Source organism: Diadema antillarum, unplaced genomic scaffold (assembly GCF_040938485.1).
Source record: "Diadema antillarum isolate AM-2024a unplaced genomic scaffold, OU_Dant_1.0 seq00001865_RagTag, whole genome shotgun sequence".
Classification (NCBI taxonomy): Eukaryota; Metazoa; Echinodermata; class Echinoidea; order Diadematoida; family Diadematidae; genus Diadema; species Diadema antillarum.
In genome coordinates this window covers 8,403-146,603 of record NW_027272535.1, presented here as the reverse complement: position 1 = coordinate 146,603, position 138,201 = coordinate 8,403, and the positions used below count along the sequence as shown (strand labels likewise).

At 39.0% G+C, this 138,201-nt stretch overlaps 4 protein-coding genes across 4 annotated transcripts in view; 3 read left to right on the top strand and 1 right to left on the bottom strand.

Moving 5' to 3' along the window:
• Positions 1-4,763: 4,763 nt before the first annotated feature.
• Positions 4,764-26,954, bottom strand: LOC139712845 (monocarboxylate transporter 12-like). The gene is made up of 4 exons (XM_071624634.1): positions 26,189-26,954; positions 8,451-8,594; positions 5,472-6,536; positions 4,764-4,921 (listed from the first exon to the last, which is right to left on the bottom strand). Exons 1-4 carry the CDS (start codon positions 26,952-26,954, stop codon positions 4,764-4,766), a joined length of 2,133 nt encoding a protein of 710 aa, XP_071480735.1.
• A 22,271-nt stretch (positions 26,955-49,225) lies between these two features.
• LOC139712844 (probable G-protein coupled receptor CG31760) lies at positions 49,226-93,497 on the top strand. The gene is made up of 13 exons (XM_071624633.1): positions 49,226-49,243; positions 50,141-50,179; positions 54,425-55,221; positions 66,463-66,607; positions 72,765-72,961; positions 75,962-76,133; positions 76,552-76,620; positions 77,354-77,466; positions 79,056-79,270; positions 81,170-81,314; positions 90,019-90,121; positions 91,333-91,470; positions 92,787-93,497. Exons 1-13 carry the CDS (start codon positions 49,226-49,228, stop codon positions 93,495-93,497), a joined length of 2,862 nt encoding a protein of 953 aa, XP_071480734.1.
• Positions 93,498-107,242: 13,745 nt separating this feature from the next.
• Positions 107,243-127,585, top strand: LOC139712843 (methyltransferase-like protein 27). Its single transcript, XM_071624632.1, has 5 exons — positions 107,243-107,359; positions 122,727-122,852; positions 123,716-123,851; positions 126,275-126,367; positions 127,401-127,585. The coding sequence occupies exons 1-5, from the start codon at positions 107,243-107,245 to the stop codon at positions 127,583-127,585; spliced, it is 657 nt and encodes a 218-aa protein (XP_071480733.1).
• Positions 127,586-132,482: 4,897 nt separating this feature from the next.
• The window catches only part of LOC139712840 (probable G-protein coupled receptor CG31760), a gene marked incomplete at its 3' end in the record, with an annotated part of 13,453 nt that continues 7,734 nt past the window's right edge, over positions 132,483-138,201 (top strand). The window contains exons 1-4 of the mRNA XM_071624629.1: positions 132,483-132,531; positions 133,118-133,333; positions 136,540-136,553; positions 137,071-137,267. Of these exons, the coding sequence (XP_071480730.1) occupies positions 132,483-132,531; positions 133,118-133,333; positions 136,540-136,553; positions 137,071-137,267 (476 nt within the window). The remainder of the gene's footprint in view (positions 132,532-133,117; positions 133,334-136,539; positions 136,554-137,070; positions 137,268-138,201) is intronic.

Here is a 138,201-nt window from a genome sequence, read left to right as displayed (position 1 = left end):
TGGTAAAAATGTGCCGAAGACTTCAAAGATTATTATTTCCACTTAACACAACCGTATACGTGCTTATACAGAGAAGTTCCCTCCCTCTCCATCTCCCTCCTATATCTCTTCTTTATCTGTTCCCCTTTACCTTTACTATTACTCTGTGTGGCAAATTCAGTTGAAGAGTCATATCGCCAAACGAGCTAATTCCATTCTTGGAAAGTTCAGATATTCGGGGGTACAGCTGCTGAAAATAGAACATAGGAAAATACAAGATATTTTTAATCATAACTTCAAGAATATTCCTTGTTATGTAACAAGTGAGGTATCAATGGATAGGTTTTATTTCGCTCTACCTGATGGTTTATGGATATATACTGTAAAATGCTTTAGAATGGTGCTTTTGCGATGAAACTCTTTAAACATATCCCGTCTTAACTTTAGTCCATCACCAAGATAGTGTAAGGCTCCATAGCTTGTTTGGTTTTTTAGAGCATTTTTTAACTAGCCCGTATGGGTCAGGGAAAGTCCAAATGTAATTTCAAGTTTATGTAATATATGAACACAAATAACACTTTAATATATTATTCTACTTTGCTTGATACTCAGAATATCTCCTGGACAATAGACATGTACCAGACCGCCACACTTTTCACTTTACTAATACCGGCAGCAAAAGCCTAAAATCAAACATCTAATAACAAAAATAAAACTAGAAATGTCGCTTTGGCGACTGGTATGCCTCCGCCATAATGCATGATTTTCCCAATAGGTCTAGATAGTACATGTGGACACTGTGTGATTACATTTTCACAAAATTGGCAAAATATTTGAATGACAAGTTCATCACAAATGTGTTGAATGTTCACCTTCCTTGACGTAGGTTTAATTGGATGAATAGGAGAGCATGTATCTAGGGATTTAAGGACTTTAACTTGACTTTGACCCATTCATACATTTAGGCATTGAGTAATTTTCAAGGTACAGGTGTGGAGAAAAAGTGCAATTTCTGAATTGAATAGTAAATTGTTACCATTTTCATCTGGCCTTGACCCTAAAATTCATAAGATAATTACTTTCAGGTAGAACATGCATAATATGTACTAAGTTTCAAGGTAACTTGAGCCACTTCCGAGATATGGAGGAAAAAGTTAGTTCAGCACTTTCACTTGATCTTTGACCTTTTGACCTTTGAGGCAAAAAGAGAAAAAAAAAAACTTTCCAGAGAATTTCTATTACATGTAGGTTACACACGCATACACCAAGTGTAAAAAAACAACCCTGCTGGCATTGCATAAATATGAGGGTAATAGTAAAATTCTGAAGTCTTGCACTTGACCTTTGACCCCTGACCTTTGACCCCATGAACCCTACATTCTCTAGATAATCACTTCCAGTCAGTACGTGTATACTTGTATACTATGTTCCATGAATATACCTTGAACAATTTTCCAAGGTACGGAGAAAAAAAAGAAGTTTTGATATTTTTACTTGACCTTTTGACCTTTGGCCTTTGACCTCATGACCCAAACTTTCACCAGAGAATCTTAATTGGGTAATACATGTATACACTAAGTTTCAAGAAAATCTCTTCAGGCATTCAATAGATATGGTGGAAATAGTGAAATTTTATGTATTTGACCCTGACCTTTTGACCTTTGACCTTTGACCTCATAACCCAAACTTTCACCAGAGAATCTTAATTGGGTAAAACATGTATACACTAAGTTTCAAGAAAATATCTTCAGGCATTCAATAGATATGGTGGAAATAGTGAAATTTTATGTATTTGACCTTGACCTTTTGACCTTTGACCTTGAGCATGTGCACCCAAAAGTTGATAGGCACAACTTCACCCCCTAATACACATACATGCCAAGTTTCATTAGGATACCTCAACAGGTTTCGATAGTTACCTTGTCCACAAAATTCATTACGGACGGACGGAAGGACGGACGGACGGACGGACGGACGGACGGACAACCCGAAAACATAATGCCTCCGGCACCACTTCGTGGCGGAGGCATAACAAACCATATGCATAGGGCGCCCTTCTTCTCACCAGAAAAATGTGCAAACAAAACAAAATAGGAGCTACTGTGGATCATTGGATGGACCTCACACTACCAATCACGAGGTTGCTGGTTCGAGTCCCCTATATACTGTAGCTGCAGTAGCTGTGCCCCTATAGGCAAGGCTCTTTACCCTCACTACCTAGTTTTTCGGAGGGGCCGTCAGTTGCGTATTTTTTTTTTCATATTAGGCATTCATTACCTTCTTAGCAGTCACATAAATCAGTCTAAAATCAATGCAAGCACGATCAAAAACTAAATCAAACCAAAATTGGGCATGCACCTTCGACTACAACGGATGAACGGAATCGCGGCTGCCGCGAAACAAACAGACTATGCAAAAAGCACACCGGCACTACTTAACTTCGCGATATCTTCATTCACATTCTAACATAATTTGACACAAACTTTGATGCACTGCGATGTCATCACAAACACACTAGGTTGTGAGTGCGTAACGGTCGCTGTAATAACGTGTTTTTCTTTGCTTCTCATTTTTTATTGACCGGGGTGATTTCATTAGGGTGCCATTCATGGTGGTAATACAACGATATTGAACTCCTAAAATGTCTCCTTGCCGGTAGGTATATAATGGCAGGCACACTGTGGTTGCAAGCACTGGTGGCGATGCTCAGTACGTATCAGTGAAAATACATCGATAAGATGTTATATTCAATCATTTAATGCCATTACTGAGATATCGGATTTCAATTGCCTGTTTTTCGGCATCTGATTTCTTTCACAAAAACAAAGCAATGACCCAGAGTTAGTTGTAATCATACGGTAATCCCTGCAAATGCACACATTGATCACTGTTAGTATGCATACAAAAAGTGAAAGTAGCTTTGTAATCATAATGTACACACACGGATTATGAAATGGCCATTATCTGAGCATAATCATAAGAACCCTAAGATTTGAAATTGACATAGTCCATCAATTCTTAAATTCAATATATCAATATCTAATTCAATTCTAAACCCAAGATTATCATTTCATGTACAATATATAAACTGTTCACATTATGTCCTAGCACCATTCAAACATTGCATTTATTCACAACCATAGAAGTTCATACAATGTATCAGCTTTCGGGAGCAAAGCACATCATTGCACTGGAAGTATTTCCATGTAAAGATGACCCGTTATACGATGACCCAAAGACACGCACTGAGAGCGATGTTATCCAGGCTGACATCTCCATCTCAACCTGTAAAACGTTTCCCCACATACCGGAAGGTATTGCTACTATTTTATTTTGAAAGGCATTTATCGCAGTAGCTAGGCACTTGAGTCGGTCGTCAGCCTGTAGCTGCGCGAAAAAAAAAAAAAAAATCTATTCTTTCTTTTGATTTCAACCATTATTCCCTGAAGATATATCCCCGAAACTCCTCTGCCGGTTCCTTCACGACCCTGCTTCATACAGCGCTTAACAAAAGTATTGCAGGTTGAAGTGATATCAGAATGAAAATGTCATGGATTGCAATACATGTATCAAGAGTTTTTATATGCCATATTCGTATGCAAGTACTGAGATATTAAGACAACCGATTCCTCTGTCGCATCTCTGCGGTCTAGTATGTTCCTGATCCCTACGGATAATAATAAGTATGTAATATAGACTAAAGCTCTGTTTTTGTTTGTTTGTTTGTTTGTTTGTGTGTTTTTTTGGTCCTCGGGGCTCTACATAGCTGTTATCTTTTTTTAATTAAATCCTCTTTAAGCAAGTCTACGTGACATTTTCTTTTCTGATACAAAAGAAATCCATACTACACATAAAACTACCAACTACTGCACTAAGAATCTACGTTCGCATCACATGACAACTACTCGGTAAGTAAGATTTTGAAAGCTGCATTCTGTGTGTACCAATATACAGGTTCTCTATTATTCCACAAGTTATGTGCTTTTATTTGATTTGGATATTACTGAAGAAAGCTCCGAAAATAGCACAAATTATTCCGTAAGTAATAACTTGTGATGTGCATGATAAGCAGTACTTGTATGCATGCATAAATATGGATGAAGTTCAAGATGAAAATGCAGCAATAAAGGCACAACCAAAATGTACACATGTATGGAATTCCACTTTCTTGTGCAACATTTTCCAGCACACCTTGTCTCATTTTGAGCGTATTGTCTTCAGCATACGTTCAGATGACATCAATCTTTTATGACTCAACCCGTTTTAGTGCAATTCGATCTTCGATACTTGTTACAAGAAATGTGTCAAAAGCATAACACGCTATCTCGGGAGTGTCCACTACAGCCGTTTACTCTACAGGACGCCCTCAACGTCTGTTCTCTGGTTTCAGCTGAACGACGTGCGCGGTGCTGGGCTGATATATTTTTTTTTATTAATCTTTTATACATTCCACCCTAATGATTTTGTCATAAAGATGCACTTTATGTCCGTTACTCTTGTCATGCTGGATTCTGATTTCTTTTTCAGAGGCTTTTTTTTGTGGACAGAATAACGTCAAACGTTATGTGAAATACATTTTGTAGTAACAAATCCAGCTTTATAGGAAAGCTGCGAAAATCATTATAAAGAAAACGCATGCCTCCTTATGCGAACCTCTGGGTGAATTCAGCTTAATTAAGGTAGTAGCCTGCCGCGTTTACTGGATACAAAGGGTTTTAAGAACTACTTCCGGAGATCTACTTCGTTCATTCCTTGCGTGTGTTTGCCTGACTGTCTTGGTCCCGTCAAATGCTTGCAGATTGACAGGGAGTCCTCCTCTGACGGACGCCAATCACTCGCCGGATGACGGCAATCAGGATGACCACGCAAGCTGCTGCTGACGTCAGGACCCCACAGGCCGTGAAAGACATCTTGTAACTTCCGGAGACGTCACGTATAGCCCCTGAAGACAATATAACGAGGGTCGACAAATTCATAATTATACACAAATCATGCACGGGACGGGACTAGTTTGAAACATAATTTACACTCAACCCAACCCCATCCCTAAGCTTCTTCTTCGAAAGTGACAAGGAAAATTAACGATTTGTATTTCTTTTGCGAGTCTTTTGCAAACATAATCAAATTCTGACAATTTTTCATCCGCTTTACTTAAATTGACACAGCAATTGCATTAGAAATGTCAAAAGAGGAATTAGATATCGACATTAGGGCGAATTGTCTGAAGATAGCCTGTCATATATGGGCATTCTTGTCCAAGCAAAGAACTCATAAACGTCAAAAGGAATAGATGAATAAGTGAAATAAGCAAAGATCGATTATCATGTCTTTTCTGAAATTTTAGCATTACGTGCACGTGAGACAACTGTATTTGCAAAATAAGTAAATTAACCTATGATTTGTATGATCAATGGCGTTGCTCTCTCTCTCTCAATATACCCGATTACTATGAGTTATTAAGTATGTTAGAGGTGTCTGACGGAGATGCCTACCCATGCAGTAACCCCCAAGAGCACCAGCCACGCCCTCGACGAAGATAAGCCAGCCAGTCGCCTGGACACCGGCACGCCCATCTAGAGAGCGCTGCACCACCAAGTTGAGGGATGTGATTGCACCCGTGCCCAACCCGAAGACAGCCGCCGACACGATGCCCGTGATGTAGCGTTGGAAGAGCGCCAGACTGAACTCGGCAACGGCCATGACGACGAACATGACCAGGTAGAGCGTCAGCGGCGTCATCCAGCCCCGCGAGATGAATATGCCGTGGCCGAAGAGCGTGGCGCAGGAAGCGACGCCCGTTGACGACAGCAGCACCGCCCCCTGGATGGACGACATACCCCGCTCGACGCCGGCGGCGACCAGATATTTCATCACCGCGGTGTTGGAGGCAGACCATAACATCACGACCACGCAGAGAAGACCGTGGGTGACGTTCTCGGTCAGGTGCATGGCATACTTTTCCCTGATGCTCAGCCGACGCGGCATCCCACCACTAACAACGAGCGTACTCTGAAGGGGTTTGACAACGATCGTGCCGTTGGTGTATACGCTTTGAAGCGGCATTTTGCCGCCGTGTCGAGAATCGTGAGGAAAGGCATACTCTTTGGTGCACTTACAGTCGTTGCTGCTCAGATCTCTCTTGGAAGATGAACACTCGGATTTTGTAGACAAACAATGCTCTTTGCACGGATGCCAATCACTTTTTGCTTTCTCGTCTGGACATGGATTCCACTGGGGAGACGACATACGGGAGGAAAAACTCGCGGGAAGTTGCGGCTTTGCATCTTCGAGATTCGCCGGCTTCGTCGTGTTTCGCGGCTTGCTCCCTCCTTTCATGAGAGCCCCCGTCACGACGGCGTTGAGCGAGATTGCTGATATAATGAACAGGGCTCCCCGCCATCCAAAGTGATTTATAAGGACGCGTATGATTGGTGGAAAGATGAATACGGCCACAGACACTCCAGATAGCGTTATCCCATTGGCTAGCGCGTAGTGCGTGGAGAAATGACGTCGAACGGTGACGAGCGCCGCCACGTATATGAGGGAAGATCCTATACCTGGAACCAAGAATTAGCGACAATAATTATAATTAGCGGATCAGTTGCGATGGTCATAGGAGTCAGTTCTGTACTGCTTCTCACAAAATAAACACATTTCGCCATTTCGAACACAAGAACTCTCTCTCTCTATGTTTGTTTGATAGTTTGTTTGATAGATACTTTATTTTCTGCAAATCAATATACATAAGTTACATAATCATGAAAATGCAGGAAATATACAAAGTAAATTAAACGCAAAGTCGTTTGACTTGCATAAACCAAGATACATACTAAGTACATAATCATGAACACGTAGGACATATGTAAAGTAAATTTAACACAGTCTTTTGACTTGCATAAACAACGATATGAAAGAAATTTACTATACAGTATGCATGTCTATGCAGCAGTGATAAGAATAACATTTATAGTTAAGAAACGATTATGCAGAGGGCCGCCATTATAAGCATTGCTTGAAAAGATGGCCGGCCCGAGGAAAAGATAAGGACGTACTAAATTCGTAACAATATAAATTCTGCTGCGAAGGTAGCAGGGGAAAATAAACTCTGGTGTGCGATGGTGGTGGTGGTGAATGTGTGTGCAGGTGCTTGAGGGTGCACAATAGCAGATAGGCTGGAATTTAGAATAGTGAAATTGGTTTACTGAAAGAGGGGACGATATGCGCTGTTGCTATCAGGAGACCAACATTAGTTACAGGTTTATATAATTTATTTGTTTTTAGTTCATATTTGAAATATACTGTAATAAAATGTACTTCTTTAAGTTTGCTTTAAATGAAAACAAGGAGGCACACTGTTTCAACTCCTCAGGAAGAGTGTTCCATGTATCCGGACGGGACAGTGACAAAAAATAATGGTAGGAGAGGGAATAAATTGAGTGTATCCAGGTGGCGTAGAAGTGGCTATTGGGCAGAGCCATTATCTATCTCATTGATATGCAGAATCTACCACGAGAACGCTGGTTGATCAAATCAAAATTAATGATTTAACAATTTCTCTGCATTGTGTGCTCACTATTAAAATCTCTTGCAGACTAGCTGGACGCGTTGTGTGTGTGTGTATGTGTGTGTTTGTTTGTTTGTTTTTGTTCATTCGTTTTATACATGTATTATGATTAGTGGACCACGTGTCCTCCCCTCTTCAAAAGGAGAAAGGTAATGCATAATTGTCACGAAGTGGCAGATACCACGAGAGGTGATAATCATTTACGATCGTCTTATCTCGCCTACTTTTATTTCTATTCAAACGCCAAAGCAAGGAATACTCGGCAACTTTTTGACGGATGGTTTTCATGCCATTGATTTATGCATTAGAATGCATTTGATCCCAGCTTATTGTTTATCTCAGCACATTATGCGTAATTTCATATCCACCTCATCACACACTGCACAGAAACAGGCTATATATAGCAATAAGTGTGTTCACATGGGCTTGTCAGTTAATATCAAGTCACGATTTAATTTCCAATATCATATACATCATTTCAGGTACCATAATGACAGAAAGTCAATAATTATACTATAAACTAAGACCCTTATCATCGAAATATGCGCGTTATACCCTGAAGATAGGTAACTAGACTCACTATGGATAAAATTCACTGAGTCACTTTTATATAGTTATGATTCCAGTAATTATTACGGTCTGGTATATACTCCACATTTCTTCATTTGAAAATGGTGACATTTCATTCAGCTCATTGCAGAAAAAAAAATATGGAACACATAACGATGTATCACATTCGTGTTCTAGTCAACAGTAATTGCCCCTATATATCCTACAAACAAACACGTTATTTGCATTGACATGTACAGTTTGAGAAAATAAGGCAAATTAAAGCATGGGTATTGAATTCTCTAATTGACAGGAAATACATTACAGATTGAATAGAGAAGACGGTTATTCGTTGTACCTGCTATAACGGAAATGCCGGCCCCAACCATGACGACGTTGGTTGCTAGGAACGCTACCATTATCCCCACGGAGTTAATGATCCCCCCAGCCATCATCACACAGCGGGGTCCCAGCTTCTTCGTGGCCAGGGATGCAAATGGACCTGCGGGTTAAGCATGGAAATTAACTATCAATGAGTCAGTAATTCATGCGATCCGCTTTTCAAATACCTCTCCCGTTTATTTCTCTCATTCATTCCTCTCATTCATTCGTTCATTCATTCATTCATTCATTCATTCATTCATTCATTCATTCATTCATTCATTCATTCATCCATTCATTCAATCAATCATTCATTCATTCATTCATTCATTCATTCATTCATTCATTCATTTAGTACCAAGTGTCTGGTTGACACCGTCCTGTTTGTTAGTTGTTTGTTCGTTTGTTTTTGTTATCGTTTTCTCTTTTTATTTGGGGGCGCGTGTAGGGAGGGGGTATTGCTCATGTTGGTTCGGTGAAGGGTTAATTCTCTCCCCCCCCCCCCACCCCCAACACTCCAACAGGTCTGAGCCCTAAAAAAATAGTTGATCTTTTCCTCTTTTTTTTTCTAATTTGTGTAGCCCACGGTGCGGGGCAGGGCTGCAGCCTACAATGAAACTCACTCTCCATCCCTGTTACGTGGCTTCATACCATTTACCAAGGAGCTTCAATGAAGCTCCTTGCATTTACTGACACCTGCTGGGCAAACAACAAAGAGTAGGTATACAGGTGGGGCGCACGTTTTCAGGTGCGTGTGTGAGACGTTCCATCCAGGGCTCGCACTCTGACTGTACCGGGCCAGTGCACTGGGAATGTTTGAATCATGGAGTTACTTAAGTGCAAAGTGGTTGATAACGTGTCTGTGCTCTTGTTAGCACAGAAAACATTCGTTTTACTTCCTATCCCGACAGGTTATACGTAGCTCGAGGACGGGACACTAATCAGTACTCGTTACCTGTCTAATGGGACAGCATGGTAGTACACGTGACAGTCTCGTTAGGTTGGGTGAACCCGAGCCTCTTTTTATCAATGTTTATCGGAAGTCTGAGACCAAGGACACCTCCTTGCTGAGACGATAATGACTGCAACACAACTCCCATCAAATCAAGTACAGTAGGGCCTCGATTATTCGGATTCTCTGTTATCCGGACGTCGACTGGCTGACATTATTTTAATGTTTTCATGTATTTTCAGTGCCAAGTCTTTCTATAAACAAACGCACGTTCAACCATTAACGTGCGATTACAGGACGGGGCATAGTCCAATCAGCGCAGCTCACTGTAAAGTCAGTTCGTGAGACGATGTCAGTGACTGGGTGCCAAGCTTGTCACTGGCACTGAGTGCATGACAGTGATTACCTTACAATGCAGTATTCGACGAGTCGCAATATCGATCTCATACAATGTCGGTCAATATGAATCAAACGAACAATACATGAAGGGATATTTTACTTATATTTCACTTAATTTCCATATCACCTATGACGTATGAAATATGACAACGCCATGCAGATAATCATAATATTACTGATTTGGTGATGAAATGTATACCCCTAGCATGATATGCTATAAAGTGCTGCATTTGAGCATACAGTACCTCTCTTAACCGACCAAATCGATTATCCGGACGTCCGCCGGTCCGACGTGGCCGGGCAATTCGAGGTCCAACTGTAGTTGACTTTTTGTGTAATACGATAAAGGAAGGTGAGCCTTTCTTCGAGCCTCGAGGATTTTGGTATAGGGGTCATTTGAGGGGCAGCCAATAGTTCAAGGCGATGTTATCAGACCGTCTCAGGTTCAGACAACTGAAAAAAAAGTCTTTATCTGGTCTCGTCATCAAAAGTTTTGGTGCAAATTGCACATGCAGTTCTGATGGACAGTGGAGAAGTCACGGCAAATGTCTTTCTTCTATCTTTTTTTATTATTTTCCCCTTTTCTTCGTCTCCTTCCGATTCTATTCTTACGTCAAATCTTGAATTTTTTTTCCTTTCTCGTCGATCTCCCTTCATTGTTGAATATGTTCAGTTTGACAGCGGCGCATTGACGTATACTGGTAGTTTGGGCAGTGTCGGGATTCCACAGTGCTCTATGAAAGCAACATCGACGGGGACGACGACGACGACGACGACAATAGCAGCAACACCAACAATAGCAATAATGATAATAATGATGATGATGATAATAACAATAACAATAATGATAAGGATAATAATAATAATAATAATAATAATACTAATAATAATAATAATAATAGCAATAATAATAATAATAATTATAATAATCATAATGATAATAATAATATTTGTAATAATGACAGTCCTTCTTTTCCGTTCTTACGAAGAGGGTCGAGAGCGGCTGCCAGTCTTTCTATCATTTTTGTATTTTCCGTTCAAACAAGGACCAGGCAATCATCAGAATCAGAGAAAAAGAAAAAGAAAACTAAACAAAACAGACCAAATCAGAGACGAAGCGATTGCATACAATCGGCCGCGGGGAAAAGCATTTTACTCCAGCCTATTCGCGCAGGCTGGCAACAACAGCTGACAGTACACGTGACCGCGGTAACGACTAGTCTTCTTTCACAGACCCTCGCAGGAGAGAACTTGTAGCTGCGAGGACTAGCAGAAAATCTACACGCAAGAAGAACACATGGTTTCCCTGCGACAGGAGCACACACAATATTCAAATACGAGACGGTGTGCATCGGCGCCTTTGAAGGAGAATAAATCAAAATACTTATGCGGGTTTAGTTGATGCAGAAAATAATATTACAAGTAATGGAAGTTTGTTGAAAATAAGACAGTCCGTTTAAAAGTTATTACAAACTTCGGTCAATTCCGTGTGTTGCCATCATCAGTGGATAACAAGACTACAATTTGTTATGTCACAGTAGGGCAAAGAAGTAAAGAAAAAAAGCGAAGTCAACAAATTTGCATTTTTTTTTAGCATTATGGAAGAGCGCTTGACTACAAACTCTGTCAGTCAGATGGCTGTGGGAAGTACAACATTTGTAATGTTACCATCAATACATGTCAGTCCAAGTATCGAGTCCAAGTAATGAGTATTTTTCTATCAAAATACGAAATTTATGAGGAACTCCCCACTTTCAAAATGACTTGAAGAGTAACGATATTATTGGAGAACGTGCCCTTGAAATGGGACAATGCTAATAAGGATTCGGGAAGAATTAGTTTTACATGATTCCACAATGTAGTGATTTCGGACACACTGACTGTAGGCCTATTCAAAGTTCAAGCGGGCTTGATATCTCATGCAGACACGAGATTCATAGTAAAGTTCCATACCTTAAAATATTCTTTTCCAGTCAGGACGAATTATCGCTTTTCCATTGTTGTCCAATAGTGAGCCATTCACTGAAGCCAGTTCAAAATGTATATCACCATCAGGTTCTCTCTCAGTCATGTTTTCTTTTTCGTTTTGCATTGTTTTTTTTTTTCTACTAGCGCATCTTTAGGTAAGCGGGATTAAATAAATAAATATATACAGCATATCGACAAAGGGGAACGGGATAACGAAATTATGTCCTCTGGCGTGTTTCTCATATAAACATCTTTCTTTGTCCATAAGTCATCATGGAGCCCCGTATGAAACTAATTTCAAGGGCAAACACGGAATATCTATTAACACCACAATAGGTATCGCACTGACCAAAACTGGAAAAACAAACACAAAGACAAATCTAAAACTAAAAGCTCTGAACAATGGATAGGTCCTTGCGATTTTCATCCAGTATTATGTACACGTAAGGACATTTTGCTACGAGACAAGCATAATTGTATTCATTTTTGTTTTATACCATTGTTCGTGCTGTCGTAGTTGGTGCTGTTATTGGCAGATTCTTCAAGACTGATAATGAGATTGATAATGAGGGCGAGGTTTTTGTGGGAAGAGAGCGGCTGGCAGCGTAATTGAGGTCATTGTAGTCAACTGTAGGAGTCAGCAGTGAGCTGGAGAGCTCGTTCTTTGTACAGTGATGTCATGGATGTGTGTGAAGTTCAGGAAACACTCTTTGAACAGCTGCGCTTGCTGCGCATAGCAAAACCATGCTTTAGTACCTGTACTGGAAATAGGAGAGATGAAGGTGACTATGTTGTGTTCAAATGCTGGCATCCATGGACTCTCTGTTGCACAGGAAAGAAGTCAGACTTATTCAGTTACAACAATTCACGCGTGTATGCAACCGACTTGCATATCACTACAGCTGAATGCGACAAAACAAAGTGCGTCGCATGATCGCACTATGATAGGTCGAAGGATCTGGGCCCCATTTCATAAAAAGGTGATATGATAGCAACTCTTGCTGGAATGGCAATTGTCATATAGTAACGACAAGAATCCAGCTTCCTGATTGGCTGTTGCCATTGGAAGTTGCCATTCCAGCAAGAAATGCCATCCTAACATCTTTTATGAAATGGGGCCCTGTTCTCCACAAAGCATTCTGAGTTGTGTTCTTCCCACCACCCCCAACACACCAAAGCAATACAGATCACAGCGCTATCAAAAGTCAGCAAAGAGCACTTTAGAGAATCTTTCCCTGTTTTCAGTTTTGTTTGTATTGTGTATAAATATGAGAACTGAGAAATCAACGATCGCAATCATTCTGTCGAAATTGATTCTTATCTTGCGCCGCGTCAATCGCCAAACCATGACTAAAGTATTCGGTTTTATTCATTCGTGGAAATCAATGACCTTTGACCTGTAAGACTAGTTTGGCTTCATATCAACTTGAACGAAGAGCGAGTGTCCCTCTCGAAAACGAAACGGCTTCCGTTAATCACGTCACTTGATTCTTTAATCCCCGTGACCTAATTCATTGGTTTACGTAATTTATTACACAAGACTGATAAGTGTGCGCTACTATTGATTAAAGGGGAAGGAATCTAAAACCAAGAACAATGCATCTATCAAACGGCTTCCTCACAAATCAAGGCTTAGTGGACTCTACCTACACACAGTACGTTTTGACAGTTCTTTTCCTTGCTTCATTTACTTGGTTTATGTTTGTCTTTCACAGAGAACGGACCGTAGGACTTTAAAGAGATTGTACAGTTATGGTTGAGACCTAATTTCAAGTTTCTAACATTTTTTGGTGAGATAATCAGAAACCTCTTATAAAATGTGAAAGAGCATGTAATTCTATGAGGAATTCAACGTTTATTTGATGAAAATTGGTTTTGAAATGGCTGAGATATCAAAAAGAGCGATTTTAATAAAGTGTGGGACCCACACTTTATTACAATCGCTTTGTTTTACTTTGTTTTTTGATGTTTCAGTCATTCCAAACCCGATCTTCGTCAAATAAACTTTGAATTCCTCTTAAAATGGTTTGTTCTGTACTATATTATAAGTGTTTTCTTGTTATCTCGCAAAAAGTTAAAAACCAAATTCTCATCTCCACCAAAACTGTACTATCCCTTTAACCCTCTATACCTGCCACATTAAATGCCTGTCTATCGGTATGTGTGTGAAATTTGTTCACACGTGACTCATTGATACAGAAAGGGGTTTAGTTATATTGAAGCGTAAATTGAAGCGTAAATTCCACATACAAGCTCTGCTTCTTAGTGGGACCCTCCACTTCCATCCTTATCCTATAGTTGACTTGTATTATACGCTTTATGTATATATTAACAAAGATGTAATCGCATCTACTTCTCATTTTCATGTGTACCTTGTCAAATTATGTTCTGTAAGTATTACAATTATCATGTACATATGGAATGTATATAATTTCTTTGTTTATTTGATGGAAGTGGAAATAAAGTTGAATCTAAACATTATAATGACTGTCATGAATGCGCGAGCTCAGCATACACACAGAATTCGAGGATTGCCGTCTAGGCGGTGAGTTGGCTCAGTCGGTAGGGCGTCTGCCTCACGATCCTAAGGACCCGGGTTCGAACCCGAGTCTGGACTGAGCAATATTGTGTGTAATCATACCGTCCCCTAACAAGAGGCAAAACACTCTGTCCCTCTGACAGAACATAAAATGGAGGTCCCGTGTATGAGAGAGTCACAACTCATGCACGTAACAGATCCCGCTTCGTTCGTTCATCGCAAAGAGCAACCCGGTGAAGTGGTCCCGCCTCACATCCAGCTGGACCCCATGGAAGACCAGCTTAGTGTAACTGAATATGGGATATCCAGCCATCTTCTCAGATGGAAGTAAACAAACAAAACAAACAAAACAAGGCCTATACATCTGATATGAAATCGGGAGGTTTAGGGGCTCCAATATCAGTTCCACACGCCACAGAATGCACGCCTTCTGGAAGATCCCATGTTTTGTAATGATGATGTCATCGTCTCGCAACATCCTTCCCGAAATTATTAACCCTCTGTGTATCAGGTTTATTTCCTGTCCATAGGTTTGTGTGTGACAATATCTATGCACATTTGACTCACTGACTCAGAAAGGGTTAAAAACCGCTCTCCCCTGCAATGCAAGTCCTCAGCATAGTCCTCTCCTGGGTTGACTGGGTTAATTAGCACACATTGTTAATAGTGCACAATTAGCTACAGTTGTATATACTGTACAACAGCCACATATAACTGATGTGCAGAGGGATGGGAATGGATGATGCTATAGATATGGAATAGCTAAAAAAAACACGAATTTGAACTAATTACATTCGAAAGGGAACAATGCTGTTGTAAGGGAATACTAGCATATCATAAAACAAGGGTACCATTGTATCATGTATGAAGACACAATCCACATGTATTAAGAATGCCTGTTTGTGAGTAGGAGAGAGTGTGTGTTAAACAGTGCGAAAAACAACAAAAGATCGCGAAAATTAGACCAGTAGAACACAAAGGCTGACCCCAGATATTTCTCTACCAGAACAAACACAAACGCAATCACGGATGATTTGCCGCGAGGACATGGAAAAATAATCCGCTTTTAGACCGTTTTAAAACAAGTCCATTCTTCTCCTGACGGATTACGGGGTTGACGGAAATTTGGGTTAAGACAAATCCCTGTCAGCAAAACATTCGAGAGTGTGTGAAAACAAAGATGGAAATAGATCTAGTTTAGAACTGAAATCATTGAAATGAACATACAGACGAGATTTCGCTAGAAGTGCACACACATCAGGTGCAACTGCAAACATTTAAAAGTTTCTATATTTTGCTCTCTTTTTTTTTCTCGAAACAACACCTCATTAGCATTCATAATCTCATCCATGGAGAACTCAACTTATAGACCATGCATGGAGCTAGCAGATCCATGTCTCCAATAAAGTAACTATAGACAACGACATACGTTCCCATGAGCGATCCACTTCCGACAAGCTTTGCTTTTTAGTGGATCACTATTTTCCATAATCGAATTTATTTTCCGCTCGCCCACGAAGTATTTATAGTGTTTTTCCTAAATATTGTACATGTTATATGCTGTTCTATAATTTGTCTCGTATATATATATATTACATGAACCTTTTGCAAACGTTTGAGCAATATCATTTCATCACATGTATACTTTGTACTATGTTTTTTTTTTTTTTTATTTTCGATGATTGGAAATAAACTATGATTGAATTGAATTGATTGAATTGAATGATGAACAGTGTCATCATGAAGTGTCTGATACATACACCTCCCACACTGCTCCACGGTATGACGCTGTATTAAATATCCACAAGCCAGCTAGCAAACTCATTCTTCCCAAACGCAATCTCCTACTGAAGTAACCTCCCAGAAGAAACTTTACCTTCTCAAGCTTATATACAACAACAGAACCTGATTTGAACTAAATACATTCGAAGGGGAACAATGCTGTTGCTGCTGAATTATACTGGCATAATTAAAGGATATATGACGTTTCACATGCAAACCAATTATGACAGTTTTAGAGTGGTGACGTCATCAACCTGTTTGTAATTTGCATTTGACTGTCATCAGTATCTCTGTTTAAAAAACAAAAACAAAACAAAACAAAACAAAGCTTAAAACTTCCAAATATTTGTAGCCTCCCCCTTGTGGGTACACTTCTTGCGAAACATCATCTGAATATTCATTTCAATGCTTTCATCTATAATCTTTTTTTACTTTCGAATGTTAGCGTTGAAGGGAATTGCACTCAACCCAATTTCTTCGACCCCTTAATTCATCATGAGAAAAGTAAACCGTGTTTATAAAACGATCTAAAAAAAAACCCGACTATTTTTCCTCAGTTGAGTTATACTGACATAAAAATGAATGAACTTTTAGATGCAAACCATTACAATAGTTGTGAAAACATTTTAATGGGAGATGATAGTAATAGAATTTGGGTCACTGGCTCTTCTCTTTTTCCAAAATAAGACTTGACCTCGCTGCTCACACCGCGAATCAAATATAAAAGCAAATAAACCAATAACAGGCAGACAAACATTACGTAATGGAGGGGGTGCACCATAACACCACAAAAGACAGACAGACAGACAGACGCAAAATGTTTAGCCCAAACTCAGCAAACTGATAGGCCTACACAAAGGCTTAGGGAATAGACCTATACCAGAGTAGTATATCATAATAAGGGCACTCGATTATACACCATGCATGAAGACACAGTGTTTAATCCTCAGGTATTAAAAACAGGTGTTTGTGAGTGGGAGAGAGGGAGGGAGGGAAAACACAACAAAGGATCGCATAAATTAGACCAACAGAACACAAAGGACGGCCCCGGATATCTCTCTCCCAGAACAGACACAAATGTAATCGCACATGGTTGGCCATGAAGACATTTTTTGAGGGAAATAATCTGCTATTGGACCGTTATAAAACCAGTTCATTCTTCTTCTGACGGATTACGGGGTTGACGGAAATTTGGGTTAGGAGCAATCCCTGTAAACAAAACATTCGAGGCTGAAAATATAGATGGAAATACAGAGTTAGTTTGTAAAAAGAAAGCATTGAAATGAACATACAGAAGAGATTTCTGTTTCAGCTTTTAAACGCTCATCCACGAAATATGTCTCCAGAAAAGTGACTACGACGTTCCAGTGACGAACAGGATATAGCGTCGATATATGATATCAAACAAACTTTACCTCGAAGTCTATAAGCACGCTGCCAAACTCAATCTTCAGGCACAATATCCCACTGGAACGACCCCCAGAAGAAACTGTAACTTCTAACAGTTTAGAAGTATTTGAAACAAAATTAAAAGTGCAAAAATTTACCCTCAAAAAGAGCAAAATCAACTAGCATCCCGCTCTAGTAAGCCATGAAAAATTGGCTTAAAAACCATAGCCTAAATGAGGATATCTCTGGAAACATTCTTTTTTCTGACACTAGAGGTCCTAACAAACAAAATGGTACCCATGGCGGAGGGTCGGGGGGGGGGGGGGTGCACGGTGGCCCCCTTTGGACCACGGACTATTCCTAGGCTTTCGGGAGAATCAACTATACAATAGGAGCTCGAGCTCCATGCTACGTGGAACAAGGTCCAAGCATGAAGCTACGAATAGCAGCTCCATGGTACAAGGTAGTGATATCGCTGACTGTCAAAGAATGCAAATTATTGACAGGGTGATAATGTCACTCACGATCTCACAACTGTCATATCGCTTTTCATAAAAGCATCATCATTCCTTAGTATAATTCAGCAGTACTAACGCTGTTACCGGTTGCAGTGTCATGAGAATTAATTATCTGTGCAAGTTAATATAAATGCGAGGAAATACGTCGTCCTTCTGTAAAGAACAACGGATTTCAAAGACAATATTGGTGAGTCAAGCTATTGGGAGGCACGTTAAAGGGTGTGCGCCATTAGCATCTCAGGTATTGTGCAAAAATTTGAATCTAATAACTTTCTTCAATTTCTGGTAATGAAACGCTCACCGATTGGTGCATTTGATTTTACTTGCCATTCATGGAAGTATACTCTCGGACGCGGTATGGATTTTCAATCCAAATTTAATTTGAAATAGTTTATGAGGGGGAATGGGACATTGTAGCACAGAAAAAGGGTCATGGTCATACTTACTAGGTCATTCTGTCTGAAACCTAACTTAGAAATAAATCTGTAATTTAATGAAACTGATTTATGCTTTCATTTCTAAATCACCTCCAACAAAATTGTACACTATTCAGCTATTGCTCATGTCAATGACAGTGTTATCTGATGTAATATTTTTTTTTTTGAACCATTAAGGATCGAAAGTGGGAAATGTTTTTGTAACACCTAGTACCTCTTAATGCAAAACTCACATGTGGCATACCCAATACTAGTTATGTTCAGACGGCAGGCCCTAACCTCGAGGTTAGGAAACCTCGAGGTTTAGCTCTTGCCCCCTAACTACGACGTGTGTCCACACGACGAATCTTAACCTCGAGGTTACGAAACCTCGAGGTTAAGCTTCTGCCCCCCGTAACTACGAGTGGGTCTCACTCGATGTTAAAACCACAAAACCGGAAGTTTCAGCCCACACTGCCAACAAGCAAGGCGTCTATTTATTCTTTAGTCCAACCCTGTCGGACTCGCTTACAAGGGTACTCTTTTTCTCTGTCATGGTATGCAGAGATAGCACTGCACTGATGACTTTATGCCTTTATGAAGATATTCGTCGAAAACATTTTTTTTTTTTTTTTTTTTTTTTTTTTTAGCGTCGGAGAAGAATATAGAATACAGTAGCGAGTTCGACGTGTTCAGTTTCAGAGATCATGCGCATGGGAAGAAAAGATGATGTTGTTGTGTCGTGCGTCATATATAGGTTTTTCACGTGTAGTGTATTTGTGGTGTACGTTTGGGAGGTTGACCCGGAAGCAGAGGGAAATTGTGGGGGCTAGGGTGTACGGCGAGGTCACTCTTAACTTCGAGTTCGTTGTTTTTTGTGTCCACACGGTGCTTAACTACGAGTGGGGACCCCCCGCGGCTCGTGGTTAGAGCGCTAACCATAAGATTTCTCGTGGCTCGAAACATCGAGCAAACCTCGAGGTTTGCTAACTACGAGTGCGTCTTCACGGTCCCTAACTACAAGCTCCAACCTCGAAGTTTCCTAACTTCGAAGTTAAGGGCTCCCGTCTGAACGTAACTACTGATTCTAAATAGGAACGTTTGGTAGCAATGGGAAAGACAGGAGAGATCGGAAACAATGGGATCGACAGGAGGGATCGGAAGGCCGTTCTTCCCTTCCTGGAGGACGGTATATATATATATATACACGGCATAAGTAGGTTGGTCCTGTCCGTTTATGATGGACCCGTCTGAAGCATGGCAACCATCAACAAGTTCGTGCACCTCACACCCCTGACGTAACAATGCTTGTGTAAAGTAACATTTCCATTTTATTTTTTTTCTTTGAACTGATATATATACATGCATATAAAAACAACTAGATTTGGTGTGAGTTCAGCTATAACCAGAGCGTAACAGATAAGGTTCTCTATAACTGTTGAATAAGCCCCATTGTAACAATTAATCCTTCACGCACCAAGATCTCCACAATGAAAAAAACAAATGAGAGAAACATATGAACAAATAAATAGATACAGAAATATAAAGAAAGAAAGAAAGAAAGAAAGAAAGAAAGAAAGAAAGAAAGAAGCGAATAACAAATAGATATATGAAGAGAATTGAATGCAAAAAAAAAAAGGATTACGCCATTTTTAAAGTAAGGTCTTCATCGAATCGAGAAAAATAAAATCTTCAAATGATACTGCAATCATTACATTTAGTTAAATAACTAAAATATTTTTGAAGATATAATTTAATCTATCACATAGGTTTTAAGTATAATCCCCCTGTTTTTCAGCAGATTATATCTAGAATATCTTAAATTGATAGAAATGGATACAATTATCTGTTTTTGCATTTGGACTTTTTAAATAGATCGAGAGAGAGACAGAGCAAAAGGACTCATGTAATATCAGACTAGATCAGATTTTCTAGAAAATTATTAACAAAACGAAAATCACATTTCCACACTGGAGTATATACTGCTAAGAAATATCAATCCCTTCAACAAGAAACTATGCTGAACAAAGCAACTATATCTAACATTTTTGACTGCTGTCATTTTTACCATTGGTATTTTTCAACGAACTTGCCAAATGAGTATTATTTTATTGGAAGATAAAAGGAGAAAGAAGACCAGCAAAAAAACGACACGACGACAATGAGATATATTTCCCAATGATGCATTCCTCCTTCCTGTTCTTTTCTTTCTTTTCTTTTTTTTTTTTTTGTTCAGTCACCTCTCGTTTTAGTAGGCCTATTCAGGTTAAGCAGGATATGATTTTTGATGCCAGTATACAAAAAACAAACCAACAACTGTGTTTGTTCATTCGAAGCAAACTAATATTGACCTACCCCCTCAATATTCATTATCAGTACCTAATCTTTGAATGCTCTGATAGCCGAGCTGATGCCACGTTTGCGATGGTCTACTTCCATCGATAATGTATGTCACATCTTGATCTACTCAATGACATCGCGGTTCACAATGTACTTTTCCTTCTTTATCAGTGGCAAGAGAAAAAAAAAAACAGAAGAAAAACCCCGACAATGATCGACTGTTCGTTGCTCCTGAACTTTGTGCTTTGCATTTAAGTCCTCAAATATACAGATAGCGAGGTATGTTTGACTTCTGTCGAACGATAGATGTGACATTCAAGGGGGCGAAATAAAGATGATTGTCAATTCTCATCACCTTATAGAAACGTGATTCTCGCGTGATTCTAACGTCAAGGAACAAGTGCAATTCATTTTAAAAATTAAGTTAACCCTTTATGTGCCACATTCATATTTTCTTTTCCGTCCCAGGTATGTGTGTGTGACGTTTGTGCACATTTGACTTACACACACATAACTCACAATAAAAATCACGGGAGCAGTGTTATCAAGAAGAATGGTGTAAGTTTCTTCATCATCTATGAATTTGACATGAATGAAAATGATATGGGAATATATACGCTTAATCTACCTTGGCCAATGTCCCATAATCTTAAAAATATCACTTTATTATATTCAGCATCAAAATTATTGAATGCATTACCTACAGAAAGTAGATGAATAACTTAAGTTAGTGCATTCTCAAGAGCTATGTCGAAAAATCATTTGGAAATGTAATAGTTACATTGTACTTAATTTGTTTACATGAAATTGTCATATTATATGTTTTGGCCGGACATGAAATAAAAATGAAATGAAAAGAAATGAAATCTCTTTATGAATCATTCGAACCGATCGTATCATTTTTTTTTTTTTGTTTAACAGTGTAAATCATTACCGTCCCTCACTGTCTTTTCATAAAATAATGCTTGCCATTTTTAATCTATATGTACTAATACTTAGTAAGGTTTTTTTTTTTTCCACTGGGTTTCTGACTTCATTTATATTGATTATATATTTTTGAATGTATTCTCTTCATTATGTGATTTTTGTTGTATATGTTTTCATTTAAAAACCTTTTCAAAAACAGTTCAACTCAAAATAATCTCGACATAAAGCAAAACTTTAACAGAATTTCATATAATTTCAAGAGGCAGTGACATCAGCCGCATCCAATGGATCTACTTCATTGATTTGAAATGGATGATATCGTTTTAATTGATATTCGGGATTAAGATTTTAACTTTTTTTGCGAGATGATTAGAAACCATTTATAAGATATAAAAGTGCATACAGTATTTGATATGAATTCAAACTTAATTTTTATAAAAATCGGTTTTGAAGTGCCTGAGATATTCTATAAAAAAAAAGTAAAATAAAGTGACCACAATACCAGATGGCTCAGACATTTTATTAGAATCGCTTTACTTTGGATATCTCAGCCATTTCAAAACATATTCTCATCAAATAGACTTTGAATTTGGTTTTGGAATCGTATGTTCCTTCATAGTGCATAAAGAGTCTTCTCATTATCTCTTTTTCTCACACACACACAAATGGAAACCTGAAGCTCCATCCCAAACAAAACTGCGCTGTCCCTTAAATCTATCGACAATAATACACTGACAAAGTTTCCCTCTTTTGCGCGAATCACCGAGAAAACTGCACCTATATGGTATCATCGATGTCATTCTATATCTATAGTTGAATACAAAAGAAGTTCATATGTGACAAATATCACTGTTCCGTAGAAATGTGAAGCTTCACAATTAGCATCATTATTTCATTTCCGAACTTAATGAAACGTTTACCATTTCGTTTACTTGGATTGCCTTTGTTCTTATGTTTATTATGTGTACGCTATGTCATGCAGTTTTGTCTAACTGCACAGATAATGATAAATATGACAATATCAAAACGAACTCATCAGACCCTACTGGTACGATGCCATCTATACACAAGTATAAAGCAAAGTATCCTCATCGTATTTCATCGCCTACCGCCAGATATGACTGAGATTTCGCTATTCTATCTCAAACAATCCCCCCCCCCCCCCCTTTCTGCAATATTACCAAAACATATCGGGTAAGATCCGATTACAACCCTTTGATTTCCGTCAGCCGTGGAGATCTTCATTACAGACGGACATGTTTTTTTTTTGTTTGTTTTTGTTTTTGTTTTTTTGTTTTTTTGCATTCGTTAGTACAGCTCACAAACGCGACTGTATAATGGTACGTAATATGTATACAGCCAGATTGTGCTGTTTCCTCATAACCAATTCAAATTAACAAACAGTGTAACTGAATTGAGGACAAAGACTCAATGGAATATGTGTCAAACCCAGTATAGCCTGGTATATCTATGTCATTTATCTTATCAGCATAAGAAAAGCGATTGTCCAGTTTGACCTTAACCTAGGTTTGTCTGAAGGTGAGGTGGGAAGCGAAAACTTGTCGTTATTGTTCTCTTCGTAATCCCTCTCTCTCTCTCTCTCACGCGCTTGTTTCAAATTTTCGCAGATGCGTTTAGCTTCGGCAATTTTTGCTTCAAGTTCATGTCGATGCAATTAAATTTATTTTTATTTCCCTTTCCTCTTCCAGAGAAAAATGACATAATATATCAATATGAAAATTGCAAATGTCCTTGAGTACACAACAGTTGACTTTAAGATGAAACTTAAAGGTAATCAACGAATTTAGGGCATGCATGTATACATAGGTTGAAACAAAATTTGTTACTATTATGTCAACAATCAAGGAAGAATACAAAATCAGTCGCGCGTGTTATTTCGCCACCAAAATCTGCCTCAAGTCAAGGAATTGTTCGTAAGATGAGTCGTTGAGGTCGTGGCGAACAAATGGCAGACTCTTCCTTTGAGTCGACTATACCTACTTGTCCTTTGCAGCGCAGTAGATTAAAATATGAAATGATTTCCACTTAATTTACCACGGAAACCCTCAACAGACTTTATAGGCCAACTCTCTGACAATGTACGCTTAGAAGTAATTACGATGTGAGCTAGTAATCATTGATCTGACCACTGCACTTCAGAAAACACTCCCAGCTACAGTAACGAGAGAACAGCGTCGTTTCCCTGTCACAATATTACACTAACACTCGGAAGCAACTTATTTTTTTTTTCGAGTCCGTGAGAATCTTAAAGCGAATCGCAGGTCATTCATCTGTCTGAGACTAATCAACTTGATCTTTGAGTTCTTTAATGACAAATGGCTTGATGGGTTGGTAAATGGACCCTCGTAATTGGTGCCACGTTTATTGATCCTGAGGGCACCATAAGAGACAGAGTTGAAGTAGGCCCAGATGATAATGCCCAGGAAGCTAATTGACCATAGGTTATAATTGTTTGCCACCATGGCTTGATTCATAACCTTAACTGGTAATGACGATATCCCGAAAGACACGTGGGGATGGGGGCACATGCGGCATAGTGGATAAGACTCTTGACTTTATTGGCGACCCGAGCTGGCGGTCGCTAGTTCGAATCTCATCAAGTATCTACGTCATTTGAAAAGATGTTTTACCAAGGAGACGGTGGCCCGGCCGCGGCTCCACCGTTTAAAGGGTGTGTACAGTTCTGGTCGACTTTTAACATTTTGTGAGATATTCAGAAACCACTCTATGAGATGTCAAGGGGCATGCGGTTGTAAGGGGTATCAAAAGTTTGTTAGATGAGGGTCGGTTTTGAAATGGCCGAGATATCCAAAAACAATGTAAAACAAAGAGATACTAATAAAGTTGGGGCATGTCGCCTTTTATTATTAGCACTTTTTGGGATATCTCAGCCATTTGAAAACCAATTTTCATCAAATAAGCGTTGAATCCTTCTTAAAATTACATGCTCTTTCATATTTCATAAGAGGCTTTTCATTATTTCACTTAGGAATGTTCAAAACATGAATCCCTACCTCGACTAGTACTGTACAGTCCCTTTAAAGGGATGGCACAGTATTGGTGGAGATGAGAATTGGGCTTTTAACTTTTTGCGAGATATCAAGAAAATACTTATGAAATAGTACAGAGCATACCATTTTAAGAGGAATTCAAAGTTTATTTGATGAAAATCGGGTTTAGAATGACTGAAACATCAAAAAACAGAGGAAAACTAAGCTATCGTAATAAAATGTGGGTCACACACATTATTAGAAACTCTCTGATTTTAGATATCTCAGCCATTTCAAAAACAATTTTCATCAAATAAACGTTGAATTCCTCATGGAATTACATGCTCTTTCATATTTCATAAGAGGTTTCTCATTATCTCATTAAGAATGTTAGAAACCTGAAATTAGGTCTCAACCAAAACTATACGATCCCTTTAAACCACCTTGTTGCTCTTGACCCAGGTGCATAGAAGGGTACCTGGCAATGCTTTCAGGTTGCTGACCACGCTGATAAAGACAGGGCCTTCTGCTTAAAGGGATCATACAGTTTTGGTTGAGACCTAATTTCAGGTTTCTAACATTTTTTGGTGAGATAATGAGAAACCGCTTATGAAATATGAAAGAGCATGTAATTCTATGAGGAATTCAACGTTTATTTGATGAAAATTGGTTTTGAAATGGCTGAGATATCAAAAAAGAGCGATTCTAATAAAGTGTGGGACCCACACTTTATTACAGTCGCTTTGTTTTACTTTGTTTTTGGATGTTTCTGTCATTCCAAACCCGATTTTCATCAAATAAACTTTGAATTCCTCTTACAATGGTATGCTCTGTACTATACATCATAAGCGTTTTCTTGGTATCTCGCAAAAAGTTCAAAGCCCAATTCTTATCTCTACCAATACTGTACTACCCCTTTGAGCAGCGATAATACTCAAAACTCACTGCGCTAGATAAAGAAGATTTTATTATCATTGTTATCATTATTTCATATCTAAACACAGTGATCAGTAAAACCTTATGGGATGTCGCGAAAAGATTAAGGATGGGATTCAAAATGGTCATGAATGAAAATTAGCGAGATGAGAAGAAGCGAAGGACAGTGAAGTAAAGTAAAAAGTTGTTTTTTTTTTAAGTTGGCACATGAAGTAAATGACAAAGAAAGAGAGAAAAAATAATGACGAAGATGATAATGGTGAGGTGAATTCGGAAGAAGAGGAAGGTGAAGGGAGTTTTAACGAATTATATGCCAAGAAAAGCAGGGGGTATACTGCGTGAGTGTGTTTTATAAAATGTAAGATGTATTTACATGTTTTTTCTGTATTGTCCTTTGTCTTCGCCTTGTGCCTCCTGTTCAATCCAGGAGACAACCTAGGCCTTTCATGTTTCATTGTTGATTGATATGATAAAGAATGTTGAACAACAACAAAAAAATTACCGTGAATGGAAAATAATCGCCATTTAAGATACTCACACGTGACACCGAAGAAGAACGCTTCGAGAGAGAACATCCATCCCATGAATGCTACGCTAGAATCAAACTCCTGCAAGATGTCGTCCAGGAAGACCGCCAGACTCTTGAGAAGACCTCCCGCCAGGATCTGGCTCAGGTGACACCAGATCAGCAGAGTCCATTTCCAGCGGTACTTGGCGGCGGGAACACAGGACGGGGAGGCACGTCGTCGGTCGTTCGTGGTCCCGGCGGAAGACGTCGAGTTGGTGGAGTCCAGCGGCACGTTCGTACGTCGTTCTGCCGTGCCCGAAGGAGAAGACTTACGCCCTAATGAGTAGGTGGTGGATGAGGTGGAGTTTGGGCGGCTGGAAGTCGAGTGAGTGAGGGCGGCGTAGTGGAACGACGCGGCTTCTTCCACGTCTTCCGTGTCTGTTGCGATATGGCAAGAATCTGGTGATGGGAAATCGTTCCTCTTTGAAAAGTTGCAAGCAGGGAATTCACTGACTTCATCACTGCTTCCTTCCCACCCTGACTCCGCATCCGACAGTGCATCGATGTTGAGGACTTCGCTCGATAGGCGATGTAAACATGACAGCGACGAATTCATCGATGACGTCGTGGACGAAGTCGACGTTGATGCTCCGGACGATAACGGGTTTTGCACTCCATTCATCCCGGGCAAAACCGGCCTCTGTGTCGAGATTTGCTGTTCACCTCCGGGTGGGCCCCTATCGGGCTCGACTACATCGGCCAGCATTTCAAATCGCTTTCGCTTGGCGACTCCCATGGTGATTGCAGTCTGGTAAATGCAGAAGTAGGGAATCGCTAGCACTTGAGCAAATGGGGGATCAGTATCCGTTGGTCTTACTAGTTGTGGATGTTTTATTGCACTGTAAATTCAGTCGTCTGGGAATCAGCAAGCTGGCCACCGGGCTCCCATCTCAACGATCTACGGCGAGAGCTCAACGCCTAGTGGAACCGTCGGACACTCGTAATACATAGGCCTATATATACCTATGCTTCGCTCGTCAGCCCCTGTACGGAGGAAATGTGCGCACATTCGGAATAATAACCAGGTCCGATGATCGCTAATTCAAAGAGGTATTATGTGTAATACCTCCTTGGTTACATTATTTTACAGTTCAGGTTTTTCTTGACCTACACACCGGTCTCTCACTTGCTCTAGGATGACTGTCAGTTCAGCATGACAGCTAGTAGCGAGTGAACAGTGGTACTGCTTGTAAGCGACTAATGGTACATTCGTATATTACACTACTGCAGGCGATGAGATATCTGAGCATATACTGCATTGAGCGGACGGGAAAAATTGCACGCAGTACGCACCGTCAAGATTGCGTCGTTGCAGAATAACAAACTTGCCTTCGATCAAAGACACAACACGGAGTTAGGACAAAACAAAATTCATTGTGGTTGGTAATTGTTATTTTTTTCAAGGTATAAGGTACTTCCCGTATGTTTTCGATAAATAAGCAGGCAGGCAAGTCTTCCATTGTTAAGATTGGCGTACTCTGTATCCGTTATCTATTGGTCGCAAACATGTGCAAAGATCGTTTTAAACAAACATTCTGAAAAGCCAGACTACGAAGCCACCAGTTTCTATTCCGCATGTTGTGCCAGCACACTTAAGACCTTGGAGTCAGCTGATTGTCAGCTCGCCCCTGCGAACTACGACTGTTTGTGATAGTCTTTACCTCCACACCCTTTTTTACATTTGATCCAATGTGTGTGTGTGTCTGTGTGTGTGTGTGTGTGTGTGTGTGTGTGTGTGTGTGTGTGTGTGTGTGTGTGTGTCTGTGTGTGTGTATGTGTGTGTGTGTGTGTGTGTTTCCACTGTATCCTATTGCACAGTTTTGTTTTGTTGTCATGCTGTCTGCGTTTATACATACATACACATCCAAGCACACGCTGCGCTATTCGCGTGTTAGTCGTTAGTTCTATCAGACTTATGTTTATAAGGGATGATAGATACCTAATTACTATTCCTCATAAAATTACAAGCAGTTTGTCTTTGACATGCACAAAATACTTTTTTGACAGCGCTTGCAGTTGCACAAGCATCATTGTGTACTGTTTTTTGTTTTCTTTCTCTTTATCAGCCTTGCAGTCATGAAGCAGTTTTTCCTCAAGCAGCAGTGAGCCATTTGATTAGCCTAGTTTGGAAATCTCCTAGGCATGGTCATCTGAATTACCTATTGTTAGCTTTTGCACAATATACAGTATATAAAAACTGATAATAATAATGTCCCTGAACCACTCCTGATCAGTCGAGAGATACATGGTTGTTCTGCCAAACGGCTACGAAGGCTATTGAACTCTCTGTACTGAAAATGAACTTATACCATACAATTTTCATAAACAGACAGAAATACAGACAGATAAATACATGCATATCAGTAAAGTAAATAGACCACTTATAGATAAAGAATCACAAAGATGATTGCGAGCCAGATTCTTTGTATGTTTAGAATAACTCCAATTTGATAATAAGGTGAAGGACTTTTCTTAATGAACCATTTTCGAGAATGACGTTTCCATTATAACAAGTGAGGACTACTTTGTACTGAAAGCGATAGTACTGAAATTGTAGAGCTAACACTCAAAAGCAACAAACAAACAACTAAACAAACTCTAACAAAAGTAAGAATCAACCATTAGTAAGACAATCATACCAGTCTATGAGTTGTTTTAGTCTGTACTCAACCGGATCATGCCAAGCACGGAAAAAGGTGGATAAAATGAATGACTACTAAATGAATAGATGTAATACGTACATGTATCTTGATTACCCTCGATCTCTCTTCAAACAACGTGGGGTGCTCATATACTGAGGTAACCTTTCAAATCGACGGGAATTGTACGGGTCCTTTTGAAAGACCGTACGTTGCATACGGTAAACTGAAATACATCTGTAGGCTTATATATCTGTTTAAAGGAATATATTCCACCCTGTGTTCGAGGTGACTCAATACGAAGACAGAGTGAAGACAAACGTACTAATAAACTAGTTAAAGGACAAGTTCACCTTCATATACATGAAGGATTGAGTGAATGCAACAATATCAGTAGAACACATGAGTGAAAGATTGGGGGAAATCGAACGATCCGTTCAAAAGTTATGAATTTTTAACGTATTTGCGCAATTACTGCTGGATGAGAAAACTACTCCAGTGTATGATGTCATATGCGTACAACGACATAAAGAAAATAAAAAGAGAATTTCACAAAATGTTACCTTTTGTACATCTCCTCAACTTGTCATGGACGTATATTAAGGGTGCTATTATTCCCCATGCCTTCTGAAAGAGGGAAGTCAAAAGACCTTTTATTAAGCAAGGAAAGTAAAAATATGTTGAATTTTCTTTACATTTTCTTTATATACAGCTGTAGTTGTACTCATGTGACATCACAAGCTATATAGTAGTTTTCTCATCCAGCCTTCATTGAGCAGAAACTTCAAAAGTTCACAACTCTAGAACGGATTGCCTGATTTTCCTAAAACTTTCACTGATGTGTTTTACTAATGTTGCTGCATTCACTCAACCCACATGTCTGTGAAGATGAAAGTGTTCATCAGCAGCGGGCAGAGAATAATGAAGTTTTGTACCGTTGAGAGTTAAACATATTTCGCGAAAGCCTTGGCCTGTTCCCAGCCACGCGTTCATACATATTCGACAGTTGATTATGTAATCGACTCACAATTATATACACCTCTGCTTTAGACTTGAAAGAAAGAATAAAGACATGATGATGGAGTAACTACCCTGCTGTATGGAAAGAACACAGTATCCCACAGTGTGAGAAATCACAGTGTGAACACAATGTGAAATCTCTGCACGTTGTTTGATTCGAGCGTTTTAACAGTGTGAGCACAATGTGAGTCATCAATTCATAGTGTGAAACAACGCATTTGTGAACACTGTGAAAATTACACCACAGTTTGAAATCATCTTCACACTGTTAATTAAATTCGAGCGTTTTCACAGAGTCAACAATGTGAACACACTGCTGGACACTGTAATCTTTCCAGTAGGGTATATAACCTATTATACGCGATTCCATGGCTTTTTATATTGTATCACCTCTTTATATCGTTGCAACTGGTTGTGATGTGACTTCATCTAAAAAGGGGAAAAAATGAAGACTAGTGTATCACACAGGCGAATGGGAGGCTTGATCTCATGACATCATCCCACGGCTAATTAACATGTTGTATGGGTCTGTGACAAAAATAATAGCACTAGCAATGCGGAATGCATGGAACACTTTCAAATTTCAAAATTGTGGTAACTATATTCGAGTTAAATTAAACTTTAATTGTTCCTGTTGTTAGACATTCACTCTCATATAGTCTTCATAGTCAACTTGGATAATGAGTGGATACGCAGTTTGCACAGTAGAGCCCATATACATGTTACAGGCGTGTACGTTTTGTATCCTGTACTAAAATTTATGAATAGGACTATCATTTTGTGTATGACGCACATAAAACTGTACTATTTTTGTTTGGCAAACAAGAATTATACAGAGGCTGCGGAGAGCGTATGTGCTGAGGGCTGTAAAAAAAAAATCATGTCCACTTTTTGATCATGGGCAATAACGGATAGATAAGAGAACATTGGCCTCGTGTCGGAAATTAAGTACACCATAATATACAAAGATAGGTACACTGGAAGTTATGAATAGAAACGGTTATTCTTTCTACATTACTAGTATTGCTTTCTACATTACTAGTATCAGTTTTGAATTATGTTGTTGTGTGTTTCTTTGCGTGTGTGTATATGGAGGGGGTGGGGTGGGACTCTTTATCTGCACAATGCATGCACTTCCCTACTTAAAGAATCCGTTTGAAAACAAATTCAAGCTTTCTAGCTCAACACAATGAGATGATAAATTCACCTTGTGGGCTTTGTTCTTGCTTGATCGGCACGACTGCGGAAAACCGTTATAATGACATGAACTCCAAGGGCGGTGAGTTGGCTCAGTCGGTAGTGCGTCTGCCTCACGATCACGCAGCCCGGATTCGAACCCGAGTTTGGTTGTGAGCAATGTTGTGTGTAACCATACCGTCCCCTCTAGCAAGAGGCAAAACACTCTGTCCCTCGGATAGGACATAAAATGGAGGTCCCGTGTATGAGAGAGTAACAACTCATGCACGTAAAAGATCCCACTTCATTTATTCATCGCAAAGAGCAGGGTGTTTAGCCCGGTGAAGTGGTCCCACCTCACATCCAACTGGACCCCATGGAAGACCAGCTTAACGTAGCTGAATATGGGCTATCCAGCCATCTTCTCAGATGGAAAATGAATAAACAAACAAACAAACCCTGAATTTCTTTATTTTTCTTCCCTTAGTACTTCTTTCTACTTCGTATCATACTTCGTATCATTTTAATTATTATTATTGCCAAAATTATCAACTTCATTGTCGTTATTTGTCTGTTAGTCTCAATGTCTATCCTAGCTATTCTCTTGATACGCAATATCGTCATAGCATATGGTAGATTGTGTGCTATAATAATGACATCAGCAACACGAATGATATACCGACAGACACAACGAATCCCGTGTTTCATATCCATTATTGTTACTTTCTCGTTTGAGGTGACTGTTTCTGCTAAACAGTTGGCAAATTTGTTTTATGATTGATGAAATTAATAGAATACACATATTTTTCACTCGTAAAAGCACGACAAAACTTTAGAGAACTGAATTGCATGCAATGTTACAGAAAAGGCATTGTTTAATTTGATCTATATAAAAGAAATGATTCGTCGAAGAAATTCATTTAATTCTAGCGATAGTTTCGAAAGACGCTGCCGCATGATAGGATTCTACCACAGTCAACGAAGAAATCTCTGCGTTAGCAGAGGTAGTGTGCCTTTAGTAAACCCGTTTCAGGTGGTTCTCTAATTTGCATACAAACCAATATTCCGTTACTCTGCATCTGCATTGTAATTTGACGAAATGGCACAATCTTATCCCATGACCCAATACCCACCTTCATCTCCCACCCCCCCCCCCCCCCCCCACCCCCCACACCATCAAGCCGACATCCGTACTTTGAGCTTTCACCGTGCTGGTGAAACAAACCAGGGAGGTGAGAGGAGCACCTCCCTGAACAAACTAACCAACGCTATTATAGTGGCACTCAAGTTACCCTGCGATCAGCGATATCTCTGCTGGCTAAATAATATCTGTGAACATGACCCATATAATACTTAGGAGGGTAGGCCGTCTGGATAGGTCGTGCCTATAGTTCCATCTTGTATACGGTATAGTATACCACAAGGAAAGATAACTGCAGATTATTGCCGTTTCTAACACACATGGATGGCTGTCACCATTCAACCGTATGCCAGTCCTTCTCTGAATTCTTACTACTTCTGAAGTACATTTCTATTTTCTTTCTCAAAAAGTGTCAGTGACGTGTTATAAAACAATTGATTACGCCAGGACTTTCTATATGTTACATCGGATAGCGAACAGATAAGGAATCCTCTCGTATTTTCGTTTTGGATTAGCTTGTTCACTTTTTCCTAATCAATATCATTTTCCTCTTTTTGTTTGAATAAGTATTGTCGTCGTTTAGTATTCTACTTATACAATATTTATTGTATAGTCTTTTTAGTCTACAATGCTTTGTTTACCTTATTCTCTTTTACCAAAGAAAGTGGAATGTATAATAATTGAATTGAATTCATTGAATTGAATTTGGTATGATTTTATGCGTCACACACACGCACGCACACACACACACATACACACACACACACATACACACACACACACACTCACACACATACTGCAAAACCACAATGTAGCTCTCATAGCCATTTTCTTTCCCTGCTTTTATGGGTACAGTTTTATATTATACGTTCTTCCTGCTAGATGGGGTTTATGGTACATTATGCCCTTTGACCATGTACATTAAAGCTATCTACTGATCAAAATGACTCTGGGACAAAGGAGAAAGGGCATTATGTTCATCTGTCTTCTGTCTGGGAAAATCTCAGAGCAGTCAAAAGTTAGTCTGAAAAGAAGGAGTGCAATTTTCTGCATGGCACAACGATGAAAATTTGATCAAAGTCGAATACAAAATAAGCAAGTTTTGAAATGTTAAAGTTTTGCTAATAGTCGATACGAATATACAAATAGTGAAGTGATAGAGTCAACGCCCACAGCTTCCAATATAGTTTGTACGTGGAATTATGAAATTTCTAGGGGTTTTTTTACTATATTACTATATTTCACACTTTAAGATACCAGAAAGACTGATTTTTTTTTAAATCTTTTTACACGATCAATGGGAAAAGGTCTCGCTCTTTTCCATATTCATATCAACTGTACAAGAGCTGTTCTGCAAAAGTCAGTGAAACTTCCATTGGCATAACTTATGTTGTGCATAATGTGACCGCCAGGCTAAAATATGTATATATATATATATATATATATATATATATATATATATATGTATATATATATATATATATATGTATATATATATATATATATATATATATATGAAGAGTTTGCTCGCTAAAACCGATAAGTCCATATTTGCCAAATGGAGATATTTGTGATTAAAGGTCAAGAAAAATAAAGAGAATAATAAGAAAATTTTTGCTTCTTTTGACCATAACTTCAAAAATGTATATACCTTTATATGTAGTGACCAATATATCATTTAAAAGGTATTATTTTGTACTTTATGACAGAGACCGCACTTCAAAATCTTCAAAAATGGACTTATCGGTTTTCGCGAACAAACTCTCTCTCTCTCTCTCTCTCTCTCTCTCTCTATATATATATATATATATATATATATATATATAAACTTCAAAAAAAGTTTGGAAATCTGACTTCAGTTGTAAATTTCTCCAGTTTATAAGCACTAAACAATACATGTTTGATATCAATGGAAAGAGTATTAAATTCTCTTTAAAATGATATCCTACTCATTATGATTATGCTATCAAGTAAAGAACTGTACTCAAAAGTGTCTGATAAGGTCTGCATTGAAAAGTTGCAAAACGAACAAGAACTGTCCTTATGAATGAGAATGGTCGTGAAGAGTACATAAAGAACATGTTCTTTCGTTTTATGTCTTTTGTTCTCAACTGGTCAGCCATGAAGGCAAATTTCAATAGACATCTTAACTTCACATTCAAGTTTTCAGTGGTGGCATGCCAGGCAATTTTGATAGATCATCAAGTTTTATGGTTGTACATCATGCCACTTGTAAGCAATGTTCAAAAATCCCGCGCTTCAAAAAGATGACAACGCAAAACCACACAGAGCGAGACATGTGCGCAACTTTCTCGAGAGAGAGAGGGCATCATTAGAAATGGACTGGCCTGCATGCAGCCCCGACCTCAACCCCATAGAACATTTTTGGGATGAACTTGGTCGAGCTGTGGGGAAGAGGGCAACGGCGTAGCCAGGATTTGATCTTAGGGGGGGGGGGGGGCGGTTAGTGTGCGAGGGAGCGAGCGATGGGGGGGGGGGGAGGGTGTGGGAGGGGGGTAAGAACTGGGTAAGAACTGGGAGGGCGGTAAGAAGTTTTTGCATTTTGATGTTGTAAATGGTGCAATTTGATGCATGTTTTTGCGCGTTTTATCGACGTGAAACAGTCCCACTTGTTTAAGCTTGCAGTATATTTTGATGTAGATTATCATTGAACAATTTGCCTATAATATGGTATAATTTAAATACACTTCTTGTATTACTTCTTTTCACTGAATATCATGAACGCGACTGAACCCGAGCGAGCGGAGCGAGCGAGGGGGGAGGGGGAGGGTGTGGGAGGGGGGTGTCCCCCCCTCCCACGGTAAGAACTTTTTGCATATTGATGTTGTAAATGGTGCAATTTGATGCATGTTTTTGCGCGTTTTATCGACGTGAAACAGTCCCACTTGTTTAAGCTTGCAGTATATTTTGATGTAGATTATCATTGCACAATTTGCCTATAATAATATGGTATAATTTGAATACACTTCTTGTATTACTTCTTTTCACTGAATATCATGAACGCGACTGAACCCGAGCGAAGCGACCGAGCCCGAGCGAGCGAAGCGACCGAGCCCGAGCGAGCGAAGCGAGCGAGGGGTGGGGGGGGGGGGTGTGGGAGGGGGTGTCCCCCCTCCCACGGTAAGAACTTTTTGCATTTTGATGTTGTAAATGGTGCAATTTGATGCATGTTTTTGCGCGTTTTATCGACGTGAAACTGTCCCACTTGTTTAAGCTTGCAGTTTATTTTGATGTAGATTATCATTGAACAATTTGCCTATAATATGGTATAATTTAAATACACTTCTTGTATTACTTCTTTTCACTGAATATCATGAACGCGACTGAACCCGAGCGAGCGGAGCGAGCGAGGGGGGAGGGGAGGGTGTGGGAGGGGGTGTCCCCCTCCCACGGTAAGAACTTTTTGCATTTTGATGTTGTAAATGGTGCAATTTGATGCATGTTTTTGCGCGTTTTGTCGACGTGAAACAGTCCCACTTGTTTAAGGTAGCAGTATATTTTAGTGTAGATTATTATTGAACAATCTGCCTATAAAATGGTATAAGTTTAATACACTTCTTGTATAAATTCTTTTCACTGAATATCATGAACGCGACTGAACCCGAGCGAGCGGCCCCCTCCCACGGTGAGAACTTTTTGCATTTTGATGTTGCAAATGGTGCAATTTGATGCATTTTTTGCGTGTTTTAACGAGTTGAAACAGTCCCACTTGTTTAAGGTAGCAGTATATTTTGATGTAGATTATCATTGAACAATTTGCCTATTTAATGGTATAATTTAAATACACTTCTTGTATAAATTCTTTTCACTGAATATCATGAACGCGACTGAACCCGAGCGAGCGGAGCGAGCGAGGGGGGAGGGGAGGGGGTGTCCCCCCTCCCACGATGAGAACTTTTTGCATTTTGATGTTGCAAATGGTGCAATTTGATGCATGTTTTTGCGCGTTTTATCGACGTGAAACAGTCCCACTTGGTTAAGGTAGCAGTATATTTTGATGTAGATTATCATTGAACAATTGTGACCCTGCACCTCAAAACAAACAAAAAGTCGCCAGACATGAATTTTTAGTTAAGACCATATTCTGAAATAGCAGACTTTAAGCTTTAAAATGATGTATAACTCAAATCAAATGGACTCTCCCAACCTATCTAAATATTGGAAAGAAAGCACAAACTCAGGAAAAGTGTGAACTGAGAAAAGAGGCTCTGAAGTACAGTGTCTATTCAAGCGCTTAATCTCTACCAAACCGTGCTGGCTGTGCGATGAATGGGACAAAAAAACAGGAAGTAAACCCCCAGAGTAACAACAATGAAGAGATTATCAGATTAAATTGAAATTAAGCATGAATCATTCACACATTCTGTCCATAATTAATACCAGCTTTGAAAGCAGTAGCACTATTTCCTCAAAAGTTATTAGAGTTGAAAGTGAAGAGTGTGGACAAGGTTTTTCAGAAATGAAAAAGGGATTCTTAAGACACACCTAATCACACTATTCTACCAAAAATGTTCGAGATAAACTGCTAAAAAAACACACTTTCCTGCCCGTTTTATGATCCCAAATTTTAGCATAATGTAAAAGAAGACCCGCTCTTTCAGAAAATATGAAAAAGTCAAGTTCGGCTAGGTTGACCCATTTCACTTATTTTCAGTCCTCACGCAAAATCAGTATGTGCGACTTTGTGTTTGTTTTGAGGTGCACGGTCACAATTTGCCTATAAAATGCTATCATTTAAATACGCTTCTTGTATTAATCCTTTTCACTGAATATCATGAACGTGACTGAACCCGAGAGAGCGGAGAGAGCGAAGGGGGGAGGGGAGAGTGTGGGAGGGGGTGTCCCCCCTCCCACGGTGAGAACTTTTTGCATTTTGATGTTGCAAATGGTGCAATTTGATGCATGTTTTTGCGTGTTTTAACGAGTTGAAACAGTCCCACTTGTTTAAAGTTGCAGTATATTTTAGTGTAGATTATTATTGAACAATCTGCCTATAAAATGGTATCATTTAAATAATCTTCTTGTATTAATTCTTACACGGAAGATCATGAACACTGTCTGTTCAGCAGTCAAACAGAAAAAGCATGCACACGAGGGTGTAGATAGGGGAATATCCCCTCCCACACGAAGGTGATTTTGCATTTTCAGACCTGAAATTCAGCGATCTGTTGCAAATTTTTGGTGCAATACTTTTTCATCGAAGTGATAAAATCACGGAATTTAGCTCTTATTCTGAACGTGCACCATCTGTGTGTACACTGTATGTATAAAGTCTAGTGAGGTAGAGCTTAGGGGAAGGGGGATTCCTCCTCCCGCTCGCGGAGCTTTTGCGTTTTTAGAATTGAAATAAAGCGATCTGGGTATAGCCACAGTCTACTTCAATGCATGGCGGAAGGGTGGGGGAGGGGCGGGCGAGCAGGGAGAAGGCGTGGGCGAGTGTTATCCCCAACCTTCCCTTCCGATTGAGCTTTTGCCTTTTTAAGGTTGAAATTGAGATATCTCGTCTACGCACATTTGATGGAATCAACGTTTGGAAAATCACACACACACACACACACACACACACACACACACACACAAACTGATGGGGGAGGGGGGGACTGAGGGAGGAAAGGGTCGATTAAAAGGGGAAATTCCCCTTATACATGAGGGAACCTTGAGTTTTCGGAATATAAGTGATAAGTCTTGTGCACTCAGAATTATTCATAATTTTTTGTAAATCTAAAAAGTGTACTAAGCTAGGGAAAGACGCACAGAGGGGGAGGGTTTGGGAGGGGGTATCCCCCTCCCAAGCACGAGAGATTTTGCATATTTTGATTTGAAATTCAACGATCTGGTGCACACTTTGAGTGAAATATTCAAAAAAAATATCTTATTTGATGAAAGGTTGCAAAGGAGACCCGCTTCATGTGCATGCATACAGTATACACGCATTTTTTTTTTCCGCCTCCCAAATCCCCGGTCCAAATCTTAGGGGGGGGGGGGGGGGGCGATCGCCCCCATCGCCCCCCCCCCCCCCCCCCCCCCTGGCTACGCCAGTGGAAGAGGGTCACAAATGCAACGATATATAGGCAGGACTCCATCAGATACTGGTTGACGCCAATCAACAGCATGAGGACACGGTGCCAGGCGGTGGTGCAAGCACTTGGCTCGTCCACCACATGCTGAGCCCCGATCATGTTCATTGACAATACAAAGACAAAGTAAACATAAAGTAAACACAAAACAACGACAAAATGAAGACAAAATAAGGATGAAATTCCAAATAAAGTCAAGACCATGCCATTTCACCTCTTTATGACTTTGTTGCGGTTAATGTGGCGAGGTTCTGTGAGATGAAATGGTTTGAGTCATGACCGTTTGTGTGTGTGTGTGTTTGTGTGTGTGTGTGTGTGTGTGTGTGTGGGTGTGTGTTTATCTGTTTGGTTGAACGCATACATATTTCATTCCATAAAAATGCTGATGTTACAGTAAATGAACACCAAAGAAAAAATGGGGAACTCACTCATCACGAGGAAACTGCATTACGGACGTCAAAGATTGGGCCATTTTGCAGCTTTTCAATTCTAACTTTACCTCATATTTATTAAGCCCCTTTTACACTTTCACGGATCGCATCACGGATGACCACGGATCGTCGATCCGGGATCATCCGTACTGTTTCCGGCATGACCGTGTTGACTCCGTGAAGTCATCCGGCATTATCCTTGACCACCCGGCATCTCCGCGGGAAAAATTAAGCTTGTTTAATTTTTCATCCCGGACATCTCGGATGAAAATCGATACGAACTCTTCCTTGTTGGCACCGTCTACTCCGTGTTACCTCCGAATTCCTTCCTTGTAGGCACCGGCTATTCCGAGTTGCCTCCGTACTCATTCCGGGACAATCCGTGAAGACATCGGGACTTCCGTATTAGCATCGGCTCCATCTGGGATGAGAAATTCGTGTGTTTTGCCAATACAAGCTCATAAAGTCCACGAAATTTGCTCACATCTTCCCCCATCAGTACAGCCAGCAACCCCTCATACTCTTCGAACAATTGTAGCCTGAGAAGCTTCAGTGACCCACACACACGCGTATGTAGGCTGCTGTAGATTTTCTCACGGTGTGCTTGGTATTAGCTCTGGAGGCATGTTGCCCGAGAATGATAAAGTATCAAAAGCAAAAGTAAATGTCATCTGTCAACATTTTAGAGAATTCCGTGTAAAGACCGCGAAGGGACCCAGTTGCATCCGTGTTCTTCCTTGATATTCGTGTTAGGTCCGTATCGTTTCCGCTTTGGTCCACGTTCGTTCCTTGCCTGTCTGTTGTAGGCACCGTACTTGTCCGTGTAGCCTCCGTACTTGTCCGTGTAGACACCTAGTTGGGATCGTATTCACACCGGCATTGAGAGGAAAATTGATATTTTGCATGCCGGAACACCACGGATGACGATCCGTGGTCATCCGTGAAGCAATCCGTGAAAGTGTAAATGGGGCTTAAGCACTGCACCTCCATGTATACGATAATCATAACAAGTATGGTATCATTTTAAAGAGAATTAAACAATCTTTCTGAGGTACTAAGCACAAATGAATAATTTCTAAGGAAAGATGAGAAATGATTGATCAAAATCAGATTTCCAAACTTTTTTTGATGGGTTTATATATGATTGTCTATAATTGACCAAAACAGTCATTTGAATTGACCAATTCAACCTTTTAAAGTTCATCGTACCTGGGAGAGTAATCTCCTCTCTACCTACATGGCGTCTTCAATAAAGCCAAAATCGAGGCATTAGCAAATTTTCTGGACCATATCTTTGTCTCGGATAGGCACTGCTTTCGCTGTGATTTTTATTGCACTTCTGCACACATCCGAGTGACCCTAATCTACATAAATCCCATTTTTCTCTCTTTTCTATGTAATTGCAGGTTTTGTTAGGATAAAATAAATCGGAGTCAGAAGAGGCGTGAGCTTTCGATCCTAGCAGAATCGTCGTCAGAGGCAAAATGACAAACAGGCAGGTAAAGCAATCACATATAAGGACTTCACATAGCAAGAACAGCCAGGGACAGGCAAGGGACACAGAACAAAGAAAACAAAAGGAGAGGGTAGGAGGTCTTGGGCAAGGAGCCCAACAGGTAAAGGGAGGGGGATTAAAGCAGGAGGGTGGACAGACAAAAGACAGAGGAGGGTCACTAATGATCCTGAGGACCAAGGGGGGGGGGGGCAAGCAACCTTTGAAGGATAAGGATGAATAGGGAGGCAACATCAAACAATAAGGAACAACAGAAGGATAAAGAAAGGAAAAAAAAGTGAAACTAGAGATTGTAATTTGTCATTACTGACAAATTAAGGTGATCCGATTTTTTTTTTCATCAATGATTCGAGTCCTGATCGCAATAGGCATGACCATACAGGTTTCGTCTGTTGTTAAAAACGTTGGCCGTGTGATGTTTGAATTCTCGTTTAGAAAAGGGAGTCATATCTGCCATCTTTGGTACCAAATTCCGTATACACTAGATAACGAAGATACAACAACAAATACATATGACCTTTGACCCACCTTTACACTCCCAAGATGGCATCTGAGGAAAAAGTGGTTATTTTGTGAAATGATTCTTGCGACATCGTCTATACGTGTGCAAAATATGGAAAAGATAGGACAGGTATTCGCCAAGATACAAGATGAAACATTTATGACCTTTGACCCTAATTTACATACCCAAGATGTTGTCCGATCAAGTAGTTGTTATTTTATGAAATAATGTACGTGACATGAACTAAATATGTGCAGAATATGGGGGTGATAGGGCGTGTTTTTCTTGAGTTATTGCAAAGAAAGTTGCAGAAAGAAAGAAATATCTCAATACATAGAAGATAAGCTTTAATTTCAACCAAGTTTTTTATCGTGATCCCGACATCGTATGAAAAAACGAAATGAAAGTTATCGATAGCGCAAAGTCTCAGCTACAACATATTAAAATCTGGGAGAACTTCACCGAAGGGTAAGTGAGCTAGTGCTCGATAAAGACAATCATGTCAATTTTCACATTTAAAAAAATTCCCTCCCATAGAGATAACACGTCATAACGAAGATACAAAAAGAAGTACATATGACCTTTGACCTCAATTTGCACAGACAAGATGGCATCTGAGTAAAAAGTGGTTATTTTGTGTAATGATCCTTGTAACATGGTCTTTGCGTGTGCAAAATATGGGAAAGATAGGACATGTATTCACTAAGATACAGGGTGAAACACTTATGACCTTTGACCCTAATTTACATACCCAAGATGGTGTCCGATCAAGTAGTTGTTATTTTATGAAATAATGTACGTGACATGAACTAAACATGTGCAAAATATGGATGTGATAGAGGCCGTTTTTCTTGAGTTATTGCAAAGAAAGTTGCAGAAAGAAAGAAATATCTCAATACATCGAAGATAAGCCTGAATTTCAACCCAATTTTGTGACGTGATTCTGACATCGTATGAAAAAACAAAGGGCACACTTACGGTTGCGTAAAGTCTCAGCTACAACATATTAAAATCTGGGAGAAATTTACCGAAGCTTAAGTGAGCTAATGCTCGATAAAGATAGTAATGTCAATTTTCATTTCCAGAAAAACTGCACTCCCATAGAGATAACACGTAAACTGGTCAAATTTGACAAGATTACATTCAATCCATTTTTACGAGGTGATAGCGTTATCCAATCAAAATTGTGTTATTTTACGTTTGAAAGAACATTAAATAAGCTACATCATAATGAAATCTGGGCGAAAATTGACAAAGGACTAGTGAGATACGCTCGAATGAACTTGAAATTTGATGACGTCATTTTGAAAATTTACTTTTTTTACTTTATTAAGAAATTTGATATCTTTTAATCATTTTGTCAGCATTGCCACCCCATGAAATGACATGTACAACTCATCAGCTTTCAAAATATGTACAGAAAATGGGGGGTCACCGTCCATCCTGACGAGTAAAATCGGATTTAAAATTGGCGGTTTTTTGGCATAGTTGCACTGTATATCGCCATTGACGCGCGCGCGGAATTTAAACTTTGACGGGCCCGTATGACGTCATATTGAGTCGGATCGACTTGAAACTTGGTAGAAATATTCCTTGACATTTCAGACAGCCGATAAGTGTGAAAAAACGGGAAATTTCTATTGCATATGAGCTGTGCGTGCGTATATGTGCGCGCGCGTACGCGTCCGTCCAATTTTTTCAATTTTTCAAAAAATGATCCAAATGACCTGAAACGTGTGCAAAAAAAATTTGAGCTCGATTGGAGCATGTCAACATTTTAACGCGCGCGTACGCGCACGGTATGAGTGTAAACTGAAATGTGAGAAAATGTGTAGAATACGCTTGATTTGAACTATATGTGACGTAAATTTCATGGAAAAATTTCTTTCCATTAATGAGATATTAATGAAAATGTGTTTTCATATAATGACGTCATAGTGACGTCATGGTTCATTGATCACAATGATTTTACAAAATCTGTCGTCTTTGTGACATGATACATATATGGTATAATTTTGAAATTGATAGGCAGAGGACTTTCTGAGTTAATCTCTGCACAACTTTTGTCCAGAAATAAAGAATCAGTACAGATACAATAGGTGATCCGAAGGATACTCGGATCACCTAATTATAGCAACAGCATGGGGGGCGGCGGCTGAGCAAGCAACAATAGTGATATTGATTATAGAAATGAAAGTGATAATCTAAGAAAAAATAAATCACCAACTTTGCAATTTAGAAATGCGGAGATTAGTTGCGAGTAATGTAATTGATTTATTACAACAGATGATGTGAAATATTTGAAGTTATGGAAAATATCGATCTCATTGTTTTTTCTCAATAATACCTCTCTCATTCTTTTAGACTAATTTAACCCGTTCGGTACGGAAACCTGGTGGCCTACGTATTCAGTATGGAACAGGTTAAGGCTTTAGCTTGTTAAAGACAACTTGAACAAAATGTGAAATTGCAAAGCAGAGAAGAATTATTGAATAGTGATGTATAGACGGTGGGGAAACATTAGAAGGAATAATTATTTCTTTCAGGTTTGCTTCAATTGAAGCAAGTTATTTATTTGTTTGTTCATTTCCCTCTGAGAAGATGGCTGGATAGCCCATATTCAGCTACACTAAGCTGTTCTTCCATGGGGTCCAGTTGAATGTGAGGTGGGACCACTTCACCGGGTTAAACACCATGCTCTTTGCGATGACCGAATTAGGTGGGATCTTTTACGTGCATGAGTTGTGACTCTCTCATACACGGGACCTCCATTTTATGTGCTATCCGAGGGACGGCGTGTTTTACCTCTTGCTAGAGGGGACGGTATGATTACACACAACATTGCTCAGTCCAGTCTCGGGTTTGAACCCGGGTCCTTAGGATCGTGAGGCAGACGCCCTACCGACTGAGCCAATCTCACCGCCTGTTATGAATGTTAACTTCGAAAATATGCGAATATCACATTATGAGTATGTAAAAATGATTCAAACTCAATGCGAATGTCATGTACGAAAGAATGAAAGGCTATGACACATTTCCTTGAGGTATATTCCTCTTCTTTGACCCTGAATGTTAACAAGTGTGGACCAAATCATGGATGCAGTACTGTGATTGTATAAATGTCTTTCACCCTGTCGTTTTTGCAACAAACAGAGGCGTAATTCATTAAAGACAAATAAAACAAATCAACACGCTTGAAAGGCTCAGCGTTGAATTTATTCAAAAGGAATCGATACCTTGACTAAACACACACATTCTTTTGACATGAGAGGGGTTGGGTTTCGTTCCTTTGTCCTCTCCTTAACTGTTATATCATGCATATTGAGGAAAACAAACACAGGTGACAAAGTTTGCTTATACCTGGAATGATACAATTGTGGCGTGGGAGATAAAGAGGCATAGAGATACAGAGTTACAAATAATCGCAAAAGACATCCGCCGCCAGTTATTGTCTGCAGTATGCAAAAGCTTCTGTCACCGAGAAGACTAGATAATTTCGAGAATTCCGTAAAGGCGTGATGTAAGTTCGTGTCTTCCCGACTTCTTACAGCAGGGTCTCATATTCCGCCTGCTCAACTTAGGATCTCGCAAATCTCTCTTTTGCTTTCACCATGGACCTACTACTTATGTCCATGCTTTCACCGACTACAGAAGGTGATCTAATATCGCAGGTGACTCAGCATTTTGCTCCTTCAACAATCGCTGCGTTCTCATTTTCTCCAAGGATTTAGGGTTGGGGTTGTGATAGGATTTTAGGTTTAGTTTGATGTGAGGATTATGATTAAGGCTATATAGGGCTATGTTTTTGGGTAGAATGTGTGTTTAGCTTAGCGTGCCTATATTTCATGGGAGCAACAATAACTTCCGCATGAGAAATGTCATAACAAATATCGCATGCTCATTTTTATCTAGCCCTAGCCTGTCTCCTTCTCAGATATAACATGGATAATTAATTGTCAAGAAAACGAGATCTCCCAAATCGCCTTTCCCATCCCGAAGTCAACCCAAAAAGGTTGTGTAGTCCCCATTTCACTTCCTTTTATTCTTAATTTGAAATCAACAGGAAAAGTTTGCATGTAATTCTATGTAATCTCTTCTCATTTCTCGTAACAGATTTGTTAATTGATTGCCTCTTCACCTCAGCTGATATTGTAAAGTTTCATATCATTTTAGACGTAAACGTGTGAGCAAATTTAAAAGTCATGATGCTTGCTATCTTTTCTCCGATTTGGTAAAAACTTCCGCCGATTCTACGCCATAATCACGATAATCACCAGCTGGAACATGATGTAGAATATTACACATCGAGGCATCGTAACAAGGACCCCATGCAAAAAACGTGTGACCCACACATTTAACACAATATTTCTCACGTTCACATGCCGAACCTTGAACATCTCATTAAACAGGAAAAGGCAAACACTAGACGAATGCATACGAACACGTGAATAGAGTCTAGTATTGCGTTTTACATGGCTGCTGACGGATTTCTGATTTAGCTCAGTGGGAGATCATTAATTAGATAAATGAAAATCCATTCAAATGAGGCAGAAATTCTCAGAGGTATATGCAAAAGAAGTAACTGAAACAATTCGTCTGTTTGCATCATTTCAAAAGTAAAGACTCAGAATCCTTATGTTGTCCTCGCATCAGAATACGGAAGTCACCGAGAAGATGAGCTAATTCCTCGGCTTCTTGTCCTGCTCCGTCACGAGAAGCCGAGTAGCCGAAAAGCCGAGATCGAGGGCGACGCCTCATATCTGGTTCTTTCACTTTCTCCGTCCTGAGATGTCGAGAAGACAAGATCTTATGTGAGTGGAAGATGGCTTAATGCTGCACCACGTATTCTTTCTGGAGGTTTTCAAGAGGCTTGAAAACTAGAAGGAACCCCTTGGGCAATTACCCCGCACCCTTTCCCTGACCCTAACCTTAACCCTAATCCTAATCGTAATCGTAATCCTAAACCTAACACTAACTCTAACCCTAACTCTAACCCTAACTAACTCTAACCCTAAACCTATTAACCCTAAACCCTAATCTTTACTCTAACCTAATATTACTAACCAGTATTTAGCCGGGGGGTAATTGCCCTCGTGGGGTAATTGCCCTGATTATACGGTCAAGAAGAGGAGATCTCGCAAGTTGCCTTTTGGCTTCTCGGACCCTTGTCGATTAGACGAGATATCATTTCTCGACTTCTCTCCTTCTCGTGCCAGAAATGTCGAAAAGAAGAGATAGTACCTCACAATCGATTTCTCGCCTCCTCTGATCAAACCAAAAGGAAAAAGTTGAGAAAGAGATGAATTATTTTGGGCAGACATATTGTAATCGATGTGATCGAATCTAATTCATCACATAGCAACAACGATCGGGTATAGATATGCTCTCAAATGAGAGTTTTTCTGGTGTACGTTTTGGGGTAATTTTATCCTTTGTGTTTTGTAACATCAAACTTAAATCGCCATGTCTTATTTCACAAATTTCTATAATTCCGTACTGTATCTCTCAATTTTAGAGCAACACTCAACTGTTACTGCAGACGTATGAGAACTATGTTATGCACTCATATTCGATTATGTCATACCTAGTGACCTGAACCAGCACTTACTTCTGTCACGATTTTACCATGGCATTATTTGATTGTTTGTTTTTTTTTCGGTTTGTATTTCTTTTGTTTTGTTATTTGTGACTGGTTTTTTTTTCAGAATTTCGAGGAATGTGACCTCTCTCCTTAATTGTTATTTTGAACAATAGCCATAGAAACAAAAATATTGACAATTTATGTAACATCAGAAAATGAATTAATTCTGTAGCAGGTTTGACATTTCTAAACTAGAGAGGGGCCGTCAAAGGCGGCAGACCCACGCCTAAGTACAAAGTCGGGGTAAACATAATGTGCATTCGGTCATCTACCAGAATTCGGCCACTTAATTGCCAGTGTGCTTTATCACCAGCCAGTGAGTTCTACCAAAGATCGTACACTGAAGTGTACGATCTTTGGTTCTACAGTCACATCACACGCAAATCACATAATTACACATACGGTATTAACACTCATTCACGTACAGGAAAGTCCTTAAGTCTCCTCCAAAAATCCATCGAAAATCCCAAATTCCACCGTCAAAAGTGCAGAATCGGAACTTTTCCAAGCGCGCGCGAATGAAGTCCAGTTTTAAGAGTATTGTCTACGCGACGGGTCGCGGAAAAAGCGCTAAAAATCGAGAAATACGCCGTTTTCTTGCGGGATATTTTGATTATAGCAAGCCGAGAGTGTGATGATATCAAAGGTCGTATGAGTGTACGATCTTTGATGGTATCCACAAAAGCAAAAAAGAAAAACAAAATTTACGTACCCCCTAGGCAATTACCCCTATGATTAGTGTCTACGGGAATTATTCAATGCAAGGGTTGAATGCAAATGTCTACTGCACCAGTATTCGGCCACCAACGAGCGCCGCAACGTCCCCGGTGCAATTTTGCACCAACAGTGTAGAGCGCGATGCATTTTCAGCGGCCTTGCACACGCATTGACATTGAGCACGCATATCGTGCAGTGTGACTGCGACCGAGCAAAATGCTCCTCCAACGAAAAAAACAATCAATGTTAATTTGAAAAATCATCAAATATCAAAGGTCGTATGAGTGTACGATCTTTGATGGTATCCACAAAAGCAAAAAAGAAAAAACAAAATTTACGTACCCCCTAGGCAATTACCCCTATGATTAGTGTCTACGGGAATTATTCAATGCAAGGGTTGAATGCAAATGTCTACTGCACCAGTATTCGGCCACCAACGAGCGCCGCAACGTCCCCGGTGCAATTTTGCACCAACAGTGTAGAGCGCGATGCATTTTCAGCGGCCTTGCACACGCATTGACATTGAGCACGCATATCGTGCAGTGTGACTGCGACCGAGCAAAATGCTCCTCCAACGAAAAAAACAATCAATGTTAATTTGAAAAATCATCAAAATACGGGCCAGTTTGTGATGACGGAGAACGAACTTTCATAAATCTAGAAGGACATAGTCCCTCAAATAGGCCTAAACGTAAATTTCGGAATTCTTACGAACATTTGAGCAGCGAAGTCGGATCGTTGGGGAGTTTATGTCTTCGTATGGTAGCGGAAAATCGCAAAGTGAGAAACGGGAAATTTTCGGAATGGTCACTATACCATGGGGTCAAAACTTCAAGGTCACACAGAATTTGCAAGGGTCAACCGATTATCACCAAAATCTAATCGATTCTTTCCTGTCATTATCCAAACATTCCCTGAACATTTCGTGCAAATCCGTTTACCCGTTCTCTTGTTATCTTGTACACAAACAAACAAACAAACAAACAAACAAACAAACAAACATACAAACAAACAAACAAACAAACAAAAAACAAACAAACAAACAAACAAACAAACAAACAAACATACGGAACCCTTTACATAACCCCCTGCCGATTTTCATCGGCGTGGGTAATTACCTGAGCCGTTTCCACAGTCGCGACGGCGGAAACGGCTCAGGTCACATCCCATGCGTCGGATGTAGCCTACGCTATAGTATGTACTTTCAAAGCCCATGGGTATGTCATGCATTGTACGGATGGCTTAAAAAGAGAAATTGTTTTTTTTTCCCCCTACAATGGAAGACAATGAAAGTTTCCTGCTAAACGACTCTGTTAATGGGGAATAGACCAAAATAATCCTCAGCCACTTCCGTCGATAGGATGTTATATATTTGACGTACTGTGACCTCCTTATACAAGCGAATATGTGCAGCATTTCATAGAATTTCATCATAGGGGATTCCCCCTTTGCTACCCAGAAGTGAAATCCCTTTTGCCCCATCTCCCTTCCCTCATGCAGTGCTCACCTTCCCCTGTAACGCTTGTCAGAACGATAATTTGTATAATTTGCGCATTTTTTAACCAGGTTTGTTAACTGTTCCGTGCATCATTACGTGTCCAAGAGACATAACGTTGTCACGAATCACAACATAGTGATAATTTTTACCGATCAATTTCATTTATATCATGTATATGTTTTCATATTCATGGTTATATGCCTCATGGTGATTAGAAACATCACGCAATTTTCTATATAAGCTTTACAATTCCGAAGGTTCGGTAGTGATTAACGAATCTTCGGAATCACTCTAACAACCATCACCCGCGCACAGATCATTACATTTTACAAGCACACACACACAAACACAACCACAAACACAAACACAAACAAAACTTGGACCAACTATCTCAATGAAATCAACATCTAGACATACTTTAACGCGAAAGTATACTTCTTGTCAGACATATGGTATTGAAAATTGTCATTCACTCACTTTTTTGTGTTTTTGTGTTTAATTTTCTTTATTTTATCAAAGTTGGTTGGAGATAAGGATTGGAGAATGTTATCGCTTTCGTAACGATATCCTGACTAAAAATGCTAAACAAAATACTAAAAATCTAAAAAACAACATTAAAAAGTCCCAGGACATGGATTTGTCGTTGAGGGTAGATTTTGAAAAAGCACATATCAAGCTTTATAATGATGTATAACTCAATTCATATTGACTCTCCTAAGCCTAATATCTAAATATTGGAAAGAAGGCACACGCTCTGGAAGAGTGAGTACTTAGAAAAGACGCTTGGGAGTAAAAACAGTCTATCAAAAGCTTAATCTTACCATGTTGTGCTCTGTGCAAAGAACAGAAGATGAAAGGGACAAAAAATGATGTAAAACGCCTTCGCAAGAACGATGAAGGAATTATCAGATTAAACTGAAATTGAGCATGCTCTATCAAGACATGCTATCCACGACTGATAACAACTTTAAAAGCAGCAGCATTATTCTTTAAAAAGTTATAAAAGAAGAATGTATAAAAGGTTTTTAAGAAATGAAGAGAGGCCTGTAAGACATTTTCAACACATTTTCCTACCAAAAAAAAAAAAAAATTGCCAAATGAAATTTTGATGAAATGATGTCAAATTTTGATGTCAGTTTGATGTCAAATGAAATTGTCAAAAAACGATTCAAAACTTTAGAATATAATGTAATGTAATGTTATATAATGTTGTGTAATGTTATGTAATGTAATGTAATGCAATGTGACGTAATGTAATGTAATGTAAGGTAATGTAATGTAGAAGAAGGATTACTCTTTCAGAAACAATTCAAGACGAGGTCGACCAGGTTCACCACCCTATTAGTACTCACGCAAAAATCAGAGTGTGCATCTACTGTTGGTTTTGTGATGTTCTGCCACATATACACTATTTTACACTTTCTCCCAAAGGAAATTTCTATAGCTAAAGCAATCTAAGTCCTAAATATTCCACTAGCTATACTAGTAGTTTATAAGATGACATAGATGTGCATTCCCTGCACATCCATGCAAAATAACCTGGCAGAGCAAAATAATTTTCCCCATACAACACTTAATCTCGACTGTCACACCGCACCACTTGCATTACAGGGTATATTTATCTTTACAGGGGAATTCCATTCCATGCTCTGTCAAAATGACTTTGCTGTTTAGGTGCATTTAAACTACAATGTAGCAGGAAGGTAATAGCTCCACTGACGTCAGCGACAAGGTGAATTAAAAAACAACAACAACTAGCCACTAAACTCTGGCATTTATACACGCTTCGCATGTTTTCGATAAAGAGCGACGATGACCGTCTTGACCATGCATTTGGTAATGGGAGGCGGCGATTATCATTACATCTCATCACAATTTCCAAAGGAATTGTTAACGACTGAATCTTCTAATTTGTTTCATGTGTTTCCGTTTTGGGTTTTGCTGTGTTTTTGTTTCTAGATTTATTTTTTTTTTTGTTCTTGGATTCATGAACTTGAGCTCAATTAAGAAAAGAGAGAGAGAACAAAAAGAAAAGGAGAATTGTGGAAGGACAAAATCGTGCAAAACAGGAAAAGAAATGTAGTAAAGCATTTTTGCCTCATCCATTTGTCCTACTTATGATTTGCGATATAATTTTCTGGCCAGTGTGCATTGTTTGTTGCAAATGTGATGCATTGTGTAGATCCACACATGTTTTGTCGCATGTGTTTTGGCATTGTGTAGATCCACACATGTTTTGTCACATGTGTTTTGACTTTGATCAAATTCAGATATTCTGTTAATTCATCTAATGAGACGTATAGTTGATCGTGGAATTCAGGTTCTCTTAAAGTTCAACAGACTATAATCAAAAGCCAGTTACCGTGCATGGTAGATAACAATATCCTAACGTTGTTCCGGAGAGCGTGAGTGTAAGCGTGACAATTATTTGCCCTGACATAATCAGGACAACCTGCATCAGTCCCTATTTCTGTTTCGTTTGTTAGTTTCATTCCGGAGAAAACAACAACAGCATACAACCTTACGGGTTGAATGAAAGTAACAATAGTCCAATGAATAATTTGTTCGTTTCATTTTACATCTGAGAAGATGGTTTAGGATGGTCCATATTCAGCTACAAGTCCATTCAAATGCCAGTTGAATGTTGTGCTTTTTTATGACAATGGTAATAATTATACTGGAAATAAAGATTTGTGTTCCACGTTCTACAAGCGTGGCTTTTTTAGTGGAACACTGTTTTCCATCATTGTGATTATTTACTATTTTTGTTGCCATGACAAAGTGCATTGTTTTTTTTTACGACATCATTCGTGTATAATATACTTTATATTGTATTGAAAAAATCCTTTATCGGACGAGTGTAAGAGAAATGAAAAAAAAAAATGTATCACTTTGGATTATGTCAACTTTTTCTTTTCTTTTCTTTGTGATGATGGAAATAAATAAACTATTGAACTATTGACCTATTGAATTGAAAGATATTTATAATACTATTTATGATGAAGAATAGCTACTTCTATATATCGTACTGACTGAACGTTCATATATTGGCTGAGAAGAAACTCGACATATAAATGATAGTGGAATATTTCATCGTGTCGTTGGAGGGAAATTCTGTACCAGTTAAAAGTTAGTCTGAAAAGACAGAGAAGTTTTACAAGCACGACAGTGAAAATTGATCAACATTGGATAAAGATTAGGAAAGTTATGAAGTTGTGACTGAAATTTCGTTAATTCTCTTTGAAGAGTTACTTAACAGTCAATGTGAATATACAGATAGTGAGTTGATGATGTCATCGCATCTTGCCATATAGCTTGCATTAGAATCTTGAAATTTCTCCTTTTTTATTTGAACAAAACGCAATTATGTCCTGGTCTCAAATCGTAATATACGCGACTGATCATATTTCTACACCAAGTGATCTGAATTCTTGTATTTTTTGTAGACATGTGATCAATGGAAAATATTGTAAGATGATGACATCATCAGCTCACTCATTTGCATATCAACATCAACTAATCAAGAACTGTTAGGGAATTAGGGAATTCTTACAATTTCATAACTTTGATCCAGTTTTGATCAAAGTTTCACTGTTGTTATTGTCTCTGTTTTTCTTCCTCTTTAGACTAAGAGTATTCTTTTTTTCAACTTGCAACTGATTGACAAATTGCCCTACCCGACGTTTTTTGTCATGGCTACTATACAAAAAACACTCATTAACTGAATGCTTATTCACGTCGATTTAGGGCAATTTGAGAATACTAGTTGCAATTAAAACAAAAAACGATTCGATGGAATAATTTCATCAGTTTGATTAAGTGCAATATATAAAATACATTCGCCCTTTTTGTGTCAGGGTCTTTGCACAGTATCTACATCGTCATGGGTATGTCATAAATACATACTACTGAAATGAATATGGGGAATGTTATCAAAACTTATTGTAAGTACTCCTGTCAACACCAGAAACAAGCTACAGCATTATAAACACAAATGTCATTATGACTAAAAAGTTATAAAATGAAAGAATTGTGATCACATAACAATAACATAGCCAATAGCGTTGTCATGAAATGTACAAGCAATTTCCAAAGTGTTGCTCTCGCTCACTTTAGCATGAAAACGAAAAAAAAAAAAGCAAACCAAGACCAAGGCTGCGGCAAAATCACGAAAACGGAAGCTAATTGCCGGTCTAATTGCCGTTTAACCTTAGCTGCTATAATTTTTCCGCAGATATCGTCTCATCTTAATTCATGTCACTTAAACCACCTGTTTTGAGAAGGCTGCTGAAAACACATTAAGTTGGTCGGTGATACGTCCTGCGAAATTAATGTGCAGCAGCAGTGCTATCTGTTCTTCAAGAGTTGCAACCCCCAAAAGAGGGTAAGCGTAATCACGCCCTCTCTTGACGTCAATATGAATAGTTTTTGGTGACTTGTGCCGCATCCGGTGACAAGACATCTTGATTTTGCTTCTGCGACATGATAATGCTCCGGTCTTGTTTTCTTCGAGGACTACGGGTTAGGGTTGTGATAGGGTGTTAGGTTTAGTTTGATGTGAGGATTAGGATTAGGGTTAGGGTTATGTTTGTGGGTAGAATTTATATTCTGCTTTAACAGCGTGCAGATATTTCATAGGAGCAATTGTCGCAGGAGCAAATGTCATAGAACTGTCTCATCCAGCATCAGCAATGGACATAGCAAGGTGGTTTACAGCATTATAGTAAACATTGGAGTCAGGAATAAGGTTAGGTATGATAAAAACAACTTCGATAGTAATAATCATGAATTGATTGTAATAATCATGAAATGAGTTGATATTAGTCACGTTGATGAACATTATAATGATTATGATAAACGCAGTTGCAGCTGCAACGAACAGATGCATAGAAATAATGACAATAATATAGTGAAAATAGTCACAATGATGAACACCAGCCATGCCAGTACTCCATGGACTAGAGATCCACGTTTCGTTTTTCGGGAAAAAGAAGAAGGATTGCTAAACTTCTAACGGTGCGAAATTGAACTTGATCATTGTGGCCTACGAGCTCTTATGTAAATGAGAATTGCGCTATATGATTAAGGAGAACATCGAATTAGATCAGATAAAGATAAACAAAAATAATTCATAATTGTGTTATCAAAAGCTTTAAACTTCACCTCATCGAAACGATTAATTCATCAGTACAATGTCGAAGTTCTCTTTTAACTTATCCTCTGATATAATCACTATAACTTTAGCAAAGAGAACTTACGAGTGCTATTAGATTATCCAGGCTATACACTGATACATGATACCAGTTTGCGTATGACATCATAAATTTTAGTCACAAATCCGTGACAATCGTCTGGGGATGGAGACTAACATTGGCTTATTAATGTTACCGCCGGCATAGTTCGTTGCCCTGTCCATTCAACAGTGAGGTCAGGCGATCCGTTGTTATAAGTGATCTCCGCTTGGCGAGTAATCGAATCTAATAAAGCACACCATGAATTCTGCGTGTTCGAGAAAATCCCGATTGAGCTTCTGCGTCGAATGCGTTCCGCACATTGTCAGAGACATAGAGCGGATAGGAAAACGAGAAACAAGAATAATGATATCATCATTAAAAAAACAGACATGTGACGTAATGGCCGTTGCTAGTGATATAAATGCGTGACGAGAAAGTACATGAAGTCTTGTTTGCGCAGCTCGGCACTAATTCAAGTGACATGCGCTGACGCATTGTCGTAGCCCACAGCATCCGCGAAGATGTGTTTGTTGTGGTTTCTGCGTATTTTGGTGTGTCTGGCGTGCCGCGCTCTGGGCTCCGCATCAGCAGCCGAGCACTCCGCCGTCGATCCGGTCACGAAAGCTTTGGAGTACGTCGAGCAGATCGCCCGGCAGAAGAACAACTGCTCCTTCGGTCCCTCGCTGGACCTGCAGTACGGAAAGTCGCGATGGACATCGCAGGCAGAGGTGGCCGTCAGGGCGGCCAACCTCCTGTCCACCCTCTCCCGCACCGGCAACCACATGCGAGGCAAACATCCCGAGGACGAAGATCTCCTCTACTCGATCGTGATATCGAACGTCAAGAACAACGACGACGTCTTCGGGTCTGCCATCGCCTTCCAGAGCGACTTCTATCGCGACTACGCCATCTTCTGTCCGTACGCCTTTCGAGCCCCGGACCAGATCACCGCCAAGGATCTCTCCATCGGGTACAACTACACAGAAGAGGAAACAGACTGGTTTCAAGTTCCGTTCAACTCTTACAAGGATTATCGACTCGCTCTCTTGCCAGAAACACTCACCTCTTGGGCCATGGACCGACTCAACGATGCTTCATCCTCCAACGTCAATAGGTGCAATCGACGACCGGGTAACTGTTCATTTCCCGGCAACGCGAGTCAAGCCACCACCAGCATCGCGAAGGAGATTGACACCACTATCGGACCGACGGAAGGGGTGTACCTCCTGGAATCCATGAAGTTTGTTGATCTATCAGACGGCTACTGGACGAAGCCCTACTTCGACTGCGGCGGAGGGGACGTGTGGATGGTAACCTTCTCCGTCCCTTTCTTCTGGGCAGACCTAGATAAATGGGACGCCGATCCATCGGGACTGGAATATTTCACCTTCGCGTAAGTAACCCTTCATGTCATATCCAAAGCGATAACACGTCACACTTATTAAAGAAGAACATACAAATGAAGAGTTTGGTCACAATGCGCGATAAGTGCCATTTGTAAACATTTTAGAGTACGTCTATCATCAAAGCAAAACAAAACTTTTCCAGTGATTTTTTCTGGTGATACCTTAACTGTGTCATAACAAGGTATATTCTTAAAAAGTTAATGATTAAAAATATCCCATCTTTCCAGGAGTTTTTATCTTGTTTTATTTTTTAAGCAGCTTCAGCAGTAAATATCGCAATTTAGCAAAAATGGAGTTAACTCGTTCTGGAATAAAGCTCTTCAAGTGTACCTCAAAACTACATGAGAATAGGCCAGTTCAGAGTTAGTACATGGGCACAGTGATACGAATGACCTTTTTTTTTTCTCTCTCTCTCTCTCTCTCTCTCTCTCTCTCTCTCTCTCTCAGTCAGTTAGGGACACTTCATTTGCTTTCAGAAGACATAATGCATACGCTTTACGTAACAATTTATGGGATTCATCAACCCTGTTCAAACAAACAATGAACTTGTGTAGACCGAAATGACCAGAATGATCCATCAATTAACACTTGAGGGAGCATCTATTTCATTCTTTTGCACTGAATATATTAACAATCTCTTTCTATTGATCTTGTCAAATACCACTTTTGCTATCAGGTGGATGTGCTGGAGAGCAGCATTTATACGGATTACACGAATAATAATTACATCACAGATGCTTATCCCGGTGAATTTAAAAACCTGTTGGTACCAATCATTTTTTTTTTCTGCTCATGCGCAAAGTGGAACTGCGAACTGGCTTATTCAGTGAAGGCAGAAAGAGCAGTGCTTCGCACCAGCGAAACTTCGGGAAAATCGGACTATACATTAAAATGTATGAATTAGTCATATATAACTGTTTTTCAAGATTTTAGTTAAATCACTGTGTCATCGTTGCTATAGATGAGAAGATTACAACATTTCGTTACGTGACGGTAGGGCGTCCATGTAAAGAAAATGCATTTTTCAAATTTCAAGTTGTCACATTTCCGATTTCATTTGTCATAGACAGTACAGTACAAATAGGTGCCTACACATCTCTTCGACTTGCCACTGAGGTAATTATGTAAACATGATAAAGGGAAATTTTATGCCCCCTATCCCCTACTGAAAGAGGTAAATCAAGCGGGTTTTTAAAACCATGTTAGAATTGGTAGAATATGTATATATATATATATATATATATATATATATATATATATATATATATATATATATATAATGTGTGTGTGTGTGTGTGTGTGTCTACATCTACTATCTCACAGTTGGAAAAATGTAAGTTAGACTGAATTTCCAAAAAAAAACCCCAAAAAACCTTTGAACTGGTCCATGCGTATAATTTCACTTCGATGATTTTATGAGCTTATAAAACACGAATGCGAGAGGAAGTGTGTGTGACGGTGTGTGTGAGGATGGGTGTTGCGTTGTAATAGTTTAGTCCGTGTATGTATGTAAATGAGATGGGGTTGATGTGGCGATGGGTAATTGACGGGGGATCCGAAGGACGGACTATATTTGGATTACTGATTTCATATACTTTTGAAAATGATGTTTGTATGCCGGGAGGTATGTAAATTTGTTTTCAGATGATTGACGATTGTACTGAAATTTTCAATAGCCTGTTCCTTACACATTCAAGTGGATGTTTATGATTCGTGCAATCATAGTGTATCGAATGAAATCAAGTAAAGATTCCTGAAAATATATATGATATACATAAATATAAAATTGTATTTCTTTATATGGGATGAATTTTCGTTCATTTTCGTGCTGATTTCAGGTTTTTGAAAACATCATAAATGGCTATGAAATAATGATAGCTCTCCAAGAAAATTTAAATTTAAATCTTTGTAATAGAAAAAGGAGTGACCAACAAGTCAATATCTACCCTTTACTCAATCTCTGCAATTTTTTTATTCCATTTTACTTGCCAGATATCTCGACCTCTACTTATGCATTTTTTTTTCTCACACTCCGACATTTCAAGGCCGATTCAAATTCTTTAGTTCATATTCATGTATTATACGAACATAGATTATCATAATGAAAGCAGCAACGTTGATTGGAAATAAGGCGTACCTTACATGAACTCCGCCTTGTATTTCTGTTTGAAGGTTAATTTCCGCATTATACTCGCCACACAATAGATCTCAAGTCGAGGCACTCGAATTCAATAACAATTCACATAAATGACATGCTGACAAGACCAATCACTACAGGATTGTGAATGAAATCAGTTTCCGTCGTATAAAGAGATATGGATGTTGGTGGCAGACTGACTGAAAGCGAGTAACAGGAGAACGTGTTCCGGAGAAGCACGGGGAGTTTGATGCTGTCAAAACGCTTCTTGAAGTCTTCAAATGTGCAAAAAGGGAGCAAATTTTGAACAGACGCTTGGCCTTGTGATGTGAATGGATTCGTGTTTCTATAGGAAAGTGCTTTAAATGGGCAGGTTTTGTCCAGCAGGGAAGTTTAGGTAATCGTAGAAGATGAATAAAAAGACAACGATCTATACATTCACTTGCAAAGTTTGTATGTATACTTACATGTAGTGCAAATGGAAGTATGTGTGTTTGTACGCACATTCTTATCCTATTTTTTTTATATAATCATTTATTTCCACATCCTGATAAAAAGCATTTACAAAGAATACTGGGAACGATACATACACAGTAGAACATTGGAACGATGGAGGAAATGGTGAACCTATTACAATTTCACAACAAACAAACACAACATGAAGCAGTAATTTCAGTCAGTGGGGGGATCAACATAGACCATTGGTCTTTCTATGGCTGATCCCAATTATTACAGCTAAAATAGATTACATTAATGCAATACAAACAGAAAACTGAACAGAGAAATTTTAAATGACATTGTCCTAAATATAATCATTCTATTGTCCTAAATACAATCATTCTATGTCTTCCTTTATTCGTGTTCAAGCAAAGAAAAACAAAAAACAAACAAACAAACAAACACAAATTTTACAAGTTACACAGGCACATACTGGCGTGGATATGTGAACCAACACATGCATACACACATATGTCTAAATAAAAGTAATGAGAATATATAAAAGAGATTAGTAAAAACATGAGTGTAATCGCCTGAATTGGCATCACAATGAATTTAAATGTGATGAGAAAAAGTATATATATATCAATACTTCTGTAATGCATTATAACTGACATTCTGCACACACACACCCAAACACGCACCCACACACGAATACATAACTATGGTAATAATGATAGTGATTTTAATAACATCAGTAATAATGATATCAATAATACTGATGATATACAGTGCAAATAATGACGATGATAATAACAATGCTCCTGTGGACGGTAAGACACGAGCGGACGGACTATGGACCGTAGAAATCATATCGTGCCCAGCTTTATGTTTTCATAATACATTGGACTTGATAATTAGAGTTTGAACTCATAAAATATTCATCTAGCAAGTACAATTATGTGCGTGAGCTTGAGACGTTTGATATGGATTTTACTGGAACTGCAGCCGGTCAATGAGAGAATTACATTGTATTAACTCCATTGATATTTCGAGTCCCTGATGTTTTTGACAATCAATGTTCACTACATATATGATAATTAAAGCCTACTTGATAATCGATTTCATCGTTCAGTTATCTCCTTTATGGGGGGGGGGGGGGTGTGCCTCCAGAAGGGGGAACGTCTGCGTCAGAAATGATGAGAGTTAATCCGAAGGTTATAAACTGCCAATGCATTGTCGTAATTAGTATCAGTATTATCGTAATAAAGAGATATACGAGGTACACCAAATTCGGCCAGACGAAGTATATAGGCATGATAGGAAGACGATAATGATGTAGGAATATACATCGTTATCCTTTCTTTAAGTTTCAGTTTCAGTCAGTTTTATTTCTCCACTTGTATGAAAGAAATCACTATGACAAAATAAAGAAAGAACAGTCGCATGAAAATATAAACAAGGCTATACTCCTATCAGAAATATCATGTGAATAATATGTACATATAGTTCATGGAAAAGGGATGGTACAGTATTGGAGGAGATGAGAATAAGGTTTTTAACTTTTTGCGAGATACCAGGAAAAAACTTATCATATAGTACAGAACATACCATTTTAAGAGGAATTCAAAGTCTATTTGATGAAAATTTGGTCTGGAATGACTGAAACATCCAAAAACAAAGTAAAAAAAAAGGCGATCGTAATAAAGTGTGGGTCCCACACTTTATTAGAATTGCTTTTTTTTTTGGATATCTCAGCCATTTCAAAACCAATTTTCATCAAATAAACGTTGAATTCCTCATAGAATTACATGCTTTCATATTTCATAAAAGGTTTCTCATTAGCTCACCAAAAAATGTTAGAAACCTGAAATCAGATCTCAACCAAAACTATACAGTTCATTTAAGTTTACAGGTCGAGGATACCGTATCTATAAGCAATTCGCCTGACTTCGATAACGGTATCTCGATGATATGGTTTGTCAGACTTCTCTGTTAACAACTGAAGGAACAAAACACATGATGATACACAGAATATCAAAATAATGTGAGTTCTCGAGTATTTTCAGTGTCATTTGACCGAGAAGGACAACACAACTGAGGGGGATATAACCAGACAGAAACGAAATCAAGGGACAAGAATTAGGGGATACCCGAAAATGAAAAGTTGAGACTCTCAGCACTCAACTAATGCCTAGATAGTGTATCGGGTATATCGCCTGCTTTTGATGACGTTAGTCATGTTAGAGGCAGCTTTGATAGTACTCTTGGTCATATCTTAATCATCCACACATGAATCAGGATACTTTATATTTTAAAAAATGGAGCTCTCGTAAAAGGCTGACAGTTGTTGTTGTGGTTGCTGCTGTTGCTGTTGCTGTTGCTGTTGCTGCTATTGCTGTTGTCGTTGTAATTTTGTTATTGTTGTTGTTTTGTTAATGTTATGTTTTTTATGTGTCTTTTTTTTTAATTATCTTGCAACTCAGCAATGGATGACAAAGAGCGCTAGTTTATAAAAACCATGCCCGTGACTGCCTAAAGCATTAAAATTCTGCATGTTAGCATGGACAACGATAAAATTCACCCGAAAGACAGTAATGTCCTTGAATGGTAATTAACTAATTACAACGAGTCAATTTGCGGGGTTAATACTCCAGACTTGCTTTTGTCAACTCATATATTATTTTCATTACCTTGAAAGCAATCTCAAAGACCTTTATTCAGTATCACCTTTCAGAAGTTCATGACGTTGCGTCAAAAAAGAAGCTGCAGTCAATAAAGCAGACTTATCGATTTTTGTGTTTGTTTCTTTGTTCGTTCTATAATGTAATTATACGTCTGCTGACAAAGATAGAATTCCGCTATCAGTTTAGATCACGTGGCAGCCTAGTGCTTTATGAACTTGCAGCGTTTCACTGTGAAAGATTAATAGTTTGGCTTGCATGCGGGGCTACAAATCAATAACAAAAGCACCATGTAGTCTATATAGCGCATGTGAATCTATCAGACCCAGTGTAATGAAATAATTACGCATAATTGTATTCATCCTCACCACTAGCTCCGTCGCATATATGTCATTTTAATATGTCTGCATTAATACAGCGGCTTTCAACTAGAAGACGCTACTACAATTTACATAAAAGCACAGGGACAGAAAAGCATAGCCGCTGTAGATAATTAATCCTCATCGTCCGTCGTAACATCGTTATTACAATATTATCCTGGTTAGATTTCTATAGAAATGCATAGTATATATAGTCATAAAGTCTCACCTTCCCTAGTGAATGCATAAAATTCAATTAAGTCTGGCTTAATTATCCAATTATGTGTGCTCGTCCAGAAACCCTGCGTCAAACCTCTTCTAATGAAAAAAATAATTGCATGGCTGCATACATGTCGTTTCCATAATAGTTGACCGTGCTGGTGTGTAAAGCGCTGCATTCATTTGCGTACACACACACACACACACACACACACACACAAAAGTACATTTACTGAGCAATGCAGAGTGCATACTGGAGTAATCATATCGGGAGGATGATTCTATGATGAATAAACACTCACCCACCCACCCACCCACACACACACACACACACACACACACACACACACTTTTTTGTTTTTCAACGATGTTTATTCTGTTCCATTCAAAGTAATAGCAATTTTCATTTGCTACAATTGAAATGACGAAAATATACATTTGTGATCATAATAGCAAATTTGCTATTGCTGTACATAACGACATAACAAAAATTACATTTTCATGAACAATTATCAATTTACATACAGTCACTTCCCCTATGCTCTCAAAAAAATTGCTTGAATTTAACAGTGATAATTCAATTCTTCTAGCATTAATCTTAATAATCATCCAAATGAATTATGCAGCAAAATTATACAGTAATAAATAATGGAACCATATTATTTATCAACCAATACCCGCCCACCTACTAACTCATATCCCTTCCCGAGTCCCTATGACCACCCCCACCATTTCCCTCCCTTCCTGTTTCCTCCCCCACCCCTATCTGTACACATGCAACACACAAACACACACAAACACACCCATACACACACACACATACACATGCACCTAATTTGGTTAACTGCTCTTGCCTACACATCACAATATAGTAAATATAGTTATATAATCAGCCCGCCAACAGGCTGACAGGAACGCATGGGAAAGGAGGGGGAGAAAATACAAAACAACACAAGAGAAAAAAAAGAAGAAGAAGAAGAAGACACACACACACACACACACACACACACTAACAAGGTGCTTATAGATGATGTGTGAATCTCTCTCTGCATAACGTAACTCCTCATTCATCTGTGTTCACATGCGAGCAGAATATTACATGTCAGTTGAAATCGTCAAACAGCGGTCGATGCAGTTAAAGAAAATAACTATAAAAAACTCTGGAACCTGTGGAATTTGTGCATTTGAGCAGATATGAGCTGCTCTGGCTCAGTGGACATGGCCACCGGACTGTCAATCAACGAGGTTTCTGGTTCAAGTCCCCTGGATGCTGCAGTGTACACCTTGCTTGCTAATTTCATGGTCTAACAAGCATTCACTGCATGCTCCCTTGGCGGCTTATCACAAATCATAAGATTACTTACAGGGATTGTTTAGTATTGGTTGAGATGAGGATTCAGCTTTTAAATTTTTTAGTAAGATGCTTGGAAACCACTTTATGAAAGGAATGAGCATGCAGTTCTAAGAGGAATTCAAAGTTTGTTTGATGAAATTGGTTTTGAAATGGCCGAAATATCCAAAAACAGAGTAAAACAAAGCGATCCTAATGCTTTTATTATAGGATCGGTTTGTTTTGGATATCTCAGTCATTTAAAAAAAAAAAGATTTTCAGCAAATGAATTTTGAATTCCTCCTAGAATCATATATTCTTTCATATTCCATAAGAGGTTTCTCATTATCTAAAAAAAAAAATCATCAAAAAAGGTTTGATCCCTGAAGACCCATCTCAACCGAAATTGTATACCATCATTTTTACCTGCATTATTAACGTTAATTCAATTCAACATCCCCACCGACGCTCACCCCTCCATACAAAAAAGCACCGAAAAACGATTAGATATGCTATAACAATAGTTATAACACTACTCTCCATTCACATGAAAATGATACCACCAAACTGACATCATCAAGAAGGTTACACCAATAAATCTATTGGCAGTACAGGCTGACCATTTCTTCCTGTCCATCTTATTCCCACTTGTCTCCAGTAACACATTTCAAACGCTTCCCATTTCTATATGCACGTCATTTGAAACCATGCTAAGATTAACCCTTGAACGCTCTGATGGCTGGAAGGAGATTGGTAGAATAGGTATGAGAGTTGAGAGAAAAACGAATTACTAAGTAAAAAAAACAAACAAACATACATGAAATATGCATTGTGGAAGATAAGTCATTCTTAAAATGCGGGAAAATGGATTGAACTGGATTATGTGAAAGCTTAATGTTGTTAATGACATTATTGTATTCATCAGTTGTATGTTTAAAACTTTAAAGTGGAACGCAGTCGAATGAAAAGACGTTGCCATGGTTACAATTGCTGTTTTTGCAGGCTCTGCTCGTGTTATCCTGTTTAATTGCTAGTTTTGTCACTCGAGATTCTATATCTGTCATGCATATCCTATAACCTGTGCATACAAAACAGATTGTGAATTTACAAAAGAGAGAGTTTCCATTTAATTTTTGTATTTGCATTCATCAACGCCAAGTCGGTTTTTGAGAAGACAATAACTGGCTTTACAGAGGCAATGCTCACAAAAATCGCACAGTGACTCTGGTAAAGCCCGAACCCTTGTACGCCAACAATCAGTGTCTCCTATGGATTTTAGGATGCCGTACACTCTATATTGTCAAGAATTATGTTCGCCATCTTCCATATTCTTGTGTACAGATAGATATATGTATAGTTATAGATATATAGATATATACAATATGTATACCTAATATCAATATGTATATGTGTGTATGTGTTTATATGTCTGTTTATTCACTCTTCACTTGCAGAGCAGCAAATGTCATATTCATTTCCATCACATCGAATTCTATGATTACAAAATCATCATATTTGATATGAAAGAATAGAGTAATACAAATATTGATGAATATACTCCCCCCTCTCTTTTCCTTTCCTTCTTTGTCTTTCTTTTGCCCATTTTTCTGTCACTCGCTCCAACCACTCTTGCGAAAGGGATGTGTGTATTAATTCTCTTTCTCGTTCTCTTTCTCTCAACACTAGTCGTTTATGTTTCCATGACTGCGCTTCGCAAATAGAACTAATGAAGACAGCTTGAACATATGCAGTATAAAATGCGATTGCTACTGGTAGAATATTATATTAAGGTGATGCATAGATGTGCTGTTTAAGAAGGTTTAAGAAGAAAAAAAAGAAAAAAGAAACGTCATTAGATATATGAGTATTGAAATACACATATCGTTATTTGATCTGAATTTTCAACGATCCATTTTTAGAGGGGGAAAGTCCATTAACTTTTAATGAAATATTCACAGCTATATATGCGTTAATGGAGAGAGAGAGAGAGAGAGAGAGAGAGAGAGAGAACGACTACAAATCGCTTTCAAATGTCACATGCACTCTAAAGAAATCGAAGCGGCCAGCATTTGTTGATAGGCGATATGTACTATACGAAGAAAATATCCCCCCCCCACACACACACACACCCTCACACACACACAATATGAAAATACAGTATGCATTAAGTGTATGTGTGTGTGTGTGTATGTGTGTGTGTGTGTGTGTGTGTGTGTGTGTGTGTGTGTGTGTGTGTGTGTGTGTGTAAGTTTGTATTGAGTACACATCCGCTTTATCAATTTGGCAAGTAACAATACGTGCTTTTTAAATTTATCCTTGTTTGAAGACAATGGAAGGTTTCATGAATATGGATTCAAGTTCAAGACGAAAGCAGATCAATGTAACGCCCAGCTAAAAAGCACCAGCCCTTTCATAACTAGTATAGCGCTACCTAACTCTGAAATATTTATCCCCTTATGGAGAAGCAAACAAAACGAAAACGAAATAGAAGAATATAACAGAAACCAAATTCATCCTCCAAAAGAAAGGAAATTGAAGCATTAATACTTTATACTCGGTATGGTCATTTCTCGCATTAATCGGCGACCCAATTCCACCATGCACCAATTTGTGACCACCAATTTTGTGATCATCAATCTGCAATATAATTGCCATGATCGACATCTCGACGCTGCCATTCCAGTGTCTCTGAGCTATAAAAAGTGCATTTTGCAAGGTGACATGTGTTAGTAATTGAAGTCGACGATTTTCCAGATCCCGCGGCAATTAATGACTTCAGAATAGGAGAAGAAAAAAAAACACAAACAAAAGCATAGTGTGAGTACAATCAAAAGTCGAGGTTATTTTTGAGCTCCTATTTTGCAGCCGTCGATATAGGCTGGTCGAGTGCTACGTGTAATGCTAATGTCGAAGTAAAGCCCCTTTGAATCGTTTTGGTTTAATGGTCCGGGGGGTAATTTCAGAAATGCAGGCAAGCCCGATCTTCTACACAGAGACCGTTTAATATCTATACCCTTGCACGGCATACTAGACTAGTAGAATTGTATTAAAGCACTATGTCAGAGGGCAAATAACAACAAACAGCTCTTTGAATGTTCTGATTACTTTTATTATCCTCACAACTCTGAGAGCATATGAAACCATAAATAAATAGTCATATTTTAACCAAAACTCAAAACGAATCAACGAGGGAACATTACAACAGTAATACTCCTAATCACAAGAGACAAATCCTTACGCATTCGTAGCAGATCCATGTAACGTTGCAATATTTTTCTTGGTGGCTACCAAAAAGTGTCTTTAACAATGAGACTGCATTATATAACATCTCTGCATAATCAGGGATGACAGATATATACTTTATTTTGCCACAGAGGACCACTTCCAAGACAGTGATCTTTTCTCTACTTTAATGGAAGTAAATACATGTGTCCGCCATGTTACGATTGTAAACTGATCAAATCGGCTCTGCGGAGATGCAGGGCGCATGAATAAGAATGTGAATATGACAAGAGTTAAATTGAATCGGACTGGGAAAGAACATAATCCAATATTTGAATCCTGAAAACATCAGTGAAACCAAGGACCACCTTCATGCGATCTTTTGTTATTTGAATTAGGTACATGTGTACGCCATGTTACGAATGTAGCCTGGTCAAAAATGGCTTTGCAAAAATGCAGGACTTTAGGAAAAGAATGAAAATATGACAAGAGTCAAGTTGAATCTGACTAAGGAAATACGTAGTCCAATGCCTCAATCCTGCATGATGATAAATGTAGGTGAAATCGTTTTAATCAGGTCGCATTGAAGTCAATCAAGTGATGACTGTGTTTGGAGGAGAAAAAATCGATGGAGAGGATGGTAAGTTGATAAGCATGCTGGAGGAATTAACAGTTCGAAAGAGGCTGGACGGGGGCGGGGTTGGCGTTGATTAACCCATTTTAAATGAAGCAATAATCACGGTGCCCCGATTCTATGAACTGAAATGCATAGTGAAACCTTCCATGGGGATCTTGAAAAATATCAGTGTCATATGTCTTCCGCATTACTCCCTTTACAGCGGGGTGACGACGATTGACATTTCGCTGGACTACCTCGACATCTACCAGTGTCCCATTGTAAACAGCACCGATCACAGTGACGGCGGGGACAGCGAAATCTTCGACCCGTTCGTGGGAACAGATCACTGCAAAAACACAACGAAGGTATTTATAATCAATAATTGATGAGATTGATTCGTCGCGAGCGTTGATGATGTCATTCTTTCAAACGCGTTCATAATGGATGAAGAATCAGAGTGGCACGGACGAATGACTGAGCACTGTTTGAGTGCCCTGTAATCTCTGGAAAGCGCTCGCTTTCAGACAGATTTGTGATGAGACATGCAGGGTACAAATTCTGATACTATGTATACAGAGTAGTGTATTGTCTGCGTGTTGCTGTTTATGTGAGAGTGTGTGTGGTTTTTTTTCGTGTGTGCGTGCGTTTGTATGCGTGCGTTTGTGTGTTGTTGTTGTTGGTGGTGGTGGTGGTGTTGTTGTTGTTGTTGTTGTTTGCGTAGACTAATGTGACTGTGCTTTGGATAATGCCTACATTAGGGCCAATGCATGATAGCTAGTGTTGTTGTATGATATGGTTTTGAAAGATAAACAAGCCAAAAACAAAAAGAAAATATAGAACCAAAGTTCTCCATCCACCCATTAAATACGAAAAGCAAAATTAATGCATCATTATTTTCTTCAAGGTTATATGACCATGTTCTCTTCCTGCAGTGTTTCCCCCTCATTGCCTTTTATAGTTCCTAGGAAGTGGCTCAAAGCCGTCGCCCCTGTGGTTACTTGCTCATGATTAAGCGCGGAACTATGAATCCAAACACAAACCAGCAAGGCCTTTTTTACACTGTAAAAACATCGGTGTTAGATTTAACACCACGGGTGTTAAATCTAACACCGATCAAACTTCAATAGAGGACCACACCCACAGGTGTTGAAAATGCCCTGTGATGGTGTTGAAAAGTGTTCACCTGACACTTCGTGGTGTTAATTTGACACTGTACCTGGTGTTATTTTGACACTGTACTGGTGTTAATTCAAAAATGACACCACATGGTGTTGATTTGATATTTGTTGGTGTTAATATCAATGGTTTAACACCCGTCCAGCTTCAATAAGAGACCACACCAGCTGGTGTTACTGTGGTGTAAATTTATTTTCACATTTTTTCAAAAATCTAGTATTTTATTGTAAAATTCTTGATCGTCTTGTTTAAATTAAAAATCAACAAGAAGTGCAGTTACTAAGAAACTCTTCAAAAACAGTTTAAAATTTGGAAATGACACCCGGAGGTGTTAATTTAACACCATAAATGAGCACCGAAAATTTAACACAAGCTCGGTGTTCACTATTTAACACCGGACTTTTTGCAGTGTATATATATGCATTTATGTTTCCTAATCTAGTGCCACAGCGCCATTTTTTTTTTTTTGTTCACCTAAGTGATGAGCTTACACCTGTAGATATCTATGGATATCTCTTCTTATATATCATAGTTCAGTTCAGTTCAGTTTATATCTGCGTTCCGTTTTCAGTACAATGTATAAAAAATTGACGATTTGTCATAAATCATATGTATTATTCCAACGCATTAATACACATCATGTGGTACGTTTTTATAAAGTATGCAGTATGTAACTGATAGTGATATTGATGTAATGACAGTAACAATATCAGGCGCAGAAAACACTGACTGGATATATGAAGTGTAAGAATGAGAAGGGAAAAAAATTACGAAATGTTAGCCATCTATCATTGGTAAAGAGTTTGATGGATATCGCAATCATCTCGTAACTGTCATTGGCAAGGTTAACATCATAAACCACAATTAGTGAGGGCGTCAGCACGGTGAGCGTTATCCTCAAGGTTACATCAAATAGAAATTAATAGTGCTGCTCTGTGCCTCATGCACTTTACAAAATAATGGTGGTTTCTGTTTTGTATGTTTATTTTCTCTCTTTTTTTTTCTTGTTCGGATTGATGCGTTCCGGTTGAAGGTTGGCATGGTTACACAATCACATTGTAATAGGCCTACTTCTAGAAGAAAAGTCTTTAATATCAAAAGGCTTCTACAAAATGTGGAATGATGTAAAGTTTAGTAGCCATGATTTAGAAACCTTGATGCATATGCTCGGCTTCGCTTTAATGACCCATGAGGAAGACATCATCGTGAGATGAAATTGATGAAGGAAAATGTTACATATGGATCTGATTGTTTTGCACGCTGTGTCAAGGTCAATGTAGAGGGAAATTGAGGAAATGCATTCATTTAGGCCTACCGTCTTTCACCTGTGGACAGCACTCCACTCTACATTTGCTCTAACACCAAGACGATTGGTTCAGGAATCATGGAAATTGCAAAAAAAAAAAAAAACCCAGCTGACTATAGATATGATAGTGCACAATATCAACGTTGGATTTCTCGAAAATAAGAAATAATATAATCGAACATCGAACAAACACATGCACATGGAAGGGGTCTAATAGAAATCGAACCTGTTTACATGGATTCTGAAGTTTCGTATGTTTTCCCGAAACTATTAGCAGCAAGCTGATATGTCAAGTGAGTGGGAGTCATCCCACTAGCCACCCACGAGTTATACGGCCCAGGAGCTAGACATTACAAAAAGGGCTCATATGACACACATCCACGAGTCATACACAGCCCAGACACTATAGGCAAATAAAGTCTTGTGTCTACCTCTAGAACCATATAGATCGTGGACCTATTTTATCTTACGTCGAGCTCGTGGGCCTTGCTCATTTTAGTGTCTGGCTCGTGGGCTGTATGACACGTGAGTTGTACAATCTAACTCGTGGGCTGATGACTTGTGGGCATGTATGACTCGTGAGCTGTGTAACTCGTGGGATGCATTACTCGTGCACCATTCTCGTGATATCAATGCACTCAATTGAATGAGATGATGATTTCATGGATTTACATAGTCTTTCATTGACCTACACTCGATTGTTGTTTCTAATATATCGACTAAAATTGCAGTTTTAGAATCACTTAGTGCACAAAGCAATGGACGTGTTCTCGCTGATGACAGCATCGCCTTAATTATAAGTAGTTTGCTAATACTGCACTGGGATGACTATCACTTTTCAGAGAAAAGATGCAAAACCTCATTAAATGTCGTGCCTGATGACATATCCACAGATGAATAAGTGTTTAATTGATTTTGCTGTACATGTATTCGTATGTAAAATGAAACTACAACAGAGAGCAGAGTTGCACGTTAATGACTCCGGTTAAAACGGCGTCACACTGTCCTGGATTTGACACAAGATGTTCATACGAATATGAAAAATTTTGCACAAAGTTACATTAAAAAAAAAAAAATTGCACAAAGTTGGCATTGAACTTGATTAAAAGCCACTCAACAGCCTAAGCAGATGTGATGCCTGCAGGAGGTTACACGATTAAGCTTAATTGTACCAAACTAGAATGTTACACGCAGATATTAATCTGCTATCATAAAAATGAAATTGTGTCAGGTCTGCGGGCTAATTTTTGGCTTTCCAAAGATTTTCCCGTCGCTCACGGAGTTGCTGCCGGAGCCAGATGATGACTTAACAATAATGACAATAATAATAATAATAATAATGATAATAATAATAATAATAATGATGATAATAATAATAATAATGACAATCATAATAATAATGATAATAATAATAATAATAATAATAATAATAATAATAATAATAATGATAATAATAATAATAATAATAATAATAATAATAATAATGATAATGATAATGATAACAATAATAAGGTCTTATTTATCCAGGGTAGCCTCTTCAGTGTTGCCACTGCTCTACCAGAGAGCCCAGCCGTTATTATTACCCCAGCGTTGCCAGGTATCCATTCATACACCTTGATCGAGAGGGACATGGTGGCAAAAACATCTTGTCCAAGGACGTAAGCAATGGGCGGGACTAGAACTCGGATCCTCCGATTGGGAGTCGGGAGTCTTATCCACTATTATGCCACAGTGTCCCCACTTAAAATAGGGGTTTGAATTTAAATATTCCCTTATTCATTAAGCTTTTCCATGTCAGGGGAACGTAGCAAAAGCAAACAACAACAAACGAAAAAGTATGATGTTTGACATAATCAAAAAAAGAAATCTGACAGTTATTCATCTATACCTGAAGCTAGCTCTCACACTTGAATGAACACTTGTACAACAGACGTCTGCCAAGATAACTTGGTACTTGGTTGAATAACTGGAATAAGAGACATGTGATTGATAAAACATTACAGGGTGAAATATCTGAAGATTTATCCAGTTCAGAGCGCACAGGTCAGACTTAAAAAGAAGAAAATTGAACAAGAAATGACTCTCCTCTTAATCAGCAAGCAAATAGGTATAATCGATGTGATTGAAAAGTTAAACAGTCGCGTGCAACTATGAACGCTCCCCTTAGATAAAACCAGCACGTGTCCAACACATGTCCATTTGAAGCATACCATCACGTGACCAGCACGTGCCAAGATGAAGACTGAAGACTGAAGACAGAAAAGACTAAACAAAATGAGAATGAGAAGGCCTCGTGACCGCTCTCCCTCTCGTCCTCTCAAACCCACGGTAATAGCCATTGCTGGGAGAAGAACGTCGAGGGTCCTTTTAGGTAAACTCTGGAATAATCAGGACCATAAATGAGATAAAACTCACGAACGAAGTACTGGTCGCAATCAATTCTAGACTGGACATGCGACAGTTCGGTATTTGCACAGACACTGGCCGACGCCGAAAGACGTGCTAGATCATTGAGCAACACCAGATCTAGACTGATGACTGTCATATATGAGCAGTTCGATCCACATACATAAGTAGTCGAAAGAGTTTGCATAGTATGCTATATTTGCACAAGCTGGCATGATTGACGAACAATCACAGGCAAGAGGTCAATATTTTCGTCTTTGCTTTATCTCTTTTTTAATTCATATTTCCTGTTGCCATGGTTACGAATGTACTCTCAAGTAGCTGTGTAAAATCACGACTTCGCTGTGCTGTTTCGGAGGAACATATATATCTGTACCTGAAATAAAACCTGTTAGAAAGTGACTAGCGGGAAGTCACCTCCCCTGCCTCCCCCTCCCCCCGAAAAAATATAAGTATAGATAGATAGATACATACATACATACATACTACATACGTACATACATACATACATACATACATACATACATAGTAGATAGTAGACTGACAGATAGATAGATAGATAGGTATAGATCGATAGATAGATAGATAGATAGATAAGATAGATAAGATAGACAGATATGAAAAGAGATCGTTAAATATAATATAAAGTTTTGGTACCTCAAAAGTTTCCCTGAGTTTCCTTGTCTTAGTTTAACTAACACTATGAGACTTACTCGTGGTTTCATACCAGAGCAGAGCGGGCTCTGAAAAATTCGAACGAGCCGTTAGTTTGACTCGACGCGGTACCGCGCCTATCAATTATACACGTATTGTACGAAACCATCATCTGTTATTGCATGATTACTAAGACATGAGAGCACTTTGGGGCGAGTAAGTCTCACAGTCACAGTGTTAGTTATATGAAAGGTACTTTAACCTGAAACACAAACTAAGACAAGGAAACTCAGGGAAACTTTTGAGGTACCAAAACTTTATATTATCTTTAAATGGCGCACACTAAGACTTATTTCGGTGCTTTCCCTAAATCTGACGGTAAATTTAGTCTGTACGCACGGGATTTTCACATCTGTGTTTAATACTATTGTGTGATCTGTAGATCTGTGTCATCTCGTAATTTGTGGAAGAAGTAATAAATGTCTATCTGAATGAATTAATGGATGAATTAGTAAATTGGGACAGATCAGGGGAGTAACGGCGTTATTCAGGAGTCATAAATTGCTCTGAAACTGTTCCTTATGATCGCTGTCGATGTCACAACAACGAAAACATCACCCAAGCTGCATATTTTGCCTCATGTCACATTTATAAATAATAATCTATCAAAAATAGTGTGAGCATGTGCGTGTTTTTTTTTTTATCAGGGTATGCCAACTCATACCTGATTGTAGGGAATCATGGCTAATATTTCAAATAGGCCGTGGCATCCGAGTCACTAAACTATTCAATGTAATTCGATGATCTCCCTCTTTGTACATGTAGCGTCGCGAGACAAAACTGTTGTACATTGTTTTGCTTTCTCTTGTTTTGTCCTGTTCTCTTATATTCCTTGCCTTTCTTCTTTTTTTTTTTCTTTACTTGAGTTTTTGTAGTTATTGCCCGTTTAACTAGTCATCTGCCGTATGATCTCGTTGTAGTGCACTCACATCTCTGGTCTGGGGTTTCAGCGTGGTGCCTATCGTTGCGAGTGTAAGCCGGGCTACTATTTTCCGGTCAACGACGTTCCCACTTACCTGCTCGACGTCGACAGCGAAGAACATCGCGCCTTTTCCGGAAGTGCCATAGAAGCCGAGTACAATAAGAAAGTCTACGGAGAGGACAATCTCTACGACAGGTAAGGAGCTGAACCGAAGAGTTTGATGGAAAAACGAATCAACTCCGTTCTTGCAAAGTTGAGGTATTTGCGATTAAACCTGCGAAAATCACAAACAGATAAGATAATGAGAAAATTTGGGATGTTCATAACCATAACTTCAGAATATTCCTTTTTATGCTACAAGTGAAATATCATTGGAAAGGTTTTAACTTGCTCTATCTTCTGATGACCTCACCTTAAAATGTTTGAAAAATGGCGCCTAAGCCTCTTTTCGATCAAAGTCTTCACTATACTAATGATGCACAGGATAGAGTGTGTTAGTGAAGGTGCGGCGCGCTCGAGAGTATTGACAATGGTGCGACATGCACGAGGCGCAGCCGAGTGCATGTTTGCAACCGTTGTCAATACTCGAGAGTGAGCCGCACCTTCACTAACGCCACGAAATAATCCTGTGCATCATTTGTTTTATAAAATGGGTCGAAAACTAACAGCATTATTCACGTACCTTTGTGGGTCAATACCAGTCAGCTACATGTAGCACTCGCTCAAAAGTCAAGATGTCCGAAGATGTTCGTCCCAAACTTTTACGCACGTCGCACTCGGAAATCCCGCACATAAGTACTGTACGTACGTATAAGAGTATACGTACGCCACGTACTGTTATGCACAAGAAAGGCCGCCGGCTGTTGTGGCAGCCCGCGGCCCGAACTAGAAGTTGTTTCAGGATTGACAACGCGTATAGTAGCGCGTGACGCACTTGTAACAACTGATTGAGTGCGCACTGCTAGTGTAAAACATTGTGACGTACGTCAGGCCAGGGAGGTGGAAGAGAGACTCTTCTTAGTGCATACCTGAAGAAATTAATGCACGCACACGTGACTCATTTCAGCGCTTCCAATTGGCTACATTCTTGAACCCATTTTATAATATGCTTTACTACTGCTAAAAATCTCAAACAAAACAAACAAAAACACAAACATGAAGATTACGTTTTTAATCTATATCTGAAAATGAACCAAAGAGATTGGAATTTCAACAAGCACATATATTCGATGTAAGGCTTTTGAATAGTCGACAAATGCTGAAATTTATGTAAATATTCCATACAAGACTAAAAAAGAAGAAGAGAGAAATAAAACCGCCGACGTTAATACACTTAGCTTTCGTTCGGAAATTTTGAACCGATTACTCAATAGCCCCCCCCCCCCCCCCCCCCCGCAGTTAAAGTGGATGTCATACACAATTCATGAGCATAGAGAGAGAGAGAGAGAGAGAGAGGGAGAGAGAAAGAAAAAACGAGACAAATACCTAACGAGACAAAAGAGGGCGTAAAATGATGACAACCGCGAGGCGGCATGTGATTCAGCACAGTTATGTGCCGATGCCTCATTTTTGCTCTAAATCAATCTTACCTTGTAATTTCCATCGAGTGAAAAAAAAAAGATTAAAAAAAAATAGTGGCCTGTGAGTCCAAGATCATCGTACAAAATGACATGAGGAATTATACTGCGTATACAAATGTAAAGTGATAACGCTTGATAACACACACACACGCACACACACGTACACACACACACACACACACACACACAGAAAATTAAGTACATATTCAAGTCAACTTCATTTAAGAATTGTCAACTGAGCCTTAAATTAAAGGAGGAAACTGTAACGATACATTCTAAGGAATTTAGATTATCGTTTATAGAAGAACAATATCAGTCTGGCCCACTAAAAAAAAAATCAAAAAAAAATAAACATTTATCCTCCCCCCCCCCCCTAAAAAAAAAAAAAATACGAAGGGACCCACTGAACTGCAATTCTTATAAAATGTTCATCATAGTATTCAAATAATGTAAAATCATCTTACCATTCACGCGTAATCATCTTTCATAGCATATCCTTTCTGTTATGCCTAATTCTTCATCTCAATCTCAAGGTTAGTACTTTTTTTCTGTGAAGAATATGTGTGTGTTATTTCTTAAGAGTGCCGATATCGTTACATTGCATTACTTCAATCATTAACCATCTGTGTATCGAAAAGAGCGTTGTACGGTTTAATGGACAGACGCAAGTTTTTCGTCTCACACAGCCTTCCTGATTTTTCCTACTTGTCCGTAACAAATGTAAATGAGATGTTACGTAACAAATCGCTGATGGATGAACCGATCGGGAGTGAAGGTGTCTATTTTCGATGTCACCTGAAAATCCGTCATGTAGAGCGGGAATTTTATCGAGGGTTTAATCACCATTAATGTAAATACGGGTAATCAAGCTGAAAGTCATTAGGAGCAATGGATGGCCTTGAGATGGGTTCCATGGTTTGTCAAGCATGAACACACACACATACATACTACATACATGCACACATACATACACATATAATATACACACACATGTACACACACACACACACGCGTACATACATACATACATATACATACATAGATACATACATACATATATAACTCATACACACGAAAAAACATTGAGACAAAATTAATTACGCGAAAGAGCAATCATGGCGAAATGGCGATATAAAGGGACAGTTTGATGCATGTTTCCCGATGATGTAATTGCCTTACAATAATTCATTATATTAACATCAAACCCGAGCTACTTTCAATACTCAATGATTTGTACAATCAGGTGTTTCGGTATTTTTCAGCTCCGCTCATTAGTTTTTTACTCTTGCCCGTGCTATGCCAAATAAGCTGTGCACAGTAATTTCAATTATCTTGGTTTTTATTACAAACGCACATGATACACGTTATACACACAGAGACACACAACACTCACACATTTTTCCACCTTGTTTTAACTCGCCCTAACTCATCACGTTCATCTAAGATTACGTTTGATCATTATATTTAGGTTTGCCAATGAACGCTCATAATCACATTGCAACCATGGACCGTAACCAATTCATTTTGAAACACATTATTATGACTCATGATTTATTTTTTTTTTTGTCTTGAGTGCAAGCTAATATTTGTTTAATCTCTTTCACCTCTAATGCAGTGCATTCGATTGTTTTCCCTGCCCGGATGGGTGCGAGGACTGCGTGGATGCTAGTCCATGCTTTGCCGAGCCGAACGTCGTCCTCCGATGGAGTCTACTCGCCGTCAACACCCTTGGGATGGTCATGCTCCTCGTCTTGGCCTTTTACACATACCGGCTGAGAGAGAACAGGGTGAGCAGGTGAAACAAACAAACACACACACACACACACACACACACACGTATGTATGTATGTATGTATGTATATATATATATATATGAAGAGTTTGTTCGCAAAAACCGGTAAGTCCATATTTGCCAAATGGAGATATTTGCGATTAAAGGTCAAGAAAAATAAAGAGAATAATAAGAATTTTTTTGTTTCTTTTGACCATAACTTCAAAAATGTACCTTTATATGTAGTGACCAATATATCATTTAAAAGGTATTATTTTTTACTTTATGACAGAGACCGTACTTCAAAATCTTCAAAAATGGACTTATCGGTTTTTGCGAACAAACTCTTCATATATACATCATCCTTTACAACCCCTTTGCCTTCTCCTGCACCTGAGTATGTCATTGTCATGTTTATGTCTTCATGTCTTCAGGTTTTCAAAGCAGCGAGCCCCGGATTACTCTACGTCATCCTCGTGGGTGCCGGGATTTGCTACTGTCAGGTAATGGACAAAAACAGCTCCTTTAACCTTCTGCGTGCCGCACTCATTTCCTGTCAATAAATTTGTGTATTCACTTTGTGCACATTTGAGGCATTGGCATAGAAAGTGTTAATATCACACACATGAAGCTGCCTCGTTTAGACCGAATGTTCGTTAATCCGAAAGTGGAAGAAAGGTGCGATATACAGAAGGCTCAGTGATTATAGTTCCGAAGTTTCGTTGTGAAGTGCACATCTATTTTGTTTGTTTGTTTGTTGAATTCGAACCGTGAACCTTTCGGAGTAATGTTTGAATTGAATTGAATTGAATTGAATAACATTCCGAGAAAACACAATCTATTTTAAATATTCTTAGAGTTGTTACTTTCACTTCGTAGCCATAAAATCTATTTATGGCATGCACCTTTGTGATGACGTTAATGGTTACAGCAATAAATGTACTTTTCTTTTTTGATAGAAATTAAACAAGATTGGTAGGGAAATTGTGTGTCTGCTATAAAGAGATGTTTTCTATGGCTGTACGAGTTTTGTTTTTAGAGACTATTTGTGGTATACAAATCAAGATTGATGAGAAAAACAACCCGAACCCACAACTCAAAAATATGTTATATCCCTTAACACTGAAAGAAGCACACAAAACATGAAACAGAAAGAATGTCTCCCCTCTATATATCATGTGTACCCGAAAAAGAATGGCACGAACCGTTGACTATTAAAGACTTTGTATCTTTTAGACGATTGCGGCTGTGGTTCTAAGCCTCAACATCATTACCTGTCAAGTTCTGAACTGGTGTCGCTATATCGGCTTTTGTCTCGCTTACGGTGCCCTACTCTACAAGACATGGAGGTAAGGCAATTAACTGATTAATGTCCACCACTTCGGCCGTCACCATGGCAACGAGCGCGCTTGACGTCGAATGTTTCGTGTGGTTAAACAAAAAGAAAGCTAGTTTGGTGCATGATCGTATTCTTGTGACCATTGTGTTACGATTCTGCGACGGACTTGTTGGGTATATTTGATAAGAAAGCGTAATACTCCCGACGACCTCATGTGCAGTCGTATTCCACTAACATTCACTGGGAGGAAACTAAGTGATATTGGCAGCTTGGTAGTGCAAAGTTTATAGAAAATTTATACCTCACCGAACCTCGTACTTATTACTAAAGCGTATAGTTACAATGTAAACACGTCGATGCATTGCGTCTCATTCTCTTTGATTACGTCTGCTATTGTCTGGAGTCCAGACGGAATGAAATCCAATAGGTACCAAAATGGGCGTATTAAATGAACAGATCTTGAGAAATCGTGCTTTGCTTCGATGTCGTACTTTGTTTGTCCGCACTGTTTCTTATTTGAACTTTACAGTGCTATTCCTGTCCAATATAACATTTTCATTGATTTTTGTCCAACTCACACGGTGTGATTATGAAAAGAGGTACCAATCTATATCTCCAACTTAAAGGAGACCTCCAGATGATTTTCAGATTTTTACATTTGAACAACTATAAATTAGTTATACTGAGGACAGAGTTTCAGAATTTGTGATAATTGGGATGAAGAATAAGAATACTTTCAAAATTTAAAACAAATTGCAATGAACAAGGAAGATGACATGGCAGAGTCACCATAAGAATACATGAGTTGGGGGCTCAAGGAAGCAGCACAAAAGAAGAAGGCATGCATAGATTATACACAGGTGAACTTGCAAGCAAGCGGTTATATTGTAATGAAATTACACTGGTACATTTCTGAAATATGTGAACCTCCTATGTCATCATCCTTGTTCAGTGTAATTTGTTTAAGGTTTTTCAAACTATTGTTTCTCTTCTGAAGAACCACAATAAATTCTACAAATCTGTACATGGAGTTGTCGATTTATGTACTAAATGATGTGAAATTATAAAAATCGTCTGGAATGTCCCTTTAATCAATTAAGAATGAAATCCCCCAATGACAGCATAGTGCTGGGTATACGCGTCAAATCAAAAGCACTGCCGTTTATTTGGCATTCCTGAAAGCAAGATAAAATTCTGCATGCGTCACGGCTGTAAAAATAAAGCATTAACATTTCCATTTCATGTGCTTCCTTTTATGAAATGAATCTTCTTTTTTGTTTTTCAGGATACAGTTAGGCTTGAATAAAAATCTCTTGGGATTGAAACAGTTGTAATTATGCACGTAATCTAGGAGAAATTCGACTTATAAGTATTAAAAGCAATAGAAAATAAGGAGACAAGGAAAACGTGTTTTTTGTTTTGTTTACGTTAATACTAGTAAGTATTGTAAGATTGAGGGTATTTCATATACACAACCTTAGAATGAGCATTGATCAAATTTGAAGTATCCCAGTATGTGCGTGTCGATGGCTAAGTAGGCCCTAAATTGTTTTTCTTTGTTACATTGTTCTTTTTTCGATGTGTTTGCGACGATTGCAGAATCACAAAAGTCTTCACTGTGCGCAGCGCCAAGCCCGTCCGCATCACGGACAACAATCTGTACGCGCGCATCGGTATTCTGCTCGCCGTGTGTGCCGTCTACCTATCGGCCTGGACGTTCCTGGATCCATCCACGCCTACACTGGGGTACAAGGAGGATGGACTGAAATTCTACGAATGCTCACGTAATACATGGGACTACGTCGGGCAAGGGGGTAAGTCAATCAAAATAATCCCCCCCCCCCCCCCGGGCCCGGGGAAAAAATACTGACTAATTTTCTACATCAAATTGTTATTACGTTTACTGGTTGCATTTTACAATCTTTAAGATTGTCCGTTATTCAGTCATGCATGCAAAGATCCAAATGAAAAGGGTACCAGAAATACTGGAAGGATAATTCTACCAAGACATATCACGAAACCCCTGATTAAATGTTCATACTTCAAACAACACAACTTCAAAATGATGGGACTTTATTTCTAACTGACTCACCTTCACGTATATGAGCGGTTTTGAAACGTTCACTTTCCTGAGCACCGACAGCCCATTTCAAAAATTTTCCTACCTCACTAGGCACAGTCACATTTCAATTAATTGACATATTTGTTACACTCAACTGGGCAATTTGGCTGGCGTGCTGGCACCATCTCCTAAACGCAGAATAACTGGGTTGCGACGCAAAGTGGATATTCAACAGATACACACACCACATACACACACACATACACGCACACACACACACACACACACACACACACACACACACATACACACACCTACACACACACACACACACACACACACACACACACACACACACACACATGGTTTCTGTATTAAAGCAGCATTTCTGAAAAAGTCAATATGTCAAAACAAAAACGTCTGCACCTTTGCCGTCGAAAATTTTTGTTTTCCTAGTAACCTTGTTTATTCTTTTTTCGTATGAGTTTATTTTTTGTTATGTCTCTCCTTCCATTTCCATATTTTTTTCTTACCTCTTTTCTCTCTTCAGTATAATACGGTATTGAAGATTATTGCGGTGATGATTATGATTATGATGACGATGTTATTGATAATAATCACCGTACGATGAATGAATGCTTTTACTTTTCTTACTGTTTAAAGGTGATTTGCTACATCTACAAAATTTCTCTTTCATTTTAGTCTTGTATGGAATATTTACATAAATTTCAGCATTTGTCGACTATTCATATTATTTAAAGTCAGTGGTTTCTTTTAGCGGATGGTGTGTTATAAGCCTGAAGGCTCGAATTATCTTACGTCAGTCGTGGTCTCTTTAGACAGAATTGCTGTTGACAAGCCTGAAGGCAAAACCAGATTGAAGCGGTGTATGACTTTGTGACCAAAAAAAAAAAAAAAAAAAAAAAAAAAAATGGTCATAAGATGATTCCACCAGCATCCCAGATTCCAAGCCGACGCAATTTTAGGAGAATTGACGTTTGGTCTTTTTAGGGGAAATAAACCAAATAAACGAACCAATTTGCTCTTGCGGTGTTTATGTACCAACCCATCAGCACAAGCAAACGACAAGTAATGAACATTATGCACGCATTCCCTGACGCGCTTGCACTTTTACACTGTTGTTTACATTTTTAGTATTGGCAGGGGAGGTTGAGATCGCGGGTATTCTGTAACTAGACAGCAAAGAAAGTTCTTGCTTTGTTTTTTATTAGCAATAGTGCATTAAAGGGATAAAATTGCATGAACATGTTTGCATTTCATCGACTTATTGTGTATGGGACATCTCTTACACAACAGTAATGCTCCTGTAAGATAGGGTCATTTGATTTGAGTGCAACACCATTACGTGCTCAAGTTGATTTTAGCTAACAGAATAGACAAGAAAAGAGGGGTGCAGATCCTCCGTTGGCATGGGACATAAGCACGACATAACAAAGTTGTTATGTTCATGGAAACTAGTGTTCCAGAAACTGAATGAAACTGCGAACATTCTGTCAAGCTGATTTCTTTTCTTTCTCTATTTGTTGGAGTGCTATAAGCGACTTCAATTTGTAAGCTCGTTTGTTTGCTTAATTGTTTGTTAGTTTGTTTGTGTATTCTTCATTGTAAAATTCTCTCGTATCATCTCCAGGTGAATTTTTACTGCTCGGCTGGGGCATCTATCTGTGCATCAAGGTGAGGAAAGCGCCCTCATCGTTCAACGAGTCCAGGTTTATCAGCGTCTCCATCTACAATGAAACGCTCATCAACATATTCGGCGCGATCATTCAGTTTGTGTGAGTGTGCGTGCGCAATTCTGACGTCTGTCCTTTTTTTCTCAGAGTTATGCAGAATTTCATGTCATTTCTCTTATATAAACATGGTATGATTTGAAAAAAATACAAAATTCATTATATTGTATTGTATTTTGGAAAAAATGATTTAGCAGCACAATAAAGAAGAATACAGCTGCTTTTTTTTTGTTCATATTAATTTCATTGTCAACATGGACCTGATATTGAATGAAACTCAGATAAAGAATATCATAAATCAAAATTCCTAAGTGTCGGTTAAGATTTTCAAATATCTTTTGGAAATATCTTTTGGAACAGGTTTCCATAGAGACGTGAGGATCAAAAAAAAAAAAAAATATATATATATATATATAAACAAATCTGAGAAACCCACAGATGTTCTGCACCATGTTCAATGTTTGGCATCTACGTAAATCAACGTGTTTACCCAACATTTGAAAAGTGCACGTGGTATAGAATTGGATAGAATCAACAAAAAGCGTTGTATCGCCCGCCAATTGAGATATTTTGATTTCTTATAAATTTGACTGCTCACATTGGGGAATACATATACCTTTGATGTTATCATTATTTCGTACCTTCATTTCAAGTACTTCAACAACTAAAAGGAACAGCAATGCAGAAAGAGGACATCCCTGCCGAACCCCTTTAGTAATTGGAAACGTTCTGGACAACCAACCATTGTTCAAAACCTTACAATCTGCATTTTTGTAAATAAACACTAAACAAAAAGTAAGTTCCCCCTAAAACAAACTTGTGTAATTTATAAATCGGGAACCTCTGAGGAAATCTGAATACAGGATCATGTAGCTGTATTTCTCGGCTATACCTTTCATGTGAAATTCAGTGGATATCACTGGGTCACGCTTGAGTGAGCATGACTTAAACAAGCCCAATTTTGCAACTTTGATTTGGTGATATCGGAACGAATTTAAATTTCCCAGGATAAAAAGGCATGCAAGGTTATAATTTATGTGCTTCTTATTGTACCATGTGACTTGTGCAAAAAATTTCACGGTTGAGTGAACACGGTGTGAAAATTACAAAAATGGCCGATTTGACATGTTTCTCGTAGTAATTTCTATCAATTGAGATTGAAATCGTGTGTTGAACAGTTTTTACACACAATTCACGTAATTTCACGGTTGAATGAGCACATTAAAAACAAAGAAAAATAACAATTTAAATTGTGCAGTAAGAATTGCAATAATTTTGCGCACTGAAATCAATTGTTTTACTGCTTTTTGTATTGTGTTTAATACCACTGTGCATACAGTGATCACCTGACATTTTAGTCACGCTTCAATGAGCATGTGGGGCTGGAAAACCCTTTTTTGCCCTGTATAATAAGAAATATTCATTGTTTTAATGTTTTAGTTGATATGTTGGGAAATTACTCTGATTTCAATGAAAAAGATAACTTTTCGATAAAGAATAACATTGTGACATGCTTCAGTGATCACGTAAGTTGTGCAGTGTGCAGGTCAAAACCATTTTCGTGGCTGAAATTCCCATAAGATTTACATTTGGTTGGTTTTGAAGACGTGTTCAGCGGTGTTAGTGGATAGAGTCTAAAGTGAGTGCAGATGCTCCCCAATCTGTCTTATATAGTCATAACAATCGCATAATAGTCAACCAACATTTTTTTAACTATCATCACCATCACAATCCTCAACACCACATGAACAACAAAGGCCACTACATGTTTCTCACCACAATCAATATCTGTCTCCCGAATCTCAGTGCATATGTGCAGCACGGGAGGATATTGATGTTGAACAAAAGTGAAGTTTGGTACAATGTCAATGATTAATTGCATTTATTTTCCCTTTGAGTAAATGCATGACCTCATGACTTTACAAAGATCAAGAACTTAATGCCAAAATTAGTATTCAGTAGCGAGAACAAAGGCCTGAAGATTTAATTTGCATAATTTCTCATCTGTGCTCCAACAAGGGGATTTCATCAAACTAAAGGCAGACCAATTTCCCCACGAATACTTCAATATTTAATCAAAGGTAGACATGAATTATAAGGAGGGTTTCCGGCATCATGTACTCTTTGACGTGTAAAATCTCGAAGGAATGTCAAGGATCACTGAGACATTTACATCGGTCCTAAACGCAATAATGAAATGTTTTTCAGTTGATTTTAAATGCAGAAGATCAATGCAACACCTGCTGGATGGTTTAAATAAGATAAATCATTGTTTCATTATGTGCTCATTCAACCGTGAAATTACGTGAATTGTGTATAAAAACTGTTCAACACCCGAATTCAATCTCAATTGATGGAAATTACTACGAGAAACATGGCAAATCGGCCATTTTGGTAATGTTCACCCCGTGTTCACTCAACCGTGAAATTTTGTGCACAAGTCACATGGTACGATAGGAAGCACATTAATTATACGTTGCATGCCTTTTTATCCTGGGAAATTGAAATTCGTTCCGATATCACCAAATCAAAGTTGCAAAATTGGACTTGTGAACTTCAAAAAGTGATCATTTTGACTTTAAGTCATGCTCACTCAAGCGTGACCCAGTGATATCCGCTGAATTTCACATGAAAGGTAGCCGAGAGCTACAGCTACATGATCCTGTATTCAGATTTCCTCAAAGGTTCCTGATTCATAAAGTATTGATCTTTGTTTTAGGGGGAACTTACTCTTTGTTTAGTGTTTAGTTCTGATCCACTGAATAAATGATTTTCCGAAATTATACCGTTTCAAAACTTCAAACAGAAAATCATGATCGACATTATCAAAAGCTTTCTTAAAATCAAGAAAAATAAAAATACTCCTTAAGTTTGTCTGTGAACAAAAGTCTAATAAATTCTGTACAAGTCTTATATTTTCTACTGCAGATCTTTTCTTGATAAAACCCATTTGATCAAAAGAAATTAGTTTCGGAATAACATTTTGTAAACGTTTCGCTAACGCCCTTGTAGCTATTTTATAATCAATATTCAACAAAGATATTGGGCGCCAATTATCAAGTTTTCGTTTATCATCCTTCTTGAACAGCAGTGTTAATATAGAGTGTCTTTGGCTATCAGATAATGTACCATTTCTATACCCTGTATTCAGACTGTCTAACAATAAATCTTTCATATAAACCCAAAAATCTTATAAAATTCAGCACTTAAGCCATCACTGCCGGGGGATTTGTTATTTTCCATCGACATCAAGGCTTCAAAGCATTCTTTATCTGTAAGGATTCCCTCACAACTTAAACTGTCATTCTCTTCCAAAGTAACACAATTCAAATTTTGCAGATATTTACAAGAATTATGTAACTTGTCTGAGTGGTATAATTTGCTGTAATATAGATAAATCTCTTCTAAAATACATTTCTCATCAACAATAACTTTGTCTTTCTTCAAAACAGCATTAATCTCCTTTCTCTTTGCATTCTGCGTTTCTAACCTCAAAAAATATTTCGTTGATTTTTCTCCTTCAATCCATTTCTCTCTGGATCGAACAAAAATACCTTTACATTTATTTCGATATATTTTTTCTAATTTCATTTTAATTCTTCTTACTTCTTGTATATTTATCTCTGTAGGGTCTTCATTAACTTTTTTTTCAATCATATTCAAATCTTGTTGAAGTTTAATCAAATACTGATTTCTTATTTTTTGCTTATATTTTGCATATTTTTGTGAAAATTCCCTTGTCTTAATCTTACACATCCCCCATTTCAATTGTGAATCAAAATTTTGATATTCAAAACGCATCTTACCAATCATATTTATAATACATTCCCTATACAGTTTATCTAACAATAAAGAGTTATTCAATTTTCAATAACCTCTTCCCCGTGTAGTATCACAAATCTTAATTTTCAATGAAATGGCGTTATGATCACAACGAACAGATGGTTTGATATCAGTATTCTGAACAACACATCGTAAAGATGACGTAATAAGTCAATAATCTAATCTTGAAAACAGACCGAGCGATAACTGACGCCATGTAAATTGTTTCTTAATTGGATGAACCAATCGCCAAATATCTATCAAATCCAATATTTTGCTAAATTTTAGAAACCATTTTTGGGGGTTTATACGGATGGGATATACCTTGCGTATCTAACTGTCCATGTTGAGCACAATTCCAATCCCCACCAAATATTAGTTTATTTTTCGAAATATCTCAAACGTTAACCCAGGAAATTAAACCTTTGTAAAATATGTCTTTATCAGACGTTTTCGTTGGTGAATACACATTGATAATACAATATTCATCTTTCTCTGCCATGTTAACATTAAAGGGATGGTACAGTATTGGTGGAGATGAGAATTGGGTTTTTAACTTTTTGGGAGATACCAAGAAAACGCTTATGAAATGGAATAGAGCATACCATTTTAAGAGGACTTCAAAGTTTATTTGATGAAAATCGGGTTTGGAATGACTGAAACATCCGAAAACAAAGTAAAACACAGCGATCGTAATAAAAGGTGGGTCCCACACTTTATTAGAATTGCTCTGTTTTGGATATCTCAGCCATTTCAAAACCAATTTTCATCAAACAAACGTTGAATTCCTCATAGAATTACATGCTCTTTCATATTTCATAAGAGGTTTCTCATTATCTCACCAAAAAATGTTAGAAACCTGAAATTAGGTCTCAACCAAAACTATGCTGTACTCATCTTCTTCATTTTTTTTTCAATCTTCCTCCAATTTATATTAGAGGAGGTTGTTTCATTGATATGTGTACTCTACAATATTATCATGTAGGCCTATGCAGTAATTCAATCCGACGGATGAGAAGGGTGCTTAAATTTCCTTGCTTAATATAATTGAGATTCAAGTTTTCCCACAAGCCTAGAGATACATCTCAAGGTCAGGGGCGGATCCAGGAATTCTGTAAAGGGGAGGGGGGGGGGGGGCGTGACTAATATTTCTGGTGCCACTTTCGGGTTTCATATCATCTTTTTTTTCTTTTTTTTTCTTTTTGTTTTGAACGAAAAATAAAGGGGGCGTGCGCCGGTTGCGCCCCCCCCCCCTGGATCCGCCCCTGAAGGTTGATTTAAGACAACGTTTTTCCCTCCACTCTGTCAGATAATTCAATGAGAGTACGATACCAGTTATATGACATTGACTTCATGAACGTTGATGTGATGTAAATATGCATTCATTCATATTGCTATCATTCCTGTGAAGTTAGGGCTGTTAAAAAGATAGTGACATCTTGGCTGATACAAATGATCGCCTATAAGGTATAATGACGACAATAACATTTGCACTTATGTTGTCATTAACAGGTTGAAATAAAAACCCAAAATATGGTATTTATTTCTAAATAACAGAATCTTTGTATCTAATAGCAATTCCAAAAAAAAAAAATAATATCACTCCACAAAAGGTAAATAAAAGTTATGTAAATTTCGAGTAGTAGGTCTAGGTAGATGGTTTTAGGCTTCTATGAGTTACAAAATAATCATTAAAACAACCGGGCAAGTTCATTGTATTGTTTAATAACAATGCATAAAACTGCAGAACTTATCTCATATTAAAAAAAAAATGATCTCAAGAGAGCATACTTAATTAGCTCAGTGGAGATTTGAAAGGCCATGCTATTATCGCTTCCTCTTAATGACGCACTAGATTTACTAATATCACTCTAATAAGGACGCGATAAATCTAAAGAATGCAATAACTGTCTCATTTTACGTCCAATTTCGACGAACGCCTACCAGTTTGTTTGGTTTTACTCGACCAGTCTTAAGAACGTAAACAGAATTTCGGTTATATTGCTTCCCTTTTATGCAAAAAGTCAACAATCGCTGGGTTGTATTGATGCCATAAAACCATCTCGTCTGCCTGTCTTTAAGATAAGGTAATTAAGACGTCAGGATAAACTCAACTTATTAGGATTTTGGATTGTATAACTCATTGATGGTGGTGATATTTCATGTTTTATAAGACCGTTGATCTTGAATAAAGAGAAAAGTTGCTGAATATACCAATAGCAGAGTAGATGAATACGTAAAGACAGAGATAGAGTAACAGGAAATAATGCATTATTCACCAATTTATTTATCAGTTCTTCTATTCGTCCATAATGAAACGCGGAGATAAATACTGGAGAAAAATGAATGGAAGAACTTTTATTCCGCATTCTACGCAAAGTCACTGTTACTCACTGCAGTCAGAGTAGCGCAAATAATGTGAATCGGTATGGGGAAAGGAAAAGTGGGACGACATCATCACATAGTATGATAAGCAAAGTCAAGAGAGCTCACTGAAGCTGGTACAGTGGTAATTTGATGTTGTTGGAATGCTTTATATCGCAAGAGGGCAGTATGACAATACTGTATCCTGCCAAAGATATTTATGTGTGGGAAAAAACTTGCTACAAAATCACTATTTATTGCACCACGATGGCCACGAATCTGCATTGTCGTTAACCCTAATTCTGGATAGAGGATCTTTATCACAGAAACATACTGATATATTGAAAGTTGCAGATTTAGTAGCTATTTCTGTTAAAATTCGAGAGTTTTTGTTTCTTCCCACAGCAGCTACTTGTGTAAGATATTATTTCGTTATAATACGGGGCCATATTGCACAAAGGAGTACGAAATTTCATTACTTTCCTCTACCAAATAAAGCTAAATTGAATTTCAAGGGAGGTTCGCTTTGATATAGAGAATACTAGCCTCAAAAGAAATGCTAAATATCAACATCCGCACAATCATGAGGAATTATCATTTCAGAGAAAATCAAACAACTTGTAGGTCTATATTTTCTAATGTTACGGATGAAAATAATTTCCAGTCTGTCTTCAAAACCTTGAACTTCAGGTTTAAGCAGAAAAGCCCTCTTTCAAATTCTAGAATTGAAGTTGAAAAATGCTCTATACTTGGATACCACGCACGAGTTATTACATATTACCATGTATGAATGTTGTACATAATTTAGAGATTATGTATAGCTAATACGAACATACTGCGTGTGTGCGTGAGGACTCGTGCATTGGAAATCAAAGAAATCAGTACTTACCCTTATATGACCAACCACGTGATGTCCTACCGATTTTCGAGTGACAGTTCAAGATATTGCGATTGTGCCTGCAACTACTATCAGATCACCGGAAAGATAAGAGGGTGTTTTTATTTTATTTTCAAAGGGTGAATTCAAAATTACGCTGCTTTGACCACTAGTGGCGAAAATGAGTGAATAATTCATACAGGACATGCAGGAACTAATGCGCCCAGGTCCTATACCCATTTCTTTGACATACTTAGACAACCTGTTTTCTGTTGATGTCTCTGGGTACCTAGCAATGCTGGGCTAGGGGAAAATCATCTGGAAGAGCCATTTATAACCATGGAGATAAAACAACTTCATGGTAAATATTACAAACGGGGAGGGAAAGTGATATAGCTCAGGAAAGATGACCACATTATCGCTTACCAGACATTCTGATACACGCGATAAGAAATGACAAAAGTGTAGTGTTTCATTTATCGGCCAGTAAATTTACCCTTTATTTGCGAAGTCTTCTTGCGACTTCAAAGTGGAGCATGACACTTGTTCCCTTTGAAGATCAACTTTAAGTTTAAATACATCTTCATTTCAATCAAAATAACAGAGAAAATTGAATACAATGTATAAACAGAACATATTTGTAAATGTAACTTAACAAAATAAGGTGATAATGAGAATCAAAAATGTAGTCGCCTGTGAAAAAATAAAGTTATTGTGATCATGTTCGATTGCGTAAAACGCATTATTCCAAACAAAATACTGCACACTAATAATGCTAAATGAGGCATTATATCACATCACTGACTCACAGCTCACAGCATGCTAAGTCGACCACGTAGATTACTAAAGCCAAAGCTCAATCTATTTCGACATTGCCAGCCTGTGATTGGAGGAAGGCCGTTTGGATGATTATTTACGTGCTTCCTAATTGCCTCGATCGAGCAATGTCGAAAGAACGAAATAAAGAACCGGCAACAACGATATTTCTTGAAATCTAGACAGAGAGATATTGTAGTTTGGGTTTTTTTCTTCTGTTTTGTGTTAGCGGGAGGTGTCAGGTTATCGCATTAATTATATTTGCTTTTTTATGCTGTCCGGTTGCACTTCTTGATTCTAAAAGTTTGTTAATCCGAAAGCTGTAAATAAGGTTGTTGTATTAAAACAACAACAACCTTATTTTTTTTATTCGAAAATAAAGATTCGAAAATAAAGATTAGATTGTTATCACAAAGGTTGGTTCTTCTGAAGACTAGCTAATCCGGAGATGAAATTTTTAAAAACAAAGTTCGTTTACCACAAAGGCTTGTTTATCCAAAAACGAAATAAGATTCTTGATTCACGGGGTTCGTTAGCACGCATCTTCTATTCAGTTTCCCATTAGCCAATCTTATTTCATTTTTGGACCAACGAATCTTCGGAATAACGATCCAAATGTACCGATTAAAGAATCGACATATAATTTACTCTCGACTGAACGAACATGTAATTTTCATGTGTCGGAATAACGAACCTTCTGAGACACGATCCGTATTTCATTTTCGGATGAACGAACCTTCAGATAAGCGAACAACATTCCAATTTACAGCATAATTCAATCGTCTCTTGATTGAAAGAGAAATGGGATCAAGCATCAGAGAGTTCGGTAGTGCCTTTGACTAATCATGGGTTTTGTTTCTTTTTGAACAGTTTACCAGAGGAGGTATCTGGTCCGGACTCCTCTCTTCTCATCGACTTTTCTCGAGTGCATCTCACCTTCACGGTCATGACGTGCCTTATCTTCGTGTCAAAGGTCAGACCGTTTCCACTCTTCGTATTTCTGAATCTCTTCGTTCTCTCAGTTCAGATATTTCGTCTTCTATAGGGCCTAAAGGTTTTGCTCAGGGTCATGATCATATCAGTATCTATAGAAATAGAAATTAGGAAGATGTTGATAATGATACTGAAAATGGTGTTGATACCACCAAATATGTTTAAAAGGATGGTATAGTATTGGTGGAGATGAGAATTGGGCTTTTACGTTTTTGTGAGATACCAAGAAACCACTTATGAAACAGTACAAAGTACATTCAAAGTATATTTGATGAAAATCGGTTTGGGAATGGCTGAGACGTTCAAAAACAAAGTAAAACGAAGCAATTGCAATAAAAGATGGGCCCCGCCTTTTATTAGGATCGCTCTATTGGATATCTCAGCCATTCCAAAACCGATTTTCATCAAATAAACATTGAATTCCTCTTGGAATTACACGCTCTTTCACATTTCACAAGAAGTTTCTCATTATTGCACCAAAATGTTACAAACTTTAAGTTTCCACCAAAACTGTACGATTTCTTTAATCATTACCAGATCATTACTAATGTATATCTCCAGCTAAAATACTTCTTCAGCGTCCAGAGCAGTGCATCTTCACTTAGGCTCTTTCAGTTAATACTTTAGTCGCTCGATCCTTTTGAGTAAAATCCGTGCCTTTTTGTTTTTGTACTGTGCCTAAAAGGGAAAATTGCAGAAGATTTCGAGTAGTCAACATAGGTCATACCAAACTGCAGAGACATGCACACTGAATTTCCTGCTGGAAAGAACGCAGTGTCCCACACTGTGTTCACAATGTGTTCACATAGTCATCTGTGTGAAAACGCTCGAATTTAACAGTGTGAAGATGATTTCACACTGTGGTATGGATTTTCGCAGGGAGTTCACATAGCAATGTTCTGTTTCACACCGTGAATATATTGATGATTCACACTGTAATGATTCGCAATGCGTTCATAACGTTAAAACGCAATGTGAAGAGGTTCAGCACTGCGTTTGCAACGTCTTCCCACTGTGTTTCTCATTGTGTTTCACACTGTGGGACACAGTGTTCTTTTCCGCAGGGTTGCTCCTGTGACGAGCCGTCTATTTGATTGCATGTGCATGTGCGTGTGTGTGTGTGTGTGTGTATGTGTCTTTTAAGATTAATTTTTTCGTGTTTGTTTCCTGACTTTTTCTTACTCCTCGCAGATTGTTTTAGTGATAAAGACGGAGAAGTCACAGTCAGACGGGACAGCCAGTAATAGCGGCAGGAAAACTCCACTCGTCTTCACCATCGATACGTCTGAACACAAGATAGAGTTCACATATGAAAATCGAGAAGTATCGGTGAGTGCGTGGTCCTATTATCGATACCTCGAATCCTCTCTTGGTCCAATATCGTCTGGACGTCCCTTGATCCGATCGCAGGACCGGATCCATGTAGGAGACATCCATGATCATCAGAGCAGACTATTGAAAGGCTCTGATTGGACTGGGAACACATCTCTTCACCAAATGTACTGTATTAAACAAGAAGGACATGTTTACTAAAAACAAAAACAACCCCCCCCCCCCAAAAAAAAAAAAAAAAAACAACAACAACAAAAAAAAAACAACAAAAAGCAAAAACGACTCAGGACAGTCGGAAGAGATAAGCCTACAAAAAAATCCGTTGGAAAAGCCACACAAAAGGCGGTCATATGAAAATTCGATGTCAACTTGTACAGTCCTCCGGTGCACTTGCTATAGTCCACCTAGTGCTTAAAGGGATCGTATAGATTTAGTTAAGACATTTTTCGGTGAGATGATGAGAAGCCTCTTATGAAATATGAAAGAGCATGTCATTCGAAGAGGAATTCAACATTTATTTGATGAAAATTGGTTTTGAAACGGTTGAGATATGCAAAACAGAGCAATCTGAATGAAAGGTGGGACCCACTTTTTATCATGATCACTTTGTTTTACTTTGTTTTTGGATGTCTCAGCCATTCCCAAACCAATTTTCATCAAATAAACTTTAAATTCCTCTTAGAATGGTATTGCTCTGTACTATTTCATAAGTGGCTTCTCGGTATCTCGCAAAAAGTTAAAAGCCCAATCCTCATCTCCGCGATCTCCAACAATAGTATACTAAACCATCCCTTTAATGCCTCCCCCTCCCATAGCACCATTCCCTTTTGTTAAAATCATGTCTTTGGAACCTGACACTTATTACTCTGGGCTCATATTGCCGAGCAAGAATGGAAATGATGCATTAAAGAAATTTTGTTTCTTGAAAGCGCTTAATTCATAGAATAAAATTGAACACTATTGAAAGATACCTTTATGTTAGGGCTGTAATACTTTCATAAGTACACTGTATATCAACATGATGTTACCTACTTAAGGTGTTTTGTTTTTCGTGTAATGTTTAATGTACGATCGTGATTTCACTTAGGCTATTAAAATGGAAACTCCGAGTTCTGTCGCATTTGTGCATTTCTTATCATTAATCGCATGGCAGATTGCATAAAGCTATAATTTCTCGATCTTTAATCCCCCCCCCCCCCCGTCCCAGTTACTTTTAATTATTCTCATGTTTACCCACATTTCTGTTAATAGGTAAATTTTCTCTGTACATGATTCTTCATTTTCTTTCGTTGTTTTTTCCTCCACACAACCAGGATGAGCTAACTAGGATGCGGAGAGAACTGGTTGACATCAAAGAAATCGCCAAACTAGCCCCAGTGAACAGAAGCATCGTCAATCGCTACAAGCTAGGTATCTCCAAGAACGATCAACTATGCGACCCCAGTTCTACTACTGTGGTGTTGCAGTCAAGGGGACCCCTCACACGGGAGACAGGTCACGAGGACAATCCTTGTAGCACCCCGTTGTTCCTTAAGAAGACCCAGAAGGGGGCGGGAAACCCCTTAGCTGGTGTCGTCTTGCACTCGCTCTCCGGCAGGCACTCCAAATTGGAGATCCCCCGAAACCCGGACGGTCAACTGACGCTTTCTGTCAACTCTCTGAGCAGCGCCAAGGAGTCCTACACGAAATTCTCGCACGCCGTTGATAGTCCGCCTTCCCAGCGCGTGGCAAGAGAGAGGGAGCAGGAACCTTTCCGGGCGAGCGAAGAAGTGGCCGGCAGGACGGTCGATGCAAGCAGCATCGATTCTGCAGCACGTCGTACAAAAGATGATACACCGATATTCGTGGATGACGTTGTCAGCGGTGAAGCACACGAACAATCAAAACTAGACGTACCTGCTTCCTCTGAGCCTTGTCAAGAAATTATGCAAGGAGATGAACCCGGAGCAGCCCTCACAGTTTCTGTACTTCACCCTGGATGTAATCCGGACAAGGAAGCCCCATCTACACAGCAAAGCAACTGAAAGGAGGGCCTCCCGATTGAGGCTATAATTTTTTTTTTTTTTTTTGGAAAAGCTGCGTAAAGAAGGTGCTTCTGAAGACTGTTCAGAAGGAACGTAGAGAACTCAGTTTCTGTGAAGCAGAAGGCAGCAAGAATTGGCAATTTAATTGAACAAAATTACAACGTTGACTGTATTATTTTAAGAGACTTACAAAGTAATACACATGCACTTTTATAAGGAAGCTGTACTATAAGTCATAAGCAGTGATAAGCGACCGAACAAGCAATAATTTGAAAATTGGCATCTGACAGCATCATTTCTACGCCGTTTCCGTGATATTTCAAGAATTCAAGAATTTCGTTATAATTCAAGTCTTCAAGGCTTCCCCAATAACTTAAGAATTTCCTTGATAATTCAAGAGTGAATATCAATGAATATCAATGTCATTTGAAGACCATCAAGAGTTCTTTTGATGTCATTTGCAAAAAAAAAAAAGAAAAAAGTTGTAGGCAGTTAGGGAGTACTGTTCCTGAAGATCTAAGTGGTGTTTCAACTTTTACATAGTGGATCTTGTCTGTTCTGTTGGGAAACTTTGTTTGAGAGTTTCTCAATTTCTTTAAATTGTTTTGTCATTGCTGACTTCTAGGACCAGAATTCTACTTGTTCTTGTTTGTCAGTTTGAATCTTGAAATCATTTGCAGGCTTGTTATTCGACCATGGTAAGGATGGCTTCATCCCCTATGACTCTGATAACAGTTGACATAATGTTTTGCTGTGACTTGATTTAATTGTTTTTACGGCAAAAGACCCTTTGGCAGTCATATTGGAGACTGAATGAATGTCTCGTCGTGAAACGGTCACGTAGGCTTGTGTGCTTAGTTGTCAATAATAGTCGGTGCAGTGTGGTTCACAGGTGAAGAGTGTCTTTCTATAAGGCTGCGTTCACATAGAAGTATACTATTCGGGTATTCGGGCTCGTTTTTCGAGGGCACGCGAATAGCTTGAATCGAACGATAGGATTTCCTCACACCGGTTCACATAGGAGGGCACTATTCGAAAGTACCGAATAGCTGCGAAAAGTATAACAAATTGGGAATCGAGCTTGTTCAATTTTCTTGCAGCGTATACCGTCTCTCGTTTATGAAATAATGACACTTTTGGTCTGGATTTGCCCTTTAGCAAAAATAAGGATGTAGACTGACATTCTGATGCAGTTTAGAAATTGTTAATAAGATTTGCTGGGATGTAGGAGGAAGAAATCCTCACTGCATGGGATGGTGAGTTGACGGTGCGGGTGATGGTGTACTCGGTGCCCGAATACCGAATACCGAATACCGAATACCGAATACCGAATACCGAATACTGAATACTTCTATGTGAACCCAGCCTACGGCTGCGTTCACATAGAAGTATACTATTCGGGTATTTGGGGCTCGTTTTCGAGGGCACGCGAATAGCTTGAATCGAACGATAGGATTTCCTCACACCGGTTCACATAAGAGGGCACTATTCGAAAGTACCGAATAGCTGCGAATAGTATAGCAAAGTGGGAATCGAGCTTGTTCAATTTTCTTGCAGCGTATACCGTCTCTCGTTTATGAAATAATGACAATTTTGGTCTGGATTTGCCCTTTAGCAAAAATAAGGATGTAGACTGACATTCTGATGCAGTTTAGAAATTGTTAATAAGATTTGCTGGGATGTAGGAGGAAGAAATCCTCACTGCATGGGATGGTGAGTTAACGGTGCGGGTGATGGTGTACTCGGTGCCCGAATACCGAATACCGAATACCGAATACCGAATAGCGAATACCGAATACTTCTATGTGAACGCAGTCTTATAGACTGTTGGTATACCGTATATAGTTGCAGAGTGCGGTCACCGAAGAACGAATCAAAAGTCAAAGAATCCCTGTCAAAAGAAATGCACATCTGGGTCAGTGTCACTGAATCCAGGCAGCCAGGTGAGCTGGAGCGGTATTGTTGTCACATCGTAGTTCATGGCTGAGTTACTCACTGTGGTGCCGTATAGTTCCATCGCGTACTAGAGTTAGTACCAAATTTACACTGACTGGCAGATATATGGAGTTGCAAGGATGGACTTTGCATCCAACATTTCACTGAACGTCTGGGACTGAAGGGCTCAAAATCCTACTGATTGCTGGAAAATATTGCGATTACGTATTAAGTGGCGAGTATTGTACTTCATAGCCTAATGTACGTGCACAATATGTAAACCTCTGGTTGCACTTAGTGCAGTCTTCCAAGGGCTACATAGCTTTAGCCTGCAATAAAGCTGAGACACGATCGTCAAAAAGTGATCTTGTAAGGTAATTCCTGGGCAATAAACAGCGATATAAAGCTAGTGAAAGAGAGGGCTGTACCATGTGAAGATATAGATATTCCTTAACTTCTTACTTTGTGTCCGATTACGACGGTGAAGTTTGACTGTTGTTTTTTTTTTTTTTTTAGTAAACGCTATGACAGTGAACTTGAAAATGGCATGGAATTGTATTTTTACATTATATCCGTAAATTTAGATCCAGATGTGATGCATAGGATCTCAATGAAATTTTAAAGCACTTGTTGAGAATGGGATACTGCCACTTTTAAGACCAGCAGTACATGTTAATAGATATAGACCATAGGCAGTGTAAGTCTCCACACTATACTGATACTGGTACTGGGTCGTTTATTGATTTAGGAAAGATAGAGTTGGGTCATTGCGGCAAGAAAATATTCGTGCGAAAATACACCATTCAACTTGACCACGATATATCAGTATAACATTGTGGGTAGACTGTGTTTTCTCGGTATGCGATTCCAAACAATCTTTCTTTGTCATGTCTTCATATTTGTATTACTTGTGATGCCAGGCTGACTAAAGGAATACTTTAAAAGTGTTATTCTACGAGACTTCAGTTATAATTTTACTTTTTTTTCCTCCTCAAAAGAAATGTGAAAATGTAATGATATTGTGTCAAGTGCCTACAGCTTTGGTTCAATGAACTTGATTTGATATGCTGTACACCACATTCTGTCACTCATATTCACAAGATTGTACATTTCTACACTGACCTGAGATTAAACAGTACACATAGAGTCTTTGGCATTTTGTTTTTCCTACTTGTGTGATTATAACAATATTATAATCATAATTCATAGTCAAAGCCTGTGGCAAATGTTATGTTAAGAATGCTCAGTTAATTACCAGCGTACTCAGAAGAACTGCAAGGTTATAAGAGTTGATTGAATGAGAGATTTGAACCTGAAGAATTGCTGCTTTCTTGTCAGTCTTGTATGAAGTGAACTGGCAAAATCAACCTGTACGTGAGAGGTGAGAGAATCTGAACCCTTGTTTATACCGTCAGCAGATTTTTTTTTTCTAAATATTTCTACCCTTTTTTAAAGGTGCTGAATCCAGATATGGTTGATGCAACTCTTGCATCCTGAAAAATTCTGAGATAATTACTGATATATGAGATGGCCCCAAAATGGCCGCCACAATCTAAACTTTGTAAATGGTGAAAAAAAAATGAAGTGTTTTAGGGTGCTGAATCCGAATCTGGTTAATGCAAGTTGTGTACACTTGAGGATCTTTAGATATCTAAAATTGCCGCCAAAATGGCCGCCAAATATTTATTAGATAGTTCTAAGTTATACGATATCGACTACCTAAACTATGCACTACACACTGTATTTTACTCAAAATAAGAAGAAAATAGAAAAATTGCACGTAATGTGAAATCATAAAGCAGTATATTCAAATTTGTTCTGTAAACATTGAATTTGTAACTAATAAAGTGCATTATCACATAAACAAGTAGAATTGCCCTTCACGAGCTATTTCAGAGGTTTGCAACCAGTAATTATTATAATGCTAACTGGTCGAAATCGAAGTCGAAATCGAAGTGGAATTAAGTGAAAGAGTTACAAAAAAACAACAGTAATGTCGGTTGTATGTTGCATATTTGATATTTGGTCTGAATATTCCAAGATACGTTTTTGTAAATTCCCATGTATCCACAAGTGGATAACATTTCGATTGTTTTTTCACCTGTTTATATACGCGTAATAATATTAAAGGGATCATAAATGTTTATTGGTGGGAATGAGGGTTGAGCTCCTAACTTTCCAAGACACTGAGAAACCATTTATGAAATGTTACAGAGAATATCATTCTAAGAGGAATTCAAAGTTTATTTGATGAAAATCGGTTTTGAAATGGCTGTAATATCCAAAGTAAAACAAAGATGCCCTAATAAAAGGTGGGTCCCACCTTTTATAAGTTAGTTTTTATGTTTTGGATATCTCAGCCATTTCAAAACCAATTTTCATCAAATAAACCTGTAATTCCTCTTGGAATTACATGCTCTTTCATATTTCATAAGGGGTTTCATATTATCTTACCAAAAATGTTGGAAACCTGAAGCCAGATCTCAACCAAGACTATACCATCCCTTCAATGGGAAAGTTTACGCCCAAATATGTGGGTTGATTTAATGCACCAATGTTAAAGGGATGCTATAGTATTGGTTGAGATGACGATTAGGCTTTCAACTTTTTGCAAGATATCAAGAAACCCCTTTTGATATAGCATATACATAGCTAACCATTCTAAGAGGAATTCAAAGTTTATTTGATAAAAATCGGTTATGGAGTGGCTGAGACATCCAAACACAAAGTAAAACAAAGCGATCGTAATAAAAGGTGGGTCCGACCTTTTATCAGGATAGCTCTATTTTGGATATCTCAGCCATTTCAAAACCAATTTTCATCAAATAAGCGTTGAATTCCTCTTAGAATTACATGCTTTTTCATGTGTTATAAGAGGTTTCTCATTATCTCACTAAGAAATGTTAGAAACCTGAGTTAGATCTCAACCAAAATATACGATCCCTTTAGTAGTAGAACACATCAATAACGTTTGAAGGTTTTCCTTATGTATCTCATCCATATTGTTGCCCTGCATGCAGTGACGTCACAAACTATTGTAGTTTTCCCATTCAACGATGGTGATGATGACATTTTAAAACCTTCAAGCTGATTGTCTGATTTTCCTCAGACGTCGCTGATGTATTCTACTATATTGCTGCATTCACTCGATCCATGCACACATGTAGTATGAATTTGTTTCAACTTCCTCTTTAAGTCACTATGTTTGTCTGTCTGCCTGTCTGTCTGTCTATCCACCTTTCTCCTTCTCTCTATCCCTCTCTTTTTCTGTCTCATCACAAAAGAAGTGTGCCATTGTAGAAAGGGCTGAGGTTTAAGACTAGCTTCCCAGTATCGACCAGAGTAGTCTTGTATAACATTTCACGTAGATACTTGAATGAGCAAATGAATAAATAAACGAATAGATATGTAAATAAAAAAACAGAATATTAATTGTGAATCCATTGAACATGGAATGTGCACAGTCACAAGGCTATACATCTCTTCAGACACACTGGCCCGAATTCACGAAGGTGGTACAAATGAAATCATGGTTTAAACCATGGACAAAAACCATGGAGCGCCAAGTGTCGAATGTAATATTTCGTTGCGAAATCAGTCATTTCGACGATGAAATGATTATTTTGTGACGAAATGACATTTTGTAACTAAATGAACATTTCGTCCACGGAATGATAATTTCGTTAACGAAGCGGTCATTTTGTCGACGAAATGACCAGTTTCGTAAAGAAATATTCCGTGCGACACTTAAACCATGGTTTCATTTGTACCACCTTCGTGAATTCGGGCCTTTGGGTAAAAGAGGTCGCACACAGCATTTCCCAGGGACCTTGGAAAAAGGCAGAATATCGTAATTGTTCATCCACAGTTTCCACATGGAAGAGGAAGCAAACCCCTTCAGCTCTTGGAAAGGTCGTATTCAGTTTATTTCTTCTTTTATTTTATAACTTGCTCTATACAAATTGCAGTTGTTTATTCAAAACTGGCAAATCTCGCTTCGGCAATTGTATGCATGCTATACCCACACAGCATGGATGATAGTCTAGCTTCTGGACTCTTTTTACTCGTAGCCGTGATTGTACGCGACAAGCCGTATGAGGGCGTGACACCCGAGGATTGCGATACCCAAGGTGTTGGGCGCGCAGTCTCTCGATTATCGCGATAAGAACATTTGCGCCATCTCTTGGTCGCACCAAGGAAAAGGGGACGGAGCCCAGACTACATGGATGACTGCACATAGCTAGAGTCCAAAGCGTTTCATTCTGCAATACGGTAGACCCTCGAGCATTCAAAACTTCGTCCTTCCACAGTTAAGTGTTCCACCTTCGCCGTGTTTTGGTTGTGCGCGACACGAGAATGGATCAGAACATGACGGGCATGATTGGGCAGTTTATCAGGTACGGCAGAGACGTGCAGCCCGAGAAATTGACTAAACTTTACGATGACTGGGCCGAGGAGGGCAGCTATGACAAGGTTAGAGAATTCATGTCCTATTATTCACTTTACAGGCAAAGAGTACAATATATTTATGAATTCTTGGATGCAGTAATTATTCGTATGTTATCATATGTATCTATGGGGTAAAATGTTATGATTGAAAACATTTACGTCTCCCGTTTGACGTCGTTCTGAAAGTTGCAAGAGCGTGGAGACCAAAACTGAAATGCAGTACTATGCGTGTAGTATTGTCTGCAGAAAATTAATGAAAATCAATCACAATTGTAACTCAAAATGAACTGTTTTACGAACGACTGACATGTCAACATTTCGTATGTTTGTGTGTTTTTTTTTTTTATGGAGTTGCTAATGTAATATGCGAAAATGTGGCATGGTACTTCCCCGAATGTTAAATTTGCACGCATACGATCAAAGCATGAAGACGGAACGATGATGATGATGATGATGATGATGATGATGATGATAAACAGCATTTATATGGCGACATTTGTCTGTAAAGAACATACATAGGAACCCGGCTCCCACAATCATCTGCGTATTCCACACATTATGTGACAACGTAGAGCGTTAAGACCGTAACAATATTTCAGAAAAAGGAATACAATTTATATGATAGATGAACAAACTCTGCTGGCTCACATTTGGTACACTTAAACAAATTGAAAGACAATCAAATTTCTACTTGCATATTATCTAAAAAGTCATCGTCTCAAGTTCCCTGTTCCCGTATAATTTTAAGTCACTTCGAGCGATAACAATAAGCCAATCCGGAGTTAGGCTTAGCTCATGTGTAAGGTGATAAACATGACGTCTCTTTTTTTCTCATTTGGTTAGGCACTTGACTTTTTTTCCCAAAACGACATACTGCATAAGCCTGCTCAACATGATAATGGAATTCATCAATAACCATGTTCAAGTAAAGAATGAATTTGTGTAGACCGGGTAATGAGACTGGTCCATCGATAACATTCACACTTGTGGAAGCATCCATTTCATTATTTTGCATATTGAAAGTATTACAGCATCAAACTTTTGCTGTAAATACTGCCAAATACCCAGCCTTGCGTCAAAGCCCTCGCGCTGTATGATGGGTATAACGGGCGAGCAAAGCGAGCCATATCCGAGCGCAACAGCGCGAGGGCCTCGCGTTGTCCAACTCAGCTGAGGTCACTTCGTTCGCCCTTGATCATTCGCTCACCACCATACAGCGAGAGGGCCTTGACAAAAGGCTACCAAATACCAGGCTTGTCGTCAGATGTTTGCGCCAACAGGCACAATTTATGAGGGTTTCATGAATAATTATTATATAATGCAGATCTTACTTATCTCAGTAGATATAAGTACCAATATGACCTGCCAGGATTTGTAGCTTTACTGAAGTGACGGTCTCTCAGAAAAGAGGAACGCTCGTTGCACGAAATCCTCGCCTATCACTATGCAATGATCATTTTGAATTCTGTCTTGCATTTAATCTTTTTTTTTCATTTGAAAGTTATTAGGTGTTATTGTTTTGGATATTTGAGCCATTTCAAAACCAATTTTCATCAAATTAACTTTGAATTCCTCTTTGAATTACACGCCCTTTCAATTTTTCAAAGAATTGTCATGAAAAACATTGGAAACCTGATGCCCCATCTCAACCAAAACTGTATCACTATCTCTTTATAAATGCTCCGCATTACATTTCAAAAGCATCTTGGGGATATTGTAATTAAGCCACTCTCTTGCAACCACTTTTGAGGAATGAAGATAGAGCTCAATCGTGCAACACTCATATTTCTCTCCCAAAGTCCAAAGTTTGCCAGAAGTTGTCATCTTTATTGCCAAAAAGTCCTCGCGTGCAACTACACCAATATTTTTGACGTGAAGAATAAATACATTCCTAAACACTATAATTAGGTAGTTTCTTCAAACAATTGGATGGCATTTGTTTTCTTAATTGAGTTTACATGTCTGTCCAGATTTAATGAGAATTGATTGAACACTTTGGTATTGTGTACCAAAGCTCTCATTAAAGGTAATCTTCGGCCAGTTCCTTTCACAGACATATTGAACCGTTTTCGGTGCTATATTTACCTGTCCGGTTTGGGTGCTGTCTCGTGTTTGTGTGTGTGTGTCTGTGTCTGTGTGTCTGTGTGTGTGTGTATGTGTGTGTATTTCATGTTAATAAATATTTCAGCCATAACGGGGGGGGGGGGGAGTTCAGCATGCATGCCTAACAATAGTTGATAATTATATGCACAGACGTATCAGTGCAGCTGACCCATTTCATAACCCCTTGGATCATCTTTTCTTCTTCTTCTTTTCTTCTTTTGGAATCCCCCCCCCCCAACCCGTTTTATGGGAGACATAACCTGCGGACCTACCACACACATGGACTATGAACGCAATTCCTTGTCTGATCGGACCAGCATTGCCGCCACCTGATAATGTGCATCTTGATTATACATTCAGATGTTTGGACAATGACGATTGTGTAATCATGCATCGTCACTGGCAAAAGAACCGTTTCCCTCCTTTCGGTTTTATTTCGCTGAGGTGCCCTTTCAGACTTCACTGCATTTGGAGGAGAAAAAAAAAAACAATGATGGGGAACAGTCAACCTAAAATCATGACAAATTTTGTGTCACAAAGTTAGTAAGTACTGAAGTGGACGCTTGTAGACACGCATGTAAGACATCACACCGTTGCAGTCCACGTTTACTTCAGGGAGGTGCTAGAGAAGAAGAGACAACAAAACGAGGAATTTTCGCGTGCACTTTAATTTCGCGAATTTGGCGAGCGCCAAGATTCGCGAAATTAAAGTGCACGCGAAAGTCCTTGTTAACATTATATGCATTGAACGCCAGTGGCACTTCGCGAAAATTTCATGCCACGAAAAAGGCTGTCGGCTCCAATTCGCGAAAAATTCATGCCGCGAATATATCATGTTTTACAGTATATACTGCTCTCCTTTGAAGTCATGCGCGGCACCGCCGAGAAGTTATGCGTTCAACTACAGGTGTTACCCACGTACTTTGACAAAAGAGAGCATCAATAATCGGGAATAGCGCTCTCACATCTAGAAATACTTGCCCCTACTGCAATTCGCTCTCTCTTTCAATGTGATGGCAACGATGAAGTTGTGTACCTTGAATTGGAGCAGCGAATCAAAATGCAGTGTAAAACTGACAATCTTAACAGCAAATAGTTTAAAAGCACGCTGGAACACGCTTTAGCGGAGTACTTTATTTGAAAGATCAAAATATCCCAGATTAAAAGATAGAAAACTAACATGCGGAAATGTGCGCATTATAGAAAACTATTAGGTTTTAAGAGGGCCTAATTTTCATTACATTTCGATTTGCGCATTACGAAGAAACTAGAAATACATGTTTATGATATTGAATTCTTTCCTAAACTATTCTAAATCAATTCGAGTATTTCATTTAAAGACACTCAGTCGTGGCGAGTGGTTTGTGCGGCACGGAGACGAACGGAACACGCTGCCTCCCCCATTCTGTATCAAATATAGTGACCCCCGAATGAGAATAGCGCTGGCTCAATGGGTCAGCGAAAATACGGTAGGCTACAAGAGAGCTCCCTGTGCTTATCTCCTAACCCAAAAATGGCTGCCCCAGCGAGCCACGAGCACAGAACTCTTACACATAGAAGAATCACACCCATTCACAACCCGCTGAGCTCGGTGTCGCCACCGCGCACCCCGGATGTGACGCCTCAGTGCACACGCCGCCATGTTGCTTAGCGGAACCTCCCAGTAACCTCCGCAGCTCCTCGCGAGTACGGTACGGTCAACTCACTGATCGGACAGTATGACAGCCGCTATAGCCCTTGATATTTACTTGAACTTGTAACTGTCAAACTGGTACTTCTCAATCCAGCGTTGACCACAGATTCATGTACTCATTTATGTTATTTATTTCACACTCTTCCCTGAAAGTTGTCTGTATTAAAACAGGTGTTTTTTCCCCTTTCGGATAGATCTATTTGACTTCGGAGACGTGATCTGCTTTGGTATAAAATAATCTAAGACACGCGCCTGTCCTTGTCTGTGTCCTGCCATTTTTCTGATACCCCTCTCAACCCTATGTCTTGCATTTTTTCCCTCCAATGATATTGTAAGAAGATGTGTGTTCGTGCTTTTGATTTTTCTCCCATTAAACAGGTCAAATTAATTTCCAGTCAGTCCAGTTGTAAAAATCAGTGATTTGTGGATATGATCATGTACCGTAATACATCTTCCCCATCTGACATACTCGTTCAACATATTAGAAATTTGGAAGACAATATCACCTTAATTATCTATATTCCTGCTGTTATCATTATCATTAGTAGTGTAGTACATGTACAATGTAGTTGTAGTCACTATTGCACATATCGGTATAGGAAGCAATAGGCCTATAGGCATATATACACTGTATATCTGTATACATGAAATAAAACAGAAATCAAGTTCATGCTAATCAGCGACAATTTATTTCACCACACAAATTTTTGAGCGATTTGCAACAACACTTGAGAAAGAGCGAATCGCTCAAATATTTGTGTGCTGTAAATAAATTGTTGGTGATCAACATGAACTTGGTTCCTGTTTTACTTTCGATATCATGATATTGCTGCACCAACATGTAGACTACCCGGTGCTCAATCAATATACAATATATATATGTATATAGCAAAAACTTTGAGCAAAGAAAAAAAATATATTATATATATATGTATATATATATATGAGTATTCACACACACACATTACAAGCATGAACTCCTTTCAAGATTGTCTTCCCACAAAAAAACAGGAAGTTAAGTTGGACAGAGTTAATTTTCCTGATTTTTTGCAATTTATTTGACATTTATCAAGGTCAAAGTTGATTGCTGAGAATCAACCACAGTACAGTGATATACAATTTGCTTGAAGTACACGTACCATTATCATACCTAATACGGCGGCTAAATACATGTATGACAAATATTGCATATTGCGAAAGCAATGGTTCATGAACATGCATTAAATTGGCAATGTGGCAACAACATAAAAATAAATCCATGAATAATGGACACTGTCTGGCAAGAATATGAAAGGCATTCTTGGCAATGATAACAAAGGCAATACATTCATAAACACAGTCATGTAGTGCAAAATTGCACTTGCTCTTGTTAGGTTAAGCACCATTTAAAATGAAATCCTGCAATATAGTTTGAAAGAACAGAAGTGAATGTGATAAAAACCTAAAATGGCAATAGAAATCAAAACGCTTTATCCTGGCAAGGAAAGCGTATTATTTAGAAACAAGACACCAAACAGGTTAGTCATCGCATTCTTCATCAGCGACCAGGATGCGATGTGATGGTAGATTAAAATCCGTTTCTGAAGCAGACATACACACAAGGGTATATGTCTGTTCCTGGTCGGACGGATTTCAAAACTAAAACTCAAATTTCAAACACCTAACATGCAAAATTAAAATTTGTTCTTCTGCACGTATATTGTACCCTCATGAGATGTTGTGGAAAGTTGAATAAAGTTGGTACAGCATCTGCCCCGCAGCCTTATTATCTGGCCGGTGCGATCGAAGTACTTCTCTTCAAAGTGGTCAGAACACAAGGTAGAGTATGGTTTGGGAGTCCAGTGGTCTCTTCTCATGTTCACAATCCATCTTTGGCGAAGACCCCTTCTTGGAAATCTAGGATTTTTAACACACAGAGAACATACGATACATGTGAAAATTATTACCATATCAGATTTGTATAGACCTCATATTCATAATCATAAAACATGTGTACCTACAATACAATTATGGCAAGCATGATGATGATTGCATGCATGGACATGGTCCATGGAAAGCTCCTGATAAGATTAATAACAAGGCACCGGCAGCTGACAGTTTATATCCAATAATTACCCCTAACTTTGCTGTAAGAAGAGACTTAAACGTCAGCGCAATAACAGTTAGTGAGTTACGCATCAGTCAGATCTAGGTAATTCAGACAGAAGTAAAAATAAACAGATAAAGGTTACCAGAAATTGGGCAGAAACTAGAATCTACAGACTCGGTACTGACGTGACACTGACATTATCTAGTAGAAAGTAAGTAGTTTGAGTAATATACTAGAATAGTTAAATTTATTCAGTATTATCAATATCATTGGAACTTCAGTCTACCCTCCAACTGTTCGTACTACTACTACTATTACTACTACTCTACTTTAATACTAGAGTACACAGTCAGTCTAGACAATCTAGTATCTAAACGACTGTAGTGTTGTCACTGACACTGACACTGCCCCACCACTGCTGGTACTGTGACTCTAGCTAGACAAGAATAAATCTACGTGTAAAGTTTACACCTAAGCTCAAATTTACATAAATAGATAGCACTTTTTTCATGTACAAAGCTGTTTGCCCCAACACAGAACGTACAGAGTGTAATATAGCCCCAGGGCCTAAATTAGGCCTACTTTTTTATTTTGCATATTTTGGTAGTTGGTGGTAAACAGATATGTCGACGGCAAACACAAAATCCAGTGTCTGGGACTATCTTTGCTACTGCGCTCACAAGAAAGCCAAGATACGACCGATCCGCCTAATTGTAACGTTACTTGGAGAATTAATTTACTTGTTATTCTCATTATGGCTTGGTGTCAAACTTACCTGTTTCCAAATCCTTTTGTCAAGTAATTTGTGCAGTTTACAGCCGCACAGTACGGCATTTTAATGCCTCGCTCAGGGTCTCGGAACGTCAGAAAAACACGGTACAACATGCAGTCACTGTATGTGGATAGCGTCTGCTTGGATTTGCACGCAAAAAAAGTTCCGCTAAGCAAAATGGCGGACGTCACGTGACAATGAGTCGAGCGACGGCGACAAAACGGGTGGCGAGTGATTCTTCTATGTGTAAGAGTTCTGTGGCCACGAGAGCTTCCGAATGGACGCACACTCTCAGTGCGCATGCGCATGAAGAGAGGCCAAAAGAGCCACGCGTCTTCTGGCCTCTCTCCTCCAATCACCGCAGCTCGCGGTGACAATATTTGTGTATGATGCGTACACACACACGCACACACACACGCACACACACACACACACACGCCGCAGCGTCTTCTGGCCACTCTCCTCCAATCACCGCAGCTCGCGGTGACAATGTTTGTGTATGATGCGTACACACACACGCACATATACACACTTGTCTCAGTGGTAGCATTGTCCCACACGTTTATGGATATAGCACCGATCTGGCATTGCGCAATTGCATGCACAAACTTCGGTCGTTCGGAGTTTACGTACCATTAGGGATGGCGATCGGCTGCCTTTAAGTGTTCCACCTTCGCCGTGTTTTGGTTGTGCGCGACACGAGAATGGATCAGAACATGACGGGCATGATTGGGCAGTTTATCAGGTACGGCAGAGACGTGCAGCCCGAGAAATTGACTAAACTTTACGATGACTGGGCCGAGGAGGGCAGCTATGACAAGGTTAGAGAATTCATGTCCTATTATTCACTTTACAGGCAAAGAGTACAATATATTTATGAATTCTTGGATGCAGTAATTATTCGTATGTTATCATATGTATCTATGGGGTAAAATGTTATGATTGAAAACATTTACGTCTCCCGTTTGACGTCGTTCTGAAAGTTGCAAGAGCGTGGAGACCAAAACTGAAATGCAGTACTATGCGTGTAGTATTGTCTGCAGAAAATTAATGAAAATCAATCACAATTGTAACTCAAAATGAACTGTTTTACGAACGACTGACATGTCAACATTTCGTATGTTTGTGTGTTTTTTTTTTTTATGGAGTTGCTAATGTAATATGCGAAAATGTGGCATGGTACTTCCCCGAATGTTAAATTTGCACGCATACGATCAAAGCATGAAGACGGAACGATGATGATGATGATGATGATGATGATGATGATGATAAACAGCATTTATATGGCGACATTTGTCTGTAAAGAACATACATAGGAACCCGGCTCCCACAATCATCTGCGTATTCCACACATTATGTGACAACGTAGAGCGTTAAGACCGTAACAATATTTCAGAAAAAGGAATACAATTTATATGATAGATGAACAAACTCTGCTGGCTCACATTTGGTACACTTAAACAAATTGAAAGACAATCAAATTTCTACTTGCATATTATCTAAAAAGTCATCGTCTCAAGTTCCCTGTTCCCGTATAATTTTAAGTCACTTCGAGCGATAACAATAAGCCAATCCGGAGTTAGGCTTAGCTCATGTGTAAGGTGATAAACATGACGTCTCTTTTTTTCTCATTTGGTTAGGCACTTGACTTTTTTTCCCAAAACGACATACTGCATAAGCCTGCTCAACATGATAATGGAATTCATCAATAACCATGTTCAAGTAAAGAATGAATTTGTGTAGACCGGGTAATGAGACTGGTCCATCGATAACATTCACACTTGTGGAAGCATCCATTTCATTATTTTGCATATTGAAAGTATTACAGCATCAAACTTTTGCTGTAAATACTGCCAAATACCCAGCCTTGCGTCAAAGCCCTCGCGCTGTATGATGGGTATAACGGGCGAGCAAAGCGAGCCATATCCGAGCGCAACAGCGCGAGGGCCTCGCGTTGTCCAACTCAGCTGAGGTCACTTCGTTCGCCCTTGATCATTCGCTCACCACCATACAGCGAGAGGGCCTTGACAAAAGGCTACCAAATACCAGGCTTGTCGTCAGATGTTTGCGCCAACAGGCACAATTTATGAGGGTTTCATGAATAATTATTATATAATGCAGATCTTACTTATCTCAGTAGATATAAGTACCAATATGACCTGCCAGGATTTGTAGCTTTACTGAAGTGACGGTCTCTCAGAAAAGAGGAACGCTCGTTGCACGAAATCCTCGCCTATCACTATGCAATGATCATTTTGAATTCTGTCTTGCATTTAATCTTTTTTTTTTTCATTTGAAAGTTATTAGGTGTTATTGTTTTGGATATCTGAGCCATTTCAAAACCAATTTTCATCAAATAAACTTTGAATTCCTCTTTGAATTACACGCCCTTTCAATTTTTCAAAGAATTGTCATGAAAAACATTGGAAACCTGATGCCCCATCTCAACCAAAACTGTATCACTATCTCTTTATAAATGCTCCGCATTACATTTCAAAAGCATCTTGGGGATATTGTTATTAAGCCACTCTCTTGCAACCACTTTTGAGGAATGAAGATAGAGCTCAATCGTGCAACACTCATATTTCTCTCCCAAAGTCCAAAGTTTGCCAGAAGTTGTCATCTTTATTGCCAAAAAGTCCTCGCGTGCAACTACACCAATATTTTTGACGTGAAGAATAAATACATTCCTAAACACTATAATTAGGTAGTTTCTTCAAACAATTGGATGGCATTTGTTGTCTTAATTGAGTTTACATGTCTGTCCAGATTTAATGAGAATTGATTGAACACTTTGGTATTGTGTACCAAAGCTCTCATTAAAGGTAATCTTCGGCCAGTTCCTTTCACAGACATATTGAACCGTTTTCGGTGCTATATTTACCTGTCCGGTTTGGGTGCTGTCTCGTGTTTGTGTGTGTGTGTGTGTGTGTGTCTGTGTGTCTGTGTGTGTGTGTATGTGTGTGTATTTCATGTTAATAAATATTTCAGCCATAACGGGGGGGGGGGGGAGTTCAGCATGCATGCCTAACAATAGTTGATAATTATATGCACAGACGTATCAGTGCAGCTGACCCATTTCATAACCCCTTGGATCATCTTTTCTTCTTCTTCTTTTCTTCTTTTGGAATCCCCCCCCCCCCCAACCCGTTTTATGGGAGACATAACCTGCGGACCTACCACACACATGGACTATGAACGCAATTCCTTGTCTGATCGGACCAGCATTGCCGCCACCTGATAATGTGCATCTTGATTATACATTCAGATGTTTGGACAATGACGATTGTGTAATCATGCATCGTCACTGGCAAAAGAACCGTTTCCCTCCTTTCGGTTTTATTTCGCTGAGGTGCCCTTTCAGACTTCACTGCATTTGGAGGAAAAAAAAAACAATGATGGGGAGCAGTCAACCTAAAATCATGACAAATTTTGTGTCACAAAGTTAGTAAGTACTGAAGTGGACGATTGTAGACACGCATGTAAGACATCACACCGTTGCAGTCCACGTTTACTTCAGGGAGGTGCTAGAGAAGGAGAGACAACAAAACGAGGAATTTTCGCGTGCACTTTAATTTCGCGAATTTGGCGAGCGCCAAGATTCGCGAAATTAAAATGCGCGCGAAAGTCCTTGTTAACATTATATGCATTGAACGCCAGTGGCACTTCGCGAAAATTTCATGCCACGAAAAAGGCTGTCGGCTCCAATTCGCGAAAAAGTCATGCCGCGAATATATCATGTTTTACAGTATATACTGCTCTCCTTTGAAGTCATGCGCGGCACCGCCGAGAAGTTATGCGTTCAACTACAGGTGTTACCCACGTGCTTTGACAAAAGAGAGCATCAATAATCGGGAATAGCGCTCTCACATCTAGAAATACTTGCCCCTACTGCAATTCGCTCTCTCTTTCAATGTGATGGCAACGATGAAGTTGTGTACCTTGAATTGGAGCAGCGAATCAAAATGCAGTGTAAAACTGACAATCTTAACAGCAAATAGTTTAAAAGCACGCTGGAACACGCTTTAGCGGAGTACTTTATTTGAAAGATCAAAATATCCCAGATTAAAAGATAGAAAACTAACATGCGGAAATGTGCGCATTATAGAAAACTATTAGGTTTTAAGAGGGCCTAATTTTCATTACATTTCGATTTGCGCATTACGAAGAAACTAGAAATACATGTTTATGATATTGAATTCTTTCCTAAACTATTCTAAATCAATTCGATGAAATAAAGCTTATAATTCAACAAAAGGTAAAATGCGTTCTTCGTCTCCGAACTTCGTCTTGCAACTAGAGCGGTGCCGAGCATGACTTAAAAGTGTAGTGGAATATTAGACATCCCATTGTAACGCCTTGAACCCAGACATGTGTTTGCATGAATTACGAAGAGTTGCCACTCCATCTCTGTAACACCTCCCTATTTACTCTGAAACAATGTGCGAGAGTGGGAAAATCACAATCAACCTGCCAAAACATTTGCTTTCGTACGTGTATTTCCCAAATGAAATTAAGTGAGCGATGATTTCCCAGTTTATACAACAACTGCACATGCATCTTTCTTGATTTTGAGAGAGTTATTATCTTCTGCAAATGCATAGTTTTTAGATATCTCAAAGCGCCGTCTTGTTTTCATTTATGCTGGCTGTCGGTGAGGTTTGCTTGTTTGTTTGTTTTTTTAATTCACGGAGATCAGCATCTGCGATGTAACAATTATTCATGTAATCCTTATAAATGGTGGCTGCCAATACATCCACCTGACAGCAAGCCTGGTATTTGGTAATGTTAACAGATAAGTTTATTACATTAATAAACTTATCTTTTAACATTACCAAGTGCAATACAACAACGAAATGGATGCTTCCCTAATAGTCCATGGGCCAGGCCAGATATTGGTACCATCTGAGGTGGCAAAACCTTTATTGGTGTCATTTTGTTTGTCGGGCATAGATATGCTTATCAAGCCATGATAGCATTTCCAAATGAGTAGCTTAGTCATAGTAAATGAATTTTTAACCATTGTGGTCTCGTTGTTATATCCCTATACCATGGCTCGACACTAACATTTTTGTTTGGTGGCCCGATGGGGCCACCAAAATCCTAAATTTCAAATTTTTGGTGGCCCCAGAGAAAAATTTGGTGTCCCGAAAAAAAAACCAATTAAAAACATTAGAAGTTCTTTTTTTTTAATGAGTCAAATATTTAAGTTTTATGATAGTAAGAATTAGAAGTTGGACATTTTTACTCATAAATAAACTTCAACAAACTTGCAACACTCACTCACAGGCACTCATTCAGCTCTTTTCATTCATCCTTTAAACAAATTTAACTGCTAATTTCAGGCGCAAAAAGTTACGAATTTATTGACATACTTTTCAAAAAATTTTGGTGGCCCGAGGCGAGCCACCAGATTTGCCCTTTTTTGAAATTTGGTGGCCCGACTTTCATTTTTGGTGGCCCCGGGCCACCGGGCCACCGTTAGTGTCGAGCCCTGCCTATACTTCTGAATCGAAACTAACCGCTATACAAAGAAGAGCACTGTCTTCTGTATGTTCCATAGAGCTGTAAAATGCAGCTCTATGGTATGTTCACAGGTGTTCTGTTGTAAACGCGGTGCGCTTAGTCTTTATTCAAGGCAGCGAAGGGAATATCCAAAGCGCGTGATACAGTGTATATCCTTTTATCTAAAAACAACAGCAACAAAAGCAATTCCTCGTGAATTTTACCGTATCTTTCAATTATTTATCATTTTCCAGCGAAAACGCTATGGTGAAAACGCTGATACCACGCCAATGTCGCTTTATTTCCCTCCAACAATATAAGATAATGCAAAAACAATGTACCGGTACACTACGATACATTATAATGAATGATATTGTAAATGAACAGAGTGATTTTTGTTTAAAACTGATGTATTTGTTGATAGGGTAGTATAAAAACAGTATAGATAATCCCTTTTATGAGGAACTTTAAATATGATAACGGTACATTGGTCTAGATAAAGACTAAGCGCACCGCGTGACAGCTGTGGACATCATAACCCTTTGGATATTCCCTTCGCTGCCTTGAATAAAGACTAAGCGCACCGCGTTTACAACAGAACACCTGTGGACATACAGAAGGCAGTGCTCTTCTTTGTATAGCGGTTTAGTTTCAATTCAGAAGTATAGGGATATAAAAACGAGACCAAATTGGTTAAACATTCCTTATTATGACTAAGCTACTCATTTGGAAATGCTATCATAGCTTGATAAGCATATCTATGCCCGACAAACAAACTGACACCAAAAAGGTTGTGCCACCTCAGATGGTACCAACAACCCATTTTTCGGGTCTTGGCCCATGGACTATAACTGTTGATTGACGAACCATTCTGATCACCTGATCTACGCAGGTTCATTCTTTGTTCGAATACGCGTTCCATAAATTGCTATGTTGGGCAAGCTGATGCATTATGTCGCTTTGAATCGAGTGAAGTGCCTAACCAACTGAGAAAAAAAAAGAAAGGTTATTAATATGGTCCCCATGACCACATGAGCTATCTCCAAACTGGCTTATTGCATTGATGTCACTTACACAGCCATGTGATAGCATTGAAAACTTCACACCGGCAGAATCGTGACGCTGTTCTATAAACTGTAAGACCTCGTTCCTTCAGTCTCGCCGTATCTCGGCTGCACGTGGCACGAGAACGGATCAGAACAAGACGGATAATATGATCGCGCGGTGTATCAGGTGGTACGGCGATGAACTGCATGCAGCATTAGGTGCATGCACTCTACAGTTTCAGCGCAAGGATAAAGATTTGATCAAGATCAGGCGAAAAATAAGGATTTTTTTTTTGGAATTTAGAAGTTTGGTTAATTTCTCAGGAAACAGTTTTTGGACAGTCAATATGAATATGCAAATAGTGAAGGTGATGATGTCATCCCCTCACAATTTGCCATATAGTTTTTACATAAAATTTTTACATTTTCAATTTCTCATTCTAATGCAATTACACCCCAGTCCCAAATTCTGATCCCATATAAGTGATCATTACCTGGAAGTTTTTCAACCAGGAAGGACATAATATTTTGCACTTTGATAACAGTAACATTGAACTTTTGACATTTTTTCCTTATACACAATCAATGGAAAATTGTGAGGTGATTATATTATCAATGAGACACGAGTCAATTGTCTTCGCATCTGAGCGGCAGATCCAGTTTGACACATACTTCAAATATTTTTGAGTGGCGGCTTCGAGCATGGGATCAAAACGAACAAGACTGTTGTGACTCCATTTCTCGAACCTCCTTGGTTCGAGTTGCCTTGTCGACAATGTTGTATTTTTCCAACCAGTCTGCCTCGGTCTTCTCAGCAAGGCGGAGGGCCGTGATTGGCTGTCCCCTTGCCTAGGCCACTCCAATACACGAAAGGGGTTGGACCGATATGTTCGTGATGAAACAGAACCATCTCCATAGCTCTGGCTACACGCTATAAAAAGTGCACACCTTTTGAAATAGTTTGGTGATAAGGGCCACAAACAAGCTATCACAACTGTTACGCAACATTGTCGGAAATCTTGCTTCAGCAATTGTATGCATGTCCCTTATGTGATAGCATCGAAAACTTTATAATGGCAACATCGAGACGTTTTCTCCCACCCCATAAATAAATAGACCCTGAAAGAAAGAGAACAAAATTCCCCTTTATCGAACGTTCCAAAAATGACAACAACTGGAGAAGAAATAAGGAAGGAATGACATTTTGAAATTTGTTTTTTCCGAAACCATTTCTTAACCACTCCGTATGAATATTCAAATGAGAGAATTAATGATGTCATGCCCTCACAATTTATGTAAAAATTGGAAAACTTTTATTTTTAGCTATGACAGGTGAACACATACATCCCATGCCAAAATGTAGACTGTTTATTTTTTTTTTTTTTGGGGGGGGGGGTGGGTTAAAGGCAAGTTCATATTTATATTTATATAGCATAAATATGAGATTTGTGTCATTTCTTTACATGAATTTTATAAGAAATTGTGAGAGCATGGCATCATCAACTTGCTAATTTGAATATTCGTCACAACTGGTCAAGAAATAGGTGTTTTCCGAAAATTTTCGAAATTTCACACCGTCATAACTTCCGTATTTATAATCCAATTTTTGGTCATTTCTGTACTGTTTCAGGGTGTGTGGTTTTTTTTTTTCTCTCTTCTTATGAAATTAACAAAATTCTGGAGTAGATTTCTTCTTTAACACCTCGTCCTGCCAGCCTTGCCGTAGTTTGCAGACACAAACACTTCTCGGTCGTCAAGGAGTCTGCGCCAAAAAGACTACATGCACCACTGGCACTGTCCCGTCCCGTAGGCCGTGTACTGTAGCTGCCCTTGTCCGGAGCAGCTACTACTACGTATGTCCATAGGCAATAGGAGGGAATATACTAGTCCAGATACTGGACGATTTTAATCGTCCGCATTCCCCATAGTAACACACGCATCATGCACCCACCTAGTCCACTGCCTGGACTGCCTTCGGATACGGTGTGTACTAGTATGGTGTGCATGGTATTAGCAATATCGCACACGGAAATACCGTCGTTGAGGGCGTGTAGTATAAGGAGAGACCCCGCGAAGGGGGGGGGGGGGGGAGGGGGGGGGGAGGGGGGGGGGAGGGGGGGGGGGGGTGGGCAGCAATAAGCCAGTTCGGGGTTCCACTTTGAGCATGAGCAGAAAAAGGTCATCCGTACCGGCAGAGCATGTTGGGTTTTTTATTCACTGAGATAAGCATCTGTGATGTAATGATTATTCAAGTGATCATTACGAGTGGTGCTTGCCAGCACATCCACCTGACAGCAAAAGTGGTATTTGACAATATCAATAGAAAAAGATTGTTAATACATTCAATGCAAAATAATGAAATGGATGCTTTCCAAAGTGCTAATCGATGGATCATTCTGGTCACCTGGTCTACGCAAGTTCATTCTTTGTTTGAACATGACTGATAAATTCCATAAATTGTTACGTCGGGTAAGCTGAAATACCTTCTCTCGCTTGAAAACTCGTGGGGTGCCTAATCAACTGAGAAAGAAGAAAGGTCATTTGTACCAATGTGCCCATGAGCTAACCCCGAACTGGCTTATTTGTGGACTCGCGCGATGCGTGGACTGTCGCGATCGAGAAGACTTCGCGCTACCGCCAATGAGCTAATGAGGGCGTATGAGAGAGTGAGAAAAAAGAAAAGAGTCCCGTATCGGGACGGGACGCGTTTTTTTTAAGACGGCACAGATTGGGGCATGGCGCGTGTTAAACCTATGGGAGAAACGTTGGGTTAGGGTTTTTGGTTATGGTTATGGTTAGGGTTAGGGTTAGGGTTGGGGTTAGGGTTAGGGTTAGGGTTAGGGTTTGATGGTTAGGGTTAGGATTAGGATTAGGGTTAGGTTTATTGATAGGGTCCCCGATAGATTTTTAGTTTCCCCAATCTGTGCCGTCTAAAAAAAACACGCTATCTGGACTAGCACCCACCCAACGCGCCCAACCGCTGATTGCGACACTCTACCAATTGGTACTCTCGAAAAAAATCAGGAAGGGTGATCATGTGTAATACAGTTTACATACAGACACCATCAACGTACGTCCGTACGTACGCGGGCACACTACGAATACAGTCCAGGAAGTGGACTAGGATTATACCAAGGAGGTACTAGGCAACCTCCTTGATTATACATGCAACGACCCCGAAAGAGATGTTTGTGTATTGTGCAGATTTCATTACGACCAAGACGAGTGTTTGTGTGGTTGGTTTGTGCTTCCACTGACTTACGTGTCTCGAGGGCGCCTGACGCGAAAAGGCTGAGAAAATGACGGGTATGATCGGGCAGTTTATCAGGTACGGCAGAGACGTGCAGCCCGAGGTATTGACTAAACTTTACGATGACTGGGCGGAAGAGGGCAGCTATGACAAGGTTAGAGAATTCATAGCTCATGTATTCACATCTATCAACATCGGAGGCATCAGTATTTTGGTCGTCACACTAAATACAAGGGCAGGAATTTCTTTTGGACGCACGCTAAAACGTATAGGCAAGAATTCCTTTAGACAGCCACCCCACTTACACTGCCATACCCTTGATATCTTATGCATGGATGCACGCACGCACATTTGGGTGGTGTCCCAAAAGGAACGTTTGCCCATATGTTTGTGATCCCTTTCACCAAAAATCAGCGAAAGGAATAGGGTCCTACACTACAGTGTGAGCCCATTGCATCTAGAAGTGGTATACATGTATTTTTATTTTTCAGTCAGCATGCTGAAAGCACACTGGATTCGTCGTAAATGCAGCGTACCCGCAAACTCCGTGACTGATTTCATTTTCACATCAGCTACGAACGATAAATAAATTATAATTTTAATTATAATTATAATAATAATAGATTATTATTATTACTATTATTGATGGACTTGTCAGTTTATTTGTTACTTATTTATTCATTGTATGATGATTACTACGGCAACTACTTGAACCCTTTGAAGACTTGTACAACTTAGACCTCCCCGAAAGTGACAGAATAATCAGCAAGTTGATTGTGGTCACTCTTACGGAAGAAGAAGCAGAACGTTTTATGTCAGGCCTATACATGTTAGGCCTATACATGCATTATAATAGTACATGCACTTTTATTTGTTTGTTTGTATTTACAGATGAGTATAACTTTATTGTGTATCATAATATTTGTCTTATCTCCTATACCACTGAGCCTCGACTATCTATTATTACTATAATCAGGTTCCGTAAGCTGTTATCCATGTCAGTATTAGATTATCTTGATGTGCGTGGAATGAGTATTGTAATGGAATTTGAAAGCTAGATTTTGTGTATTAAAGGAGACCTCGTCCGGATGATTTCAGACTTTTATATTTGAATAACTACATAAATTAGTTGTGCTGAGTACAGAATTTCGGTGTTATTTGTTTATTCATGGACCTACCACACACGTGGACATTCATCACTCGTTAATTAATTCGTGCACCTGTTTCTGTCAAAAGCGTCACAAAAACATTTTGAACATGTTTTCCTGCTTTGATCCAGACTTGTCCACCGACAGCCCGCCTGGATAAAAACAAGACGGCGCTTTGAGAAATCTTTAAGAAAAAAAAAAGTGTCCGCTTCAGTAATTACCAATTTTGTGACGCAAAATTTGTCCTTGTAAGAGGTTTGCTGCTCCCCATCATTGGTGTTTATTCAAAGGCAGTTGAGTCTGAAAAGACACCTCAGCCATCAAATAGGACCGAAATGAGGGAAACGGTTCTTTTGTCAGTGACGATGCACAATTACACAATCGTCATTGTCCAAACGTCTGAATGTACTCATTAATAAACACATAATCAGGTGGTGGTGGTGATGATGGGATCAAATAAAGACCGTTCATAGTATAGTCCATGCGTGTGGTAGGTCCATGGTTTACTGGTTTCCCTGCTCAAAGGCCGCAATAAATTCCACAAATCTATACATGGAGTTGTCGAGTTATTCACTACATGATGTTAAATTATGAAAATCGTCTTCGATGCCCCTGTAAGTTAGTGATAGAAGAGTATGATTGCTTTTCATTTAGTTCATTCAAAATGATTTGTGGATTGCTTTCATGTAAACTGCGGTGCTCTCTGTGTTGTAAGATTTAACCATTAGGCTTTAATTATTAGCTGTGCTTCTCCGACGAGCTAGTTCATCCTTGCTTTCGACCTCGCGTCTGTGTCCTTTCTTCCGTCCTCGCTACATCCTTGCTTTAGGCTGCGTTCACATAGAAGTATACTATTCGGGTATTCGGGCTCGTTTTTCGAGGGCACGCGAATAGCTTGAATCGAACGATAGGACTTCCTCACACCGGTTCACATAAGAGGGCACTATTCGAAAGCAGCGAATAGCTGCGAATAGTATAGCAAGGTGGGAATCGAGCTTGTTCGATTTTCTTGCAGCGTATACCGTCTCTCGTTTATGAAATAATGACAATTTTGGTCTGGATTTGCCCTTTAGCAAAAATAAGCATGTAGACTGACGTTCTGATGCAGTTTAGAAATTGTTAATAAGATTTGCTAGGATGTAGGAGGAAGAAATCCTCACTGCATTGGATGGTGAGTTGACGGTGCGGGTGATGGTGTACTCGGTGCCCGAATAGCGAATAGCGAATACCGAATACATTGTACACGTACTTCTTTGTGAACGCAGCCTTACGGCCTCGCTATTCGTTCTCGCTCAAACCATGGAGGTAGAAAAGTCTCTTTTCTACCTCCATGCTCAAACCTGGCATTCCCACCTCACACACTGACCTGGCATGCTGTCTCGGCTGTCCGAGGAAGTTCTGGAAAATAACACATGTTTTTTCGACCTTGTTCATGAATTCACTCTCGGCCTTTTGATGTGGTCCGGTCGCGTGCGACCTTCGTCATATGTCGCTCGACATCGTTGTTACGACCTTGAGTTACGTAAGACAGGGACTCTCGATAGATTGAATTTAGCCGCTGACCTTAGTGAGGTCAACCCGCTGCAGCTATAAACACGGGAGTCTCGTGGGTACTTTTTATCGGGAGAACTTGAGTTGCAGGAGGAAACCTTTTGGACTTTCAAATCGAGTTTCCAAAGAGATTATACGGCAGTAACTTTGGTAGTGTAAGTGTTCAAAAGGTTAACAATAAACCAACTCTGCGTGAAGCCCTCATTATGCGCTGTATCCTCCAACTGAAGTAAAGGTTACCACAAACACAATAATTTCATTGAATCTAACCACACGGCCACGCCACCACATAGACATTCAAGCATGAAAATTCCGATGTAGGGCTGGTTTTGAAACGCAAGAATTACACTTGCGCCAGAAGGAAAATTCTTTACTATATTTTCATTTGTTGGAATGTTTCATTTTTTACAGACTATTTGTCTCTACTGCATAAACATATGTTATTTATAAAGATCATATTCTCTCAACCTATGATGTGCCAATTTATGAAGGGAGTATAATTTTCAAGGTCGCAAAATGGGCACTCAAATTAAGGACGGATCCGCTGCGGGACGTAAGGCTTATCTCTCAATTACTAGTAGCATTCATTCAGTATGCAGGACTTTATATACCTACATAATATACCTATGGATGGTTCTGAACGCAGGCCTTATATTCAGATCGAGATTTCATCCTTCTTGAAATAAGCTGGGTCATGGCCAGGTAGAGTGGCGTCAAACTTAAACTTGATGGATTCGTCATTCTAAAACACAATGTCAAAGCTGTAGACACTGGTTTTTTGCTGAACTATCCAGGGTTCCCTAATGCGCATGTGGAACGATTTTTTTTCTTGTAGTGGTACACTGTAAAAACATTGGTGTTAGATTTAACACCATAGGTGTTAGATCTAACACCAATCAAACTTCAGTAGAGGACCACACCCACAGGTGTAGAAAATGCACTGTGATGGTGTTGAAAAATGTTCACCTGACACTTCGTGGTGTTAATTTGACACTGTACCTGGTGTTATTTTGACACTGTACTGGTGTTAATTCAAAAATGACACCACATGGTGTTGATTTGATATTTGTTGGTGTTAATATCAATGGTTTAACACCCGTCCAGCTTCAATAAGAGACCACACCAGGTGGTGTTACTGTGGTGTAAATTTATTTTCACATTTTTCAAAAATCTAATATTTTAATGTAAAATTCTTGATCGTCTTGTTTAAATTAAAAATCAACAAGAAGTGCAGTTACTAAGAAACTCTTCAAAAAACAGTTTTATATTGGAAATGACACCCAGAATGGTTAATTTAACACCATAAATGAGCACCGAAAATTTAACACCAGCTCGGTGTTCACTATTTAACACCGGACTTATTGCAGTGTACGTGATCTAAAAATATGCAACTTTTTACCATGTCCTCTTGTGCGTTTTGTTACTCATATCAAACCTAAACCAGGCCTAAATTACACATGCAACTGAAGAAGATACATTCTGCACTGGACACGCGGACGAGAATCTTCTCATTAGAGTGTAACGCATACCAAGGACATACTGACACACGGAGGCTACTGATCTGTTTTACTCGTCTCTGTTTCAGAATAGGGGTGCTATAGGCCTACATTACGCGTACGATCGTTGAGACGCTGTCATATTTCATTAGACCTAGATATAGCTATCATTTCGCGGACACAACCACCTGCACCCACAGATGGTTTATTTGAAAGGGTCACCCCACGACCTCGATACCCACGGGTCATACGGTCTATCATAGGCTGCGTTTATCAACTTTCCCCTGTTTAAACGACTTTCGAAAGCCCTTTCGATAGCCCTTTCGATAGCCCTTTCGATAGCCCTTTCGATAGCCCTTTCGAAAACCCTTTCCACAGCCCTTTCGAAAACCCTTTCCATAGCCCTTTCGAAAGCCCTGTCCACTCCCTGTACTATTAATGTGCCGCTTGTTTTCGTCGGCTGCGTTTATCAACTTTCCCCTGTTTAAACGGCTTTCGATAGCCCTTTCGATAGCCCTTTCGAGAGCCCTTTTCAAAGCCCTGACTGCCTGTACTATTAATGTGCCGCTTGTTTTCTAAGAAGGGACGGCGAAAAGCAATTACCATCATAAAGTCATATCTTCCTTTGACAGTGACGAGTCATGATACAATGCCACATGAATCAATCTTCCTATCTGTGAGGCAGCTCCAGTTTAGCACATACTTCAAATATTTCTGAGTGGCGGCATGAGACATGGGATCAAAGGGAATGAAACTGTTGTTACTCTATTTCTTAAACCTCGTTGGTGAAAGAAACACCTCCTTGTTCCAAGCATATGCGTGCATTACACACAGCTGTATGTATACACCTGTGTACACGTACTCGTGTGTACTTTACGTGGCCCGCGTCTTTTCAGAAACCGGAAACGCATGGTTGCGTAACCGGAGCAGGGCGACCTAAAGGGCTTTCAAAACAACTTTGCGTTTATCAATTCGAAAGGCTTTTGCAAACAGGTTTCTGATAACCTGTTTAGGAAACCTGTTTGGATCGTCACAAATTTGGGGCTTTCGAAATGGCTTTCCTAACGGGCTTTCAAAACAGCTTTGCGTTTATCAACTCGTGAAAATTCCTTCAAAGTTGTTTGAATAACCTGTTTCTGCCGAGAAAGGAGAGTTGATAAACGCACCCTTTCGTAAAAGGCTTTCCTAAAGGGCTTTCAAAACAGCTTTGCGTTTATCAACTCGTAAAAATTTCTAGAAAGCTGTTTGGATAACCTGTTTCTGCCGAGAAAAGGAGTTGATAAACGCAGCCAAAGATAGACATTGAAAAAAGGTCCACTGGACATACACACACACGAGTCATACAGCCCCCGAGCTGTAGATGCTAAGATCACAAGGTCCATGAGCTCGACACTAGGAAATAAAGTTCCATCAGCTCGATACTATAGGCAAAAAAAAAAAAAAAGGGGGGGGGGGTCTGCAAGCACAACGCTATGTAGAATGTAGATAAAGCCCCGTGATGTAATGTCCAGCTTGTGGGCCTTTTTTTTTTTTTTTTTTTTTTTTTGCCTAGTATGAAAATCGTAGACATTGTTTGCCTAGGGTATATAGCTCCCGGACCATGTACCAGGCAGACCTATGATATTACCAGAAGTCGACTGCGTGGACATTGTCCTTTAGGGGAGTCGTAAGAAAATTTCATATGAAAATATACTATTTGTGATGTAATCAGATGTGATTTATATTTAATAGCAAAAAAAAAAAATCCTTGCCTGGCGTATAACCCCTTCAAGCTCGAAAAGTGGAGAATGGAGTATTGGCATGCATTTAGCAGGAAAGGTGCCCTGATGACGTGGCATAGTAATCGTACTGCTATCGAGTAGGCATTTATGAAGCCGATGATGTTATATGGAAAACATATAAAACGAGAGGATCGAATTCATTTTTCTTTTTTCATCCATCAATGCCTGCCATTGAATGGCATAATTATGTTGCAAGGTATTAAAGCTTTTGTCGTCGTTTTCGTCTAAATCCCCCTTTTTAACGTTTCATTCTTCTTCTTTCATTTATTTTGTGGTTGATCTTGTTGTTGCTGCTCCTAACTTTGATACGGCAAGCAGAGTGTTTTACATGATCCAATGATAATAATTCTTTGACTCAGTGATTGAAGGTAAACCTTCCATTTAAGGTCCTTACCTAATTCTGTTTCGAAGGTTCTTGCAGATGCCGGCTACAAAGGACCGACTGCTGTGGCGAGAAAGGCTGGACACCCTGCTCGGGAACAAAAAGAATGCCAGAATATTAGACGTCGGCGCCGTACGGGACTCGTCGGAGAGGAGGTCAGTGAACGCTGAGGCGTCATATCGTGTGTGTGTGTGTGTGTGTGTGTGTGTGTGGTGCGTGTGTGTTGTGGTGTTGCTGGTGTGTCTGTGTCTGTGTGTCTGTCTGTCTGTCTGTGAGTGGCGTGTGTGTCGAGTGTACGTGGGCGTGTGCGTGTGTATGTGTATGTGTACATTTTGGGATTTCCCTAAAATTCCCGTAGGCCTAAATGAGGATATCCTGCCGAAATCTTGAGCTCATTAAATTGTTTTCACAATTCACAATCGCAACGTGTGCGAATTCCACTCCACTTCCATTCAATGTCAGTTCGATTCGATTCAATTCAAATCAATTTTACATATCTTTAGAAATGACGACATGATTTGAAAGATTGTGAAAGATGTGATTTTCGGTAATGTCTTCAAAATGTATGCCTGCTATGTTTTGAAAGAGGTTGCCCATAACAACCATAAAGTGTGCCCCGGAGACTTGCCCAACACTAGCAACAATTAAGTGAATTCCTGCCTATGGAACTTCACTGAAGGGAACAGGCGAATGAAATGCTTAGGAAAATAAACATTCATAGATAATCATAACATTACAGAAATGGTACTATTAGAAAACAGCACTGAATAACATAATTGCCTTATCCCAATTTGCATACTTTAAGAGCCTCGGAAGTTGAAATAAACTTCATATTCTGAGTCCAGTTTTAACTTCTGCCGGTTGTCATGCTGTTCTGTTTCTGAACTCCTACTTTATCCATGTAAGGTCAACTTTAATCAATCAATATTGTGACCAAATCTACACGGTCAAGCTTTCTTTCAGCTGTATTCTATGGCGTTATGTCGGATAAAGTAACTTTACTCCGTCTGTGATTCAGCTTTGCAAGAGCGGCTTTACCAACATCTGCGCAGTTGACCCCTCCCAGAAGCTTCTCGACGTCTGCAACTCGAAAGGGTGTTACACAGAGCTAATCAAGAACTTCATCGGACCAACACCACTTCTTCTGAAAGACGGTTAGTAAATCACGAGAATTCTTCAAGACCGCGGCAACCCAGTGTTAAATGTCATAATGTAGTGACGTACTCTGCAACATAATGTCATAAGATTGAATTGAATTGAATTGAATTGAATTTATTGCCACATTCTGGGATGAACGCCCTGATCAGCAGAGCTGGTTTCCCATAGGGATCCACGAGATATCAATTAAAGAACTTACAAATCTGTTAAAGTTAATTCAAAGTCTACATAAAAGTATATGGGATCTTATAAAAGCACCAACTCCAACTCTCCAACTCCAAAATTAGTGAAAATAATCATTTTCACTCAAAATTCATCCCAAATATCAGAAAAGCACTCTTTTCTGTCATTTACTCCATCAAGAGTGATTATTTTCACTCTTCTTTTTCTAGAGACTACCATTTCTTATGTCTAAATCCATGCTTCCGAACTTTAAATTCAGACGAGCGCAGGGTAACCCTGGCAGGAAAAAAAAAAATGCAGATACTACTGATAGGCAATCATTACTGAGCTTGGAATTTTGATTGCGTATGATATGGTGCTACAAAAATGAATATCCAAGGTTTTTATATTTTTGTCCCTATGAATTAAGTTTGATCTCATAAATACAGGATAACGCAACTACCTGATATCTTGAATGAAGGAAACCAATATTTTTTAAGGATACGCATAAGTCAATGGGTGTTTTTTATCAACTCCTTTTCTCGGCACAGAAACAGGTTATCCAAACAGCTTTCTAGAAAGTTTTACGAGTTGATAAACGCAAAGCTGTTTTGAAAGCCCTTTAGGAAAGCCTTTACGAAAGGGTGCGTTTATCAACTCTCCTTTCTCGGCAGAAACAGGTTATCCAAACAGCTTTCAAGGAATTTTTACGGGTTGATAAAAGCAAAGCTGTTTTGAAAGCCCTTTAGGAAAGCCTTTTCGAAAGCCCCAAATTTGTGGCTATCCAAACAGGTTTCCTAAACAGGTTTTCAGAAACCTGTTTGTAAAAGCCTTTTTGAAGTTGATAAACGCAAAGCTGTTTTGAAACGGCTTTGTAGTCTTGTACTTCAGTACTTGTATTTCTCCTCGGGTCGAATAGCGCAATGCAGCTGTGCAGTGACAGGCCAGTTAAAAAATCGTGTTCGCGAAGAGAGTTGATAAACGCTACTATTTTGAAAGCCGTTTCTAAAGGGCTTTGGAAAGGGCTATCGAAAGCCGTTTAAACAGGGGAAAGTTGATAAACGCAGCCAAAGTCTCATGCCGCCACTCAGAAATATTTGAAGTACACATATATGTGCTAAACTGGATGTTAGCCTCACAGATAGGAAGACAATTGATTCATGTGGCATTGCATCATGACTCGTCACTCTCAAAGGAATATATGTCTTTATGATGGTAATTGCTTTTCGCCGTCCCTTCTTAGAAAACAAGCGGCACATTAATAGTACAGGCAGTCAGGGCTTTGGAAAGGACTTTCGAAAGCCGTTTAAACAGGGGAAAGTTGATAAACGCAGCCAATGACTTAGGCCATCGCTCAGAGCGGAAGCGGACAAGTGAGGAAAAGCACAAAGATTTGGGAAATATGATTTATCATGTATATTGTGAGACCCCAAAAACTCGATACTGATTCAGTCCTCGGTGCTCTTGTAACTCCATTGTTCATGATGCTGCGGATGTTATTAGTAGAATTAAAGGTGTGGTACAGTATTGGTGGAGATGAGAATTGGACTTTTCACTTTTTGCGAGATACCAAAAAAAAAAAATACTTATGAAATAGCACAGAGCATACTGTTTTAAGAGGAATTTAAAGTTTATTTGATGAAAATCGGGTTCGGAATGACTGAAACATCCAAAGACAAAGTAAGCCAAAGCGATCGTAATAAAAGGTGGGTCCCACACTTTATCAGAATCGATCTCAGCCATTTCAAAACTAATTTTCATCAAATAAACATTGAATTCCTCATGGAATTACATGCTCATACATATGTCATCAGAGGTTTCTCATTATCTCACCAAAAATGTTAGAACCCTGAAATGAAGTCTCAACCAAAACTATACGATCCTTTTAACATTCGATTCAATAGACAAATAGAAAAGTTATTCTGAGTCACTATGTTACAAAATGAAGAAATTGATCGTAACAATTTTTAAACGTATTTAATTATAGTCTATGATCAGACAGCGCAAAATTAAACCTTTCCAGTAAAATCTAACAAAAATATTCTTAAAGTTATGATAAGAATATCTAAATGTTTCTTATTATTTCTCTGTATTTTACCAGCTTTATTTATCATCATTTTCAAGAAAAGAGAATGGAGCTAATCATTCAACTTTTGCAATGATTATGTGGTTTGACCTCTCTCTTCCACCTCCCTGGTGTGACTAAAAGGCTCTGTGTGATTTGCTTGATGTGAATGTTTTGCCCCTTCCGAATTAGATTCCTTTGACGCTGCTGTGTCGAGTGGTGCGTTTCTACCCGGCCATTGCGATGGCAGTAGTCTCAAGGAGCTAGTGCGATTGGTTAAACCAGGTAAACATTGGTCACAAGATATGTATGGCAAGTTGATTAATATTAAGATGAGAATGGCTGTGTTCAGATGCTGATGAAGCACATTGGTATCGTTTTGAATTAGTCTAATGTGTTCAATACTTAAATCACTACTTTAACCTTTATAGATACGTGGATTGAGTGAATGCAGACATATTAGTTGAAATCATCAGGGAGAGTTTTAGAAAATTTGGGCAGTCCGTTCAGAAGTTATAAATCATTGAAGTTTCTGCTCAGTTACAGCTGGATGAGAGACTACTATTTCTTGTGACGTCACATTGATTGTGTAGAATGACTGACGAAAAAAAAAAAATGTGTAGAAAATTTATCATATTTTCACTTCCTCTCATAATAAAAGAACATTTGACTTGCCTCTTTCAGAAGGCAGGGGATAATATTTCCCATATCTTTTTAACTATGCGAAGCGGAGTTTGTTTGTTTGTTTGTTTGTTTGTTTGTTTGTGTGTTTGTTTGTTTGTTTGTTTGAATGAATGAATGAAGAGGGATCTTTTTGCGTGCATGAGTTAAGTAGAACGGTTAAACTTGCACCGAATGTTTAAACATTGAATATTTGGTTTATACAACACACGATATAGACCAAAATAGACTCGGGGCAGCAATTCTCGGGATCGCGCCATCACTCGGCCTAACACGTATAGTCGGCGAAAAAAGAATCGACAAAAAGGCCCGAATTCACGAAGGTGGTACAAATGAAACCATGGTTTAAACCATGGACAAAAACCATGGAGCGCCAAGTGTCGCACGGAATATTTCGAGACAAAAAAGGGTCCAAAACTAGAGGAGGACTAACGGTTAGACCTAAATTTATATCTGGCGCACATGCATCGATACTTTACGATACACACCTTGATTTGCCGTTCACTAGATGTCAAATGCACTGCCATCGAGTGAGCGTGGGATAGCTGACTCTTCTGAATACCTGACATGTGACCCGCATTTATCCAATCAGATGGCAAGGATCTTTATTTGTCTTGCATAATTGTCATTAACACAGGTGGCCTTATCGTTATTGCCATGAGACATACACACTTGGAGAATCCTCGGGACGTTTTTGATTTTGTCGACGTCATGGACCATCTAAAGCTGGAGGGGGCATTCACCGTGGACCAAGAACAGATCCAAGAATATTCTCAGGGAGCTATGGGCGTCTTAATAGTCTTGACAGTCTTGCCACAGTAGCTATGCCCCCAAGTTAAAAATAGAGACCAGACACGACGTACTCCTCATGGTAATTTACCGAATGTCTGACAACGCAGCTGACTTGGTAGATGTACTACGCAGCTGACTTGGTAGATGTACCGGTGATTTTGACTGACAGCTTCATTTCTTATATAGTTTGTAATATGTTTGGTACCATTTTTGAAAGTGACATGGACGTATGTATGTATGATTATATATATTTTTTGTCAGTGATCAAACTGTGTCATCTTTTCAGATAATAATTGCATCCCTGCTGACATTGTTTCTATACCAGTATCCGTTATACTGTTATCGACGTTGTCAATTACTGTTATTTTCACTCGTCTGATCTGCCGGCAGTTATTTTGACATTTTGTCTTTAGTCTATAAAGTGGATAATACATTTGACTATTTTAAGAAAATATGTTCAGAAATTCTTATTGAGATTCACTCGCAAACTGATGAGTAAAGACACATATATTATGCATGAAATATTTTACTTCAGTCTTTATCTGTCAGCTGCTACCCAATCAAGACCATGGGAGCACAATGAAAATGAGTTTTGAAGCTGTAAGAGTCTTTGTTTTCTATAACCCTTTCATCGCCACCATTCATCATTTCTATGTACAGTCGATCAATTTTGCTATAGCATCTTTGTACACACAATATGTTTCTAAATATATATGCATGGTACCGCGGCTATAATTTCTTTGCAAAATGCAGCATTCTGTTGAAGAAGAGATATTATGATCACGTAAACTAGGATAAAGGAGGAAGAGGGGAAAAGGGCAAATAAGAAAGCAAAGATGATTAGATAACCAATAGGTAAATGCCGGTTGCTTATATATTTTCATGTTATTTACTTTACATGCTTTCCTGGATTTGTTTCCTGTCGACGAGATTCCATTACTATGATTTTTTGAATGACGGAGAGACAGGGTTGACGGTTGTATAACTTATCTATTTTACAAACCTGGTTTTCGTAAGTTTTATGACAGGAACATCAGGACTGACCATATTTTTCACTATCGCATCTTTTTGGACACTTAATGCGATGTGTTAATATATTTCACTGTAGTTTTAAGCAAACTACAATATACAATGATGTGCGGAGTTATGTAGAACTCGTAAATGCATTTTAATCATCAAAGAAAAAGCAATGAACCTGATCATGTGATAGGGGCTTTCATTGCATTTTGTAACTGTGTAATACGAATCATTTGGGAATGATTCACATGGAAATTATTTTTTACGGTTTTATGTTCATTTTTTAATACGTAACTACCTACTTATACATGAGGTTTTCAAGACTACATTGAATAAAGAAGAAAATAAAATTACCTCTATTGTCAAGCATTCTGCTGATGTTGCTGTAGGCACAAATAATATACTACGTTTAGTACATTAACATACATACATGTACCGTGCCCCCCCCCCCCCCAAAAAAAAAAAAAAAATAATCAAAGTATAATTTTGTACTGTATGTATTGTTTCTGTTATACTGTGCATTGGTTCGTGTATATACATATAATTATGTATATATGAATATACGTGTATACGTATATATATATATATATATATATATATATATATTGTACCTAGACAGATATTGATATCCATGGATCCAGCTTTGTAGAGACATTGTGTGCATTAGCATGTCAGCAGCAACGCATGCAGCTGAATGGGATATAATACAGTCGAAACGTTGAGGAGACAGAAATACATGTGTATTGTCTCCCTTAGGTCGTGTGTGTCTCCTTAATAAAGTAATCATGGACTTACCATTTCCCTAAAGCTGGAGCTATAATCATACACATACTGTCAGCGAAAAAAAAAAGAAAGTAAACACTTTTTTGAGTTCATATTTTTCAAAAAGATTTTGATGGTTACATTTGCTTGATTTTTATCATATTTCTCTTTTTTATTTTCATTTTCTAGAGTTTCTAATTTGTTTTACACCATACGTAAACGTGATTTAATGATCAATCGATGCCATGCGTCCGCATAAAATGTACCTTTGTTGACATTGTTTCTATGCCATGAGGGTGTTATACCATTGTCAATGTTGTCAATTAATAACTGTCATGCGTTACATAATTTACAGCGACTGTTCTTGTTACTATCCATCACTTAGAAGGGATTTTAAAGGGACTAGTGACGAAACGCTTGCCGGGAAGTCACAACGTTCTTTGCCTAGACAAAACTTTACGATAATGGAAACAATCAACGTGCTGTAGATGGGAGAAACGGAATAGGAAATAGCGTTTGAAAAGGTAGCAAAATAAAAAGATAAAGCACGCTAGCACATCACTTTAACTAGATCAAAAGTATACTAGTACTTGCATAATGCTTTATTGACATACCTATGACAAAGCTGTGTTGATGTATTCAATATAATTAGTGCAAAGTCCACTTCTTTAACATACCTAAATTGATATCATGGATATCACATGTGGCCTTTTTCTCTTGCATGTGCTTGCTAGAAGCGTGTGAAAGATAAGACTATGAAAACACTGTTGAATAACTAATAGCCTGATAACCAATGTAGTATGGAGAGAGAACACTCTCTCGACTTTGCGGAGTACTTTGAGTAGTTCGCTCAGGCGCGGGCGTCATTTTAGGAAGCAAACTGCTGGGTGATCGATAGAGGGCGTATTTTGTCACGGCTTTCAGTTCTCCTCTTCATGGGGCATGGTAAGATGTATTCGGGACCTCATTATAGCATAATTTTTTAGAACTTGGATTCCTGCCTAATCATGAAATACAATTTCCAAATGTAGTCCCTCAATATTCTCGGGCTAATTTATGACCGATACAATGTAGGCCTTCCTAAAAGCCATGTTGTGTTTATGTACAGAATGACGTGGGAACTGTGGTCATACTATCGAAGGCACTTTCTTTCTCCCATTCAACTTCCCCCTCTCATTCCCTCTCTTTCTTCTTCTTCTTCTTCTTCTTCTTCTTCTCCTTCTCCTCCTCCACCTCCTCCTCCTCCTCCTCCTTCTTCTCTTTCTTCCACCCTCTCTTTAGGGTATGGGGGGGGGGGCATGAAGAGAATTTCAGTATCATTCATGTTTTTAGCTCATCCGCTTATTCCCCGTTAATTTTTACATATACATGTCCTATTATTCCATGATAAAATTTCTTGGGGAACAATAAAACAGATATATATATATATTTTTTAATAGAGGCTTCAAACTCGTAAGTGCAGACTTTTTGACTTTTGTAATTTTCGTAGGCGTATGTATCAGCCATCAGCATGATCCTTCGTGGATTTGTGTTGCTGAAGTTGTCAATCATGTCTTTCAGGATGTACTCTTGCGCTCCTTGAATGAATTCTCTCGTACTGTAGCGTATATACCATGACAGATTTTTATCTATACATTATCAAAAGAAACGAACGACATGAAGATCATTATCAAAAAGGAACGAACGACATGAGGATATGAATGATGGAATCGATATTCTTATTATTCAAATAATATTACATAGGGGTTTACTAACAGCCAAGACGACCAGGTAAGAGAGACGAAAGAGGGAGAGGGGGAGGGAGAGGGAGAGAGAACAAAAAGGAGTGCTTTATGAGTACAGAAATATACCTGAATACTTTCATTAGTTAGCTCGAACTTTGAGGGACTATATTTTGGAACGTAAAGGGCATTTCCTCAATTCCATAACATACTTCAGAAGATATGATACTCTTGTATGGTAACATAGAAAGGTCCTAAATGCATCTGAAACATTGTATGTCCCGTAGAAGAAAAAAAAAGAGGCAGAATTCACTCTGCAGACTCGGTATAGGTTACGTGATACAAGTACATGTATACGCTCCAGACGATCTATAGACCGATTCTGTGAGGCGGTTTGTGTATTATCGGCATGGGCAGCGCCATTACTGCGGTGTCCCGGCCGACCCCCCCCCCCCCTACCCTTAATAGCACGCGCATGGAATGAAGAACTGATGCGTGGTTGTTTTAGCCAATAGGCGTCTCGTACTGAGTGCACGAACGCTCGCTTAGTGCGCGAACTTTTGTTACAAGTGCGCGATGAACATGTTGGCCGTGGGGTGGGGGAGAGGAGGGGGGTAGGCTAGGACACCGCAATTCTCGCTGTCGCCAATGACGTAAAAAGTACCCGGATGTTGATTTAAGCGTCATTTACGGTGCATTATGGGATAGTCCGGTAGCAAAGTCACTTCCGTTCGTACGCGCGTGATACGTGACTAATGTTATTTACACACACAACCGACTGTATTCTACGCGTACTTCCGGTTTTCTCGACTTGAATTACAGCTTTAATATTTTTTGAAATTTCTCCATTCTTAAGAAATTGCTGTTAATACGACTATTGGTTGTTGCTGCGAAGCTGCCATGTGTTGTTCGCACGACAATAGATGAAAAAAATCTGCAGAAATAGGACCCTTACTGGCATGCGAGACGTGACGTGGCCGCTTGGGTGAAGTTTGCGGGTGACTCCACAGCGCAGTACGTGCACGCGCGACTTACTAGTTGTGGTAGTATTATAGTGGCACTAGGTAGTAGTAGGCCTAGTGCCTACGTACATTGTACGTACAGTTTGTACTTACTTGGAAGAAATTGCTTCGGAGACAGGATAAGTTCGAGATCACTGTTCCCGATTGTGTTCGCGACATTTCGACAGAGAACAAATAAAAAAAAAAAAAATGGGCATTCCATGACGATATACTGTATATCCAGGTGGGTGAATATTTTCAGCGTATGCAGAGATGACTGATCTGTGATGTACGCCGTACCGGTATGTGTAAGCTTATGCGCTGCGTGCAGTGCATGAGTGGTGCATGCTAAATGCAAGGCCGGCCGCCGGCGGGAACTACAGTGTACGAGTATGACAGGCCTGGCCACTCGCTGGCTCTGGCGGTATGACAGCGGTCTACTGTACTAGTATCCGTGGTCGGCGCTGCGCTATAGGTAAGGTCCACGTACGCGCACGTGCACGCTAGCGTTGTGCAAATTATGCTCCGCGCCGGAAGTGCCCTTGCTACCAAGTGCACTACATCTTGACGAAAAAGCCACATCCGGGTACTTTTTACGTCATTGGCGATAGCGAAAATTTGAGCCAATGGCTTTGCCAGTGCCCAGTGCCACAAATTGTCTGCTGCCCTCAACGAACCCGAATCGGTCTATAGAGACTGGCATCCTAAAATGGCCACCGTTGAGCTCCAGTGCGTACTAGTACGTCCGTTTACGTGTAAAATCGGGAAAACGGTCCCTCTCGGCAAGGTGTTAACGCTCCTTGCGGACCTTGCTCTTAGGTTTCTACGCTCTTTTTGCTGATAACGATGAACGAAAAGGCTTCGACGCCCATTTTGTAGCTAGAGATTGCATTTGGATCCAAGCTTTCCGATTCTATGCCAGAACAGGGATACCAAAGATTGAAACATGTCAGTTATTTCAACGGGTCTACTCGTCGGACTGTGCAGTTTCATGCTGACTCTCTGGCTTGTTCGTCGGAGAAAAAAATTGCCTCCTGGTCCGTGGTCCTTACCACTTGTAGGCTACCGCTTTGGAGGACGACCGAGCCACGAGACGTACCGGGATCTCGCTAAACGATACGGCCCCGTATTCAGCTTGAGGAGGGGACCGTACTTGGCCGTTGTTTTGAATGACAAACTCTCCATCAGACAGGCTCTCTTAAAGAACGGCGAGGTCTTTTCTGATCGCTTTGTTCCAAAATATATATTGGAAGGCATTCCTGGCAAGAACAAGAGTTGTAAGTCATGATATGTAAATCTGTTTATCCATATCTCGTTTCCTCAGTATTTAAAATAAAGAACTCTTCACTTATTTAACTAATTTGCACATTTGGCGACTGATTACATATGCTAGTCACACACGGCCGTTTGACAAAACGAATTTGATCCGGGTGAAAATAAGCCGGAATAGTCCCAGAATGGAGGGTAATTTATGCTACAGTCACACAAGGAATTATAACCGCATCGACCCAGTTCGAATCGGAGAGAGCCGTATAAAAATTCGCTTTTTAAATCCTTAATTGAATCCTTTTCGACCCCTATCGACATGTGCCAACCCGCTTCGACCCGTACCGACCCGGATGTAAACCTTGTCGTCATCCGTTGCATTGAAGACAATGCGGCATACGGCAAGGGTCCATACGACTTTACGCTGCGGGTTACAGCGGGTCGACGCGAGTCAATGCGGTTCTAACCGGGTCAATTCGGATATCAATACGGATTTGAAATCCGTGAGAAAATTTTGAACATGACCAAAAATTTGTCACCGCCGTATCGTATAGCCCCTGGAATCCATCAGGAATTGACATGCATTACGATGCGGGTCAATGCGGGTCTCTACGGCTCGAACCGGGTCGATACGGTTTTAATTCCTTATACTACTACTAATAATAATAATAATAATAATAATAATAATAATGATACATTTAATTTCCATAGCGCCATTCTCCACTCTGATTAAAGGTACTAGCCCACATTTGTAAACCTGCAGCAATCAAAGATTGGTCTCATAGTTAGCATGGAAGTTGGGTATGATTGCAGTAACACCTGTGCAAAATTTCGTTCCAATTAGTCCATTACTTTCATAAAAAATAAATGAAAATGCACCGTATGCCTGCGTATAACGCTCGCTAGCTCCGGTCCACGTACGTACTACTTGCATGCGATACATGTGTAAGTTACATGTACGCACCCATTTATCTAGAAACTGCAAAATTTTCGACATTTTTTTAGGAGTAATAAGCGGCCTGCCCTAGTGCAACAGTGAAGAGACTTGCTGCTATATCCATTAGTACGCATTACGCATGCTCTCAATGCATTCCACTTCATGCATGCTGTGCGCCTGTGCAAGTGATTGCGAGTTTCAGTGAGCATCGGTGAGCTGAAGATATTCGCGTTATAAGACAACATTTTCTGCATCATAAGCAATGAAATGCATCAAACAGTCGCCGAAATTAATCATTTAGGTCTAATCGACCCATGTAAGTATTCCTAGTAGTTTTTGTGGAAAAATTAAGGAAATATAGCGCCGAAACGGCACCCGTTTTGTACAACTCCTCGATCTGAATGCGAAAACGGCACAGCCCCAACGCTGCACGTTGGGGCTGGTCGCAGTTAGTACGTAGCTAGCCCGCGCTCGTAATTCGATTTTGGGTCGGGTTGACCCGGTTTGAAAATTGATTTTAAAACGACGATTTTTTTCTCTTTTATCGAATGGTATAGACAAAGAGCAACGGGTGAGGTATGTTACTGTTATAACTTGTACTTGAAGTCATATTGGACCTGTTTTATGCAGTTTTGATTTTCGTGGGTTTGCAAATGTGGGCTAGTACCTTTAAATGCTCAAGGCGCTTTACATCAAAGCAAAAAGACTGAAAATACAAGTACATCCACTGTAATAGAAGAAGATGAAAAAGAAGACATGAAAGTCTGTCTTCAAAATGCACTACTAAACAGATAGGATTTTAAATTACTCCTAAAAAATGTTATGGAGCTTGAGTCTTTCAGCTCACGAGGAAGTGAATTCCGCAGCGTTGGTCCAGCGTCAGCGAAAGCTCGTTTCCCCCCCCCCCCCCCCCAAGATTTCCTAGAAAACGGAATATGTAAGAGACCAGAAGTTATTAAGGATCGAAGAGTTCGTGTAGGTTGGTATTGACGAAACAACAAACATTGTAATCAGGAGCTGTTCCCTCGATAACACGATAAACCAGAAAAGGTACCTTAAAGGGATCGTATAGTTTTGGTTGAGACCCAATTTCAGGTTTCTAACATTTTGGGGTGAGATAATAAGAAACCTCTTATGAAATATGAAAGAGCATGTAATTCCATGAGGAATTCAACGTTTATTTGAAGAAAACTGGTTTTGAAATGGCTGAGATATCCAAAACAGAGCGATTCTAATAAGTGTGGGACCCACACTTTCTTACGATCGCTTTGTTTTGCTTTGTTTTTGGATGTTTCAGTCATTCAAAACCCGATTTTCATCAAATAAACTTTGAAGTCCTCTTCATTTCATTCATTTCATTTCATTTTTATCTTAAAAAATGGTATGCTCTGTACTATTTCATAAGTGTTTTCTTGGTATCTCGCAAAAAGTTAAAAGCCCAATTCTCATCTCCACCAATACTGTACTATCCCTTTAAACCTAGACGCTCCTATACAGGCAACCAATGAAGACTCTTTAGGATAGGGGTGATATGACTGCGTTTACTTGACGAAGAAACGATACGTGCAGCGGCATTTTGTAGCTTTTGTAATATTGGGCAATTTGTGAGTTTGGTAGATGACGTGTAGATTGAAAAACAGACCATTACCGAAATCAAGGCATGAAGAAAGAAATGAATAAACAAGTTTTTCCGTTGCAGAGCGAGTCAAATACTTGCGAATAGAACCAATATTGCGCAATTGATAACAGACTGATTTAGAAATGTTGGTGATTTGATCAGACATAGCCATGTGAGAGTCAAACTTAACACCCAGATTGCGACATGACTTTGACAGAGGGATATTGTTACCTACAATAGAAATGGAATTAATATCCAACTTATTCAAGTGATATTTAGAGCCAAAAAGGATTAATTTGGTTTAGAAGCGATGAGTTAGACCTCATCTCAGCATCAATATCAATGATGTTATAGCGGGAAGTCACCTCCCCTGCTTCCCCTCCCCCGCCCCCGAAAAAATAAAGATAGATAGATAGATAGATAGATAGATAGATAGATAGATAGATAGATGAATAGATAAATAGATAGATGGATGGATAGATAAGGTAGATAGATTGATGGATGGATAGATAAGATAGATAGATATGAAAAGAGATCGTTAGATAAGTGCACGGATATAATATGACGCACCCTATTCGGTGCATTCCCTCCTAACTTTGTAAATTTAGTCTGTACGCACGGGATTTTCACATCTGTGTTTAATACTATTGTGTGATCTGTAGATCTGTGTCATCTCGTAATTTGTGGAAGACGTAATAAATGTCTATCTGAATGAATTAATGGATGAATTAGTAAATTGGGACAGATCAGGGGAGTAACGGCGTTATTCAGGAGTCATAAATTGCTCTGAAACTGTTCCTGATGATCGCTGTCGATGTCACAACAACGAAAACATCACCCAAGCTGCATATTTTGCCTCATGTCACATTTATAAATAATAATCTATCAAAAATAGTGTGAGCATGTGTGTGTTTTTGTAACCAGGGTATGCCAACTCATACCTGATTGTAGGGAATCATGGCTAATATTTCAAATAGGCAGTGACATCCGAGTCACTAAACTATTCAATATAATTCGATGATCTCCCTCTTTGTACATGTAGCATCGCGAGACAAAGCTGCTGTACATTGTTTTGCTTTCTCTTGTTTTGTCCTGTTCTCTTATATTCCTTGCCTTTCTTTTTTTTTTCTTTACTTGAGTTTTTGTAGTTACTGCCCGTTTAACTAGTCGTCTGCCGTTTGATCCCGTTGTAGTGCACTCACATCTCTGGTCTGGGGTTTCAGCGTGGTGCCTATCGTTGCGAGTGTAAGCCGGGCTACTATTTTCCGGTCAACGACGTTCCCACTTACCTGCTCGACGTCGACAGCGAAGACCATCGCGCCTTTTCCGGAAGTGCCATAGAAGCCGAGTACAATAAGAAAGTCTACGGAGAGGACAATCTCTACGACAGGTAAGGAGCTGAACCGAAGAGTTTGATGGAAAAACGAATCAACTCCGTTCTTGCAAAGTTGAGGTATTTGGGATTAAACCTGCGAAAATCACAAACAGATAAGAAAATAAGAAGTTTTGGATGTTCTTAACCATAACTTCAGAATATTCCTTTTTATGTGAAATATCATTAGAAAGGTTTTAACTTGCTCTATCTTAAGTTTTTGATGACCTCACCTCAAAATGAATGTTTGAAAAATGGCGCCTAAGCCTCTTTTCGATCAAAGTCTTCACTATGCTTTCTACTGCTAAAAATTTCAAACAAAACAAACACAAACACAAACATGAAGATCAAAACATAATTTTTAATCTATATCTGAAAATAATCCAAAGAGATTGGAATTTCAACAAGCACATAGTTTCGATGAAAGGCTTTTGAATAGTCGACAAATGCTGAAATTTATGTAATTAATATTCCATACAAGACAAAAAAAAGAGAGAAATAAAACCGCCGACGTTAATACACTTAGCTTTCGTTCGGTAATTTTGAACCGATTACTCAATAGCCCCCCCCCCCCCCCCCCTCCCCCTGGAGTGAAAATGGATGCCATACACAATTCATGAGCAGAGTGAAAGAGAGAAAAGAGAGAGAGAGAGGGAGAGAGAGAGAGAGAGAGAGAAAAGAGACAAATACCTAACGAGACAAAAGAGGGTGTAAAATGATGACAACCGCGAGGCGGCATGTGATTCAGCACACAGTTATGTGCCGATGCCTCATTTTTGCTCTAAATCAATCTTACCTTGTAATTTCCATCGAGTGAAAAAAAAAAATAGTGGCCTGTGAGTCCAAGATCATCGTACAAAATGACATGAGGAATTACACTGCGTATATATACATATGTAAAGTGATAACGCTTGATAACACACACACACACACTCACACAGAAAATTGAATA

Excerpts from the sequence above, each read along its gene's own strand:
- LOC139712844 (XM_071624633.1), top strand. Across the intron at positions 76,621-77,353 it reads CCGGGATTTGCTACTGTCAG|ACGATTGCGGCTGTGGTTCT; the intron begins GTAATGGACAAA and ends TGTATCTTTTAG. Across the intron at positions 77,467-79,055 it reads CTACTCTACAAGACATGGAG|AATCACAAAAGTCTTCACTG; the intron begins GTAAGGCAATTA and ends CGACGATTGCAG.
- LOC139712843 (XM_071624632.1), top strand. The coding sequence starts at position 107,243 with ATGGATCAGAACATGACGGGCATGATTGGGCAGTTTATCAGGTACGGC. Across the intron at positions 107,360-122,726 it reads AGGAGGGCAGCTATGACAAG|GTTCTTGCAGATGCCGGCTA; the intron begins GTTAGAGAATTC and ends TCTGTTTCGAAG. Across the intron at positions 123,852-126,274 it reads ACCACTTCTTCTGAAAGACG|ATTCCTTTGACGCTGCTGTG; the intron begins GTTAGTAAATCA and ends CTTCCGAATTAG.
- LOC139712845 (XM_071624634.1), bottom strand. The coding sequence starts at position 26,954 with ATGGGAGTCGCCAAGCGAAAGCGATTTGAAATGCTGGCCGATGTAGTC. Across the intron at positions 8,595-26,188 it reads GTTCTTCTTCGGTGTCACGT|GTCCATTTGCATCCCTGGCC; the intron begins GTGAGTATCTTA and ends CTTAACCCGCAG. Across the intron at positions 6,537-8,450 it reads CGGCATTTCCGTTATAGCAG|GTATAGGATCTTCCCTCATA; the intron begins GTACAACGAATA and ends TCTTGGTTCCAG.